This window comes from Orcinus orca, chromosome 2 (assembly GCF_937001465.1).
Source record: "Orcinus orca chromosome 2, mOrcOrc1.1, whole genome shotgun sequence".
NCBI lineage: Eukaryota > Metazoa > Chordata > Mammalia > Artiodactyla > Delphinidae > Orcinus > Orcinus orca.
The window spans coordinates 193099905-193228166 of NC_064560.1; the positions used below are offsets into that span (position 1 = coordinate 193099905).

At 48.2% G+C, this 128262-nt stretch overlaps 1 protein-coding gene and 1 long non-coding RNA gene across 9 annotated transcripts; one reads left to right on the forward strand and one right to left on the reverse strand.

The window, feature by feature from the left end:
- Nucleotides 1–16748: 16748 nt before the first annotated feature.
- Nucleotides 16749–86068, reverse strand: LOC117199611 (uncharacterized). 2 transcript variants are annotated; one of them, XR_007475297.1, is made up of 4 exons: nucleotides 85945–86068; nucleotides 74806–74946; nucleotides 73895–73920; nucleotides 16749–24514 (listed from the first exon to the last, which is right to left on the reverse strand). It is a non-coding gene; the product is annotated as an uncharacterized LOC117199611 (long non-coding RNA). The 2 variants fall into 2 exon arrangements; XR_007475296.1 differs by having other exon boundaries at nucleotides 74786–74946.
- On the forward strand, nucleotides 85809–119105 carry BDKRB2 (bradykinin receptor B2). 7 transcript variants are annotated; one of them, XM_049705413.1, is made up of 5 exons: nucleotides 85809–86289; nucleotides 94966–94989; nucleotides 95070–95237; nucleotides 98088–98156; nucleotides 115763–119105. In XM_049705413.1, exon 5 carries the CDS (start codon nucleotides 115770–115772, stop codon nucleotides 116850–116852), a length of 1083 nt encoding a protein of 360 aa, XP_049561370.1. In that variant the 5' UTR covers nucleotides 85809–86289; nucleotides 94966–94989; nucleotides 95070–95237; nucleotides 98088–98156; nucleotides 115763–115769; the 3' UTR covers nucleotides 116853–119105. The 7 variants fall into 7 exon arrangements, 6 of the variants coding, with proteins under 6 accessions (XP_049561370.1, XP_033275577.1, XP_049561371.1 ...); XR_007475289.1 differs by lacking the exons at nucleotides 85809–86289; nucleotides 115763–119105 and adding exons at nucleotides 103279–108261; nucleotides 109568–110840 and having other exon boundaries at nucleotides 94489–94989; XM_033419668.2 differs by lacking the exon at nucleotides 85809–86289 and having other exon boundaries at nucleotides 94489–94989.
- The last annotated feature ends 9157 nt before the right edge of the window (nucleotides 119106–128262 follow it).

Here is a 128262-nt window from a genome sequence, read left to right on the forward strand (position 1 = left end):
GCACTTAATGAGGCCGTGATGCATGGAGGATGCATGGAGGAATAGCATCAAAAACAGAAATGTTGTAGCACTGAGCAAGAAGCTCTGACCTTGAAAACCCTGGAACATGAACAAATAAAAATGCACAGGTTGCTGACCCATTTAAGTCCCCTAAATATGAACCTTCGAGTTGCGAACTTTCAAAGATGTGAACGTGCATCTGGTTCCAGCAAGGAACCAGAACCTGTGTCATCAATGTCAGGCGTGAGTGAAATTGCAGCTGGCCCTCTGTCTCCTTTCACTGATGATCCTTTAGCTCTACCATCTTCCACCTCCTCTCCCTCCTCCAGTCAGTAACTCTTCTTGCCTGTTCACTCGATGCCAGCCCGTGTGCCAGCTGTTGTACTGTACTACTGTAAGATTAAAAATGTTTTCTTTAATTTTTGTGTTTGTTTTTTATGTATTATTTGTGTGAAAAGTATTATAAACCTATTACAGTACCGTACTATATAGTCATCTGTGTTAGTTGGGTACCTAGGCTAACCATGTTGGACTTACGAACAAACTGGTACAAATGCACTCCCAGAATGGAACTTGTTTGTATGTAGGCGACTTACTGTAATTGGCTGAAAGACAAAGCAGCTCACCTCAGCCTCCTTATTCTTGTGGTCAAGGAGACTTCCCAGCCTGACACCCATGCAGAGGAGGTCTCAAGCTGTCTTCTAGTAACCTTGGCCACATTGTCATATCATTATAATATCATCAGCATTGAGGTTTTGACACCCCCCACCATGGGTTTCACTTAGGGGCTCACAGGAAAGATTCAAAATGCTGCCCGCCCCCGTTGCACACTCCTCACTAGCAAGGATGGCCACGCTCTTCTTCTCCAAGTGTGTAACTCTTTCTTCTTCTCTCAGTAAACTGCTTCTCTGTGCACTCTCCCACATGTACTGTGCTTCTAATAAATGCTGTGCCTGCTTTATAATCTCTGTCTCTTTGTGGAATTCTTTCTTCAAAGAAGTCAAAGACCAAGGTCCTCTCGCTGCAGAAATCAGGTTCACTTATGCCTCTGTACTCAGTGGCTGGGTAGACCGAAGGCTGGCTCATCTAGAATGGCCTCCACCTGAGTGGCTTATTTCTACTCCATATATCTCTCATCCTCCAGTAGGATATCTTCTATTTTCTCAAGTGGCAGCTGAGCTGACTTCCATGAAGGAGCAGAAGTGTACAAGCCTTCGCGAACCTAGACTTGGAACTGGCACCCACCATTCTCTTGGCCAAAGCAAATTAAAAGGCCCAACCGGAGTCAGAGGGATGGGAAATAGATACCACTTCTTGATCCGAGGACATGCCAAGCATACTGCAAGGGGTGAGATTTGGGGAGACGAGGATTGTGATCACTTGTTAATCTACCACAGTTATTATCTCCTTTTTATATAACGAAATCAAGTTTCAGAACAGTTAAGTAACTTTTCTGTAGTCGCATAGCCAGGAAATGACAGAGCTGCCAGGCTCCAGTTCCAAACTTTTCCACAAGATGTGGGTCGTCATTTTAAGGAACTTAACAGTATTTCATGCTGTCGAAACCATTATTCCCTCCTTCTGTAATGTTATGGAATCAACAACTGGAAGAGAAAAGAGCAGGAAGTTTACGTGCAGTAAATATTTCTGAAATGATTTCAAATGTGACATATTATTTCCTGAGACCTAAACAGAAAAGAATTTCACTTCCTTTGGCAACATCGGGAGCTAAGAATTTTCCCCAAAAATATTCCACTTAGCCCCACATTTCCTCATCCTTTAGAAAAAGAGGAACATAAAAACCCAAGCAGTCTATTCACCAAGAGCTGTTTGGGATACAGGAGCACGTGTCCACGGGCGCGGCTACAATGTTTGTGAGTGGCCACAGCGTCTGGAGAGAAGGAGGGGGAAAGAAGCCTTCTCTCTGTAATTATGCTACCCATTCCTGAGTAGCAATCTAAAGATTCAGTCAAGAGAACACATGGAAAATCTCCCCGTGTTTAGGAACCTTATCAGATGGATCGTTGCCAAAACAAGACAATTTGGGATTGAGCTCAACAAATAGACATTTGGAGTTGAATGCCAGCAGGGGAGCCCACTGTTTCTGAGATCCCAACAATGGGACAGGGAAAGGCAGAGCAATTAGAGACTGAATTATTGAATTCAACTGAATTCCACCTAATGCCCTGTAGCCACCCAGGCCAGTGCAGGAAGTGGGCGGGACCGGAAGTCTGGAAAGGTACAACATATATATGGACAAAGGGAGGAAGCGTCTGTGGAGAAGTGGAAATCGTTAGAGCCAGGAGCTTTTGTCTATAAAGTTGTTTACGTGTGAGAATTAGAGTTATTTACTGTTGCACCCCCAAATCTGAATGAGCCAGTCCTTCTTAACCAAAATCAGTGGAATGGCATAGTGATCCCCAAACTTGCCCGATCATGGGACTTGCCTGAGAGTTTGTGCAGGATGCACGGTCGGTCCTGGGCCGCTGCCTGGAGCTTCTGATTCTGTAGTAGGTCAGGGTGGGTCCAAGAGTCTGTGTTCTTACAAAGAGCTCCAGATGATTTTGATGTTCAGGCAAGTGAGGACTAAACTAGGGTGCGCTGTGCAGTTTCCCAACCCTTCTCGAGAGGGGAGCATTTTTCCTGGCAGAAAGCGATATGCTCAGGGGCTCTGGGCCCCTGGCTTGGGTAATTAGGATCTTAGCACTTCTCTAAGAGGTGGGATTAGCCAAATCTGAAGTTACCATAGGGCACAGTCTCTGTCCTCTAGGACTGGAGCAGGACGCTAGAGGACCCCTGCTCCAGCCAAAGTCTGCCCTTTGGTTGCTGCACTGTCACAGTCTGAAGGCTTCCAGGGGAGGAGCTGGGGCAGCAGGATAAGGCAGGAGGCCTTGGGACATATAGGGTCTTTGTTAATTGTCACCTTATGAGGAAGAAGTTCTGCATTCAACACAGCTGTACCGGGGCATCTGGCTGGATAACAGCACTACCTGACATGCATTCACTTGGGAGTTTTTGAGGCTATGGAAAGAGTTTGGCATTTGGATTCCCATGTAGGCACCAACATGTACTAACTACGAGACGCTGGCCTCAGCTTTCTCATCTGCTAAGGGAGGATGATGATGGGTCGCCCTCATCAGGTTGTCTTGAGTATCAAACACACAGTGGAGGCCCTGCCTGGCACTTTTGTCAGGTCTAAACCTTTGGACAGGTGCTGGTTTCTCTCTCCCAGTCATGAAATTTCAGAATGTCTCAGGTGCCTCTGTTTAAATGTTGTTTGGCATTTTGAAATATTCTGAGAGCACACACATCCACAGTCCCGTACCTGCAATGCCCAAGTCCCAAAGCCCTGAATTCCAAAAGACGTCCCATATTTTGTGGGACAATCTGACCTGCTTGAGCTCCTTTCCCAAATCCTGACATGAGTCTCTTCATGGTTTATTTATCATCATCATATGGCTGGCTCCAGAAATACAATCGTTTCATTTTAGGGGGTTTCTCAAGCTCCCCTAAAGGTGTTACACAATGTATGTTTTACATACAGTGTTTTCTTTCGAAAAATCTGGAAAGTCCTGAGTTCTGGAATCATCTGATCCCTGGGTAAGCTGTACTGATTTACAACACTTATGACACCAAATGTGTGGGTTTTCTTCCCCACACCAACCAATTCTCCACCTCTCTAGATACCAACTGGGTGTCCTACGATTCAGTTCCATTCTGACACCAGTGACTCAGAATCAGCCTCAGACCCACAGTTTAAGAGCACGGTCCCACAGGACTGCCCCCACTTCAGATACCAGTCACAAGTTACCTACACTTCTGTCCATCTTGGCTACAAAATCGAGGGGTTCCAATAACTTCCCCTCCCTTTGAGGTTTGACAGTTTGTTAAAACAGCTCACAAAACTTCAGAAAATACTTTACTTACTATTACTTGTTTATTATAAACGATATTATAAAGGGTACAAATGAACACCCACATGAAGATGTACGTAGGGCAAGGTCTAAAAGGACCCTGGGCACAGGAGTTTCTGTCCCCATGGAGTTTGGGGTACACCACCCTCCCAGCATGTAGATGAGCTCCCCAACTCAGAAGTTCCCCTCCTCAATCCATCATTTAAAGGTTTTATGGGGATTCCATTTTGTTGGCGTGATTGATGAAATCATTGGCCATGGGTGACTGAATTCAGTTCCCAGCCACTGTCCTACCAGGAGGTCCAAGGGTGAGGCTGAAAGGTCCAACCCTCTAATCACATGGTTATTTCCTCTGGCAACCAGCCCCATGCTGCAGCTACAAAGTGTCCACCAAGGGTCACCTCCTTAGCATAAAGTCTGGTAAGGTTATGGATAACAAAAGACACTCCTATCACTCAGGAAATTACAAAGGTTTTAGAAGCTTAGTGTCAGGAACCAGAGTTAAAGACCAACTGTCTGTTTCCTATTCTGTCACACAGAAGTTTCAGAGAAGGAACTGTTGAGTCTGTCCTCTCCCAACTAAAAGTCCTAAAGGTCACAGAATTGTTAGCCTTAAAGAAGGTGTCTGAGATCACTTGCACTCCTGTCAGAAATCTCTTCTACTACATTCCCTATAGATATCTTCTAATTTCTGCTTGGAATCTTCCAGAACCAGAGACCTCACTATTTAAGTCCTGGAAACTCATTCCAGTGTGAATCACTTCTTCTCTTCAAAGGACTTCTGGAATCTCCACCAAATCTGTCTCCTTTGTCCCCGCTCAATGGTCCTTATTCTGTCATCTGGAGCCCAAAGAATCCAGCAACCTCTCTTCAGTCACGGCCAACTCTCAGGACTGGCTACATAATTTATAGTATCTAGTGCAAAATGAAAATGTGAGAACTTATTCCAACCCCCATCCCCCCCCCCAAAAAAAAACAGCAGAAAAGTGCCTTTGTAACATACTGAAACACAAAGCTTTTCCTTTCACAGTCTCGGTTTGTTATGGTGGTTTTTACTTGCTGTTTAATGTTTTTCTAAGTAAAGAAAAATTAAAATGTTAAATTATTGACATGAGTTTTGTTCAGTGTGTTTTTGTGAGAGGAGGTGAGCTCAAGTCTTTCTACTCTGCCATCTTGTCTCCTCCACCTACACTGTGCATTTCCAGTCTTAAATGCAAATATAAGAACATTGAACTCATATGTGGAATCACTGAAAAGCCACAATTCATATTTTATAGCTTGTAGGTACATATGTACTTCTCTCTTTACCAGAACAGGTGAAACACTACACAAAATTAACTCAACTGTTTTCACTTCATTTCTTTTTTTTTTCCCTCTGGTGATTCCCTTTATTTATTTATTTTATTAATAGATTAATTATTTAGAACAGCTTTTAGGTTTACAAAATATTGAGCAGAAAGTACAGAGAGTTCCCATAAAACTCCTCTCCCTTCCCCAGTTTTTCCTATCATTAACATCTTACATTATGTGGTATATCTGTTACTGAGTCCAAGCTCGTACTGCTTGCCAGTTAATAGGCAACAGTCCAATAAATCGAGAGACGAGTTGTTGGGCAAGGAATAGTGAATTTATTCAGAAAGGCAGCAGACCAAAAAGAAGGTGGACTCGTGTCCCAGAGAACCGTCTTGCCTGAGTTAGAATTCAGGCTTCTTTTATACTAAAAGGGGAGGGAGTAAAGTCAAACACTTCCTGGTTCTGGTCAGCCTCTGGAAGGGATGTGTTAATTTCTTCCTTCCTGCAGTCATTCACAGGTGGGCCTGGTTGGGATGTTTCCCATGAGCTAAACAAAGGTATTTTTTTTAACATATTTATTGGAGTATAATTGCTTTACAGTGGTGTGTTAAACAAAGGTATTTTAGCTTTACTCATTACCTGGGAGATAGGGTGCTCAGAGAGGGCCATTATGTATAACTTAAGTTTATAGGCAAAATCCCTTTAGTGATTAACTTGTAATATAGTACAAAGGTTCTTCCCTATCTCATATCTGTTAGAACTGATTAGCTAATATTGATACATTGCTATTAACTAAAGTTCATAGTTTACATTAGGGATCGATTCACTTTATTTCTCGATATGCACACATTCTACCTACACTCTTGACTTTGAGCTCACTGATGGGTAAGGAAGGACTGAAAGGAAAAGGAACTATGAGGTCCCCTATCTTTCCCTTTTCTTCTGTCATTGTTTTCACCTTAACTGACTGTCTAATACAGGGGAATAACATGAATACGAAAGGATACAATAGGGTTCCCTGGGTCCTCTTTCTTAAAACACCATCACCCTACATTCTGCTTCTGAAGCAAGTTCTGATTAGAAAGGAACGTGTGACCTCTTGGGGGTGTCAGAGCACCCTCTTGTCCAGTTGTAGCTGTAACACACTCACCTTGTACTCACTTTGAGTCTCTCTGAACTCGTGCTTATCATGGTTCACGAGTGTAAGAACACTATGTGTGAATGGGGTGCAAGGAACAGGGAGCTGGTACCTGACAACTGGGTTTGCCTCTTGGTGGGTGTTGAGCCAAAAGACACAATCAAGACCAAGCATGGGAGGAAGAAGGATTTATTACTTGCTGCAAGTAAAGAGAACACTGGGGATCTTTCCCAAAGCAGTGGCCCCTGAGCAACAAAACTGGGGAAGTTTTGGTTTTGTTTTTATAAATTTATTTATTCATTTATTTAGTTTTGGCTGCGTTGGGTCTTCATGGCCGCATGCAGGCTTTTTCTAGTTGTAACGAGCGGGGGCTACTCTTTGTCGTGGTGCGCGGGCTCTAGGGGCGCACCTTTCAGTAGTTGTGGCATGCGGGCTCAGTAGTTGTGGCTCGCGGGCTCTAGAGTGCAGGCTCAGTAGTTGTGGTGCACGGGCTTAGTTACTCCGCGGCATGTGGGATCTTCCTGGACCAGGGCTCGAACCCGTGTCCCCCGCATTGGCAGGTGGATTCTTAACCACTGCGCCACCAGGGAAGTCCGGGGAAGTTTTAAGCTCAGGGAACACGCATGTTCAGGAAGGGGCTTGGGTGGTCGACAGAATCCAAGCTGTAGTTGATTGAAGTGAGGTTCAGAAAAGGTCAACCTTATCCTCCTTTACGTTCCATTTGATCTGGTGGTTGAGGTTTCAGGCTAATCTTTACCATTGAAACAGAATGCGGAGTCTTTACAACTGATATAGTATCTTTCTATAGTTACACCTCTTGCCTGATAACAGTTGTTTCTTTCTGCATTCTTTTGTTCCCTTAAGATCATTAATTACTGAGACCTGTTCAAGGGTAAGCACTGTGGCCAGGCTCAGATCACGAAATGGCTTAGGTGAAAAATGGCTTCTCTTCTGTCAGGAAAGCCATGCCTGGTTCTCTTTCTCCGGGGACCCCCTATCCTATCTGACTACAGACACACTTACTGTGTGTTTCTCCTTTACTCACGCGCTCCAGGGTCCTATCAGACTTCACTTACAGAGCACAAGTTCAAAGATAAAACTATGAAGAAGTTCAAGACAGCCACCACAAAGCATTAAACCAGCGTGAGGTCATTTCTAGTGCAGGGCCCTATGGGACTGCACAGGTCACCCCCCCGCAATGAGGCTGTCAATTATATCCTGATTTTTTTTTTTTGATTTTTTTTTTTTAATGGAGTACTGACACACGCTGCAACATGGATGAACCTTGAAAACATTATGCTAGGTAAAGTCAAACACAAAAGGTCAAATATTATAGAATTCCATTTACAGAAAATAGCCGGAAAATTTACATAGACACAGAACGCATACTAAAGGTTGCCAAGGGCTCGGGGGAGAGAGGAATGCGGAAGAGCTCCTCAATGGGTACAGGATTTTCTTCTGAGGTGGTGAAAATGTTTTGGAGCTGGGTGGGGATAATGGTTGCACAACAGGGTGACGGTACTAAATGCCACCATATTGTACACTTTCAAATGGGTGATTTTATATGACTGTGAATTTCACTTTAATTTCAAAAAAGAAGAAGAAATATTGCAGGATCTCTTCATGACAGAACAAAACCTCTGCAACTAATTCAAGCCACTCTGTTGGAACTAGTCATGGCCCTCCGGGACCCTCCTCTCCCCTCCCCCAAATCTGATTCACGGACTCCCGAGTCCACAGCACCTCCCTTAATGACCAGCTCCAGAGGTCTAATTGTCCCTCTGCCTTCCCTTTCCCCAATTCCATCCCGGGATGTCATCCTCCTTCCTGGAAGACGCCCTTCCCTCAGTGAGTAAAACACCTATTTTGGGAACGAGCCCGGAGCGCAGGAAAACCACCACCAAATAGGGAGACATTCTCCCACGGAGGCATTCAATTCGCCAGAGGTGGAAGTTGGAACCGCTGCCCTGGAGCCCCAGCTTTGAGGAAACGACACGTCAAAGGTTGGCAGGGCTGCTGTCCAGGTTTCCTGGGGCCTGCGGAGGGCCTCAGAAGTCCGTGTCCCTGTCTTTGTCTCCCAGAAAAGACCTGGAGGAGCGGAATTAATCACACTCTGGCTCGGTTTCTAAAGGAGGAAACTCTTCAACAAACTGATTCTCAACCAGTTTTCCTGGAGAACTGTGGGTGGAGAAAAGGTTAATTTCAACCCCTCCTTAGAATGCAAATGGTAGGCTGGATGGCGGGGAACGACGGGTGGAGGGACTGGGAATTTATGGGGGGAGGGGCTGAGCCGGAATTGAACAGCTAACTCATTGGGTGACCTTGAGCAAAACCCTTCACGTCAAATTTAATTGGAGGGCTTTGCCTTAAACAGAGAAAATGAAGGAAATTAGTAGGTCCCAGAGCAGATGAGTGTGCAGTCAATAGATGCAGTCATGCATCAGTGCTGATGCTGAAACTGATGTGGTCCTTGGGAAGGGTAACATGCTGTGACCTGGGTGTCCCCAGGTAGTATCCACTGAAAGGCGTCAGGGGTCAATGTAGTTGCAAAATATAACACCAATGAGCAATTAAAGTTGATTTCAAGACGAGGTAGTGAAAAGAACGCTGGAATCCAGTAGATCTGGGTTTGAATTACTGGTTTGATCACTTACCACTTATGTGGCCTTACTTTCTTTTTTTTTTAATTTCTAATTTTTAAAATATTTTTTAAATTTTTATTTTATATTGGAGTATAGTTGATTTACAGTGCTGTGTTAGTTTCAGGTGTACAGCAAAGTGATTCAGTTATACATATACATGTATCTATTCTTTGTCAAATTCTTTTACCATTTAGGTTATTACAGAATATTGAGCAGAGTTCCCTGTGCTATACAGTAGGTCCTTGTTGGTTGGCCTTACTTTCTCCATCTATAAAATAGGATATATGTATCACACGTGTATCACATATATATCACATATATATGTATCACACACACACAATACTTACAAGAGTTGTTGTAGGGCTTCCCTGGTGCCGCAGTGGTTGAGAGTCCGCCTGCCGATACAGGGGACACAGGTTCGTGCCCCGGTCTGGGAAGATCCCACATGCCGCTGAGTGGCTGGGCCTGTGAGCCATGGCCGCTGAGCCTGCACGTCTGGAGCCTGTGCTCCGCAACGGGAGAGGCCACAACAGTGCGAGGCCCGCGTACCGCAAAAAAAAAAGAGTTGTTGTAGGGATAAGAAATCATGACTGTAACATGCCTAGAACACAGTAGGTTGTCAATAAATAGTGGCTGTTATTTCTCTGGCTCAGCCCTCCACCCACTGTCAAGGTGAGTTTTTCCTAGAGGCCAATCATGTGTCAGACATCTGGAGGGGGCACCCCTCTCTGAACCTCCAGTATGTCAGAGTGTAGGATGGACAAAATTAAGGCACCTCCTCTGGCACTCCCTTCTCCATATATCAGGAGCCAGAAAATATATCATTAATTCTTTCCCAAGACTGTATACAAAGGAAACGACTGGGGGGAAATGGAAAGATCATGTATATCAGTGTTTCTCATAATGTTATTTATACTACACAACAAAAATGTTTACTATAAGACCCAGGAAACATGACTCGTTGTTACCATGGAATACTAACATTTTAAATGACCAATGTGGTATCTATGTAGAAAGATGAAAATGTGTAAATGAAACCATGTCAACTTTTAAGAAATTGGCCACAAATTGCATACAGACCAGGATAATAAATAAGATAGTAATTATTCAGCTTAGAGCCAGCATGGAAGGGACTGGAGAAATGCAAACAGTTGACATGATGGGGGAATGGCCTTATGGGTGCAATGTTTTTTGATGCTGTAAGCCTAGTTAATAACAAATATTCTTTTTACTTCTCTTTTTAAATGATACAGTTGAACTGACGATTTCTAAGACTTCTCTCTCTAGCATCTATGGTTGTATATCTATATTTCAACTTATGTTTTCCCCATCCATAAAATTACATAGACGTTTCCTAGTGAGAAATCTTTAGACTTATCTGTGTTAGTTATCTATTGCTAGATAACAAATTACCCCCAAGTTTAACAGCTTAAAATAACAAATATTTATTGTCTCACATAGTTTCTGAGAGTCAGAAGCTACAGGAGGCTTAGCTGGGTGGTTCTGACTCAAGGTCTCTCATGAGGCTGCAATCAGGTCATTAGCCGGGGCCTCAGTCATCGGAAGCCTCGACTGGGCTGGAGAAGCCATTTCCAAGCTCCCGTGTTGTTGGAGAAATGCATCAGCACCCCACTACATGGGCCTCGACACAGGGCTGCTCACAGCATGGCAGCTGGCTGCCCTCGAGGTGAAAGACTCGAGAGAGAGAGAGAGAGAGAGAGAGAGAGCCCCAGGCCAAGACCACGGGCTTCTGCAACCTAATCCCGGAGGCGACCTACCATCACTTCTGCCACTTTACAACCTAATCCCGGAGGTGACCTACCATCACTTCTGCCACTTTACAACCTAATCCCGGAGGTGACCTACCATCACTTCTGCCACTTTACAACCTAATCCCGGAGGTGACCTACCATCACTTCTGCCACTTTACAACCTAATCCCGGAGGTGACCTACCATCACTTCTGCCACTTTACAACCTAATCCCGGAGGTGACCTACCATCACTTCTGCCACTTTACAACCTAATCCCGGAGGTGACCTACCATCACTTCTGCCACTTTACAACCTAATCCCGGGGGTGACCTACCATCACTTCTGCCACTTTACAACCTAATCCCGGGGGTGACCTACCATCACTTCTGCCACTTTACAACCTAATCCCGGGGGTGACCTACCATCACTTCTGCCACTTTACAACCTAATCCCGGGGGTGACCTACCATCACTTCTGCCACTTTACAACCTAATCCCGGAGGTGACCTACCATCACTTCTGCCACTTTACAACCTAATCCCGGAGGTGACCTACCATCACTTCTGCCACTTTACAACCTAATCCCGGAGGTGACCTACCATCACTTCTGCCACTTTACAACCTAATCCCGGAGGTGACCTACCATCACTTCTGCCACTTTACAACCTAATCCCGGAAGTGACCTACCATCACTTCTGCCACTTTACAACCTAATCCCGGAGGTGACCTACCATCACTTCTGCCACTTTACAACCTAATCCCGGAGGTGACCTACCATCACTTCTGCCACTTTACAACCTAATCCCGGAAGTGACCTACCATCACTTCTGTCACTTGCTATTGGTCACACAGGATAACTGACTCAGTGTGGGAGAGAACCACACAAAGGTATGAACCCCAGTGGGGGGGCTCACTGAGGGCCATGTTGAGGGCTGGGTCTCACATCATACAACAAAGTCATGCTCTGTCTTGCACACTCTGGCAGTCTGTCTACACCTCCTGTGCACTGCTGGCCTATCGGACATCACATTACCAGCACACTGGACCTAGCAGGTACCCAAGAAATTCTTACCAACTAAGTGAATAAATGCTTTTCTGCATTCATTAAAGGCAAGCAAGAATTATAGAGAGTGTGTACAAAGTACCTGGCTCACCAGATGTGTTACCAAACTCAGGTTCAGCTGCTCACTGCTGAAGAGCCCATAATTCAAGAGGCAGGTGGCAGTAGAAAGGAAAGGTGCTTTAATCTGGAAAGTTGGCAATCTGGGGAGAAGGTGGACTCGTGTCCAGAGACCAAATCTGAAGATTCTCTTCAGCCATGACAGTTTTTTTTTTTTTTTTTTGCAGTACGCAGGCCTCTCACTATTGTGGCCTCTCCCGTTGTGGAGCACAGGCTCGGGACGCACAGGTTCAGCGGCCATGGCTCACGGGCCCAGCCGCTCCGCGTCATGTGGGATCTTCCCAGACGGGGGCACGAGCCCGTGTCCCCTGCATTGGCAGGCGGACTCTCAACCACTGCGCCACCAGGGAAGCCCCAGCCATGACAGTTTTTAAAGGTGAAAAAGGGGGAAGAATCTCAGTGAATCATCAAGGAAGGAGGTTAGGTTTTATATCTTTCTCCATTGTGTGCAGACTGGCTGACTCTTTCTTCAGATGTTATCTTGCCTGTGTGATCTGCCTTCAGGATTGCTAAGGGGGCTCTTGGAGATAGAAACCTAGTCATTTTTTTTAACTGCTTCATTCTTCATTCTTACTTCTTTTTATGTAGGAAAAGAATCAACAGGTTAAACAAGGCATGGTGTGCATTCAGGAGAGCATAAGTCAGGAGTTAGGGTAAATTGCCTAGTGATCTCATTCCTATAATTAGGTTCTTTCAAGGTTAGAGGGGAATAGAAAGGGGCAAACAGGAAAGGGGCAAAAGAGCTGCTTTCAGATGCACCCCCTGAAGAGACAGATACCACTGCCATCTCCTCTTCATACAAATGAAATTGAAGCTCAAAGTACCTAAGGATACAAGCTGATAGGTAGCAGAGCTTGGGTCCAAACCCGGGCAGACCTGTCTGACTCATAAGCCCATACTCTTCCCACGATTTGATACTGCATTTACAAACAACAGTTATCTCTCTTTCAGGCCAGGGTTACAATTCGTTTTTAGTTGGCTCAGGGGTCTCCCTCTTTCCTACATGCCTTCCCACTACCCTTACCTGTTGCCAGTGATGTGCTGATAAATGCTTAACAGCCATCTCTGTGGGAAAAAAAAGAGGTCCTGCTTTGTAGCAATTGCTGATTGCCATGGTGTAAATATTCCCACCATGGCCACTTTCAAGCCGCCCACCTGACATTATCAAACGCAGAGTTGGGAAGAGAGGCATAACCAGTGTTGTGAGCCTGGGCAAGCCATCTCCAGCACACTGCTCCCCCTCTCCAAGTATATGAAGCTTCCAGAAAGAACATAGAATGGTCCCCAGCCCCATTTTGGACCTGTTAAATGTTTCCGCCTTTCTAGTTTTTCCTACTGTGCCTCTCCCTATGTGAGCCGCCTGGTCTACAGATGTGCACAAGGCTTTTGGAGCCGTTGAAACTCAACTCGAGGACCGTCTGTTTTTTTCCTTGAGGAAAAACCCTGAATCTTTTTGCATCTTGAGTTTTCATTTTTTTCCTGGCACTTTTTTTCCCCCCTCTAGATTTCACAAAAAGAATTTCTCTCAAGAAATTCTCAAAAGGATACGGAGGCTATTGATTTCAAAATAAAGCCTCATGGAAGCACTTTGACATTCGAATTTAGGAAACCATGCACTGTCTGGTGTTCTCAACGTCTGAAATCTCTGTTGGAAGGAAGTCCTCTATGGAACCTTGCAATAAGTCAGCTTCCTGAAAGATACTTCCCTTGCAACTGAACTTTTTCTGCTCCTTCCAGACAGCGCAGTCCACTCAGGCTCCCTACTGCCTTAAAGAGGACCGCCATTGTTCTCCTTCTCTGAGTTTTTGTGTAAAACTCTCAGAGATGGGAAGTGAGTACCAACAGAGTAAGCATCCCAGGGCACCCAGAAGCAGTGTTTTGGAAACTGAACAAATGTAGCCCAAAGCATCATAGTCTAGACTTTGACAGACTTGGGGGAACTGGCCAGGCCAACAGGGAGGAGACTGGACAGTCCAGCAGAGAAAGGCAGATGTCTGGGAATGGGTGGAACAGACAGAAGGCCCAGGAGGAAAAGCTAGGGTGGGCGGCCCATGTCCTTAACCAGAGCCCAGTTGGCCTCCTTGTTGTTTTAAAATGTACCCAGGATTTTGTTTTAATCAGGTGTGGTAAGACAACAGCCTTGAAAGAAGAGTTTATTACTTACAAGAGGAAGGGGCATGTCCTGCCATGTAGGGTCACGGGGGGAAGCCCCAGGGGCAGTCAGGAGGCAGAAGGAGTGAGGGGAAAGCACTGGAAGCCACCTTGATGCCCATCAATAGGGATTTATTACATAAATTGTGGACCATGCAAACAATGGAACGTTATGCAGCATGAATAGATGAGGGAATGTGATCAAACGAAATGATATTTATACTTTGTTATTGAGTGCAAAGAGCAGGTGACAGGATCTAAAATTTCATACAATCCCATTTAAAATTTTTTAATTATTTAATAACATTCTGTAGGGATCAGAGTTTTGTAATTATTCTTGATATGAATTTCATTGTCAAAGTAATCTTGCTGGTTAGAGCATCTCATCATCATGATTAAGGCATTAGACCTTTTCTACTTCTTAAACCCTAACCAGTCCTGAGACCACACGCTGAATGTTCTTCTTTCTCAGCTACTACTGGATCCTTCTCGGGTCTTCTGTAACCAGGACAATGGTCTAAAAGTAAACCTGGAAAGTGAGGGCTGGGAAGGGAAATTCTGTGGGTTGTCAACTTGTTTCCACTTAATCACTGGTCAAAAATGAACACACACACACACACACACACACACACACACACACACACACACACACCTCGATCCCTGGCTGGAAAGGGAGATTTCTACCACACATGCCATCAGGGGCTCTGGTTGCCCCTGGTCCCTAGGGCTGATGGGCCCCCCTAGTGGGAGCAGTGGCTACGGGCGGGCTAGGGAGCCCTCACTGCTCAGGAGCTCAGTCCTCCCTGCCAGGCCAGGCAGCCACCTGTGATGTTGGAGGCGAGGGGATTCTGGATTGGGGTGGACCTCATAGAGGGGGTCCTCACCTCCTCCTAGGTAATTTGATGCACCTAAAGGCTCAGCCCCTAGGAATTGGACTCAAGGGGGCTCTGGAGCCAGCGAGTCAACCTCAGGGGCCACTGCGTCACTGGTCTGGTCTGAGGAATAGAGTTTGCAGGACTGTAGGTGGACTAATCCCACAGCTAGAATCAGAGGAGCTCAGAGAAGGGCAAGTTCACACAGCCTGGGGCCTGGCAGGCTGGGGGGATGGTAGGGTGGAGGGGGAGGGACATGAGTTTGGCATTAAAAATTCACCTGTTTTCAGCCAAAAGTAAATAAAGGACCCCAAGACCTTAAAAGTTTAGTTTTCACATCCCCCTCACACTATCCATCCTTTACTTCTCACCATCTGGGACAGCTTGGTCAAGCACCATTGCCTCTGCAAGCCTCCATTTCTTCAACTGTAGAATGGGGATGATAATGTCTATTTCCAAGATTATCAAGAGAATTAAACAAGATCCAAAGAAATTATATATATAAATGATCTATATATATAACCAGTCCTGAGCACTAAGTGTAACCGTCAAGAAGTTTAAAACATGATTCTCATGTAGAATGAAAAAATATATAGAATGAACATGTGAAATGTTCAACTCATTAATGAGGTAACCACTAAAGTAATAGAACAGATTCAAGGAGCATTTGAGGGACTGGCTAATTTAAATATATATAAATATATATAAATATATATATATATATATATATAATATATATTTAAGTTAGAATAAGAATAAAATTGCTGGATTAAATACAAAACTGATCCATGTCAATAAAGGCATAATCTTTGGAGTTATCTTTTCTACTGAACCAAAAAATTGGCATTTCTGCCAGACAGAAATCTACAAACCTGTGTGTAACTTCACAAACGGTACACGCGCTAGTCAAGTCGAAGACAGGTATGCTCTTCTTGGGCGAGCCTATTAATCGAGGCCCCAGGAGGATGTTGAAAAGACCTGCCGAACCCCACAACTTACCTTACTTTCAAGTTTGGGGTAATTTTTCTGAAGAGTGCAGAGCAAGTTCCTACAACTGTGGAGTCTCTTCCCCCACTGACCCTGGATCCTCACTGCTCCTGGGCTCTGTCCAGGGGAGAACCGCTTCCCTAAGCTGTTTCATGCCTGATGCTTCCAAAGCATTAGTTATTCTTTGCCTCATTTCATCCCACGACAACTCTGGGAAGCTGGTGTTGCAAATTCCATTTTCAAATTGGAAAACTGAGGCGCAGGGACCTGATGGCTCCGGCTCCTGCTAGAAGCAGAGTTTTCTTGCCTTCCATGGAAAATGGTCCAGGAAGCCATGGTCACCGGGGCAGAGCTGTAGCTCTAATGTCCTCCCAGAAGATGCTGCAACGTCAGCCAACCCATCCCCTCCCCAGCTGCAGGTACCACTGGATCCTTGGCACCACAGGGCGCAGCTGTGGCTGGGTTTGGGGAGCTCCAGGGGGCCTCCCCCAGTTTCTTTAGGAGAGTCTAGAGCAATGGTCTTCAAACAGGGCCACACATGCTCCTCGCGGCACAGGAAGACTCACCAAAAGGATATTGAGACGCGCGTCATTTATGGGAATGAACCTCCAGCTCCTCCATTTCCAGCTGACTCTTACTTAAAGCCCATCTGCCCCAGAGCCCAGCCTGCAGTCCAAGAGGCAGGCAGCTTTCTCCTCTCTCCTCCAGCCTTCTCCCACCTCACCGAGGGCAGGCAGACCTCTCACCCCTTTTCTGTGGTGAATTCCTTGTGTCAATGAAAAATTGTCGCCTGCCGTATCCATGAACAAAGATGTCGCCATCAAGCCATCTCTTTACAGCCACCCCCCACGGCGAGCCCTGAGGAAACTCAGGATGGAAACAGGATGCCCACCACCTAGCAGTCAGCCACTGCAGCCACTCTCCAACGGTGCACCCTGACTAGAGACTTGGGATGAGAAAGCACAGGATGCTGGCCCCAGAGAGCTGGGGTACATTTCAAGGGAATGCTTTCAATGAGCCCAGACCCTTGCAACTTCCCATACAAAGAAAAGCGCTAAATTGCTTAACTTGAGATATCTGGTTTTCTTTAATTAACAGTAATCGTTTGATGTTCTGACTGCCTGGTCTTTGCAGCAAAAACTCCTACCTATCCTGGCTCCCCGCTGACCTCTTCAGAGCAGTCCCTCAGAGCTATCTGAGAGGCTGTGTCCCGGGCTCATGTCCTCAATTTTGTCTGCCAAGTGAAGCATAATGCTCAACTTTTAGGTTGTGCTTTTTTTTTTTCAGTCAACACTTGGGGTGTAAAAGACCTCAGAATGCGAAACAAAGGGACAGTTAGAAATACCCACGTCTAAATACCCTTTGTGTTAGTCAGAGGGTTTCCATTCTTCCAACTAAATTGAAGATGGACCTAACTGTTCTGATAGAGTATTAAAAGTCATTTTTGATGAGAGATAATTATGGGAATTTTGGCACACAACTTGGAAAACAATCTGTTAAAAACCAAAAATTCAACCAAGTAAATTGGCTCTATTTGGCTTTATTCAGTGATTCACAGATCAGGGAACATCCTACCTAGCAACCGGAGAGGTGTTTCAGGAGCTGTACAGAATGGAGGGTTTGCATAGAAGATGAACGGGGCAAAGAAGTTATTAACAAAAGAAAAGATTGTCTCAGACCTGGTCACTTTCTTTTGGGGGAAGGGTGAGGGTCTACCATGCAGATTACCTCTTCTTCCGTTGGGAGATAGAGAGGGCTCCTGTGACAGATAACTTCATCAGAGCTGACCAGAAAATTCTGGACTGGCCAATTAAGACTACCTTCTAGGAGAAGGTTGAAACTGCAATTAGGTCAGGTATTAAATTCGGGTTTGGTATTGAAACTGAGCAGACACTATGGGGCTCCTGGGCACAAAAGCCTTTCTGTGTCCCCCCATCTCTTGACCTTCCCTGAGTTCCAAAGGGCAGGTTCATACAGTTGCTAGTCAGGGAAGGGAGGTTATGCAGAGACAATGCAGGAGCAGTCAGGAAACAATAATGCAGCCTTGGGGCAGGCCCTGGTCCTGCCTCAGGGGATACATATAACAGTATCTTTGAGCTCATCTACAGAACTAAAACCCCCAGCAAATGGAAGATTTTAACCACTTGATAAAGCATTCTTCATTTCTGGAGAACCAGAGAAGCTCATCAGGAGACCATGTTAGCCCAGATTAAAGGAGTGCAGGCCCTGCACACACCCCGGTCCTTAACAGCAACTCCACCCTTGAACCATTGCTATAAAACTCCTCACCAAATCCCCCTGGGTTGGGACACACCGTTTTGAGGGATATGAGCCCACCGTGTCTCCCTTTGCCTGCAAAGCAATAAGGCTATTCTTTTCTACTTCACCCACAACTTTGTCTCCAAGATTTGCTTTGGCACTGGTGCATAGGGGTTGAGTTTTCAGCATCAGTATCATGGGCTTTAGAACAAGTGGCCATTTGGGGCCTGTGGCTTTTCTCTTTAACAAATCGAAGAATTGGGTAAAGTCTGAAGCAAACCCTCTCCTATTCCCACCTACTTGTTTATGTGAGAAAGCCTTCTCAGAACTTACATCTATAAAAGTGGAAAATAGAAATAGAACTGATGCTGGCCCCTGCTGCATTCTTGTAATAATAAACACTCGTGAGCATGAACTAACAGAGAGAAAAATCTCTATACATCTCTATACATGGAGATGCATTTCCAAGAACATTTTACTTTTTTGTTTAATAACTAAGTAATTTGCCAAAATGTTCTGTTCCTGAATCAATTGTGAACTGGTGATAATCATAATGGTAACTCAGAAGGCTTTTTCTAGCACTTGATGCCCATGCTCAGAGAGAATTACGTCACCTGCACCCTTATCAACAGAGACAGGAAATTTGGAGCTGAGAAGCCGGTATAAACAAACCTTGTTACCTCTTTCATTGACTCCCCCAAGACTAAACTCTGTTTAGATTCATCACTAATTAAGCAGCGGAAGCCTGAGATTCTTTGTCTTGTCAATTCCTCACACATTTATTGTTTCTTTGTCTAAAAAAGTATAAAAGCTTTGGCCACTTCTTAGGTACCATTTCTGTGAGACCTCCATGTGCACAAATTAAAATTTATTTCGTTTTCTCCTGTTAATCTGACTGTGGTCAGTTTTATTATTAGTCCAGCCACAAGAACTCAAGGGAGGTAATGGGGAAAATTTCCCCTTCCCAACAACCAGCAAAAAAGTTTGAAGACATCTGCCCTGGGTAGTGGTTCTCAACCATGGCTAGATATCAAAATCACTTGGGAAGCTTAGGAAAAATCCCTCTGCCTGGGCTTCCACCCAGTGGTACATGATGACTAGCTTTTACTGGCCTATGACAGCTGGTTATTAAATTTTCACAAGTGTTGCAGGATATAATCAAACATTAAGCTATATAAGCTTATAATTAAGTAAATTACATTTTTTAATGGTAGAAAATACTCAAAAGCCATGATTTCCTAATTACTTTACTACATTTTACTATTACCTATGTTTCTGAGGCCCTTCGGTCTCTTTTATCATTGCCATGGAAATTCTATACAATGAGGCATTGCTGCACACCTCCTTCCAGCTCTGCACGTCGTGATGTCACATCAGTGGTTCGCAATTGGCCACGGGAGAATCTACACCATAGGAATCAGCAAGTACTACAAATCAGTGCTTGATTTGTTTTTACACTGAACTCCTACACTCAAGAAATTGATGGAGAAAATGTAAATAGTGCAGATTAAACTACAAAAAGTACCATTTTTTGTAGCTGTCATATTATGAATCATACCCAAAAAAGGGGAGAAAATATTCTTCCAGTATTCAAAAACCATCATCCAATCCAGCAGAAGTTGCTCGTGTCACACTTTTTGGTTGGTTCACTTTCTTCGTACTTATTATTTTTTTAATTTAATTTATTTATTTATTTAATTTTGGCTGTGTTGGGTCTTCGTCTCTGTGCGAGGGCTTTCTCTAGTTGCGGCGAGCGGGAGCCACTCTTCATCGCGGTGCGCGGGCCTCTCACTATCGCGGCCTCTCCTGTTGTGGAGCACAGCCTCCAGACGTGCAGGCTCAGTAGTTGTGGCTCACGGGCCTAGTTGCTCCACGGCATGTGGGATCTTCCCAGACCAGGGCTCGAACCCATGTCCCCTGCATTGGCAGGCGGACTCTCAACCACTGCGCCACCAGGGAAGCCCCTCATCTTACTTATTAATGTTATTGAACGAATTGGGTGTTGCTGCTCACCACCTACAAAATCAGTACTCACAAATGTTGGTAGCAAAGGAAAGGTGCCTTTAATCAGAATGCTGGCAATCTGGGGAGATGATGGATCAACCACCTGTGAAGAATCTGCTCGGCCATGCAAGTTTTTAAGGGGAAAAAGAGAAGCAATCTCAGTTAATCATTGAGATGAGGGGTCAGAGTTGTCGCCAGCCCCCGCTGCGTGCAGGCGTACGTGCGGGCTTGTTGACTTGTGATCTTTCTTTAGATGCTGTCTTGTTCACACAGTCTGTTCGTGAGATTACTGAAGGGGAAGCTAGGAAAGATATCTGGTCCTCAGTTAATTACTTATTCTTCATTTCTACTTCTTTGATCTATGGAAAGAACTGAAAAGTTAGGCAAAGTATTGTGTGGCTAAAAGAATGGAAAGGTGTGCTTGGGCTGGAGATGAGTAGAGCATGGGGGTGCCTGGTTTAAGGTTAAGACAGAAGGGTGCCTCCTGCAGAGAGCTCTTTCCTGCCAGAAGCTGCTCTTACATGAACATAAATGAAAATATAAACCAATGTTCATGGGAAAACTCTATTCCTTTGTCATTCGCAAACCAGAGGTTGACTCTGGTTTGGCAAGATCTTTCTGTAAGAATCAACTGTTAGTATGGAATTTACAAGAAGGAGTGTTGCATGTTTTAAATTATTTGTAAGTTGTGTCCTAAACACCTTTTTACCGGTAAAATTTATAATAAGCATACTTTATGTATAAACATGCATACTTTTTTGAGAGATGATGGTTCAATATTTATCAGCACACCACCACTCAAGCCCCATTCCTCGTTATTATTGCTCAGCCTGGGCATTGGCTTTTTCAAAAATCTACCAGCTGAGACTAGAATGCAGAAGGGTTGATACCCATTCTCCTAGCAGAAGGTGGAAAGGAGAGGAGACTGCTGGCACCTGGCCCAAGGTAAGCCTCCCACCTCTGAGAGGTGGAGCTCAGGGCCCGAGCACTTTGGAGTGAGAGAGGTTAGCAGGCTTTAGGGACAGTCCCCACCCATTAGAGAAGTCTGGCCTGTGGCCTGTGCCACGTCCATTATTCTGTGACTAGAATTCTTCCTCTAGCACAGTTTATCATAAGATCTTTCCCCCAGAATGGGAGCTTCTTAAGGACCAGGACTGTGTCTTATTTATCCCTAGAAGGCCTGGCATGTGTTTGGTGCCTGCTGGATATTTGACAAATGAATTAATAAATTATCTTAAGATATAATTATTCCAAGCATCCAACAATAATATTTTAGGGAAATAAACTATGGGACAATCATTCAATGAAATACTCTGCAACCATTAAAAAGGATGGTGGAGGAAACTCTTTGATGACATAAGAAAATACTCATAATAGCTTGTAAGTGCAAGGAAAACACTACGAAATAACATACAAATTACAAGCAATTTTGTTTAAAAAAAAAAACCATACAAAATATATTTCATAGCTTGACAGGGCGTCTACCAACTCCTGGCCTGTGTCCGATTCATTCTGGGGAAACAAGTATTTCATGACTCTGTTTGGATTTCTACTGAAGACTCATTCTCCAAGGGAAGAACTTGTTTAGTTCGTGATTATTTTTAGAGCCATGATGCAGACAAAACGGGGGCATATTACGCAGGGATTTGGAGCAATGTTTTGCTACTGTGGTGTAACAGAGTTCTCCCCAAAGATTAACCCACACCCTGCAGTACATTTAGGTAGGACATCTTGCCAGTTTAGACATGACATCGACACGGTGGATCAGAACAAAAAGAACTATGATTCTATTACAGAATGAATTAAGACTCATTTGTGATTAATCTTTAAATATTTTAATCTATGGATTTTTAAAATTTAATTCTTAAGATATTCATAACATTGACCACTCATGGCTAGAAGGTTGAGAGGCACAGTGATCATTTCCCACAGGCTAGGGAGATTGAAGGGAGAGGTAAAACACACCTTGAAAAAATCACGAAACGAAGTGAAATTCCTCCTGGATAAATGCGGAACCACTGGTTGGGTTTGAAAAGGGAGGATAGCTACTTAATATGCTTAGCAACCCTTTGGAACTCAAATAGACTTTACCAAATATATCATACACCATTGTTTAAGGCCTGCAGCTGTCCTGGACATGGCAGAACAAACACTTCTGTGTGCCAAGAATGGGAAAACACATGCCAGCCCGTTCCCCCTGGACCAATACATTAACGGGTGGTGTGTGAGATTGGCCTTGGACCATCCCTCGGTCCCTTCCCTGCCCATCACCTAGTGTGTGGAGGAGGGAAGTGTTTAACAAGCAGGGCAGTGCCAGCTTCCAAAACAGGGTTAACGACTCCCAGGTGACCCCACCCTGCATCCTGTAGCTACAACCACAGGAACTCAACAAGGGCAAAATGCCAACAAGAATTCCAAAATACAAGTCAGAAGTACGTCTGACCTCACGTTTCCCCTGGCACGCTGCAGCTCAGGCAAAAACATTCAACAAATCTGCAAAAATGTTTCTCTGATAGAATCATTACCCTTCTGGCTGAGTCCAGAAATTGTGGGTCCTTTCCAAATATTGAGCTAGAAATGTGTTTTCATGTTTCAGTTTTAGGGTCTGCTTCATCTCATTTTGCATTTTAAAAAGACATTTGCTGAGTGCTTACTAGGGTCTAGGGGTACAATAGATGTTTGAGATACAGAAAACAAAACAACATTTCCTTCTTCTAGGAGGTTATAGTTCAGTAGAGGAGACAGGTGAAAAGAACCTGTAATTCAAGACAGAATCAACCAGGTAATCAAGATCATCGTCACCCTATCATCAACATACCTCACATAAGCTGAGTGCCTGTTACATGTTAGTGCTGCGGTACTTTACAGGTATAACCTCATTTAATCCTACAACAACTTATGAGGAAGTTCCAATTATTCACTTTACAGATGAGAAAAACAGAGGCTTAGAAATGTTAGGTAATTGGGCCAGCGTCTTAAAGCGAACATGTGGCAGACCCAGGACAAAAACTTGAGTCTGTATCCAAGCCTCTGTTTACTTCCATTACTTTACACTAAAATAGGATATGAGCAAACTCTCCTGGGGCAGGGGAAGCAACTCTGAGAAGAAAATCAAGGAAGGCTTTATGGAGGAGGAGGCATTGAAGCAGGGCTTTGACTGATGAGCTCAATTCCAAAAGGTGAGGAAGAAGGGACAGGGCATCCTCCACTGAAGGAGCTGCCGGAACAAGTGCCCAAGGGCTGGAGTCTGGAGGCCCTACAGGAGAAACTCCAAAGTTTGGCAATGCCAGAAGAAATCAACTCTACTTAACTGTGGACGGCCACTTTACTGGTCTTCAAAGAGGTCTCTCCTGTATCCACTCACCTGTTCTGCAACTTGTATCACTTGTATAAAGAAAATCTCAAATTCCTCTTCAGAAACTGGAGAGTAGCCCATGTTCTATGGGATATCATGGTGTTACATTGCTTCCTTTTCACTGCCTATTTCAGCTTGGCAAATAACCAGAAACCAAAGGTTGACACACACCACGAGCATGTTTTTACCTGTTGAAAACTACCAGTTGCTAAGTGATGCTCTTAAGCTGCTGTTATAGTGAGGTGCTTTCAAAGGGCCAACACAACTGAAGCTCTTGGGATGGCTGAGGTGTGGCTTGTCACGCTCCAGGGCAGCCTGAGAGAGTAAGTTCTGCTCTCTGACACTTGCCATGCTCCTCCGCATGTTCATTCATGCACAAGACCCTTCATGAACACCCTGATCACGCTGCAAGGTGAAAGGTGAGGCTGGAGAAGCAAGCAGGGATGGAGCCTGGAGGGCCTGGAAAGCCATGCTATTGGGTTTGGCCTAGCTGCACACTCTGGGCACCCTTTGCCAGTTTTTGAATAGAAGGGTATTGTGATTTAAAGCATGTTTTGGGAAGGGAACTCTGGCTGTAATCTAAAAAAGGCGAAAAATCTGTTACCAAACTTAGGTCTTTTGCTCGCCACTCGAAAATCAATACTCGAGAGGCAGGTTTTGGTAGAAAAGAAAACACTGCTTTTAATCAGAAAGCCGGGAGAAGGTGTACTCCGTTTCCCTGAAAACCGACTCCCGAGATTCTGTTCGGCCATGAAAGTTTTAAAAGGAAAGGGGGAAGTAATTTCATTGAGATGGAGATGAGACTCATAGCCATCCCCCCACTGTGTGCAGACTCGTCGACTTCTTTGGATGCTATCTTGTTTACACAGTTAGTTCACACAGTTTGTTCATGAGATTACTGAAGAGGAAGCTAGGGAAGAGATCTGGTCATCTGTTAATTACTCGCTCTTCATTTCTACTTCTTTGATCTATGGAAAAAACCAACAGGTTAGGCAAGGTACTGTGTGATCAAAAGATTTGAAAAGGGGCTTCCCAGGTGGCGCAGTGGTTGAGAATCCGCCTGCCGATGCAGGCGACACTGGTTCGTGCCCCGGTCCGGGAAGATCCCACATGCCGCGGAGCAGCTGGGCCCGTGAGCCATGGCCGCTGAGCCTGCACGTCCGGAGCCTGTGCTCTGCAAGGGGAGAGGCCACAATAGTGAGAGGCCCGCATACCGCAAAAAAAAAAAAAAAAAAGATTTGAAAGGTGTAAACAACAAGGTCCTACTGTATAGCACAGGGAACTATATTCAGTATCCTGTGATAAACCATAACGGAAAAGAATATGAAAAAGAATGTATGTATGTGTATAACTGAGTCACTTTGCCGTATAGCAATAATTAACACGATATTGTAATTCAACTATACTTCAATAAAAAATAAACTTAAAAAAAGAAGAAAAGAAAAAAATAGATTTGAAAGGTGTGTTAGGGCCCAAGATGAGTAGAGCATAGAGGCACGTGGTTTAAAAGTTAGTTACAGCGTAGCTTTACTTAAATTGTCAAGAAAAGGGGTTTCCTGCAAAGAGCTGCTTACAATATCCTTCCCTCAACAGCTGATAAACAAAACGAAAAGACAACCCTCAGAATGGGAGAAAATATTTGCAAATGAAGCAACTGACAAAGGATTAATCTCCAAAATATACAAGCAGCACATGCTGCTCAATATCACAAAAACAAACACCCAATCCAGAAATGGACAGAAGACCTAAACAGACATTTCTCCAAAGAAGACTTACAGATGGGCAACAAATACATGAAAAGATGCTCAACATCACTAGTCATTAGAGAAATGCAAATCAAAACCACAGTGAGGTATCGCCTCACACCCGCCAGAATGGCCATCATCAAAAAATCTACAAACAAATGCTGGAGAGGGTGTGGAGAAAAGGGAACCCTCCTGCACTGTTGGTGGGAATGTAAATTGATACAGCCACTATGGAGAACAGTAAGGAGGCTCCTTAAAAAATTACAAATAGAACTACCCTACGACCCAGCAATCCCACTACTGGGCATATACCCTGAGAAAACCATAATTCAAAAAGATACGTGTACCACAATGTTCACTGCATCACTATTTACAATAGCCAGGACATGGAAGCAACCTACATGTCAATCGACAGATGAATGGATAAAGAAGATGTGGCACATATATACAATGGAATATTACTCAGCCATAAAAAGAAACGAAATTGAGTTATTTGTAGTGAGGTGGATGGACCTAGAATCTGTCATACAGAGTGAAGTAAGTCAGAAAGAGAAAAACAAATACCGTATGCTAACACATATATATGGAATCTAAAAAACAAAAACAAACAAACAACAACAACAACAAAATGGTCATGAAGAACCTAGGGGCAAGACAGGAATAAAGACACAGACCTACTAGAGAATGGACTTGAGGATATGCGGGTGGGGAAAGGTAAGCTGGGACAAAGTGAGAGAGTGGCATGGACATATATACACTACCAAACGTAAAATAGATAGCTAGTGGGAAGCAGTGGTATAGCACAGGGAGATCAGCTCAGTGGTTTGTGACCACCTAGAGGGGTGGGATAAGGAGGGTGGGAGGGAGGGAGACGCAAGAGGGAAGAGATATGGGAACATATGTGTATGTTTAACTGATTCACTTTGTTATAAAGTGGAAACTAACACACCACTGTAAAGCAATTATACTCCAATAAAGATGTTAAAAAATAAAGATAAATAAACTATTAATATCAAGGATGAAAGAAGGGTTATTCTGCAGAAATAATCAGCCAGCATAACCCTATAGCCACAACTTGACAAAGACATTACATAAAAAAGAAATTACAGATTAAATACACCTCATGAATATAAACATGAAAAATCTTAACAAAATACTATCATACAAAATCCAGTACTAAATAAAAGGAATAATGCATCCTGACTAAATGGGTTTCATTGCAGGAATGCAAACTTGGCTGATGCTTTGAGAATCAAACAATGTAAGTTGTCATATTAAGACAAAGAGGGAAAGGGCTTCCCTGGTGGCACAGTGGTCGAGAGTCCGCCTGACGATGCAGGGGACACGGGTTCGTGCCCCGGTCCGGGAAGATCCCACATGCCGCAGATCGGCTGGGCCCGTGAGCCATGGCCGCTGAGCCTGCGCGTCCCGAGCCTGTGCTCCACAACGGGAGAGGCCACAACGGTGAGAGACCCGCGTACCGCAAAAAAAAAAAAAAAAAGACAAAGAGGGAAAACACGTGATAATTTTTATAGATACAAAAAATTACATTTGCGAAAATTCAACACTCATTTATAATAAAAGTCTTGGAAAAACAGAAATTGAAGGAAAGGGCATTTATGGAAAAGCTACAGCTAGAATTATACTTAATGATGAAGTATGTAATGCTTTTCCCTTAATACCAGGAACAAGGCAAGGATACATGCTCTCATCACTTCTATTCAATATTGTACTAGGTTTTAGCCAGGAAATAGACAACAAAAATCAAAGCCATAAAGGTAGGAAATGAAGGCATAAAACTCTTGCAGGTGACATAATTGTTTACATATAAAATGCTTTAAAAGCTACAAAATAACTATTAAATTAATAAGTGAATTTTGCAAGGTCATAAAATACTAGGTTAATATATAAAAATCAATCATATTTATATGTTAGCAGCAAACAATTTGAAATTTAAATTTTAAATAGCAATGGCATTTACAATATCAAAAACTGTTAAATACCTGGGAATAAATGTGAAAAATATATGCAGGACCTATATACTGATAACTGGAAAACAATGTTGAGAGAAATAAAAGATATAAATAAACAGAGAGCTATACTATGTTCATGGATTCAAGACTGAATGTTTTATAGATGTCAATTCCCTTTTAATTGATGTATGGATTTAATGCAATCCCAATCAAATTAACTACTAGCAGTCTTTTTTTTTTTAATTCCAGAAATTGACAGTATACTTCTGAAATTTGGATGGAAAGATAAGAACCTAGAATATACAAAGCAATTCTAAAAAGAAACAAAAAGGTTGAAGGACTTAACACTTTCTAACTTCAGACCTTGAGACTAACCATAAAGTTACATTTATCAAGACAATATGGTACTGACATAAAGATCAACAAATAGATCAGTGGAACAGAATATAGAGCCCAGAAAAAAATTCTCACTTAGGTAGGTTATTTGATTTTTTATAAGGTGCCAAAGCAAACCAATGGGGAAAGAAAAGCCTTTTCAGTAAATTGTAGAACATATAATGACATGGGGTAAACATGAACCGAGATCATTAAGCAAAATTAATTTAGGATGAATCGTATGCCTAAACATAAAGGCTGAAATAAAAATTCTAAAAACAAATATAGGAAAATATCTTCATGGTTTGCGGAAGGGAAAAGTTTCCTACATGGGACAGAGAAAGCAATAAGCACTAAAAATTTTTTGAAAAGTTAGACTTGACCAAAATCAAAGCCATCTGCTGGTCAAAAGGTATTATATTTTAGAAAATGAATAAGTAAGCCAAAGACTGGGAGAAAATACCTATGAAACGTATATCTGAAGAACAGCTCGTATCCAGGACATATTTTTTAACTCCTGCACCTCAATTACGAAAAGACAAACAACACAATAAAAATTGAGCAAAAGGTTTAAAGAGACATTTCACAAAACAAGATATACAAACAGCAATAAGCACATGACAAAGTCTTCAACGTTATTAGTCCCGAGGAAAATGAGATGAAAACCACAGTGAGACACCACTTCATACCACCTGAGAAGCTAAAAGCTTAAAAATCTAATAATGGCCAATGTTGGTGAGCAGATAGAACACCTGAAACTCTCATCTTCTTATAGAGCTTACACTTATACTTTATACACTCATACGGTATAAACTACCACTGTATACACTCATACAGTTTCTTATAAAGTTCAACTTCTATGGAATGACCAAGAATTCTGACCCTAGATATTTACCCAAGGAAAAGAATGAAAGCATATGCCCACAAAAACTCCTATACAAGAATATTTACAGTAGGTTTATTTAAAATATCCCCACATTGGAAACAAATCAAATGTCTCTCAACAGGTGAGTGGATAAATAGTTTAATATTCTAACAAGGGAATGCAGCACAGCAATAGAAAATGACACCAATACAGACAACAATGTGTGCAATTCTCATAGACGTTATACTGAACAAAAGAAGCCACGCACAAAAGACCACATGGGATTCCTTTTATAAGAAGTTGTGAACAGGCCAAACAATTGTGTTCTGTGGTGATATAAATCCAAACAGTGGTCGCCTTTGGGAAGCAGAGATTGACTAGCAGGGGCCATGAGGGAATTTTCTGTGGAAATGGACATATGTATTTTCTTGATTGGGAGTTGGTTCCATGGGCATTAACATTTGTCAAAACCCATCACACTGGACATTTAAGATCTGCACACTTCACTGTCTAAGTTTTATCTAAATTCAAAAAGAACTGCATACATAGTGTGCCTAAACAATATAAAAATAAAACAATAAATTTGAATATAGAATATAAGAACTGAATGGTAAAAATAGGGGGAGAAAAGAAGTATGAAAAAAAGAGCTTCTGGAAGAGGGTGTGGAGAAAAGGGAACCCTCCTACGATATTGGTGGGAATATAAATTGGCGCAGCTACTGTGGAGAACATTACAGAGGTTTCTTAAAAAACTAAAAATAGAGTTACCATATGATCCAGCAATTCCATTCCTGGGCATATAGCCAGAAAAGATGAAAACTCTAGTTCAAAAAGATACATGCACCCCAATGTTCATAGCAGCACTATTTACAAGCCAAGATATGAAAGCAACCTAAATGTCCATCAGCAGACGAATGGATAAAGAAGATGTGGTATATATATACAATGGAATATTACTCAGCCATAAAAAGAATGAAATAATACCATTTGCATAGATGGACCTAGAGATTATCATGATAAGTAAGTCAGACAGAGAAAGATAAATATCGTAGGATATCACTGTCAGGTGGAAACTAATAAAAATGATACAAACGAACTTATTTACAAAATAAAAACAGACTCACAGACATAGAAAATTTATGTTTGCCAAAGGGGAAAGGGGAGAGGAGGAGGGATAAATTAGGAGTTTGGGATTAATAGATATACACTATATATATATATATAATAGATAAACAACAACAAGGACCTACTGTATAGTACAGGAAACCATATTCAATATCTTGTAGTAACTATAATGGAAAAGAATCTGAAAAAGAATATATATATATATGTATAACAGAATCACTTTACTGTATACTTGACTCTAACACACATTGTAAAAAAAAAAAAAAAAAAAAAAGACAGAGCTTCTTCCAGCAGTGGGCCCAGGCCAGAGGGCATGGCTTGGGGAATAGAAGGAGAAGTCTGCTCACCCCTTTGACTAGACCCCCTTGGGCAGGGCGCCATCTGTACCACTCTATAAAGCAGCCCCATAAGTAGAAGGATACGGATGCAATATTAGCATATTAAGCTCCCAGTTCCCAGCTGGCTAGAGTTGTGTAGGGATGTGGAGACCCAGACTTTTTATGACTGTGCCACAAACTCCTACTGTGACCCTATTGTCTCTAAATAAGAGCCCTTGTGCGTGTGGGAGGGGTGTGGCTGGGGGAAGGCTGGCGTGAGATTCTGGGTCATTGACTCATGTCTTTGGGGGGAATGCGGTATTGACGCCCAAGAATCGTCCCTTTTGACCAGCATCCCAAGTGACCATAATGCAAGTTCTACAAGAATTTGACTTGCAGACCCCCCAGTTACCACTTTCCCCCGCTTCCAGTATTCTGTGATTTCACCCTCTGTTAAGCTTAAATGAGTATCTTTGCAAGGGGCCCACAGGCAGATGAGAATGCAGCCCTGGCTGTGGGCCTAATGTGCATTTGGAGAGATCCCCCTAGACTAATCTCCCATCCAGAGTAATGGTAGCAGAGGCGCGATTACATTAACATCGGGAAGGCAGCTGCAAAACTTATCACTTTAGGGGCTTGGGCTTCCTGGATTGTAGCTGCCACTGGCCCAGGATGTGGTGTCAGATTAGCTGAGAGCTGTGTGACAGGTTCATTAGCTGGAAAACCTCCCCAGCCCCCAAAATCAATTGCACGAGGCATGGAACCTGGAAACAAGAGAAGCCGCGCTCCCGCAGCCCCTTACAACTGGTTCCCCGAGGAGAACCTGACTGGCAATTACAGGTTGTATTTGCATGTAGGTTGTATTTCATACAGTACAGGTTGTATTTCTGCAGTGAGGAAATCAGGAGCTTGATGGGAAAAATAACCTCTACCCCTGTTTACTGAAACGTCTCTGTTCCACAAACCACTGCGGTGCTGTCCCACTCATCCAATCTCCTGGGGTGGTATGGAGGCTAGAAAAAATAATTAGACTTTTGAAATCTGGAGCTGTTATGAAATCACTGAAGTCCCAAACCGAAGAGTGAAATGAAGGGTAGTGTTGAGAAAGGAGCAGCCTGTCTCCTCTCCAGCAGGAGGGATATAGGCGACAGGGGCGACGCTGATTGCCTGGTCTGGGGCCAGCCGGCTTCTGCTGGGGTTTGATATGGGACCTCACTCAAGAAGGGCTGAGTCGGAGCCCTTGCAGATATAAAGCACAGCGAAGAATGAGGATGAGCTGAGTCAGGAGGGCTCAAGGAGGGGCTTGTGGTGGGCCTGAGGGGGACGCCCCAGATCCATCCACAGCTGTGATGAATCTAGCCCAAAAGTCCACAGCACTGCTCCCCTCAGCCCCTACCCCCGTGCCTATTATCCGTCCAGGGGCGGCCATGTGTCCTAAGTTGCCCTGATCAGACTGAAGGGAAAGATTCAGAAGGTTGGTTAAAAGGTCTCCCTGTCTGAAAGGAAAGCAGGTCCTAAGACTCGGACCTTCCCAACCCTATAAGACTACCAGCAAGAGAGAAATGACAGCTGGTTCAGGACTCCTGCCAGCCTCTAGAGAAATCCTGGAATATGCAGCTCTGACACATTAATACCCTGCACAGATCGAGACACTCGTGGTCTCCCAGATTCTCATCAAGCCATTGGACTTCTCTTCCATAAACGTGTTCTCACCACAGCCATGAAGTGACGGAGCCGCGTGTAAATAGGGGTTTCAATCGAAGATATGCACAGGGTATTAAACGTGTACCAAGGGAAGAGTTAACTTGAATACAAGGTCAAAATCAGCAACAAGTTCTACCTGCTTTCCTTTCTTACCAAAGTTTGACCGCCAGGGCACCGAGCGTTGTCACTTGCCTTGAGTTGGAAAGCGGTTTGCATTCACAACTGTAAATTTATTCATTCTTTTAATTTATGTAAGGTTTTTGGACGCAATTCTCAATTCTTTAAGAGATGACAACAGATTTTGGTTTTCTACTGTTGTGTGAGAACATCAGGCCCCAGCAATGTGTCATTGTGAGGAAATAAAAGTGCTGCAGTAAACTGAAAAGAAAAAAAAAAAAAGCGTTTCCCTGTCTTCTCCTGGTGGGTGTAAGGAAGCACATTGCCCTGTTGTCAGTGGCCACCGTATTGCAATCAGGCCACGGACCAGCTTCAGGGTGACTGAGTAAAGAGACTGGAGAGAATCTGGGTCCCTGACGAGAGCATCAAACATTGATAGAACTTTGCCTGAAGCCCACTCTGCCTGGACGTGAGACATACATTTCCTCATCGTTTAAGCCTCTTTGCCTCAGATATCTTTTATTTGCTGTCCAGAGCCTCCTGACTGGTACAGCATCCCATAGAAGGGGTTGGACACAGAAACTGACCAGGAGCTTAGCAGAGAATTGTAATTGGTGAAGCAGGCCCAGGTATAGGAGCCTATCATTCTTGTCTCAAACTTCCGTGACATGTCTTCGTTCATGGCATTTTTTTCTACAAAGATATACTTGATTTGCATATTAAGTATTAGGAATATTCTTTAATTCCACCAAGAAAAAGTTTCTCTCCTGTGTTTTATGAAACCCCAAACCCTCTCAGTCTATCCTTTATTTCCCACTTTAAAAAAAGAAAAATTTGTTGAAATGTAGTTGATTTACAATGTTGTGTTAGTTTCAGATGTACAGCAAAGAGATTCAGTCATACATATATATATATATATATATGTTCTTTTTTTACATTGTCTTCCATTATAGGTTATTACAAGATATTAAATAGGAGTTTGGGATTAAAATATACACACTACTATATATAAAATAGATAACCGACAAGGACCTACTTTTTAGCATAGGGAACTATAGTCAATATTTCCCATTTTTGAAAGAAGTACATAGAGAGGTGAGAAATATCTCACTCTTCTTGTTAAGAAAAAAAAATCAGCGTAAGTGCAGCGGTAAATGACTACTGTCATATGGCCTCCATGTGAAGGATACAGTGGAGAGCAGTGGAGGCTGGGATTAAAGAGAGCATCCTACCCCACCTAAAGGGCTTCAGCAGAGGGTGACATGCAGGAATGCGAGCCCAGGATCACCTAATCTTCTGACTCTTCAAAAGAAGCTGTAAACATTATTTACAATGGCCAAGACATGGAAGTGTCCATCAACAGATGAATGGATAAAGAAGCCGTGGTGTGTATCTATATACAACGGAATACTACTCAGCCTTAAAATAGAACGAAATTTTGCCATTTGCAGCAACATAGATGGACTTGGAGAGCCTTATGCGGAGGGAAGTAAGTCAGATAAAGATAAATACTATCTGATATTGCTTATATGTAGAATCTACAAAATACAACAAACTAGTGAATATAATAAAAAAGAAGCAGATTCACAGATATAGAGAACAAACTAGTGGTTACCAGTGGAGAAGGGGAGGGGGCAACATAGGAGTGGGAGGGAGGTGGGAGGTACAAACTACTCGGTATAAGATAGACTCAAGGATGTATTGTACACCATGGGGAATATAGCCAATACTTTGTAATAACTGTAAAAGGAAAGTAACCTTTAAAACTTGTATAAAAATTTTTTAAAAGAAGCTGAAAATAGAATTTGTATGTGAAGTCTCCATTGAAAAAAAAAGAAAGAAAAAAAGCAGACCAGCACTGTATGGGCCAAACAGAATACATCTGTGGCTGTTTATGCCTGGCCAAGGCTCAGCCTGGCAGATCCCAAGCATGAGATGAGTGGGCCCTGCATCTCCAAGTAAACCACCAGCTATGTACAAAGTTGTGTCATCACAGTATTATTTATGACACTGAAAATGTGGAAACAAGCTAATTTCTAATAACAAGGATCAGCTAAATAAACTATGGCAAATCTACCTGATGGAAGATTATGCAACTGTTTAAAAAAGACACTTATAAGAAGTAACTTGAGAGAAGCACTTATGATATAATGTTAAGTGGGGGAAAACAGGGTCCACACACTTGTATATATAACATGATTACAACTCTGGCAAAGAATACAGAACAGAACAGTGAATTAGAAATTAATTCTAAAAGCAAGTGAACCAAATGCTGTCAGGCATTGTTTCTGGGTGGAGAGAGTATTACCCGCTCTTCTTCTCCTTAGACCTGGCCTACACTTGTGTCTGCCCGCCGGAGTCCTTCTCTCTCTCTTCCCAAGGCATCTCCACCTGGACCTGGTCCACACTCAGCCCCACTCAACTTCCCTCCCACAGGCCTCCCCACGTCTCTCCGGTTCCTCTGCAGAGCATCTAGAATCCACCAGTTCACTCACCTCCCTGCCACCCACCCTGGTTTAAGTCGGCAGGCCTAAAGCAATATCTTCATACTTGGTCTCTCAGATTCCGTTCTTGTCCCCTAAAATCCATCTTCCACAGAGCAGTCACACTGACCCCTTTAGAGGTTCTAGTAGATCAGGTCGCCCCCCGTTTAAACCTGCTCCCCCAGTCCCCTAGTGATTTCTCAGTGGTGCCGGTACAGGTTCAGTGGCTAGGTGATATCAGGGCCTTTGTTTCTGTGAGGGTCTTGGTCTTTTCCTCATGGTCACAAAAAAGCTGCCTCGTCCAGGCAGGAAAGACTTGGGATCTGTTCTTTCCATCTTCCAGTAATCTCGGTGCCCTGAGTCATGCCCCAGGGGCACCTCTGCGATTCACACAAGCCCAGTGGGTGGCAGGGCCACTGTCACTGGATCATCCAGCTCCCTGATGACGTTGAGCTCCTACTAGGTGCCAGCCACTTTGCCAAGCACTTGACATTAGCAAGATTCTAGAGATGGCCCCAGATTCCCGTCCCCTGCTTATTCAATCAACACTAACCCAGGTACTTCTGTGAAGGGACTTTGCAGAGGTTATCTGGTGGGGACCTGACCCAATTGGGTGAGCTTTAAAAGCAGAGAGTTTTCTCCAGTTGGAGGCAAAAGAAGAAGTCAGAGATGTTAGAAGCCCAAGAAGGACTCTATGCGCCTTTGCTCTTTAGCGATGAAGGGGGTACTTGCTGAGGGATGTGGTGGCCTCTAGAAGCCAAGAATGGCCCCTGACCATAGCCAACAAGGACGTGGGGACCTTGGTCCTGCGGCTGCAGGGAACTGGCTTCAGCCAACAACAAGAATGAGTTTGGGGGCAGATCCTTCCCTGGAGCCTCCAGATAAGAACCTGGCCTGGCTGATACCTTGATTCTGGCCTTATGAGGACAGAAGCAGAGAGCCCAGTGGGCCTGCCTGGACTTCTGACTGTCAGAACCGTGAGATAACAAGCAAGTTTTGTTTTAAGCCACTTTTGGGGTAATTTCTTATGCGGCAATAAGAAAACTAATGCACTCGTTTAATCATTAGTTCTTAATCCACCAGCCCTGCTGGGTGGACGTTCTCATCTTCTGTTTACAGGTGAGGCTCCAGGATGTTTTTAACATGCAAAGGTCACCCAGAGGCCCCAGGACTGCAGGCTGAGGCTCTAACACCCAGTCTCACCAGCTGCATCTTTGAAGCATTTGTCGTGGGCTGGCCCGGGGCTGGACGCTGGGGACACAGAGGTGACCCAGCGAAGCCTTTGCCCCTGAGGAGCCTGTGGGTTTGTGGAGATTTCCTAGTGAGATGGGAATAAGGAAGGAATTAGCTGAAGAGGCTCCTCGAACTCAGTCACAGCCCTCACAGCGCAGCCTGAGCCAACATCCTTGGTTTCAGAGCTGAAAGGGGAGTTGGCAGGAAAGCCAGGTTGCTGCCCACCTCTCCTGACCCCTGCTGTTCCCTTTCTCCATTCAGACGGCAATCATGGGCCCTTTGGTCCCTTCGGAAACACGGAAGGAAGGAGGACCAACCGCCACGTTGCTGATTCCTGCTCTTCCAATCACCACCCCACCCTTGGGGAAAAGCAGAAGGGACAGTGCATCCTCAAAGCCGGAGGGACAGCGAGAAGGGAGGGCGGAGGTGACAGCCAGCCACCTGCTTCCCTTTCTCTCTCTATCAGCCCCTCTTCTCTGCTCATGGCCACACCCAGAGGCCAGGACAACTGGGGGGCAGGCAGGGGTTCATACCATGAGTGACAAGGGTTAGGGACAAATTGATTTCTTTCTCTGCCCCTGTGAGAACCCAAGGGCAGACTCCCAGGGTGACAGAAGTCTTGAGAGCTTCCAAGCTCCTTTCCGGACCCAGTTGTGAGCAACTGCCTGTCATAAGGATGCTGGAAGGAGATGAAAGCTCAAACCCCGGGCTTCTCCAGAAATGGCCTCTGACCATACATTTTTTTCCACACCACCTCTTGCCACAATATTATGCTCAAAACCCCTGACCACAGCGGCAGCACAGACAGATCTCTTCGCACCCTGGATGCCTGTCGGGGGGCAGGGCAAGGAAAATCAGAAAGCACGAACTTGGAACAAATGCTCTCGTGGTCCATGATGGGAAGTGGAAGGCTGGCCAGTCACTTCTTTCCCAGGTCGGCACAGAGCGAGGACAGGTGCTGGCACGGCCCTGCACCCAGGAAAGGGGGGGGGACACACCAGTTCTTCACAGCCTGAGGGGCAGAACAAAGACCCAGGGGAGACTGGTTGGAGTTTGCTAGGAACACAGGGATCCCCAGCGTGAGGACTATTTGCAAACGTCTTGCTACTAACGGGGAAAGACCCTGCTCTGTGAGAGGCGCTCTTGTCCTGCTGAGTACGGGTGGGTTTGGATGGGTAACCGTAGGCTGCTGAGAGCTGGGTTGCTCTGGGGACAATGAAAACATGGGATTCGGGGACCGGCAGGGAGGTGGGTAAGCAGAAGGAGTGGATGCGCCGAGCTGTGGCAGGCTGGGGCTTGGGGCGGTGCAGTGGGGAGGGCGCCAAGGTGAGGATGGTGGAAGGGCTCCCAGGTGGTCTGTCTGCGATGCACTCCCTGCGCCTTCTCCCAGACCTTCAGAGCATCTTCACTGCATGCTCACTCATGCTCGCTTCTTGTTGGCTCTATATCATTTGTTTAGTTTGCAGAATCAAAGAGCTGGGGTCCCAGTCAGGTTCCATGCACACAGGTGGGATGTGGGGCAGGGAGATGAGCCATGAACTGAATTCCGTGGAATCGGGGGCTTGGGGCCAGAGGTGTCCATGGGAACTTAAATCCCCAAGAAATATTGGGAAAAGTTGGATTTCCCCAGGGTGAGAATTGGGGGCTCCGGTGGACCTGGTGTAGATGGTATGAATCAGAGAAATCTCTTGACCTGAGGTCTTTCAACAATTCATTCCCACGTGCCTTCCCGCCCCCCCACCATACCACACCCCCACACCCCCACAGTGCCTGATGAGTGTCCCCTCCGTGTGCCCACTCAACCCTTATACCTACTCCAGCCCATTGTGGCACCCGTCACACTCTATTGTCATCACCTGTTTACTTCCTTCCACCCTCTCTGGACTCTAGAGACTGAGTTCACGTGTCTCAGATCCCCCAGAACTTAGCTCAAAGCTCAGTCAAGGCCGGTGCTGGATGGAGAGAACAGGATGGACCTTTCTGGAATCTGACATTGCACCAGGCTCTGAGAGTGCAAGTCAAATAAGACCTGCCACCTGTCCCCAGAGTTCTCAGTCTTAATGAAGCGGGCGTCCTGGGGGCAGTGAGGTCCCCATCTCGGGAGGTATCGAGACACAGCTGAACACCAGCTTGGCAGAGAACTGGGCAGGCACTCGAGCTCCGATGGGCAGTGGCCTCGATGCCGTCAATGCCCCTTCTGGCCGTTGAATCTTCTGAATCCCTGAGGTCAGGGTCCGGCAAGATATTGGCTCCCAGGTGTTTGCTGCCCACATTCTTCCAGTTTCCAGTGAGCCGTCTGTGTGTGGAGGGGGTGAAGGAGAGCTGAGTCACCATTTGGAGTGCCTGAATAAAAGTCCCCTCCCTTCTTAACAACCATTATAAACACATTACGGGTCAGCTGTGTTTGTTTGCTCCTTGGAGTTTTCATGGCTGCACGAAATTTAGTAACAAGAATGAGCCCACAAACATCAGACCACCCCGTATTTAGTCATCTCTGTGTCTGGTGTGTACGTCACCCACAATGTACTCATGCTGGATGAGAAGAGGAGTGCAGTCAGGAGCCCCCACCCGGCTGGCTCACCCCTCCGGAGCCCTTGCTGGCCTCACCACCGGTTCGGGGGCGTCCTCATCCCTTGGGAAGCTGAGGGGCCTTTGGGCTGGGACACAAAGGAGGCCACAGTTCTCAGTGACCTTCTTGTACTAACTTCTCTACTTTGAATCCCCAGCAAGGCTGGCTTCCTCTTTCCTGACACTCCAAAAGCAACTCCATAAGTTACTGGGAACCCAAAGCAGGTATCAGATGCTTTACATGATGAATCTGTTGTTTCTGGTCTTCTTGATAAATTAGACTTTAAAATCCCATTTCACAGATGGGTAACTCGAGGCTGAGCAGGCTAAAGGATTTCCCACTTGGCCTCCGGCCAGTCTGACTCTGGATGGCAGGCTCTTTTCTTGCCACGCTGATCCTTCCAAACCTGTTCTCAATCTCAGCTAATGGCATCAATCTCCACCTGTTCTTCAAATTTCCAAAGTCATTTCTAACATTGCCTTCATCCCCACTGTATCTCCTGAGATTGGCTTGAGCTGTATGTGTCATAATTCAAACGACAGTGGCTTAACTAAGAAGGTGTCTGTTTGTATAGTGTAACATGACATCTCGGGGCAGGCAGTCTGGGGCTGGGGCACCTGCTTAAGGAAGTCATCTGGAACCCAGATCCCTTGTAGCCTTCTGCTCCACCATCCTTACCTGGAAGCTTTCATCCTCATGGTCACAAAAATGCTACTCTACCTCCAAGCATTGCAGCTACATTCCAGGCAGGACATGTCAAGGCAAAGATGATGCAGGGCAAAGGCTCATGTCAACTGAGTTTGTTCCTTTTTATGTGGGAAACAATAGCTTTGTCTGATAGACTTCTGTTTATGTCGCTTTGGCACAACTGGGTTACACAATTAGTTGCCTTGCACCTCCCACTGCCAGACACCTGGGAAGGCGAGCAATCACAAGGCACATTGCTGCCCTGAACAAAACTGAGCTTCTGTTGGCAAGAAAGAAGAGAATGGACATTGGATAAGCCATCAATTCCCTACTACACAGCTCCCACATTTAACCAGCCCCTCCATCGCATCTGGCCTAACTTCTCAGTTTCATCAAACCCACCTCCCTCCCTCTTGCCAAGATTTCTACCCAGTTCAGACCCACAGTAACCTCCTCTAACTGTGCTCTCTGCCAGCCTCACCTCCTCTCCTGTCCCCACTGCGCGCTGCCACCCAGCAATCTTTCTAAAGCACAGAACACATTGCCTCCCTGCCCTCAAACCTCTAATTCCTCCCCATTGCTTAGAAAAGGAAGTCTGGATTCCTCAAGCTGACACGAAGGGCCCTTTACAATCCAGCCCCATCCCATTTCTTCCCTTAGCTCCTAAATTCCCGATGGTCCAGCCACTCGCTTTCCTACTCCCCACACCGAAGATCTACTCCCACATCATGCTTATGCCATGCCCCCATCCTGGATGACTTTCTTCCTGCATGTTAGACCTCTTAGAAATGCTCCTTTTTTTTTTAAAAGTTCATTTTATTGAAGTATGGCTGATTTACAATATTGTGTTAATTTCTGCTGTACAGCAAGGTGATTCAGTTATACACATGTATACATTCTTTTTCATATTTTTTCCATTATGGCTTATCACAGGATATTGAACATAGTTCCCTGTGTTATACACTAGGACCTTGTTGTTTATCCATTCTGTATATAATGGTTTGCATCTCCCAATCCATCCCTCTTCCATTCCCCCTCCCCCTTGGTGACCACAAGTCTGTTCTCTATGTCTGTGAGTCTATTTCTGTTTCCTAGAAAGAGTTCATTTGTGTCATATTTTCCATTCCATGTGTAAGCAATATCATATGGTATTTGTCTTTCTCTCTTTGACTTACTTCATTTAGTATGATCATCTCTAGGTCCATCCATGTTGCTGCGAATGGCGTTATGGAAATGCTCCTTCAACTCTCACCACCTTTCCTGTGATCACTTGCTGATCACCCCAGTTGGAAGCAACCTCTCCATCCTCAATGTTCCTCTCAGATAACATTTCATAGTTGGCTTGGCGTCCATCTGGGTGTTGCAGAGTCTCTTGGGTGGCTTGTGGCTGCCCAGCACCCATCTCTCTACTTCCAGTAATAACCTCTTGGGGATCCATTCTTCCCCATCCTGTTTCACAGGGTCCTGGCATTCTGGTGATATCCTATGGGCCTTGGTTAAGCATCTCCTGAAGCTAGACATACTCCTGGATTCTTCAGCTATGTCAGACTCTGAAATTCCTTCTCACTTGAGTCTGTTTCTGTTGGGTTTTCTATTACCTATGCTCGAAAGAGACTTTCCAGAAAGTGTGTGTCTCTCCCTGGCTGGTTGGAATCCTTTGACAGGGAAGGTCTATAGTTTGTCCCACTTTGTTCCCCGGGCCTGGCACAGAGCTCCATCGCTGCAGGGAGGGGAAGGGAGGGAATTAAGATGCTGCTGACATATGGGCGGCCCACGCTGCTTTATCCTGGAGCCTCAGGTCACTGCCTGCTTCACGTCACCTCAGTTCTGCTGAACTGCACTAGCCACACGTGTCCTTAGCTTCTCCCTGACGCTTGGAATCTCCTTAGTAAGGGACACTCAATAACGTGTGAAATGAAGTCTCCTGCCAGCATCTCTGGTTCTGAGCCCTGCTCTATTCAGGCTAGCAGTGCCTGGCAGGTACATAGCAGACATTTAATAAATGTTAGCTGTTTTATTGGGAAAGCTGGCACGAAAAGCACCTGCCCCATCAGTGCCCGGAAGGTATCTGCTATGTTAGCTCCACTACGGTGTCAGCAGGGAATATTGGCCAACTTTACCTTTGATTACGGCGGGCAATCCGCATAGATCTGGTGAGCCTCCAACCCAAGCCACACCATCTCTGCCCTGCATCGTTGCAAAACACTCATAACTGTTCTTGGTCATTCACCCTTGCCCCCTCATCTATGATTAACACTGCAGCCAGAGTCATCTGTTGAGAGGTTAAGTTAGATCTGTCTCTCCTCAGCTCAGAACGCTCCAGGGGTCCCCTCCCATCCCACCTAGAATAAAAGACAAAGCGAGTAGCTTCCCTGGCCTCACTGCCCTCCAAGACCCTCCATCTCCTCGCCCTTGGCTGTCCCGGCTCACTTTGATGTGCTCAGTCCCTCCCTGTGTGCTCTGGGCATCCTAGGCCCTGCCCATGCTGAGGCCTCACACTGCCCTTCCTTCTGCGAAGCTGCTCCCCCAGGGACCTGGACGTCTTGTTCCCTCCCGTCCTTCGGGGACCTCCTCAAATGTCACCTCATCTAAAGCGGCACTTGCCCCATCCCACCAGGACTCCGCATCGCCCCGTCATATGTCCCGCCCTCGATGCTGACACCTGGCAGGATGCCCGGTCATCTGCTCACTGACTCAGTGCCCAGTTCACAATGGAAAGGTGGCCCTATCCCCAGAGCAAGCACTTTCTTCAGAGCTGGAACTCCACACCGACAGCCATACATGGGATTTCCAGGGATGCAGGACGCAGAGGATGTGGCTTTTGTCCTCCAGAAAAGGGTCAGAGGACCCCTCACCAAAGGTCCATTTGGTGAAAGCTTTCTGTAGCCTCTTCCCACTTCACCTCTGAGAAGCCAGGACAGAGGGAAGCAACAACGTGTATTGAGCACCTATTACGTGTCAAGTCAAATGCTATGATTTAACCAGAAGGTTAACTTTTATTTTATTTTAAAATATCAAAAAGTCTCAGCTGCCTGAGCTGACCACTGTGCATCAATATTTGAAATATCAAACCATCCATCCACTTTGATAGGATGCCCAGCTCTATGGGTGTCTTAAGCCCAAGCTTCATCTGTCCTTTGGCCAATCCTAGAGTGACTGAGCCCATCCTACAGATGATAAAACTGAGGCTCAAAGAAGTTCAAAATCTTGCTCGGTGATTCAGCTAAGGTCCAATCTCCATCCAACCCCAGATGAAGTGTCTCCCGTGCCTTCCTACATGCCTGTCCCCATCTCACTTCTGCCCCTGCCCCTCAGAAAGCCCTATCCAGGGCAGAGGGCCTAGCCCGGGGAGCCTGAGATCCAACCCCAGGTACAGATGGGCCACGACTGTGAGGCAGGTCTGCTGGGTTCCTGCCCAGGTCTTCAACCAACCAGCCCCATTTTGCTCCCTGCTGAGCTGCAGACACACTATAGGTGGAGGTCCATAAGGTCCAAAAGTGTTCAGTTCATTGAACCCAGTGGCTGTATCTGATGGACAGCCACGGACTAGCTGGCCAGTGCCTCCCAGGTGCTAATGTCCCTCTTCTGAAACGTCGTTGGGTGGGGTCCTGAGTGTGCAGCTGAGTGGGTGTTTTTAGTCTCGGATGGGTACAGGAGCCTGGGTTTTACAGGGTGCGTTTCCTCCTGCTCTGCGTGGCCCCGTCCTCTTCTGTGGCCCTGAAGGAAATCACCTTGGCAGAGCTGAGAGACCTCTGGCAACCACCCCCTGCCCCATGCCATGCTTTGTCAGCCTCTGTGTCCCCGTCCTTCGGTGTCCTGGGCCAGCCCCACCACAAGCAAGGTGTGGCCTGCCCCAGCATGCCTGCCCACCCCCGCAGGCACACCTGTGGCACGCCTGCCACCAACCCTTGAACGTGGCTTATTCCTTTCGTCCCACAGGGCTGGTCATTGCTCTGGGCACCTGCAGGTCTGAATCTTGAGCAGCTAGGATGAGCAGACATCTTCCTACACAGAAGACCACAGGCCATGGGTGATTCAAGTGGAAGCCAGCCCTCAAGGAGCTCACGTTCTTGCAGGGCCACGTGGTAACATGTAAGTGGACACGTAAGTGAGATGATGTCAGGAACTGAGGAAGCCTGTGAAGGAGATAAGCCTGTGATGGAGGCTGGTGGAGGGGTGCCAGGGCGGCCCCCCGAAGAGGCGACCTTTGAGTTCTGAGCAATGAGAAGGCAACACCAAGATCTCAGGCAAAATATGGAAGCAGCCTAAGTGTCCATCAGCAGATGATCAATGACGAAGATGTGGTACATATATATTGATACAATGGAATATCACTCAACCAAAAAAAAAGAACGAAATGTTGCCACTTGCAGCAACATGGATGGACTTGGAGGGCATTATGCTAAGTGACATAAGTCAGACAGAGAAAGACAAACACTGTGTGATGTCACTTATATGTGGCATCTAAAAAATACAACAAACTACATAACAAAAGAGGAAGCAAACTCACAGATACAGAGAACAAACTAGTGGCTACCAGTGCGGGAGGAGGGCATTATAAGGGCAGGGAAGCGGGAGGCACAAACTATTGGGTGTAAGACAGGCTTAGGATGTATTGTACAACATGGAGAATACAGCCAATATTTTGTAATAACTGTAAGTAGAAAGTAATCTTTTAAAATTGTATAAAAGTTTTTTTAAAAAATCTTTTGAGAAAGATCTCAGGCAAAACATTCGAAACTGAAGGATGAGTGAAATGATCCTGAGAGGCCTGGAGAGCATCACAGGATGAGGGGCAGAAAGCAGGTCTGCGCGGCTGGTGGCTGGAGCTTAGAGGGATGGGGTGAAGAAGGCAGAGGCGTGAGACCAGCGCGAGCAGGGGTGCCGCCCCCATAAAGAACCTGGCCTCCATCTGAAGGGGACGGGAGGCCACCGCAGGGGCATTAGACTGGGCATGACGCGATCTGACGGCAGCAACCCTCAATGGCAATATCTGGCCTTAATGAGATCACTCAGCTCCTGGGAAGAGTGAAGGAGGGAGGCCATCAGGAGCTCTCTGGGGGCCACGTGAGAGCTGGCGGTGACCTGGGCTCAGCTGGAGGAATGAGGGGCTGAGGCGGGGGTGGAGCTCCCAGGAAAAACTAACTGGCAGTTTGGAAGAAGGGTCTGAGGAAAAGAGGGGAATCAAGGGCAACCTCTGGGTTTCTGACGTAGCCACAACGCAACCAGTGATGCAATTTCCTGTCTTGGGGAAGATTCAAGAAGAGGCAGACTGCGAAGTAGGGGTGAGAGCCAACTGTTCAATCTCGTCCTGTTAGGCTAGAGGGGTCTGTTACTCATGTGGGTGGAGAGGGTCCATTGGCATGGAGAGAGGAAGAGTCTGGAGACATCTGGGATGGAGACGGGGACTTTGGAGTCAGCATACGATGACTGGAGGAGCCATGGGCTGCGTGCACTCGGCTGTGGAGTATGGGCAGAGAGCGGAGGAAGGCTGAGGGCTGGCCCTGGGGCACTCTGGCACCGGGGGGGGGGGTGGGGCAGTGGTTGGTAAGGAGGAAGATGCAGCAGAAAGGTATCAGCCTGCAAGGTGGGAGCCTAGGGAGGGGAGAGTCTCAGGAGGACGAGGTGGCCAGTTACATCAAATGACAGCAGGAGGTTGAGGGAGAGGAGGACAGAGGACTGAGCTTTGGCACGATGGAAGGCGTTGGTTACCTAGAGCCATCTCATGGGGATTCGTGAGCACGAGAGCCGGCTTAGAAAGGCTGGAGGAGAAGATGAGAAAGTGGAGATGACAACTCAAGACCACACTTCATGGAAGCAACCTAAGTGTCCATCGACAGATGAATGGATGAAGGAGATGTGGTATCTATAGACAATGGAATACTACTCTACCCAACCATAAAAAAGAATGAAAAATGCCATTTGCAGCAACGTTGGTGGACCTAGAGATTATCATACTAAATGAAGTCAGACAAAGACAAATGCCATATGATATCACTTATATGTGGAATCTAAACAATGATACAAATGAACTTATTTACAAGACGGAAACAGACTCACAGACTTAAAAAACAAACTTATGGTTACCAAAGGGGAAAGGTGGGGAGGGATAAATTAGAAGTTTGGGATTCACATATAAACACTACTATATATAAAATAGATAATCAACAAGGAACTACTGTATAGCACAGGGAACTCTACTCAATATTCTGTAATAACGTAAATGGGAAAAGAATTTGACAAAGAATAGATACATTTATATGTATAGCTGAATCACTTTGCTGTACAACAGAAAATAACACAACATGGTAAATCAACTATACTCCAACATAAAATAAAAATTAAGAAAAAAAAATGACACAAAGGCACTTATCTACGAAACAGAAACAGACTAACAGACATAAATAACAGACTTGTGGTTGCCAAGGGGGTGTGGGAGGGATGGAGTGGGAGTTTGGGATTAGCAGATGCAAACTATTATATATAGAATGGATAAACAACAGGGTCCTACTGTATAGCACAGGGAACTAGATTCAATATCCTGTGATAAACCATAATGGAAAAGAGTATATATATGTGCATATATATGTATAACTGAATAGCTTTGCTGTACAGCAAAAATTAACACAACACTGTAAATGAACTATACTTCAATAAAATAAAGTTTTAAAAATAGACAAACCTTTGTGGTGCTGGGAAGGAAGCAGAAGAATGGGGTGGTGTGTGGAGGCGCAGGTGCCGTCAGAGGCGTTTCAAAGGCTGCCCTTTAGGACATATTTGGGCTGCCCATCAGAAAGGGTGTCATTGGTGATGGGGAAAAGAGAAAGGTTAATTACAGAAGGGAAGACCTTGAGAGGGTGAGAGGGAAAGAAATACTGAGCCTAGTGATGGAAACAGACATATCTTCCATTATGGAGCATGTGGAGAGCGGTGCTGAGAGGCTGTGACTTGGTGATGGGATGTCTCCATCTAAATAGATTGACTGTCTCTATAACATAGGAGACAAGGTCATCAGCCAAGAGGAAGGGAAGAAAGCAAGGTGGAAGATGTAGAGAGGGAAGAAGTGGTAAACTAGGAAAACAGAGGTGGAATCTCTAGGAAAGTAGAGGTGGATTTACTGAATGTGTTCATTGCCTCTAGAGATCTGTGCTTTTAAATCTGACATATAAACATCCAGCTCCATTGCCTCATTTTTCCTGGCTATAATCAACTTATAGGTGCAGGCGGAGGCTTGAGCAGAGAGTTGGAAAAGAGAAGTTTTGGAAGGAAGTGAATTGGAAGAATAGGAGTTGGTGGTCAGAAAGTGGGAAGCTTCAAATCAAGATTGAGACCTAGAGGGACTTCCCTGGTGGCGCAGTGGTTAATAGTCTGCCTGCCAATGCAGGAGACACAGGTTCGATCCCTGGTTCAGGAAGATCCCACATGCCTCAGAGCAACTAAGCCCGTGCGCCGCAACTACTGAGCCTGTGCTCTAGAGCCCACGTGCCACAACTACTGAAGCCCATGTGCCTAGAGCCTGTGCTCCGCAACAAGAGAAGCCACCGCAATGAGAAGTACATGCGCCGCAAAGGAGAGTAGCCCCCCACTCGCCGCAACAAGAGGAAGCCCACGCACAACAACGAAGACCCAATGCAGCCAAAAATAAATAAATAAATAAATTTAAAAAAAAAAGATTGTGACGTAGAAAAACTTATGGTTACCAGAGGGGAAAGCGGGGTGTGGGGAGGGATAAATTGGGAGATTGGGGTTGACATATACACACTACTATATATAAAGTAGATAACTAGGGCTTCCCTGGTGGCTCAGTGGTTGAGAGTCCGCCTGCCGTTGCAGGGGACACGGGTTCGTGCCCCGGTCCGGGAAGATCCCACATGCCGCGGAGTGGCTGGGCCCGTGAGCCATGGCTGCTGAGCCTGCGCGTCCGGAGCCTGTGCTCCGCAACGGGAGAGGCCACGGCAGTGAGGGGCCCGCGTACGGCAAATAATAATTTAAAAAAAGGAGATAACTAATAAGGACCTACTGTACAGCACAGGGAACTCTTCTGAATACTCTGTAATGGGAAATATAATACTCTACATGGGAAAAGAATCTAAAAAAGAGTGGATACATGTATATGTATAACTGATTCACTTTGCTATATAACAGAAAATAACACAACATTGTAAATCAACTATACTCCAAAAAAATTTTTAAAAATGATTGCCAATGGATGGCTGAGCTGGGTGGCCGAAGAGATCACTGGCTGTCCTTTTTTAAAAAATTTATTTATTTATTTATTTATTTAGGGCTGTGCTGGGTCTTCATTTCTGTGTGAGGGCTTTCTCTAGTTGTGGCAGGTGGGGGCCACTCTTCATCGCAGTGCGCGGGCCTCTCACTGTCGCGGCCTCTCTTGTTGCGGAGCACAGGCTCCAGATGCGCAGGCTCAGTAGTTGTGGCTCACGGGCTTAGTTGCTCCACGGCATGTGGGATCCTCCAAGACCAGGGCTCGAACCCGTGTCCCCTGCATTAGCAGGCAGATTCTCAACCACTGCGCCACCAGGGAAGCCCTGGCTGTCCTTTGAGATCAGGCGGTTGTTTGGGGTTGGATGATGCTGTGACTGCTACTCAGGTTCCAGGAGGCCATGCTCCCGGCTCTCTGCAGATCTCAGCCAACAGCAGACGAGGCGGCAGGCACAGAGGGGGCTCCCTGGAGATGCAATGAGCTCTGTGGTACTGTTAATACTCCAGAGCTCCCCGTGGGATTAGGCAAAAAGCTGGTCTCCAGCAGAGTCTACTTTATTGCTTAGCTTTTCCACCTGCCCTAACCTCACTCCCCTTTTCTTGGTCAGACTCCTCAAAAAATCATTTGAACAAGAATCCATCTTCCAGGACAGAAGGATGTGCACATGCCAAGAACGGTGAAGGGCATGGTGATGGAGGAAGAGTAGTGAGTCAGTACTAACATTACTGGTGACTAAAGGGGGTGATGGGAAAGTCAACAAAAGAGAGACAGGAGAAGGGGCAAGGGTCATGAAGATGGACAACACACTTCAAAGGAGCTGGGGGCTTTGAAGAGGGAGGAGACAGCTTGGCAGTGGAGTGAAGAGCAGCGGCGTTGACTACTATTCCCAGATCCTGAGATTGTGGAAAAAATATCAGCCTCTGGAGAAGACAGCAAGGGAAGCAGAGTCCCGGATAGCCTGGGTTTGCATTAGTACAAGGTGAAATTAGCAGAACTCAGGATTGACTCTGACCTCTGGAGGGCTCAGAGGGAGGGGTGGATGGGAGGGGCGGGTGGGAGACGGGGTCAGATTAGGAATGTTCAAAGCATCTGTCGGAAGTGGGTGGTCCTGGGTGGTCCAGGAGGCTCAGGTTCTGCCAGAGGCCAAGAGGATGGGGTGTTTAAAGCTTGGGAGGATTGGTCCTGGGACTCAGAGCTCGAACTGATAGGACCCCAGGATGCCGGACACAGCCAAGGGAGCTGCACGAATCCGAATGGAAAGAGCAAACTTCTCAGGCTTTCTCCAGGTTCATGGAAAACTAATTAAACGGACATACACACAGAACCTAAGGGTCATCTGGGCCTCCTTGCCTCTCAGGGATTTGGAGGCATTTCATCCAAACTCCTAATTTAGGGCCTCTCAGTCTCCGGAGGGTCCTTCCCCTCCACACCCCAACCTGCCACCCACAAAGTGATTTTCGAGACTTCTCCAAGACCTGCTTCCTCGAGCTTTTGTCTCCAGCTCTGCACTTCTGCATCCTGGATGCTGGCTTGATACTGAGCTCAGGGTCCTGCTCGTGAAGCCCAAGGATGCCTCTGGGGCCACATTTTGTGAGTTTAGCGATTGAAGGCATGCGTGGCCAAGGGGTTCATCTCCCTCTGCCCGGGTTCGGGCTCTTCCCTTCCTCTCTCAATCTCACCTCCTTCTTCTCAACACCTACGCACATCAGACTCACCAGCATCCTCTGCCCGGTCGCAAGCAGGATGTTTCTGCCCTCACACAGGCCCCTGAAGGCTCTGCTTCTATCCCAAACAGGCTTAGCCCTGGAGTTTCTTTCTAAGACATAAAATGCTCTCATTGAAAGGAACTTGAGGTGCACGGTGTTTCTCCCTCTGCCCGAGCCGCGTGGTGTGTTGGTTATAGGGACACATTGAGAGGAATTTGGGGTGCACGGTTTTTCTCCCTCTGCCCGAGCCGCGTGGTGTGCTGGTTATAGGGACACATTGAGAGGAATTTGGGGTGCACGGTTTTTCTCCCTCTGCCCGAGCCGCGTGGTGTGGTGGTTATAGGGACACATTGAAAGGAATTTGGGGTGCACGGTGTTTCTCCCTCTGCCCGAGCCGCGTGGTGTGGTGGTTATAGGGACACATTGAGAGGAATTTGGGGTGCACGGTGTTTCTCCCTCTGCCCGAGCCGCGTGGTGTGGTGGTTATAGGGACACATTGAAAGGAATTTGGGGTGCACAGTGTTTCTCCCTCTGCCCGAGCCGCGTGGTGTGCTGGTTAGGGGCACAGGCTCTGGAGTCACGCACAGCCAGAGGTTGAAGCTCTCTGAGCTTCAGTTTCCTTCCCCAGGAAATGAGGGCAATCATAGCGGAGTAACATTTTTCCAGCACTTTCCTTGTTCCTGGCACTAGGCTAAGCATTTGACATCCATCTTATTTAATCCCAACATCATCCTTGTGAACTAGGAACTACCCCATTTTCCGAAGGAGAAAACTAAGTTTCGGTGATTTTAAGTAACTTGCCCACCATCGAAGGACTTTTAGTTGTCTGAGCTGGGATTCCGGGCAGGGTCTTTTATACTTTGAAGACCGTGCTCTTAAGCCACCTGCAGTGATGCAAAGTCAGGAATACTGGGTCCCCCCACTGGCTTGTCCTCTAACCTGATCCTCCTACCTGTGGGGTTTCAGTTTTCCCACCTGTAAAGTGGAAGGTCCCTTCGGCTATATTGCCACCGAATCTTTGAAAATGACAACCGTGGATTTGAAAGAGCACAGTTGCCTGCAAATTCAAAATTCCCTCTTGCCAGGATCTGTCCCAAGTTTCCAAAATGGCTTTGAGGCTAAAAAGTACATAATGCCTTAAATCTGCCTTGAAGGAAGGATTACAAGGCAATGAGTAAGGAAAGCATCAACAGTTCTTCTGGGAGGTCCCTCAATTTTCCCAAATATGGTTTACTTTTTCCAAGTTCTGTATTTTATCCACAAAGGGCTTCCCCCATGGAATCACGGTGCTAGAAATCAACTCAGATACCCCTGACCTTCACAATGGGGAGGCGGGGAGCAGGGATCCCTTGGTCCCAGGTGGCTTCACATACGTGAGCATCCTGTTTTTACAGATGGGAAGCTGGGGCCCTGAGAGGGTCAGGGCAGAGTCTTCAGGTCCAGAGCACCCCTTCTGTGGTCTCCCCGAGAGTCTCAGGGAGCCGCCATGCAGGGCACTGGAGGCTGGCACTCCTGACCCTGGTCAGCGTGTGGCCATTCTCGCCTCTGCTTTCCCAGGATTTCTCAGACAACACCGGGGGCGGAGGAGGCTACTGCCCAGTGACCAGGGCCTGGGCCCCACCTGGCTTTAACCTGAGCAACTTTGTCCATGTAAGATTTTGTTCAAAAAAATTCTCCACTGCTTACAGAAAAAAAAAAGTTTGGAAATACAGCTATCTTTTCCACGTTCTTTTTTTTTTTCTTTCTCGCATCTAAATTGGTTTCAGCGAAAACGTAAGGCTCTCTGCCATCAAGAATGCAGAGAAGTGGGTAATAAAGGCAGTTCTGCATTGGGGCAGGGATCTGGTCAGACAGAGAAGAAGTGAGTGAGTGAGTGAGCGTGTGTATGTATGTGTTTGGGGTGTGTGTGTGCGTGTACCATGGCCAATCACAGACAGTCCAGGCGGACAGGGCTGGTACAGGACATCCTGACCCACTCCTAAGAGTGGGTGGCAGACATGGCCTTGTTTATGCTCCCCAGATTCTAGATACACAAACAATAAATCCCAACAATATGTTTGCCTGCAGACTTTGTGGCCAGCTTCAAAGTCGCACATAAGGACTCACAGGGCTCTGGGCTCAGCTGCGCAGGCAGAGTCCTTCTAAGTGTCCGAGGAAAGCACAGAGGGAACGTTCTGCCACCAAGCCATCTGATGGCTAAGAAATGCTCTAGGAAGAGCCCTGGCTTGGGCATGGGTCTGGTCTCAGATCAGACTTTTATCCCTGGACTCCTGGGATGCCCTGGGCTTCAGCTCCATGTTCACCCAGCCGCAACCCGTATTCACAGCAGTGAGCTCTGCAATCTAGGTTGATGGCCCAAGATCCCTGCTTCTGGGCCCCCCAGTGCCAACAGGAAACTGACCAAACCCCAAGGTGCAGCATGCAGGCTTCCGTATGACCTGGGGCCCACCTGTCAGGCAATCACTAAAGCCACCCGTGACTTTATTCCTGAATTTATCAATTGCTTGAATGCCAGCTCAACTGATGACTCCTGGGTCTATGTCCCTTCTGTGCCATCCAGAGCCTCACCAGGACCTGGTGGAAAGCGGGTGGGAGCTCACTGAGCGAATAAACGAAACGACAAATGAAATATGCAAGAGGACTTTGAAAGCTATAAGGAGGTGGAATCACAGATGTAAGAAATTACTACCGCTAGTGAGAATACTATTGTCACATGCAACTGTTTTGTTCTTATGATATGCATTATGGAAATAGAACATTTAAGAAAAATTAATCAACTACTTTTAAAAAGTAATCGCAATTATTTTCTTATGGTAAAAAATATAAAGAAAAGTTTATAGTCCAAGCAATTAAATATAACCCAGATATAACCCAATGATATTTTGGTGTATCTTTTTCCAGTCTGTTTTCTGTATGTGGACTTGTGTGTGTGTGTGTGTGTGTGTGTGTGTAAATATGTAATATAAGTGGGATCAAATTGCATACTTTTTATTTCCTGCCATTTTCAGTTAACATGTTACGATGAACACTTTGCTGTGTTTTGACATCTAAGTTCAGGTTCCCCGGCACCCCACTTCCTAGCCCAGTGACTGTGGGTGATTCGTTTCACCTCACTTGAGTCCTTGTTTGCTCATGTCTAAAATAATCTTACTGGGGCAGATACTGCTAGTGTTCACTGATATCAATTTTCACCTCTTTGCAGACATATTGCTAAACTCTGTTTCCCAGCCTCCTTTGCAGCTGGATGAGACCACGTGACCATATTCTGGCCAGCGGGATGTGGGAGGAAGTGATGTATGCCACTTGCATGCCTAGCTCATAGGGTCTCCCACAAATAAGCCTTTTCTCTTTCTTCTTACTCTCCAGGCCCCAGGCCCCCATACTGACTGGATGAACCAGGGAGATCATGAAACAACTAGACGGTGGACCCACAAGGCGAAACAGGTCTGGGTCCCCAAGTCAGAGCTTGCAAAAGGACCCAACTGGCCTGTGATGTGAACATGAAATAAACTTCCTTTGCTTAAGCCACTGAGGCATCAGGATTGACTTGTTTCTGCAGCCTAGACTAATGTGATAGCTACCTACCTCATAAGGCAGGCTATGCTTCTAAATAAAATATTGAGGGCTTCCCTGGTGGCGCACTGGTTAAGAATCCACCTGCCAATGCAGGGGACATGTGTGGGAGCCCTGGTCTGGGAAGATCCCACATGTTGCAGAGCAACTAAGTCCGTGCGCCACAACTACTGAGCCTGCGCACCACAACTACTGAGCCCTCATGCCACAATTACTGAGCCCGTGTGCCTAGAGCTCGTGCTCCACAACAAGAGAAGTCATGACAATGAGCAGCCCGCGCACCACAACGAAGAGTAGCCTCCACTCACCGCAACCAGAGAAAGCCCGTGCGCAGCAACGAAGACCCAACTCAGCCAAAAGAAAAACCAAATGAATGAATTTAGAAAAAAAAATTCTAAAAAAAAATTGAAATCAACAGCTCATAAAAAGCACTCCACAGACATGAACCTTTAAAAATGAAAGAATAATAAATAAATGAACAGGCCACCGATTAAATAATATCCAGTGATTGGATAATATACACCCTAAGTGTGTTGGATTTCAGAGAAGTGAGAAATGACGGTGGACAGGAGTAAGCAGTAGAAGGAGGCGTTGAGTGGAATCTGGTAGGATGTGTAGGAATTGGGTCCAGGAGAGGAATTGGAAGGGGCTTCTGGGAAGAAGACAATTCATTCAACTTGTGTGTGTATGTCAATAACCCAGGAGGTGGGAAACGCAATGAGGGACATTCTGTATCAGTATAGTACTTGGAAGATGGGAAGGACTGGGAATTGGGCCATGCTCAGCTACCAGGGCTGGCCACCAGAGGACTGGAAAGGTTTTCTGTGGCCTTTCCATCCTGTTCACTTTCTATTCCGGACCCCAGGACTGTCCTGGAAGGAGCTCCACCCCTCAGTATTGGTAGACATGGTCTTAGTTTCCTGAAGTCCCCCAAAATCCATAGAGTAGGTACGTGGGAGGACTGATGTATGCCACAAGAGATGTGGAGGAGAAGGGTATTAAAAATAATCTGAATTCCAATTCCCCCATGTTATAGACGATAAAACTGAAGGTCCAGGAGGATCCATAGCTCAGGTTTGCGCACATGACACAGTAGCTTAGTGTCCGAGGCAAAACACAAATGTAAACCAGGTGATGCATTTTCCTTTATAAGCTTCCACCAGCCTCCCAGCCCACATGGAATAAAACCAACTCCTGACTGTGATCTACAAAGCCCTATAAGATCCAGTCCCTCCCACCACACCCTTTCTGGTATTGTGGAAAAACCTGGCTGGTTTTCATCAATACATCTGGTGCACGGCTGGACATTTCCCAGCCCCACTTCCTTGCGTCTGGGAGAGATCAGGGATCTGAGTTCTGACCAATGAAATGCGAGCAGGAGGCCACGATGCCCCTTCCGAGCCTCTTCCTGAAAACCACCACACAGTTCGCCATCACCTCTCTCTTCCCTTGGGTACTGGCTGGATGCATGCATGTATCCCATGGAAGGCTCCCATGCACTAGGCACTGGGGGAAGACAGAGTCACGTGACATCAGGAGCTTGGGTTCCTCAAAGACTGAAGGAGGGAGAATCCCCTACACCCACATAGAGCTAAGAAGTGAGCTAGAATCAGCCCTTCATTGCATCGTGAAGCCTCTGAGCTCTGGGAGTCAGTTGTTATTGCAGCTAGTGTTAACCTACCCTGGCTAATGCAAGCCTCCTCTTCCTTCACATTCTGCTGGCTATGCATCACCTCCTGTGGCACCCACCCTCGTACACTGTACTCTCACTGTGCTGACCTTCTGTATGGTTTTCGTTGTGAGCCAGGTTTTCTCCTGTCTCTGGTCTGTTCACTTGCTCTCCCCCTTGTTTGCAAAGCTCCCCTCCCTGACCTCATCTTTGCTCCCTTCTCACCATCCAATGCTCACCTTCAATGTCATCTTCTTGGAGAGATTTTTCCTGATCACTACTAGTTCCCTGTAGTCACACCCTATTTCTCACTCATTACACTCTTATGATCAGTTACTATCTAGAATTATCTTGTCTATCCATCTGTTTGCTTATTTCGTTTTAATCTCCTCCCTCTAGAATATAAATTTCATGAGGTCAGGGACTTGGCCTGTTTGTTTCACTGCAATATCCCCAGCACTTAGAGCATACTAAGTGCTTAAAAAATATTTGTAAATGAATGAGTAGTGAATGGACGTGTGCACAAACATTAGTCCCCTGACATCCAGGATAAACCCATTCGGTCACACCCCATGATAAACTCCGTTGCCAAACGTTTCAGAGCAGAGGGCTTTTCCCATCAATTGACCCGAGAACGGTGGGCCTGGTCTGAGGTTCAAGGTCGGTTTGTCTATTTAGCCAGTTAAAGAAGGGCCCAGATATCTCGGTAGCCTCCCCTGAGCAGAGAGGTTTACAGCCCTTGGCTCTGAAGGCCCCACAGCTGCTGGCACCTGCTGGGTTTGGCACATGGGTCTGTAAGAAGTCGGAAGTATTTTTCCATTTTGCTGGAAAGAGCCTCTTGGCAATCTGTGGGAGGTTGGAGATTGCAGCAGAAAAGCCCAGAATGGCCCCTTGAGATTATTTACAGCCAAAACTTCCTCAGCTCTGCCAGGACCCAGGGAGACCGTCCTCCCAGCATTTTCTCCAGGGAGAGCCAGCTGTCTCTGCCTTCACTCAGGAAAACAAACAGTGCAGGGCGAGCTGGCCTGGTCCTACCCACCTGGCAGATGAGCAAACCGAGGCCCTGGGGGTTAGGAAGCCTTCACTAACGTGCAGAGAAACCATGCAATGTCCTCACTCGTCTGACTTCCAGATTTCCCTCAGTAAAACAGAGCAGACCCATTCCACCCTCCACCCCACCCATGAGACAGATACTAACAGAATCAGCCCTTCCCTACAGAAGAGGAAACTGAGGCACCAGCAGTTTAGCAATGTGCCCCCAGGAGGTCCAGAACTCGGGTTCAGACCCGACAGTTGGTGCTCGTGATCACTTTGCTGCCCACAGTTTGATCCTGGTCTCCCTGGAGCCTACCTCCCAGGACCTTAGGGATAAAATGGTGTGAGGGGTACGGTGGGGGGGCCGGGAGCTGTAGGCATCTCTGCCAACACGAGTGACCTTAGAAGAGGAGGAGACAGTCCCGAGGGGAAGAGGAGAAATCTGGATTAGTCAGGGTTCTCCAGAGAAGCAAAACCAATAGAATATATATAGAGAGAGAGATCTATTTTAAGGAATTGGCTTACCCAATTATGGAGGCTGGCGATCCAACACCTACAGCCCTGTCCTGGGTCTCCAACCTGCTGGCCTACCCTGTTGATTTTGGACTTGCCGGCCTCTGTAATCACATGAATCAATTCCTTAAAATACATCTTTTTCTCTGTGTATATGCAGCCCATTGTTTCCATTTCTCTGGAGAACCTGAAACCGAGCAGGACCCTCTGGGGCTCCTGGGTAAAGAAGCCTTCCTGTCCCCCATTTCTTGTTTGTAGGGAACAGACTCCAGCTTCCATGGCCTCTCCTGAGTTCCGAAGGGCAAATTCAAACAGCTGCTACTGGGGGAATGGAGGGGATGCAGAGACCAGGGAGGAGCAGCCAGGAAGCCACCTGAGGCCAGATTAAAGGGACCAAAGACGCTCATCAAGATTAGGAGACAACCTGAGATGAGATTAAAGGAGCGCAGGCCCTGCACACACCCTAATCTGCTCAGCGACCCCACCCTTGAACTGTTGCTATAAAACTCACCAATTCCTCCCGGGTTGGGACACATAGTTTTTGAGGGACACGAGCCTGCTGTGCCCACCTTTGCCTGGCAAAGCAAGAAAGCTATTCTTTTCTACTTCACCCAAAACTCTGTCTCCAAGATTCCATTCGGCACCGGGGCCCAGAGGCTGGCTGAGCTTTCGGCATCAAACACACCGTAACACACACACACACACACACACACACTCATACACGCTGAACCCCCGAGTGGCTTCCCTTGACCCCAGGACAAAGTCCAAACTCCTTTCCATGGCTTTCGAGGTCTTTCTCCCCCTCTCCATTTTTCTACCCCCAGACTCAGCTCTCTCACGGCCCCTGCCACACTCACCAAGCTCTGGCCAAGCTCGTCTTCTCTCAATTCCTCACAAAATGCCTTCTTCAGCTCTACCAACAAGCCATACTCTCCAAGCCCCAGGGCCTTTGCACATGTTGCTCCCACCACCTGGGAAACCTATCCCGCCCGGCTTCCCAGCTAACCTTCCTTCTTCTGGCAGGAGCTTAAGTGCCGCTTCCACGGGAGCAATTCCCTGTCTAGTAGCACCAAAATGGCTAATCAATCATTTGTGAAATCACATATTTAATATCTGTCTTCCCCGAAAGTCTAGGTCCACCAGCAAGGAAACGTCAGAGCCTGCTTTGCTCTCACAGCGTCCCCAGTGCCAGTGACTGGGCACATCAGAGGTTGACGTACAATTTAAAAGGCTGAATAGGGACTTCCCTGGTGGCACAGTGGTTAAGAATCCATGCTCTCAATGCAGGGGGCCTGGGTTCGATCCCTGGTCAGGAAACTAGATTCCCACATGCATGCCGCAACTAAAAGTTCACATGCCATAACTAAAGAGCCCGCCTGCCGCAACTAAGACCCGGTGCAAACAAACAAATAAATAAATATTTAAAAATAAATAAATAAGAAATCAAAGGCTGAATATATGAATATCTATTATAATCCAGATTGTATTTCCGGTTGGCTACAACAATAATCATGCTTTCTCATCCCTGGTCACATATTGTTTGCCTGGGTGACAAAAGCACACTCTCCATTATTGCCCCATCTGTGACCATACACTGATTAATTAAAGCATGCGGCAACAAGTGAGGATACCTTTCACTCGTACAGCTGATCCTCTCTGCCCCAGCCTCTCCCTGCTTTCCCTTCCCACCCATGTCATCCAGCTGAGCATTCCTATCTCAGCTTCCATCTTTTCTTTCTAGTGGGACAGCCTCATGGCAAATTCAGATTCAAGATCCTCTGTGTAAGCCAGGGCAAGTTACGGAAGCTCTCTGGCCAGGTCCCTCCTCTGCAAAATGAGAAGCTGAATCAGAGGACCGTGGAGGCCCCTCAGCCCTGACTCTGTGTACCCCACGGTCGTCGATTTTCTTTTGCATCTCAGCCCGACTGCTGTTTCTTGCTGCCAAGACTTCCTGTGCCTGGGAGCAAAATCTGCCCCTCACTTTCCACGCCAATCACCCTTAGGCCACAGGTAGTGCTACACCAACCATTCCAGCCACAAGGTAAAATCGGGACCACAAACAGAAAACAGCACTTCCTTCTTCTGTCCAATACCTGTCATTGCAGAAGCTGAGTCAGCTCTCCTCAGTGGGTCTTACACACTCACACACACATACTCACACACACTCACACATACTCGTACACAGTCGTATCATGTTTCCTTTATTTCAGGAAGGGTTTTCAGTTATTAGCAGCAGAAACCAGTTCTGGTACATGTAGGGAGGAGACAGGGAGGATGACGAGGGGGAGGCAGAGAAATTGGAAAAAGCTCCCAGCATCACAGAAGTTGGACAGCCAGGTCTTGAGAAGGACACGGAGAAACATCCAGGACCAGGAACTGGCACGCGGTTTCTTCCGAGTTCTGCAAGCAGGACAGATCAAGCCACCACCACTTCCTTCTTTTTGTTACTGAATTATAGCCTACATATAAAAGATTATGTTCATTCACAATACATGAAAATCAAACCAGCAGGTGCTATGCCTTAAAATTATACGGTAAGGTAAGTCAATTATTTCTCAATAAAACTGGGGAAAAATTACGTTCATAATATATCAGTATGGAGTCAAGAATATAGTAATGGGTGGGAGGGATAAATTAGGAATTTGGGATTAACAGATACCCATTACTATATATAGATAAACAACAAGAACCTACTGTATACCACAGGGACCTATACTCAATATCTTGTACTACAAAACTACAGTAATCAAGACAGTATGATACTGGCACAAAAACAGAAATATAGGTCAATGGTACAGGATAGAAAGCCCAGAGATAAACCCTATGGTCACCTAATCTATGACAAAGGAGGCAAGAATGTACAATGGAGACAAGATGGTCTTTTCAATAAATGGTGCTGGGAAAACTGGACAACCACATGTAAAAGAATGAAATTAGAATGCTACCTAACACCACACACAAAAATAAACTCAAAATGGATTAAAGACCTAAATGTAAGACCAGACACTATAAAACTCTTAGAGGAAAAACACCCTTTAACATAAATCACAGCAAGATCTTTTTTGATCCACCTCCTAGAGTAATGGAAATAAAAACAAAAATAAGCGAATGGGACCCAATTAAACTTAAAAGCTTTTGCACAGTAAAGGAAACCATTAACAAGATGAAAAGAAAACCCACAGAATGGGAGAAAATATTTGCAAATGAAGCAACACACAAAGGATTAATCTCCAAAATATACAAACAACTCATGAAGCTCAGTATCAAAAAAACAAACAACCCAATCAAAAAATGGACGGAAGACCCAAATAGACATTTCAGCAAAGAAGACATACAGGTGGCCAAGAGGCACAGGAAAGATACTCAACACCACTAATCATTAGAGAAATGCAAATCAAGATGACAGTGAGGTTTCACCTCACACCAGTCAGAAGGGGCATCATCAGAAAATCTAGAAACAATAAATGCTGGAGAGGGTGTGGAGAAAAGGGAACCCTCCTGTACTGCTGGTGGGAAAGTAAATTGATACAGCCACTGTGGAGAACAGTAAGGAGGCTCCTTAAAAAACTAAAAATAGAATTACCATATGACCCAGCAATCCCACTACTGGGCATATACCCTGAGAAAACCATAATTCAAAAAGACGCATGCACCCCAACGTTCATTGCAGCACTATTTACAATAGCCAGGACATGGAAGCAACCTAAATGTTCATCGAAAGATGAATGGATAATGAAGATGTGGTACATATATACAATGGAATATTACTCAGCCATAAAAAGGAATGAAACTGGGTCCTTTGTAGAGATGTGGATGGACCTAGTGTCTGTCATACAGATTGAAGTAAGTCAGAAAGAAAAAAACAAATATCGTATATTAACGCATATATGTGGAATCTAGAAAAATGGTACAGGTGAACCTAGCTGCAGGGCAGGAATAGAAAGGCAGACGTAGAGAACGGACATGTGGGCACAGAGTGGGGAAGGGGAGGGTGGGACGAACTGGGAGATTAAGTTTGACATAAATACACTACCATGTGTAAAATAGATAGCTAGTGGGAACCTGCTGTATAGCACAGGCAACTCAGCTCGGTGCTCTGGGATGGCCCACTTGGGTGGGATACGGTGGGGAGGGAGGTCCAAGAGAGAGGGGATGTGTGTATACATGTGGTTGATTCACTTGGCCATGTGGCAGAAACTAACACAACATGGTAAAGCAATTATACTCCAATAAAAAAAAAATCTTGTAATAGCCTATAACGGCAAAAAATCTGAAAAAGAATATATATATATGAATCACTTTGCAGTACACCTGAAACTAATACAACATCGTAAATCAACTATACTTAAATTAAAAAAAAAAAAGAACAAGGACATAGTAATAAACTGGCCTCCCATGTACCCACCACCAGGTTAAGGAACAGAACGTCACCAACAGGCTAGAAGTCCTCATGTGCCCTTTTGGGCCACAGAGCCCTGACCCTGGTCCAGCCTCACATCCATCCTCTCAGAGGTCAAGTTACTGGACAAGAGCCTCTGATCGGCCCAACACAAACCCACCACTTGATTTAAAGTCTCCATGAAACTGATGCAGTGGGGACCAAGGGGACCTACGAGTGAAGGTGCTGTTTTCAGAAGACGTGGGCCTGAGTGGTGGGCAGGCAAAGCCAGGCTGTCCCTGGGAGGGTTTGCCCCACAGGTTGCCTCCTTCTCCTGTGTTTGAGGAGGTTTCTTTTGGCTTTGACTCACCTTCCTTGCACCTCCTCTCTGATTTAGGCATGTGTCCACAGGGTTGATCCAGAAAGGTATCTGAGTGACAGCAGGCTGTGCTCAGAAGCGCTTCTCTCCCTATCTTGGTCGTTTCTGCCTTGAACCCAGCAAGAACAGATTTTTCCCTTGGAATGAGTATTTTCCCAAGAATCTCCTGAGTCCTTCATACAAAGAGGCCACTTATGGGACTAGCCTACAGCTGGAATCCTGAGCTCGCCATCTCAATAAAGAGGGCAGAGATGGGGACAGAATCAGAGCAATAGCTTCTTCTGTTATCCCATGTGACGGAGATGGCTAGCTGTCCACCCGGACCTATTCCCCTTATTTCTTAGTAATGAACGTGTATAGCTGGACACAAGCTGCCTGGTTAGGCTGTATTCCCCAGGCTGTCATGGGCGTGATATATGCTATTTGGAGGTCTAGAATTTAAGCCACAGGGAGTGCTTCTACCACATTCTATTTCCTTTCCTGTAAGAGGGAACCCAGACCTGGCAGTGACCCAGCTCCAACCATGCAATTGACTTATGAGCTAGGGAATAATGGAGTAAGAAATGGTAGGAACCTGGGTCCCTGAATGACCCCATGGAGTACAGCCTCCCCGGATAGCTCACTTCAGAACTGTTATGTGAGCACAAGACATAGATGTCTATGCCTGTAGCCACTCTTGGGAGATGAGGGGCTCTTTGCTGCGACAGCTCTGTACTCATTCCACTAATACGCCCACCAATCCAAAAGGACATTTATCCCAGGATCCAGAAGAGAAAATCCCTGGTGAGTGTGGTGTGGAACCAGGAAAAGCTTCTTCATCAACAGGTCTCAGCCCAAGTCACTTGCCATGTGCTACAGAAGCTCGGGCTTTAGGTAAAAACAACGTCACCCCAGGAGACACTCCTATAAAGTGCGCATGAATCGTAAATGGACTAACACATTTGTCTATTACTTCCCAGCCAGGATTAGGGGATCTGAGGGAGTGATACACAGGACTGACGAGATCTGGGGGGCAGGAGGGTAAGGGCAGATCCCCAAGACTGCATTACAGCATGATGAAGGTTGAGAAGTGTGAGCCTTAGGAATGGATAAAGAAGATGTGGTACATATATACAATGGAATATTACTCAGCCATAAAAAAGAGCAAAATAATGTCGTTTGCAGCAACATGGATGGACCTAGAGATTGTCATACTGAGTGAAGTAAGTCAGACAGAGAAGGACAAATATCATATGATATCACTTATATGTGGAATCTTAAAAAAGGGTACAAATGAACTTATTTACAAAAGAGAAATAGACTCACAGATGTAGAAAACAAACTTATGGTTACCAGGGGGTAAGCGGGGGGAAGGATAAATTGGGAGATTGGGATTGACTTATACACACTACCATATATAAAATAGATAACTAATAAGAACCTACTGTATAGCACAGGGAACTCTACTCAATACTCTGTAATGACCTCTATGGGAAAAGAATCTTAAAAAGAGTGGGTATATGTATATGTATAACTGATTCACTTTGCTGTACACCTGAAACTAACACAACATTGTAAATCAACTATACTCCAATAAAAATTAAAAAAAAAAAAAAAAAGAAGGGTGAGCCTTGATGCTGCTGCAGGGGATACAAAAAGGTAACCTGTAAGAACAGTGAGGGGAAAATGAGAAGCAAAAGAAAAGGACACAGAAGGAGAGAGTGACAAGCACAGACAGAAAACAAATGTGAAATCAACTTGAAAGGAACATCTCAGATTCAAAGACAGAGAAAGAGAGAGCACAGGAGGATAAGCATGGAGAAGCTGGTGGGAGGGATCACGTTTCACCACATCAGAGCCTCGGGTCCCCATCTGCATCCTGGTATCTCAAGTTTCATCATCACTAAGATGAAAACCATCTGGCCGTCCGCACGCTACCCTCCAACTCAGTGTTTTTCCAGCTGCCCTGCCACGTGGGGGGTTTCATGCATGCGTGAGTCAGAGGCGAGACGTCAGCGGGGCCTCAATCATCTCTCCTGCAGGTCTCTCCTTCAGATGGGAAGCTGGGCTCGGAGACTGTGGCCCGGTGGGGAGCCCTTGCCACCTGCGGGGCATTCAAACTCAACAAAATGCTTCCACAGCACAGTGTATTCAATCTTCACAGCCCGCTGATACAGCCTGGGTGAGATGGGAAAATGGCTCAGAGCAGGGATGGCATGTGCCTAAGCTCCTCCAGCCCTGCCCAGGGCCCGGCCACCAGCAAGATGCCAGCCCCACCGTGCCATCCCTCTCACCCAGCTGTGGAGATGGTGGAGGCCTCAGACCTCGTCACCAACAGCCAGCCCCTCTTCCTGCTGCCAACCTGTGGGCCGAGGGATCTGTGTTTGTCCAGCTTAATGGGCAGGGTAGGAGGAGCCAGGTGGGCAAGCTGCTCTGGTGGCTTCAACGCCTGACCTACTGGGACCACCCAGCAGCCAGCCTTGCTGGAGAAGCTTGGCTCACTTTAGCCCCATGAAAGAAGAAGGCAGAAGTGTGCCCCATTACCCTCCATCTCCCTGGATCACCATATTAACTCCCTTGAATTTTCCTGCATCCCTTGGCTGGTGGCCCCTTCTGTCTTCAAAACCAGCAATGGTGGTAGAGTTTTTCTCACTTTACATCCTTCTCACATGGACTCTTCTGCCCCCTCCTTCCACATCTAAGGACCCATAGGATTACACTGGGGCCGGGTAATCCAGGAAAATCTCTTTATTTTAAGGTCAGTTGATCGGCAACCTTAATTCCATCTACAAGTTAATTCCCCCTTGCCACATGACATAACATAGGACGTGGACATCTTTGAGGGAGCCATTATTCTGTCTACCACATCACCCTTTGGGGATATGGGCCCAGTTGTCGGAGCACCCATAGGTTTGGCACGCCTCAAGTTCCACAACAGTCAAGCGAGGGCCTTCTCTCTTTCTCTCCTAGGATCAGGAAAGGGGAGGTGAGAGGGCTGAACGGATGGCTTCCTAACATCAGATCCGTTGGGAGGCAAAATGGGTTTCGTGAGCCTGAGGAGGGCATCTGACCCATAGGTTCATGGACAGATTGGCCCCAGGCTTGTAGGGCACCTGCGAAGGGCTGGGACCACTTGTACCCATTGCATGCAGGCTTGAGAATTTGGACTTGAGTTTCAGAAAAAACAGCTATTGGCTATTGGCAGACCTACAGAGAGAAGGGACACACAGATGCCGCAAGGCACCAAGAGCCGTGAGACAGAGGCGCTGGGAGCTGGAGGCTCTGCTTCTCTCGCACAGAGAGTGGCGGAGCCCCGGTGATGGCACGGTGATGGGGAGGGTGGGGCTTGTGTCCTGGGCGCCCTCACAGCCTCAGCCCTGCACCAGCTGTGGCTCCGCTAACCGGCCCTTCTAGGCTGACCACCTCCAGCCTCTGGATCCACCCTTGACCCTCTCTTCCTGCCCTGGGGCTTCTCAGATCTATAGGACGGGCTGCCTGGGCGACCCCACTCCACACTCCCAGAAGCACCATGCAAGAGCGTGGGGGGATAGACTTCCGGGAAGATGGCGAAAGAGTAAGCCGCGGAGATCACCTTCCTCCCCACAGATACACCAGAAATACATCTACGCGTGGAACAACTCCTACAGAACACCTACTGAAAGCTGGCAGAAGACCTCAGACCTCCCAAAAGGCAAGAAACCCCCCACGTACCTGGGTAGGGCAAAAGAAAAAAATAAACAGAGACAAAAGGATAGGGACGGGTCCTGCACCAGCGGGAGGGAGCTGTGAAGGAGGAAAGGTTTCCACACACTAGGAAGCCCCTTCGCGGGCGGAGACTGCGGGTGGCGGAAGGGAGAGCTTCGAAGCCGCGGAGGAGAGCACAGCCACAGGGGTGCGGAGGGCAAAGCGGAGAGATTCCAGCGCAGAGGATCGGGGCCGACTGGCACTCACCAGCCCGAGAGGCTTGTCTGCTCACCCGCCGGGGCGGGCAGGGCTGCGAGCTGAGGCTCGGGCTTTGGTCGGAGCACCGGGGGAGGACTTGGGTTGGCGGCGTGAACACAGCCTGCAGAGCGTTAGTGCACCGCGGCTAGCCGGGAGGGAGTCCGGGGAAAAGTCTGGACCTGCCAAAGAGGCAAGAGACTTTTTCTTCCCTCTTTATTTCCTGGTGCGTGAGGAGAGGGGATTAAGAACGCTGCTTAAGGGAGCTCCAGAGACGGGCGCGAGACGCGGCTAAAAGTGCGGACCCCAGAGACAGACATGAGACGCTAAGGCCGCTGCTGCCGCCACCAAGAAGCCTGTGTGCGAACACAGGTCACTATCCACACCCCCTTCTGGGGACCCTGTGCAGCCCGCCACTGCCAGGGTCCCGGGATCCAGGGACAACTCCCCCGGGAGAACGCACGGCGCGCCTCAGGCTGGCAACGTCACGCTGGCCTCTGGTGCCGCAGGCCCGCCCCGCACTCCGTGACCCTCCCTACCCCCGGCCTGAGTGAGCCAGAGCCTCCGAATCAGCGGCTCCTTTAACCCCGTCCTGTCTGAGCAAAGAACAGACGCCCTCCGGCGACCTACACGCACAGGCGAGGCCAAATCCAAAGCTGAGCCCCTGGGAGCTGTGAGAACAAAGAAGAGAAAGGGAAATCTCTCCCAGCAACCTCAGAAGCAGTGGATTAAAGCTCCACAATCAATTTGATGTACCCTGCATCTGTGGAATACAAGAATAGACAACGAATCATCCCAAATTAAGGAGCTGTGTGGATGAAAGGCTCTTGGTGCTGCAGCCAGGAGTTAGTGCTGTGCCTCTGAGGTGGGAGAGCCAACTTCAGGACACTGGTCCACAAGATGCCTCCCAGCTGCACATAATATCAAACGGCGAAAATCTCCCAGATAGCTCCATCTCAACACCAGCACCCAGCTACACTCAACGACCAGCAAGCTACAGTGCTGGACACCCTATGCCAAACAACTAGCAAGACAGGAACACAACCCCACCCATTAGCAGGGAGGCTGCCCAAAATCATAATAAGTCTACAGACACCCCAAAACACACCACCAGACGTGGACCTGCCCACCAGAAAGACAAGATCCAGCCTCATCCACCAGAACACAGGCACTAGTACCCACCACCAGGAAGCCTACACAACCCACTGAACCAACCTTAGCCACTGGGGACAGACACAAAAAACAACAGGAACTATGAACCTTCAGCCTGCAAAAAGGAGACCCCAAACACAGTTAGATAAGCAAAATGAAAAGACAGAAAAACACACAGCAGATGAAGGAGCAAGATAAAAACCCACCAGACCTAACAAATGAAGAGGAAATAGGCAGTCTACCTGAAAAAGAATTCAGAATAATGATAGTAAAGATGATCCAAAATCTTGGAAATAGAATAGACAAAATGCAAGAAACAGTTAACAAGGACCTAGAAGAACTAAAGATGAAACAAACAATGATGAACAACACAATAAATGAAATGAAAAATACTCTAGATGGGATCAATAGCAGAATAACTGAGGCAGAAGAATGGATAAGTGACCTGGAAGATAAAATAGTGGAAATAACTAATGCAGAGCAAAATAAAGAAAAAAGAATGAAAAGAACTGAGGACAGTCTCAGAGACCTCTGGGACAACATTAAATGCACCAACATTCGAATTATAGGGGTTCCAGAAGAAGAAGAGAAAAAGAAAGGGACTGAGAAAATATTGGAAGAGATTATAGTTGAAAACTTCCCTAATATGGGAAAGGAAATAGTTAATCAAGTCCAGGAAGCACAGAGAGTCCCATACAGGATAAATCCAAGGAGAAATACGCCAAGACACATATTAATCAAACTGTCAAAAATTAAATACAAAGAAAGCATATTAAAAGCAGCAAAGGAAAAACAACAAATAACACACAAGGGAATCCCCATAAGGTTAACAGCTGATCTTTCAGCAGAAACTCTGCAAGCCAGAAGGGAGTGGCAGGACATATTTAAAGTGTTGAAGGAGAAAAACCTGCAACCAAGATTACTCTACCCAGCAAGGATCTCATTCAGATTTGATGGAGAAATTAAAACCTTTACAGACAAGCAAAAACTGAGAGAGTTCAGCACCACCAAACCAGCTCTACAACAACTGCTAAAGGAACTTCTCTAGGAAAGAAACACAAAAGAAGGAAAAGACCTACAATAACGAACCCAAAACAATTAAGAAAATGGGAATGGGAACACACATATCGATAATTACCTTAAATGTTAATGGACTAAATGCTCCCACCAAAAGACACAGATTGGCTGAATGGATACAAAAACAAAACGCATATATTTGCTGTCTACAAGAGACCCACTTTAGACCTAGAGACACATACAGACTGAAAATAAGGGGATGGAAAAAGATATTCCATGCAAATGGAAACCAAAAGAAAGCTGGAGTAGCAATTCTCATATCAGACAAAATAGACTTTAAAATAAAGACTATTAGAAGAGACAAAGAAGGACACTACGTAATGATCAAGGGATCGATCCAAGAAGAAGATATAACAATTGTAAATATTTATGCACCCAACATAGGAGCACCCCAATACATAAGGCAAATACTAACAGCCATAAAAGGGGAAATCGACAGTAACACATTCATAGTAGGGGACTTTAACACCCCACTTTCACCAATGGACAGATCATCCAAAATGAAAATAAATAAGGAAACACAAGATTAAATGATACATTAAACAAGATGGACTTAATTGATATTTATAGGAGATTCCATCCAAAAACAACAGAATACACATTTTTCTCAAGTGCTCATGGAACATTCTCCAGGATAGATCATAGCTTGGGTCACAAATCAAGCCTTGGTAAATTTAAGAAAATTGAAATTGTATCAAGTATCTTTTCTGACCACAACGCTATGAGACTAGATATCAATTACAGGAAAAGATCTGTAAAAAATACAAACACATGGAGGCTAAACAATACACTACTTAATAACGAAGTGATCACTGAAGAAATCAAAGAGGAAATCAAAAAATACCTAGAAACAAATGACAATGGAGACATGACGACTCAAAACCTATGGGATGCAGCAAAAGCAGTTCTAAGAGGGAAGTTTATAGCAATACAATCCTACCTTAAGAAACAGGAAACATCTCGAATAAACAACCTAACCTTGCACCTAAAGCAATTAGAGAAAGAAGAACAAAAAAACCCCAAAGTTAGCAGAAGGAAAGAAATCATAAAAATCAGATCAGAAATAAATGGAAAAGAAATGAAGGAAACGATAGCAAAGATCAATAAAACTAAAAGCTGGTTCTTTGAAAGGATAAATAAAATTGATAAACCATTAGCCAGACTCATCAAGAAAAAAAGGGAGAAGACTCAATTCAATAAAATTAGAAATGAAAAAGGAGAAGTAAGAACTGACACTGCAGAAATACAAAAGATCATGCAAGATTACTACAAGCAACTCTATGCCAATAAAATGGACAACCTGGAAGAAATGGAGAAATTCTTAGAAATGCACAACCTGCCAAGACTGAATCAGGAAGAAATAGAAAATATGAACAGACCAATCACAAGCACTGAAATTGAAACTGTGATTAAAAATCTTCCAACAAGCAAAAGCCCAGGACCAGATGGCTTCACAGGCGAATTCTATCAAACATTTAGAGAAGAGCTATCACCTATCCTTCTCAAACTCCTCCAAAATATAGCAGAGGGAGGAACACTCCCCAACTCATTCTACGAGGCCACCATCACCCTGATACCAAAACCAGACAAGGCTGTCACAAAGAAAGAAACCTACAGGCCAATATCACTGATGAACATAGATGCAAAAATCCTCAACAAAATACTAGCAAACAGAATCCAACAGCACATTAAACGGATCATGCACCATGATCAAGTGGGGTTTATTCCAGGAATGCAAGGATTCTTCAATATACACAAATCAATCAACGTGATACACCATATTAACAAATTGAAGGAGAAAAACCATATGATCATCTCAATAGATGCAGAGAAAGGTTTTGACAAAATTCAACACCCATTTATGATAAAAACCCTGCAGAAAGTAGGCATAGAGGGAACTTTCCTCAACATAATAAAGGCCATATATGACAAACCCACAGCCAACATCATCCTCAATGGTGAAAAACTGAAAGCTTTTCCACTAAGATCAGGAAGAAGACAAGGTTGCCCACTCTCACCACTCTTATTCAACATAGTTTTGGAATTTTTAGCCACAGCAATCAGAGAAGAAAAGGATATAAAAGGAAACCAAATCGGAAAAGAAGAAGTAAAGCTGTCACTCTTTGCAGCTGACATGATACTATATATACATAGAGAATCCTAAAGCTGCTACCAGAAAACTACTAGAGCTAATCAATGAATTTGGTAAAGTAGCAGGATACAAAATTAATGCACAGAAATCTCTGGCATTCCTATACACTAATGATGAAAAATCTGAAAGTGAAATCAAGAAAACACTCCCATTTACCATTGCAACAAAAAGAATGAAATATCTAGGAATAAACCTACCTAAGGAGACAAAAGACCTGTATGCAGAAAATTATAAGACACTGATGAAAGTAATTAAAGATGATACAAATAGATGGAGAGATACACCATGTTCTTGGATTAGAAGATTCAACATTGTAAAAATGACTCTACTACCCAAAGCAATCTACAGATTCAATGCAATCCCTATCAAACTACCACTGGCATTTTTCACAGAACTGGAACAAAAAATTTCACAATTTGTATGGAAACACAAAAGACCCCGAATAGCCAAAGCAATCTTGAGAACAAAAAACGGAGCTGGAGAAATCAGGCTTCCTGACTTCAGACTATACTACAAAGCTACAGTAATCAAGACAATATGGTACTGGCACAGAAACAGAAATATAGATCAATGGAACAGGATAGAAAGCCCAGAGATAAACCCATGCACATATGGTCACCTTATCTTTGATAAAGGAGGCAGGAATATACAGTGGAGAAAGGACAGCCTCTTCAATAAGTGGTGCTGGGAGAACTAGACAGCTACATGTAAAAGTATGAGATTAGATCACTCCCTAACACCATACACAAAAATAAGCTCAAAATGGATTAAAGACCTAAATGTAAGGCCAGAAACTATCAAACTCTTAGAGGAAAACATAGGCAGGACACTCTATGATATAAATCACAGCAAGGTCCTTTTTGACCCACCTCCTAAAGAAATGGAAATAAAAACAAAAATAAACAAATGGGACCTAATGAAACTTAAAAGCTTTTGCGCAGCAAAGGAAACCATAAAGAAGACCAAAAGAGAGCCCTTGGAATGGGAGAAAATATTTGCAAATGAAGCAACTGACAAAGGATTAATCTCCAAAATTTATAAGCAGCTCATGCAGCTTAATAACAAAAAAACAAACAACCCAATCCAAAAATGGGCAGAAGACCTAAATAGACATTTCTCCAAAGAAGATATACAGATTGCCAACAAACACATGAAAGAATGCTCAAAATCATTAATCATTACAGAAATGCAAATCAAAACTACAATGAGATATCACCTCACACCAGTCAGAATGGCCATCATCAAAAAATCTAGCAACAATAAATGCTGGAGAGGGTGTGGAGAAAAGGGAACCCTCTTACACTGTTGGTGGGAATGTAAATTGATACAGCCACTGTGGAGAACAGTATGGAGGTTCCTTAAAAAACTACAAATAGAACTACCATATGACCCAGCAATCCCACTACTAGGCATATACCCTGAGGAAACCATAATTCAAAAAGAGTCATGTACCAAAATATTCATTGCAGCTCTATTTACAATAGCCCAGAGATGGAAACAACCTAAGTGCCCATCATCGGATGAATAGATAAAGAAGATGTGGCACATATATACAATGGAATATTCCTCAGCCATAAAAAGAAACGAAATTGAGCTATTTGTAATGAGGTGGATAGACCTAGAGTCTGTCATACAGAGTGAAGTAAGTCAGAAAGAGAGAGACAAATACCGTATGCTAACACATATATATGGAATTTAAGAAAAATAAATGTCATGAAAAACCTAGGGGTAAGACAGGAATAAAGACACAGACCTACTAGAGAATGGACTTGAGGCTATGGGGAGGGGGAAGGGTGAGCTGTGACAAAGCGAGAGAGAGGCATGGACATATATACACTACCAAACGTAAGGTGGATAGCTAGTGGGAAGCAGCCGCATAGCACAGGGAGATCAGCTCGGTGCTGTGTGACCGCCTGGAGGGGTGGGATAGGGAGGGTGGGAGGGAGAGAGACGCAAGCGGGAAGAGATATGGGAACATATGTATATATATAACTGATTCATTTTGTTGTGAAGCTGAAACTAACATACCATTGTAAAGCAATTATACTCCAATAAAGATGTTAAAATGGAAAAAAAAAAAAAAAAAAGAGCGTGGGGGAACCAGTGCTTCACTGGGAAACCCTCCCCGAGTTGGGGAAATGCCTCTCTCTCTTGTCCCAGGGCAGGCATTTCTGAGACACAGTGCAACCCACCTTAGAAGGTCCTCGAGGTGACAGGGCCCAGCACCCGCAGCAGTGGCCAATTCAGGAAAGCATCCTTGCATCGCCTGCCCGCCTTCCTAGCATCCCATCCACCAGCTCCTCCTCTGGTCCACGTGGTCACCTCCCAGACAGCGTCCTGCCCAGAAGCCTGTGTCTCAGTCTCCATGGATGCGTAGCCCACTAAGTCCTTACACAAGCCTGTCAGCTCGGTGCTGTCTTCCTTCTGCATCTGACAGATGAGGAAGCCCAGCCAGGGCAAGATGAGGGCCTCAGCTGAGATTCACAGCAGATCCAGAGTGTGGAGCAGGCAGCCCCTCTCCCAGGCTGCACGCCCACCACTCGGGGTCCACAACCAGCCTTCGCGGCGCTGCAGGGGACCGGGTGCCAGCATGCGGAGCTCAGAAGGGTTTGCTGAGACAGACCCCGGGCCAGAGAGCTGGGGGTCAGGTGAACCGCACCCTGGGTTCACACCCTCTGGGCTGATGGGGTGGATGCCCAGTGTCTCTGAAGCTCTGCAGCACAGACATCTGATCCCCGCACCTCTGTGCCTGAGGGTGGAGTCGAGAAATCCACACATACCTGAGGGGCTGTTGTTTAACCACGCGGAGTCTCCACCTGCAATTTAAGATTTTAATTTCTGAGCCGAGAATGGACCACCTTGTGTGGGCTGTGTGTGTGTGTGTGTGTGTGGTGTCAGTGTATGTGTGTTGGTGGGATGTGTGTGCAGTGTGTACTTGGGTTTGTGTGGCTTGGGTGTTCACGCACGCGTGCGTGTTAGAGACTACTCTTTTTGAGATACAGTTGATTTACAATATTATGTAAGTTTCAGGGGTACAACATAGATTCACAATCTTTAAAGGTTATACTCCATTTCGAGTTATTATAACATGTTGGCTATATTCCCTGTGCGGTACAATATATCCTTATAGCTTGTCTATTTTATACATAGCGGTTTATACCTCTTAATCCCCTACACCATCTTGCCCCTCCCCCTGGAGGCTACTTTAGATCGTGCAGTCCGGCGAGCCTCTTGGAGAGTTGACCCTTGAGCCTGAATGAGCAGAAGACCTGACCACGGAACCGGGGACAATTTGAACGGGCCACCCCCAAGGCCACAGCTCTGGCACGTGGTGACAGCGTCAACCCCACCTGTTACTTGGGGTCACTCCTGGTGAAAACACATGAGGGGTGTAGACAGAGGTGGGCAGAGGACAAACAGGAATGAACCGCCAAGTCCTCTGACCCCACGGAATGAAAAGTCCTGGCCGAGCTTCCAAAGGAGCCGAGAGGAACCCTGTGCTCCACATGGAGCCTTTCTGCCAAGCTCGTCATTGTTCCGGACCCCCTCGTATGGAGGCTCTGCCAGGGCATCATGGCTCCCAGCCTTCCTCTCTTTTCTTTCTTTTTTTTAAAAATAAATTTATTTATTTATTTTTCATTTTAGGCTGTGTTGGGTCTTCGTTGCTGCACACGGGCTTTCTCTAGTTGTGGTGAGCGGGGGCTAGTCTTTGTTGTGGTGCGCAGGCTTCTCATTGCGGTGGCTTCTCTTGTGGAGCACGGGCTCTAGGCGTGCGGGCTTCAATAGTTGTGGCTCGTGGGCTCTAGAGCGCAGGCTCAGTAGTTGCGGTGCACGGGCTTAGATGCTCTGCGACATGTGGGATCTTCCCGGACCAGGGCTCAAAACCATGTCCCCTGCATTGGCAGGCGGATTCTTACCCACTGTGCCACCAGGGAAATCCCTTTCTTTTTTTTTTTTTAATTGTCTCCCAGTACTTACTTTAATTCCTTACTCTCAATGATCATGGTAGGTTTTTTGTTAGTTCCCCAATCAGTTATCTACCAGGGGGCTACTACAGAGAAAAGTGATCTTATAATAGCAGACCTTAGTCCTGAGAACCCTCTATTATTAGGAAGAGAAGATTAGTAAGTTTTAGAATTGCCTTTTGAAAATGATACTGTGATTGCAATGTTGCTTTTAAAAACAGATCAGATCTCCACACACAAAATAGAATGCTTGGTGATGCAAGATTGGTGCAGATGTCAAGAACATGACTGATTCTGGAATCAGACATTAAAATACAATATAAACATAGAGCCAGGTGAAACACCACCAAGGTATTAATTCTTTCCTTCCGTGGTTGTTCTTCGAATCACTGCGAGGTCAGGCAGGCATCCTCTCCTGAGGGAGTGCCCCAAAGGCAGCCTGCTGTAGGGGTTATACTGACTTGAAGGTGACAACTTGGTTTTACGTCCATCCTGGGCATTAGCCAATTTTGCTGGGCAAGACACATTTCTGGGCTTTAGCCTTCCCATTTTTACCTTGAAGTTGTTGACTCTATCAGTGATTCTCAAGTTGAAGCCAAGCAGCATTAGCATTACCTGACAATTTGTTAGAAGCCCCGCTTCCCAGGCCCCAGCTCGCACCTACTAAATTAGAAATTCTGGGGCTGGGCTTCAGGAATATGTGGGGTTTTTTCCTCCAGTTTTATTGAGATGTAAGTGGCAAACAGCCCTGTATAAGTTTAAGGTGTACAGTGTAGTCATTTTTTGAATTTTTTAAAAACTTCTTATTTTATATTGGAGTATAGCTGATTAACAATGCTGTGATCGTTTCAGGAGCACAGCAAAGCGACTCAGCCCTACACATACATGTATCCCTTCTCCCCCAGACTCCCCTCCCATCCAGGCTGCCACATAACACTGAGCAGAGTTCCCTGCGCTATACAGTAGGTCCTTGTTGGTTATCCATCTTAAATATAGCCGTGTGTACATGTCGATCCCAAACTCCCTGACTATCCCTTCTCCTCACCCTTCCCCTTTAACTGTAAGTTCATTCTCTAAATCTGTGAGTCTGTTTCTGTTTTGTAAATAAGTTCATTTGTATCATTTCTTTTTAGATTCCGCATATAAGCGACATCATACCGTATTTCTCTTTCTCTGTCTGACTTACTTCACTCTACAGCATAGTGATTTGACTTACCTCCACCATGAAATGACGACCCCGATAGATTTAGCGTTCCTCCCCTTTCTCAGAGAGCCCTGATTGCCTAGGGACCTTCCTTTGTGATCTGCCCTTCCCCACCTGCAGCTCATATTTCCTTCTCACGATGGAGCACGGGAGGTCAGATTTTATCTTACACAGCAAACCTCCCCTCCCCAAATGTTCGTTTAAGTCTCTTACCTGCTGGCCTGTGAGTTCCATGTCACCTATCAGAGTGTAAAACAAAGCAAGGTTGTTGATACAGCCCGATATTGGTGGACGGGTTAAAAATCCATTCATGAAAGCATTTGTTTATTCATCCACCATTTCTCCAGTGTCCACCACACTGGTGAGGCTGATGTGTAAGAGAGGAGGCCACTGCCCCCAGGACTCCATGGGAAAAAAGACACGTATGCAAATAACCCTGGAGCACCTGCTGGGTTCCAGGTGCCCAGGGAAGGGAAATAATCGCTCTCAACCGACAGGTCAAGGCAGGGAGGCCTGGGTGCTGTGGTGCTCGTGGCACGGCTACAAGCCCCTGCAGCCGGAGCTTCCAGGGCAGGGACTCAGGGGCATGTATGGTTAAGCTGAGGACGCTGCAAGATGAAGGGAATGGGAAGTGATGGGGAGAGTTCCAGGGCTGGCTGAGTACATATTCAGCCAGGATGTCCTGGTTATTAAAATAGTGACCTTCTTCCATATGCATTAATAAATAGATATTTTCCCACATGCCCACCGCCAGCACTCTGGTCAACCCATAAGGATTGAATTGTGTCCCCTAGAAAAATCTTTGAAGCCCTAACCCCAGTCCCTACGAATGTGACTTTATTTGGAAATAGGTTCTTTACAGATGATCAAGTTAAGAGGAGGTCATTAGGGTGGGTCCCTAAGCCAATATGACCGTGTCCTTATACAAAGGAGAAATTTGGACACAGACATGCACGTCAGGAGAGCGCCATGTGAAGAGTGGAGTTAAGCTGTCACAGCCAAGAAGCTGGGAGTGAGGCCTGCCGACACCCTTAGAGGGAGCACAGTCCTGCCGACACCTTGACCTCAGACTTCCAGCCCCCAAAAATGCAAGACAATAAATACCTGCTGTTTAAGTCACTCACTTTGCTGCACTTTGGTACAGCGGCCCCAGGAACTAATGTCTTCTCGCGATCCAGACGTTAAAGGGTAACTCCTCGTAGAGCAGGAGGCCTCTGGGACCCTGTTATTGCATATTGCCATCGTTCAATATTTTTAGTATCACCCTTGGAGAAAAGCAAATGTAAAAATATTGAGTGCATGCTCTTTCTGGGACTGAAAGGAAGCTTGAGTGGAGAGTAGAGGGGCATAGGGGGAGGTTGACAAGTCTAGGAACAGTGAGAAACGGTGAGGGTTTTAAGTGACAGATGCTGATGTATGTTCTTGGAGGGGCCCTTGGGCTACTGGGTGGAGACTGGGTGGGGGAGGGGCAAATGTGTCCCTGAAGATGGTACCCAGGCTGGAGAGGATGGTGGTAACGAGAACAGGAGGAACCCTCATCCAGTGATTCTGGTTTTCCCTGTGAAGTAGCAGGAGGGTCATTTGCTTGGAGGAAGAGGAAATTTTGGAATTTGAAGGAAAAGAGAAGGACCAGTAGATGAGAAACGATGGGCGATTCTAGGCGCTGTTCGGGGTCCGGCTGGGGTTGGCAATTCTCAGTCGACAGTGGCATCAGGGCTGTGTGAGCTTAGTAGAGAGGGGATGGGGGGCAGTGAGGGACAGGGGTACAGGGAGGGACAACGGGCAATGTCACAGTGTGGGGAAAGTCATGCACGTCCTGTGGGAAGAAGGGAGGTCATAGAAAGTAAAATGCCAATTTTGGTTAAAAGTGGCACATTCACCATTAATGGATCTCCTGCGTCTCCCCAAAACCCCTTTAAAATATTAAGAGAGATATCACCAAAAAATGGTAATACTCTATAAGAACATAAACGCAGGAGAAGCTGCACTCGCAGCTGAGAGAGTCACGACATTGTTCGTGGACTGAAAGCAGAAGAGGAATCTGGCAGAAAGGAGATGGTTTCCATCTAAGGGCACGAAGAAGGAGAGTCCATATAAACACACCACTTGACCACAGAACCCACAGGGGATCGGCGTCTGAGGCACCAGGTACCACGAAAGGAGGATGTTGGATTCTGGACTAAAAGGGGAGTGGAGATTGGATGAAAGTTTCTCTACAAAATGTTTGGGTTCCCGGTCCCCTGTCTGACACCTGCATCAGCTTCTTCCTTCCCATGCCACCTCCAGCCCCAGGACATGAGGTTTATCCTCTGGAAAAATCAGATGGAAAGGCGTAAAGGTGAGGCGTGAAGCTGAACAGCCTAGGGAGCTGTAACCATCAGCACATTGAGCTCTGGCACCCACAGACCTGTCCCTGGGAAGCCAGGGGATCGGTAGGCTCTTCTCTGGGAAGCTGAGTGGCTGCAGAGGAAACACTGCAGCACTGACATTTGGAGGTTCCCCGACAGCATTCCCTGCTTGCATGGTTGTTCCTCCATGAGGTGCGCTTGGCACTGAGGCCAGCCCAGGTATGCAGAACCTTGGACAGCTCACTCTTCAAAAGAAACAGACAGCTAAGGGAACTGGCCCTTTGAGGAAACCCTCTAAGCTAAACGCAAAGAAGAAAAGAGACCAAGGATAAGCAGTGCAGAAACTAGAAGAAATTTTTTAAAGTATAATTTATATGTTCATAAGGATGAAATAGTGCATCCATTAAACAAGAACAAGATGCTATAAAAAAAAAGAGGAACAAGAATAAGAAGAGAGGGGCTTCCCTGGTGGCGCAGCGGTTGAGAGTCTGCCTGCCGATGCAGGGGACACGGGTTCGTGCCCCGGTCCGGGAAGAGCCCACATGCCGCGGAGCGGCTGGGCCCGTGAGCCATGGCCGCTGAGCCTGCGCGTCCAGAGCCTGTGCTCCGCAGCGGGAGAGGCCACAACAGTGAGAGGCCCGCATACCACAAAAAAAAAAAAAAAAGAAGAAGAAGAAGCAGCAGCAGAGATCTTATACATCTACCCAGAAACAACATTTCATATCAGAGACAAAGTAACATGAAAACTGATGCTCGATGTAACCAAATATTTTATATTACCATATTGGGAGTGATGGGGGGGAGCAGAGCAAGAGGAATATATATAGTCATGCACACAGATGGGGGGATGTGCAGTAGAATGTCAGGCTGAGTGCACAGAGCAGCACAAGCAAAGGCCCAGAGGCATGGCGATATGAGACACGGGTTGGCCTAAGCATGGAAGGTCCATAGGGCACTGCTGTGAGCATGTTTATTCCCGTTGGTCTCCCTCCGTCTCGGAATACCTTTGCTGAGTTTGGGGGATCCCCCACCCAATGAGTTTTGGAGGATAGCAAATGCTTTCCCAGCCTCTCTTGCAACTGGGGTGCAGTCATGTGGCCACGAGTCCCAATCAGACATTCCCAAATGGCCTTTGAATCAGAAGCTAGTGAGGACCTGGAAACCCATCCCAGGAGGGTGGCGGCAGCTGCCCCACAGCTCCCTGATGCACCAGTGTCCAGTGCCAGGGCCTGGGCGCATCAGCAGTGGCAGCAACAGTGTCTACACAGGCGAAGCTGCTCCAAGGTGGCTTTGGGACACCATTCCTGGCTGGACAGCCTCCAAGCCCAGCCTCTAGTGTCCCCACTCCCACGCCCACCGCCAGGCTTGGGCCACCTGCTCATGGCCTTGGGTGCACAGACCTGCGCCAAAGACCAGCCTTCTATTGTAGGTCTTCAAGTGCTCTTGCGCACAGGGGAGGGGGGAGAAGGCATCTGCTTAATCAATCAGCAACTGTTTATCACACATTTCCCTTGGGCCAGGCGCTGTGTCCATCTCAATAATTTGACATAATTCACTTCGGCTTCCATTAGGTTGCTAAAACAAACAAACAAACAACTCAAATAAACCCTGAAATTAAAAACGTAGCCCTCAGGAAAGGAAAAGGTCACCTCCTCACTCTGAATCACTCAGGTCTGGGAAGAGAACAGAGCTCGGTTCCCAGAAGGGCAGTCGGTCACCGCCCACACCATCTCTGCAGCTTGGGGGGCCCTGGCCTATTTCTGGCATCACCTCCACGCCCTCAGTGTTTGAAGCAGAGAGGTGTTTGGAAGGTGGTGCCTATTTATGGGGCAGAAACAACAGGACGGACTTGCTCATGTTCCCCTGACATCGTCAGGGCTGGTTCCTCCCCGGGCCCCAGGCCACCCCTCCCCTACGTCTCCTACGCATCTGCTTTTGTGACCCACCCTAGAAACACAGGGACCCTCAAGGATGGGCTGGCTGACTAAAACATCCTCTCTGGACCTGTTTCCCCGCGGGGCACTGAGGGACCCCCCAGCTCTGAGGTGTCCATTCCGCCCTTCCTTCTCCTGTGGACCCTCTGGGATCCAGACTCCCTCTCTGCCCACCTGAGGACACATCCTCTTGCCCATCTCCTGCCTTTCTCTGAGGGCGCTGTGGTGTCCTGCGGTATCTTCAGGTCATGCTCTCCTTGGGCAGGTCACTTCCCCTTCTGTTGATTATTCTAGTGTCACTCACCCCACAGGGCTGGGAGGAAGAGGCAACATGAGGACATGGGTGGGGGAGTCCTCTCCCACTCTTAAGTGCACGGTGGGGATGGGTAGCTGTTAATCTTGACCGTGGGAAAGCAGGGGCCAGCCTTACCAGCTCTGGGAGCCCTGGGCTGGCACAAGGGACAGAGCTGGCCTCAGTGAGTGTTTGATGGACAGACGGATGGATAGATGGACAGATGAGTGAGAATTCTGGGGACGCACAAGGCACAGTGGAAAAGGTACAGATTGAGAGTCAGACACAGACTGGGTTCACTGCCATCAGCAGCCGCCCTTCATCTGTTCAATGAGTGTTTTCTGAACACCTAGGACCTGCCTGCCTGTGGATTGGCGGGTAGCGTAGACACGGCTCTGCCCTTATGGAGCTATGAGTTCACGGCAGACAAAGGAGACACACGAGCACACACATACAACTTTGCACCTTGTGGGTGTTCCGTAGAAGGGCCCCAGGTGGGAAGGAGGGCACCTTCTTAGCCAGGCTGGCAGAGAAGACCCGCCCCCCCCAAGAAGGAACCACTAAGGCTGTGACTTGGGGAGGAGAGCAGTTGGCCCTGGGAGAAGAGGGAGGAACATTCCTGGGGGAGGAGTGGGCGATGCTAATGTCCTGTGGCAGGGTATGCACTGAGTGAGCAAGAGGCCTGGACCTGCATTTTACTTTAGATGCACCGGAGACTGATTTTACCTTCTTTAAAATCCCTCTGGATAGAAAACAGATCAGCACTTGCCAGAGAGCTGGGCACTGGAGAGGGTTGACGGCAAAGGAGCCTGCAGGCAATGTGCAGGGTGATTGAATTGTTCTGCGGGGCACGAGGGTGTGGATACACGATTCTGCCTTTGTCAAATCTCACAGAACCAACTGGACACCACAAAGAGGGAATTTGACTCTGTGCAATTTTTTTAAAGTTTTCTATTAAAAAAAAAAAGATCCCTCTGGCAACTGTGAAAGGGAAGGGTGGGAGGGGCAGGAGAGGAAGTGGGAAACTGGCCAGGGCTAACGGCAGTGGCCTGAGTGAGAGTGGCTGGGTCTGGGCTAGTGGTGGCTCAGGTTGTTGACCTCTGGGAGCCTGTCTCCTCACTGGGGACATGGTTCCCACCTAGAAGCTGACTGTGTGGGTTGGAGATGTCACCTGTAACCTGCCTGGAGGGGCCTGTCTAGAGCAAGGTGCTGGGCATGTGGGAGCCTGGCTGATTGTGTTTTCCAGAGGGTGGATGGGACTCACCAGCTGGGGCAGGGGGTGGAGGCTGGGAGCTGCCTGGGGCTGCGTTAGGAAAACAAACTTGAAGGTGAGCCAAAGGGAAATTACTCAAGAGTGAAGGGCACCGGGTTGGAGGCCCCCAGGCAGAGGAATGTGGCCCAGAATGCTGTGTACTAAGTTTCTCTCTCCCAGGGAGAGTTGGGGCGAATTCAGAATCTGAATGCAGTGCCAGCCTGGGCAGAGAGGGAAGGGGAGCAGAGAGCTCCAGGGAACGGCTGGCTCTCGGGGGCCACGTCCACTGGGAAACAGAGGCTCCCGTCTGCAGGCTACAGTGCAGAGGAGGCCTGGATTCCTGCTCCAGCTCAGCCACCCTCTAGCTGGGGGACCTTGGGCAGGTTACTCAACATTTCTTCTTAGTTGTGAGACTCTGATGCGTAGCACGTGGGAATGCACCTCTCTGAACTGAAAATACAGGAAACAAATGGATGAAGTGAAATGGAGGCTGATGTTGATGGTGATCAACGGTTAGTCCACTGAGTCAGTAGAAACTCGAATTGTTACTGAACGCAAGTTCATGTGCCCGACGTACAGGGAGGCCAAACAAACCGAAATGTCAGAGTCTGGAGCAGAGGAAGGTTTATCGCAGGGTCAAACAAGGAGAACGGGTGGCGCGTGCCCCCCAAAACCCCAAACTCCCTGAAAAGTTTCAGCAAAGCTTTTTTTTTTTTTTTGAGAGCAGCAATTTACAGCTCTTTATTTTTTTATTTTTTTGCGGTACGCGGGCCTCTCACTGCTGTGGCCTCTCCCTTTGCAGAGCACAGGCTCTGGACGCGCAGGCCCAGCGGCCATGGCTCACGGGCCCAGCCGCTCCGCGTCATGTAAGATCCTCCCGGACTGGGGCACGAACCCGTGTCCCCTGCATCGTCAGGCGGACTCTCAACCACTGCGCCACCAGGGAAGCCCTATTTTTTATTTAATTAAAAAAAATTTTATTTTATATTGGAGTACAATTGATTAACAATGTTGTGTTTCAGGTATACAGCAAAGTGATTCAGTTATACATATCTATTCTTCTTTCAAATTCTTTTCCCTTTTAGGTTATTTCATAATGAGCAGAGTTCCCTGTGCTATACAGTACCATAGGGGCAGAGCGTTTTTAAAGGCCAGGCGAGGGCGGGGCACCCCAGGGTCTGTGATCAGCTTGTGCACAGTTCTCTGATTGGTTGATGGTGAGATAACAGAGCAGTATCACAGGGAATTAACCTTATCAATCCTTAGGCGCCAGAAGGTCTGGGGGCTGCATGCTTGTGATTATCCAAGTTAATTTCTTCCCTTTGGTGGTGGTGTTAGCATCTGAAAAACTCAGGAAATGTGCATCAGATGCTATTAACCAGGTACTTCAGAGAGGAGCTACAGCAGAGGATATCAGGGAGGGGTCTGTCTGGGAAAGGCCCCGTAGGGTTCTGCTCGCTCCAGAATGCCCCCCAGGGCAGTGTCCTTCTCCGCAACCCTCCAGCAGCATCAGTGCTCTAGGTGTTTGAACCTATGAGGAACAGCAAGGGGGAACAGCAAGGGGTTCCCCTACCTATGGGGAACAGCAAGGGGTAGGGGCGCTTCCTGATGCGGCTGCTGTGAAGACAGTCTGGCTCTTCCTCCAAAAGTGAAGCAGAGTTACCACGTGGCCCAGCTGGGTACATCCCCAAAAGACTGAAAACAGGAACCCAGACAAACACTTCTACCTGAGTGCTCCTGGCAACGTTATTCACAGTGGTTGAAAGGGAGAAACAGCCCCGAAGTCCATCCATGGGGGAAGGGACAAGCAGATGTGGTCCAGCCATAGGACGGAGCATTGCTGAGCCACAAACAGGAATGAAGGACCGCTATGTGCCGCCATGTGGCTGAGTCTCAAAAACATGACACTGCGTGTAAGAAGCCAGGCCCCAAAGGCCACATGTCATAGGATTCCGTTTCTATGAAATACCCAGAGTAGGGAGATCCGAGGGCGCCACTCACTAGGGTAAATCCCCTCTCGGAGCTTCAGTCTCCTGATGAGGGGGTGGGAAGGGGAAAGGAGGGGCCTCAGCACCGAGCCTAGTGGGCACCGGACCTGGGGTCCCAGATTCCATGGGAGGCACGAGGACCCTGCAGGTAGAGCCGGCTCCCTGGGGACCCTGGCTCAGCGGTCAGTCCCTGGAGAAGAGGGGCAAGGGATGCCAGGAATCAGCCTGGGCTCCTTACCCTTAGGATTTCCCAAACTCGGCAGCCCCCCAGCCTGCTGCCCGGGCAGGAAGTGAGGAATCACCTCTGGGCGTAAGAGCAGCGGCAGCCCCAGGGCTGAGGACAGAGGTAGGAAGCAGTGTGGCCAGGCCGACCGGCAACCGAGGCCTCCTTCCCACCAACCTGCCGGCCCAGCAGGACGAGGCCCCCATCCACCTCCCAGGGCAGCAGGGAGACAGACAGACAGACGGAGGAAAGATTAGCCTCCCTGTGCCCTTCGCCCCCACCTCCTTCCTCAAGTTCCTCTCTGATCGCAGCTCTGAAGGTCTTTGCACCAGAAATAGCAAGGATTTCACTCATGCCCTAAATCTGGGGACAGGGTGTGGGAAAGTCTAGTCGGACAGAAATTGTGAGGAAAACAACCCATATCAAGGAGTTAAATCAAAGCAGAAGAGTTTGCTCTCTCCATGTTTCCACTGTTCTGGAAAGAACAAAAGGCATATGCACGTATAAACTGCAGAATAGAAATGGAACTATCTCAGTGATTTCACACGTGAGTTAAACGCACAGATATTTGCACTTCAAGCTGAGTGATATAAAGGTGAATGGTAAAATACATGTTAATAAATGAAAATTTTAATTCTCCTTTACTCAGAAGGACTGTAATCGGCTAGTAACTTATCACTGGGGAATGGACAGCCCGGGGGTCGGAGCTGGGGACTGAGAGCCAGCTGTGCCCAGGACGAAGCTTCCTGCAGGGCTATGGGGGCCTCTGGGGGTCGGGGCGAGAACAGAGGCAGAACGGAGGGGGCTGCACGTTGGCTGGGACTTGCTCTGCAGGGTCCGTGGACGTGGGCATCAGTGTCAACCAGTCCACACTATAGGCTTTGTGCGTGTTTCGCTCTGAATCAAAATCCGTGCTCACCCAGTTTTTCAGGATTGGTCTGCCTGTGGTATGCCGGGCGGCTGCCGAGTGACAGAACGGGGGTTGCTTTCTGGTCAAGACCACAGAGCTCTGGACAAAAGCACAGCCCACTTCTGGAGGTGGATGGAGAAGGGCCTTCCTGGGGAGGGGACTGAGGACCTCAGCCTCACACACAGACATTTGGAGAGGAAGTTCTGGAACACTGGGATGGAGGGACAGACATACATAAACAAACACGTGTGCATACACGTGCACACGTCGCTTGCTTTCCTGCTGTTCTGTTTTATGGGCTCTTTTCTCCACCCCAGCGAGGTTGCATCTGGGGGCTTTTGCCCGTGGACTGACCTGTGTCTTCATTCCACCGGCAGGAGTTCACAGGGGCCCTGCTATGTGCTGGATGATAACAGACAGGGTAATAAATAAGACAGGAGTCCCTGCCTCATGGGATTCATGTCCAGGGGGCATGGAGGAAAACTCAGCACTGTGAAGGGAAGCGGCCAGGGTGCTGAGTGCAGGCGAGGTGCAGCCTCCACCAGGCACATCAGGAAAAGGCCTGTGAGCGGCCCCTAAAAGAAGGGCGGGAGTTTCCAAAGGAAGGGCGCTCCAAACAGAGATCACTGCACGTGCAGAGGTGTGGAGTCAGCTGCCATCTGCCACATTTGGGAGACTTAGATGACTGCGCGTTGCTAAGGCTTAGGTTCGGACTTGAGCTGGAGAGGCCAGGGGTCGGTTCTCACCAAGCCACAGAGGGGCCCTGGCTTCGTGTGGAGGCCATCAGGGTTACATGCAGGAGGAACCTGGTGCCTCCTCTAGTTGTCCCTGAAGACCCCCGGGCTGGCTGGAGCCGGAGTCCTGGCAGGGCTGAGCCCCCTTGTGACCCCAGCCAAGTGGATAAGTGGAAAGGGGTAGGATAAGTCAGGGGTGTCAGATTTCGCAGGAAGGGTTTAGCTAAATTTTCTCACAGCAAAAATGAAATACAGATATGTGCCGATCCAGATATAAATGAGTGGGTTGTTACTGAGTTTGTGAGAAATTCCTTTCGAAATGGTTCCCTGGCCTCAGTGGTGGGCTCCTTCCAGACATGGGTGCATTATTCGTTCACTTCTGCCTCACAGTGCACAGACTACCTATGCGGATGTCTGATAAATCGGTGGATGGATGGATGGATGGACAGATGGGTGGGTGGCAGAGCGGGTGGGTGGATGGGTGAATGGGTAGATACAAGTGTAGGTGAATGGAAGAGTGGGGGATTATTTTACAAGATTTAAAGATTCTTTTGTTGGAGAGACATGACACACGGCACTCAGATAGATGAAAGGCACAACTTTTTGTTAATTACTTCCCCAAAGGAGAGAAGTCTTCCAGGCAGGGCCGCACAGGGGCTGCACCTGGGGACAGAGTAACAGCAAGCAGGTGCTACGGGGAGAGCTTATGTACAGCAAGCAAGATGGGTCAGGCAGCTTTCTCAGGCTCCCTGTGGATTGGCTACTTTGAATCATTTTGTAAGTTCCAGGGTATAGGGGCTGTCCATATTTGTTTGGTACCTGGCCCCCGTGTGATTAGGGCAGGTGCATAGTGGCCCAGAGTGTGAAAGCCCGAGAAGGGAAGTGATGGGAGTGTGAACTCAGCTGTTTAAGAAGAATTGACCAACCGCCAGCCAGGATTTCAAAACTGGGTCAAGATAGCATCCCCCCCACCCCCACCCCCGCAAAAAAAACTATATTACAGTGGTGGATGGGGAAGTGTGTAGACGGACGATGCCTTTTGGAGCTCTCTCTGTCAATAGTATTTACAGAAGCATCAGCACTGGATTCAGATCTCTGAAGATTTTTCATCTCGTAGAAGTAGAACCCTAGAATATGGGAGCTGGAAGGGACCTCACAAGGTCTCTCTCTCTCTCTGATGTCTGAGGGACTCAAGATGCTTTGGATCATAGAAGATCCTTTCAGTAATTTGACGAAGACTATAGATCCTCTATCCTGGAAAAAGCATAGAGCGCAGTCCATGTTATAGGGCTGGTGGACACCAGGCAGCCTGTCCACAGAGCACTGCTCCCATCTAGGAAGTCAGAAACCTCAGATCAAGGAGTCCCAGCACCGTAGAACCAGCCACTGTGCAGAGGGGTCACTGAGACACCAGGTCAGGGAAAGGACCACATTCAAGTTTATGCAACCAGTTCACAGGCAAGTCAGGCCTAGATCCCAGGCCTCCCCGTTAACCCTTCTGGGACTCAGTTTCCCCGTATCTCTGATAATGGAGTTGGACTCAGTCGCTGGTTTGAAGACTTGGTTCAGAGAAGTTACAGGGGAAGGGGAGATGGCAGGTGGAGTCGTGACCCTCCCGTTTATTCCCCCAGTCCCACCGGACCCACGTCATCAGCTCTCTTTTGAAGGAAAGGCTTTAAGACTTTTTCCAAAAATGTTCGAAGGCCCCCATACTTCGCAGCTTCTAAGCTTCTGGGAGTGTTAAGTGCTGTGGATTGTCAGTTAGTCTCCAGAGCGAAGCTAAGAAAGCCAACCAGTGTTGAAGTGTGAGGAAACCACAGGCAAACACCCCCAAAGAAATGGTGGAGTCTCAGAGGCACAGATCCGGAAGTGTCACCAGAAAACACGACAGGGAAAGGTGTTCTGTCTCTGAAGACATTTCCGAGTTTCTGCTGCCATCATCCCTTTGGAAGTATACATGGCATAAAAAAAAATCAGAACTCCCCTGCCTCCCTGGCCACCCTTGTTTCTACCTTCTGTGTAAATGCCCACTGCTTTACACCTGAACTCGGACACAAAACAACCACACAGGGAAAAGAAATAATGATAAGCAATAAATGTGCTGTTAGACAAATGGATTCACTTGTGGAGTGTGTCAGCTACCTACCTCAATACCAGAAAGAAGAAAACTAGTATTTTAAGGGTCACCTGCTATGCATCCAATATTCACACCAAATTTTCATTTAGTTGAGAAAAGGGATGGGAAAGTGGTTAAGAACAGAGTTTGGAGCCAGACTGCCTGGGTTCCTGGGAGGATTAGCTGAGTTAATGCATTTACGGGCTTTAAAAAAGCGCCTGCCACAGTAGAAGTTATATACACGTCAGGACTGTTACTAATCCTCACCACTCCCCTCTCTGAGATTTTTCACCGTCAGCTACATTTCAGAGTTCAGAGATGTTAAGTCACCTGCCCGAGGTTTTTTGCCAGGAAAGCGGCAGCACGGAGACTGAAATCCAGGCTGACTTGGAGCCCAGAACGCGTTTGCCAATCCGAGCCTCTAAAGGGCAGCCTGTCTACACAAGAGAACATTCCATGGACTAACCTGGAAATCATCCATGCGGCTGGCCCAGCCCCCCAGGCACGGAGGGCAGCAGGAGCCCTGGGCAGATGCAGCTACCCACTTGGCCTCTGTAGGTCTGGGATCTGGAAGCTGCAGCCAGCCTGGCTGGGGCCGGCGCTGGGCAGGAGCCGGAGCTCTGGTCTAGGCTGGAGGTGGAGGGAGGAAGTGCCCAGCATGGTGATGACATCACAGCCCAGCCCTTGAAAGATGATCTGTTCCCGCTGCCACTCCAGCTCAGCTCCGGAGGCTCCTCGGAGGACTGGGGCCCTTGGGCAGCCCCGCTGGACCAGGGAGCTACGAAGTGCCCGCGTTTGTGCTCCGAACAAGGTGGGTGCCGGGCAGGGGCTGGTCCAGCCGCCTCACCTTCTCGGGGAAGGACAGGCAGACCGAACACAGAGGGAGGGCGGGCAGATGGGTGACATGCGGGCTGATTCCCAGACTGGGTGAGAAGTTTTCCTCAGGTCCTAGGGAGTTTGGGATAGTTCCCTTCCTTCCCTACAGGTAACAAGAAGGACTCCCAGCAAGAGAAATGTTCTTGTTTGTTCTAGGTTTGTCTTCTCCCTGAATGGAGGAGACAGACAGGCAGGTGTGTATTTATGTCATTTAGTGACCTGACTTTTGGGTGGATTCCTGCACTAAAGCGGAGAGGGTGGTAAAGCAGGGAAGGTGTGGGGTTTAGACTCAAGAATCTGGCTTTTCACTCATAGCCCTACCGCTCATTGGCCCTATGTGACCCTGGACAAGTTACTTAACCTCTCTGAGCCTCAGTTTCTCGTCTGCAAAGTACCCTGCTCGCCTGCTCCCCGGGGCGGCTGGAGTTAATCAGACCACAGACGGAAGGGGGTTTGTAAAGGACGGCTGATGATGTGCGTTGGGGCGGTGGTGGTGATAACTCAGACAAGCTTCGCATCCCTCTTGTCTGGTCCTGGCTGTCCAGGACGGAGGGATAAAACAGTTTGTTTGTTCAGAGCGTGGGCTTTGCATCCAGCCCTGGGTTGGCACCAAGCTCTGCTCTCATCCCCTGGGTAATGTTTTTGAGTCTGTTTTTTTCCCCAGTTTCCTGAGCCAGAAAGCTGACCTGGCAGGATGGGGGGCAAAGACAGAAATGGGCTGATGAAGTGAAGTGTCGCATGTGCAGTAGGTGCTCAATAAATCGTAGCGGTTATCAGAGCTGCCGAGGGCAGGTAGTTTCCCCAGGCTGCGCCGGGGTGGGAGGTGGGAGTTGCTCTCCCAGGCAGGTGAGAATGTGCCTCCTTGAGTCAGGTTGCCTGGGGCTCCCACCAGTCCACAGGAAGTGGGAGCTCTGGCCCAGGAGTGGGCCATGGGGGCCCCAGGGCCAAGCCGCCTCTTATTCCTTCTCTCAGTGGGTGGCTGGGGGCAGGGTGAGTGACCCCACAGGACACTGTCCATCCTCCTTATCTGGAGGAAAACTGTTCTGTGTACTTCTGGGCCCTGGCAGCAGTCGGGGTGAAGGGGACATTCCACAATAGGAGCCCCACAAACTTGAAGGAAGAGTTCACTGTTTTTCTCCCGTTCGGGACAGGAGTCAAGCGGGGGGTGGGGACGAGCCAGGAGAAGGGGATTTGGAGAACACTGCAGATGCAGGCTCCCACACTGGCCCCGTAGCCAGGACCCCAGGGTCTCATCCCAGCTCTGCCGGGAACTCACAGAACCCCTGCAGTCATGCGCTCCGAGGCCATCACAGAACACATGAGGAAACTGAGTCTCCGAGCCAGGACGTAACTGAGCAAAGCCCTCTGCTCAGGGTCCGGGAAAGGTCTTGACCTCTTTGGGACTCAGGTCTGTCACTTATAGGAAGGTTCCGATGATTGACGAATGGTGAGACTAAGGACATGGGATTAGACCGAACTGGAGACATGCTGGCCAACGGCACCAAGCAGGGGAAAGAGCCGTGCCACGTGGTCTCTGCTAACACAGTGACCGTGCCTGGATAAAAAGTTCAGAGGGGATCCGAGGGTAACATTAATGGCTGCCTTTCTGACCTGTGCAGCGTTGGGGTCAGAGAGGGCACTGGAGATTGCCCTGCAGACCCTCCAGGGGATTCTGGTTTTCAAAATCAAAGTAGGGATCATGTCTGTCCATTCACAGCTGGCTCGCCTGCACTGAGAACCGTGCCTACCATAAAGTGGGCACAGGTCAGTATTTGCTGAATGACTGAATGGTAGATGGGTGGGTGGATGGCTGGATGGGTAGATGGCTGGATGGATAGCTGGATGGATGGAAGGATGGGTGGATGGATGGGTAGATGGATGGGTGGATGGATGAATAAATGAATACTGGTCACTTGGCAGGCACTAAAAGCACACAGAGCATGTTACTAAGTGAAAGAAGCCAACCTGAAAAGGCTACGTACTGTAGGATTCCTATTATATGACATTCTGGGAAAGGCAGAACTATGGAGACAGTGAAAAACATCAGTGGTTGCCAAAGTTGGGGGGAGGGAGGAATGAATGCACAGAGCACAGAAGATTTTTAGGGCAGTGAAACTACTCTGCATGAAGCTGTAATGGCGGATACATGTCATTACACATTTGTCCAAACCCATGGAATGTACAACATCAAGAGTGAACCCTAACGTAAACCATGGACTTTGGCGATATGATATGTCAGTGTAGGTTCATTGATTGTAAGAACACAGCACTCTGATGCAGGATGTTGATAAGTGGGGAAGATTGTGCACATGTGGGGTAGGAGGCATATGGGAACTCTCTGTACTTTCTGCACAATTTTTCTGTGAACCTGAAACTGCTTTAAAAATACAGTCTAATTTTTTTTAAAAGCACACAGTGCAGGACTGTGTGTTGAGGATTCAGAAGGCACTTAGGGAATCCCAGAGCCATGAATCAGATGATCAGAACTTCCTAAGACTCGATACTAAGACTGAGTACGTCACTTCCAACACCCACCCGGCCCAGGAATCCCCTGACTTCTTTGTGCACATGCTTCCAGGAACGGGGAGGTCACTATTGTACAAGGCAGCCTGCTCCATCTCGAGAGGGTTGTACTGTTAAAAAGTCCTTCCTGGGCTTCCCTGGAGGCTCAGTGGTTGAGAGTCCGCCTGCCGATGCAGGGGACACGGGTTCGTGCCCCGGTCCGGGAAGATCCCACATGCCGCGGAGCGGCTGGGCCCGTGAGCCATGGCCGCTGAGCCTGCGCGTCCGGAGCCTGTGCTCCGCAACGGGAGAGGTCACAGCAGTGAGAGGCCCGTGTACCGCAAAAAAAAAAAAAAAAAAGTCCTTCCTTAGACTGAAGCTAAATCCCTCTCCCACTGAGCATTGGGCCACTTTCTATCTCTTGGAGTGGGACTGTATAATTCTCATCCCATGGGTCCTGCCTGAGCAAAACTTCCACAGCTCTTCAATCAAAATATACTTTCCAGAACAAACCCAAGAAGTAAAGTATTCCTTTGACTCTGGAATCTGCAGGGTTCTACAGGTTAGAAAAATGTGAACCCCCTCCAAAAAAAAATCATCGCAGCACAGAGCAGGGTGGAACAATTTGAAGGCTCTGCGTTCAAATTCCGACTGTCTACTGCTGGAGAGGCTCCTGAGCCTCAGTTTTCTCATCTGTACGATGGGGGTAGTCATTCCTATTCCTGAGGCGCATGGAGAGGTTTATCTCGGATGGTGCTAGGGCAGTGCAAACAGGGCCAGGCTTACTGCAGGTGCCCACTTAGCAGGCGGACGGCAGCAGGGACCTGGGACTACCTGAGGTGTTGTCTGCCCTGCAGTGGGGTCACTACAGCTTGGGGGTTCCCAGGGAACAGGATGCCCCCGCATGCCCGCACTCATATTCCTAGGCAGCACATCTGTGGGTGGCAACAGCTTCAGGTTTCCACTTCAGGTTTCCAGCCCACACCCCCCAGCGCCTCTAGGCCCCTCTGATTTCTCTGGCCAGTGGAGCTCTGGGAAGGCGGGCGCAGAGAACTGGCTTCCAGACCCCGATCCAAACTCGCTAGCTGGCTGAGCCTGCTCAGCGAGGTCGCTTTGCTTCTCTGAGCCTCACGAAGTCAGCAGCGCCTGTGCCGGACACCTCGTGGGGTGTCGGTAAACTGTAGCGTGCCAGGCACTTGGGCAAGCCCAGCGCTTCTGTGGCTGTCACTGTGCTGATGTGTACCTGTGACATTGTGTTCCCTCTTCTTTCTTTTGGGTCCCCAAGTGACCATATTCCAAGGGGGTGTGGCCTGACCGGGAAGACCAGCCATGGACACACACTGCCTTTGCAAATGGCTTTCTCGGGGGAGCAAATTTGAAAGGAACTCAGGCCCTGTCCCTGCCCTAGACCCCAAAGCCACCATCCCCAGATGCCTCCTCTTAATCTCCATGGCCGACATTCAGGGCCCCCAAACCCTGGTACCCAGGGCTGTATCACCGCCCCCTCCCACGTCATTTCAGGAACCGACAGACACACTCTCCCTGAGAGCTCGGGGCCTCAGACAGCTCCCAGCCTAGCTCCCCTGCAGGTGGATTTGGGCCTCAGGAAGCATCCAGCTGTGTCCTGCCTCTCCCACCCAAACGAAAGCCCCTCCAGGGAAAAGACTGAACCCAACCCAGCGTGCGGCACCTACTGTGAATACCTACACAGCAGGGGTGACACCCCGACGGCAGTACGGAGGCTCTCTGGTCCTTCCAGAGCCTCTGAGATTGCACCTTCCAGCCAAATGGGAAAGTAATCCCATCAAATAATGCAAGAAAAGGAAAGACAAGTTATAGGGAAAATTAGCTGATCAGTTACACCAGTTCAATTCTAAACTATGGCTGACAGATTGGTTGTATTGTGATTGTGAAGCTTCGTAACTGCTTAGGCAGGATACCTAAAATAGACATAAAAATGAGGAAATAATCTGGAACAAAAAGTTCTTATTATTTCAGCTAAATCTGAAAAGTGAGAAGAGAAAAAGAAGGGAGGAGGAAAAGTGTGCTAAAGATTTTTTTTAATTGAAGTATAGTTGATGTACACTAAAGATTTTATCTTAGCTGGAAGAACAGTTATTTTTCTATTCTTGATGCTAATAATGGATACAAGTTTTAATGTTTGTTAAAATTTTAAACATAACCACTAGAAGAATTGAAGAGTATATATATATAATTATAGTATGTTATATTTGTAACATAATTATTATAAATTATGATAACTTACATTGTATTCAACAAAGGAAATACATTCTAAGGAATATTTATAGGAATTGATTATGTTCTAGGCCCTAAAGAAAACCTTAATATAGTCCCAGATATAAAACTCTTACTGGCTGCATTACTTGACCATACTGTAGAAATTAATATGAAATATAGAAACTAAACATCACAAATCACTTGTAAATTTTGGGAAATGCTCTTCCTCAGAACTCTCTCATCAGAGATCATCAAAACTGAAATTACAGATATCTGAGACAAGATCAGTTACAAGAACACTGTAAATCAAATTTATGGGATACAGACAAAGCCATACTCATAGTTGAACTCGTGTTAATAATAATAATTATGATGATGATGATTGTATTATTGTTTATAGAGATTGCAAGTAAATGAATAAAATGTTCAGTTCAAGAAGCTGGATGGACAAAAAAAGTAGAAGAAAGAACAAAAGAAAGAAAGAAAAAGAAGTAGAAGAAAGAATAATGATGACAAAACAAAATGATTAATTAGAAAGGAAACAAACGTTAATATCAGTATTCCATCTAAGGAAAAACCAAAGGCTGGCTCTTTGAAAATAGGGAAGGGGGAGGAAATATTAGGAAGCGATCTGTGCCATGTGGAGAATTAGGATAAGTTGCTGAGACAGGAAGTGATAAGCAGACACTTTGCAGTCAAGAGTGGCCTGCAGCACAATTGGGGCCCAGCATCCCAGCCTTTCCAGGCTGTGGGAAGGACGATCTGCCTGGTTGGGGATTTCTGTTGGCCCCGTGAAGGCCTTCTTTCCATACTGGCCTCCTGTTCCCTGGGAGGGTCCCATGTCCCTGAAGGTAGGAGAGCAGAGCTCAAAGCCCTGCCTCCCGCTGGGCCTGGGATCCCATCATCTCTGCTTCAACCTTTTATACCTAAGTCTCAGTCAGAGCCCACGAACCAACAGGCTCACAGATGTGCTAAGTATTTAGGCACCAGCATTTCTTAAAAGAGTCAATAGTTTTAAAATGGGATATTTCACATGAAAATTCAGCTTCCCAGCTTCTCTAGGAATGCAGACGGCTCTGGCAAGGCTGAAAATTAATGCCCCACCTGGCCACACACAGCTCTTTAGGTCAGACCTTGGCTGTCCGAGTGCCCACCCCTCCCCCAGCGCCAGCATCTGCTCTCACCTCCAGCACCCCACTTTAATGGGCCCCTGTGGGCATTCGAATTTGAGGCCCTGCTTGACACGTTGAGAGGTGCAGACTGGTGAAGGCCACTGAGGCAGAGCTGAGCTGGTTACGACTGGGAGAAAGAACTTTCCAAGCAGATTTACAAGGGTAGCCTCTCCCCCAAACAGACCCACGTAAGGGAGGGCAAAGACAGCCTCTCCCCATGCCAGCCTCTGAGGGCTGAGCTCTAAAATGGGCCTGCGATGGTGCCGCAGAGTGCCTTAGACACGGAGCATTTCCCAGGCCTAAAGCAGGAACACCCAGCCGTGGAGTTGAGACCTTATTGGAGGGCTTGACTCTTCCAAACAGAGAGGGGAAAAAGCTGGTGTGAAACTGAGGAAAATCTGAACTACCCAGGATCCTAAGCACACGATGCTCTCCAATGCCTCTGAGCCTTCGTTCATGCTGTTCCCATGCCTCTGATGCTTTTCCACACCTTCCTCAAGCTTCTTCTCCTACTCAGCCTTTGAGATGAAGGGGTCCCTCCTTCCAGGAAGCCTTCTACACCCCTTCCCAGAAGCTAGGTCCCTCCTTGGTACCCCGCAACTGCCTTTGGCCCCTCAGGGACAGCACTAGCCATGCTGTGTTGGCATCATCTGTGTGTTTGCCTCTCCTGCAGCCTGTGAGCCCCCTCAAAGGCCAGGGCCTCATCTTACCCCTCTGTCCATCCCCAGCCTGGCCCCAGGGGACCTGCAGCACCCTCCTGGCCATTAGGGCCTGTACCCTGGTAGGCTCAGCAGGCCTCCTGGGAGGTCGGACTCTGCAGTGACAATCAGACACCAGGGCCGGTGAGCAATGGCATTCCCTGAGTGTGGCCTCTGGCCTCCTGGAGGGAGCAGGGATTCCAAGGAGGTCTCTGTGTCACTGCAGACTAACAGTCGGGTGGCAGGTTTCCAGGCTTCCTTTCCATGGGTCTTGCCACGCCCCCATGTCCTAAAGGCTCTGGGGCACAGGTGAGGCTTCTGAGCCCACCAGCTCTGAGCCCGGGTGCCTTCCCCAAGGGAATGGGCTCCGACCCCAGGGGGTCCCATGGCAGCCACTGGTGGGCCTGCACCACTCTGCAAAGTCCCTTCTTCCGGACCCTGAGTGCCAGCTTCTCTGAAGGTGGCCTCCAGCCAGTTCCAGTCCCTGGGCAGAGGCCGTGGTGGAGGACACCAGCCTCGTTGTCCAACAGCCCAGCATTCTGATCGAGGCTTGGCCAACGGCTTGCTGAGTAACACAGGGCAGGTCACCGACTGGCCTGAGCCCCTCCCTTCCCACCTGCATCAGGGAATCAAGACCACCGCGCACAGCCTTTGCGCAGCCGACACGGCAGGACTGTGTGTGAAAGTGGCCACGCCGTGCAGGGCCCACTCATTCCCTCCTCTCTGAACCACTCGGGAGAGACTCTCTGGGCTCCCAGCTCGGAGGCTTCTGCCCACGAGGAGTGCGGAGCCTGTGGGAGAGACAGGCGAGGGCCTGGGAGACTCGGACTCAGCACCCTGCTCCTGTGACCCCAGGGCCCAGCCCAGAGGACCCGGGACAGTCACGTCCTCTGCTTGTCCTGGGCCTCCTGAATCCAGAGCCAGATGGCAGGATCTCCACCTTCCCCTTCCTGGGCCTCTGCGTGCCAGCCTGCCACACACACTCACACGTCACACACACACACTCACACACACACCCACACACCCCGCACGCTCACACACACTCACATAAACACACACACAACACAGACACACATGTACACACACGTGCACACAAATACGCCACATCACACACAGAGCTCACACACACATCACATACACCACACGCTCACACACACTCACACACACATATAAACACACACACAACACAGACACACATGTACACACACGTGCACACAAATACGCCACATCACACACACAGAGCTCACACACACACTCACACATCACATACACTGCACACCACACGCTCACACGCACTCACATACACACGTATAAACACACACACAACACAGACACATACACCCATGTACACACACGTGCACACAAATATGCCACATCACACACACAGAGCTCACACACACACTCACACATCACACACACACACACACACCCCGCACGCTCACACACACTCACATAAACACACACACAACACAGACACATACACACATGTACACACACGTGCACACAAATACGCCACATCACTCACACACACATACACCGCACACCACACGCTCACACACACTCACATACACATACACACATGTACACACATGTACACACAAATACGCCACACCACTCACACACAGAGCTCACACACTCACACGTACACACACAAATATACACAAATAAATACACCACACACACACTACACTGCACACACACACACACACATGTACACACACAGACACACACCACTACCTCTCTGCTGCCTGCATGTCCCCGTAACCATCTTGTGACACCTATGCTCTCTGAATTGTCATTGTGGGCAGGGTTCAAGTTCTCTCCCAGGAGGGTCCTAGACCTTTAAAGCGGAGGGCGGGTGTAAATGGGGGAGGACATGCGGTGGGACGGACCAGGCAGGAGCCCACCCAGGACCCCAAGAGTGTATATCTCGGCCCTACCCCGGGCACCCCCGCCCTCAGAACTCTGCTAAAGCTGCTGAGCGGGGATGCTTCCCCCCAGGCGCGGACGCAACGCTCTCTAGAGGTGACAGAACTGGTCGGAGGCGGCGCTAGGATCGGGGCCTGGTCTGGTTCCCCCAGGCGCGGACGCAACCCTCTCTAGAGGTGACGGAGCTGGTCGGAGGCGGCGCTAGGATCGGGGCCTGCTCTGGTTCCCCCACGAGGACGCCGTGGCTCCCTGGATGGGAAAAGATGTCAAGATGGGCATCAGGAGGTGCGCTCAGGCAGGCGGCGGCGAGGAGACCAGCCCTGCTACTGCGGGGGAGAGAGCAGGTGGGGAAGCGAAAGAGGGGCCAGGGCTGGAGATGCCGGGGGGACCCCGGGCCTTCCCACTCTGGGGCAACATCCCGGAGCCCCAGCTGGGCACTGACTTCCCCGACTGGGCCGCCTTGCCTGTCCCCAGCGGTGTACACGTGTGCTTACTGCAAAAATAAATCACAGCCACGGGGACTTTCAAGTGGCCTGGGGAATTTCTTCCAAGAGCGTGTGTGGACCGTGGTGGCTGTGGCTGAGGGGGTGGAGGTGGGCTCCCCGGGGCGGTCACCGCACAGAATACGCCTGGATCTGGGGTGCCGTGGAGGCGACGGTTACTCTGAGGCAGAAAAGGGAGCCGAGGGCTAATGAGATCCTGACGGCCAGGGCTGATCCCGCTGGGTCCTCACCACAACCCACAGGCAGGAGATAGTCTCTAGTCCTGCAAGTGGGGAGACCCAGGCCCAGAGAGGCGGCCACTGGCTCAGTCACACTGGTGGTAAATGTCAGAGCTGGCATCTAGATGCCTGTAGAGTGATACTACCTGCCAGCCTTTTTCTTTTTGCTGCAGGTTTGCCTCAAGGGCCAGCACTGGCCTGACTGAGGATGACCTGAGAGGGTGGTGAGGGCGGGAAGCCACAGAACCCAGAGGCGGGGCAACGGGGGGAATGCGGCGGGCAACACACAAAGGAAGGAAAGTCAGGCTTTCCCACAGCAGCAAATACACCAGATCCAACAGAGGAGTGTCTCCAGACTCAGGAGAGAAGCAGGCTGTGACAGTGCATGGTCTTCCGTGAGTGAAGGCGGCGGAAACGTGCTGAATGTGAAAGGGCTCAGAGAACATGCCATCCTTGCAACCAGCGTGAAAAAAATCCCTCAAAGACGAAACCCGGGTGACAGAGACATGAGTCAAAATGAAGAACAGAGGCTGGGGAAGGCTTTTTGGTTCGTGGGGACCCCAAATGTTAAGCATCAGGCTGAATCCTGTGACAAGAAATGGCTTTTGAGTCCAGCAGGAAATCCCACCTTCCCAGAGTCTCCCTCAGCAGCTCCCCACCTGGCTGCTCTTTCCTGGGTCCTTAGAAGCCCGCTGACTCCACCTGCTTGATACCGACCAGGGTTCTTGGCCTTCCCCAAGCGATAGAAATTGACTAGAGGCCAGACAAGAAATTCAGGCAGGACTTATTGGGGCCCCTGCTGCAGCGGGTGGGAGGGGGTGGGTGAAAACAAGTAACAGTTTCCCTCGCTTGCCCCTCCCCCGCCCCGAGGAGGGGCGAGCTTGTTCCTTATATGGGGTGAGGGTAGGGGTGTCCAGGGATCCAGCCAGAGGGATGACTTAGGTGTTTTGCCCACCCCTCTGGTGGTGTTGAGTGCGGGGGGGCATGTGTAGTACACCGCTTTTGCTCTCGACACCCTGTTTTTCCTCCCAGCTCTTCAGAAGTGGCAGTTGGGGTTTTTTTGGTCTTTTTGTCTGTAATTTGCCCCAGCTGCACATGCGCACAGTTTTATTTTTAGTCCCTTATAATTTCTTTGTAATTTGTAGCTGGAGGAGACGTTTGTCCAGGTGCAAGCACTGCAGCACTGCAGCAAAGGGTCCCAGATCCCAGCCTGTCTCATGCTCAGGACCGGTGGTTGGGTAAGACAGGAAATCACTGAAGAAACAACTCATAAATTCACTCAACATTTCATTTTATATGAAAACATGATTACGCATCGATTTACCAGTTTTCAAGTAAGCAAGGCCTTTTCATTGAACATGGGCTGGCTGATTGCCTTTCTTGCACAAGCTAGCCCATCATTCATTCTCTATTTTGAAAAAAATAGGAGCGAGCACTTGGCTTATTTAAATAGTTTCGTTCCAAAAGCAGTCAAGGTTCTTCGCAGAAAATGTGAAGGCTACTACAAAGAATAAAGAAAACACAAAAGCAGCACAGGATCCCACTTGTCAAAGGCAACCACCACTAGTAATCATTTGGTATTTTGCCTTCCAGATTTTTTCCGCTGTGTTATACATATGATTTAGTGCCCAGCTTTTTTTCCCCACCTGGCCTGATATCAGAAGTGTTCTCTCTCTTTTGGTGAACTCTCTGGAGCGTCATTTTTCCCGTATAATATTTAATCAGTCCCCTGGTCCGCAAAGTTTTGGTTGTTTCTTATTTCCCTAATCGGAGGACAGGAGGCTTTCCCTGTCCTTTTGATTGTTTTCAGAAATACCAAGCAAAAAGTAAAGGGTATTTTTTTAGGTTCTTGATTTGCTTCATTGAATTATTCCAAAATCGAATGTTCTGGAGACAGGTTTGAGAGCCAGTCAGCCTTCTGTGCCTGACCCTATTTGGAGAAGAACATCGAGGCTGTCGTCTGCCTGCCTTGCCCCTCAGTGTGTGACTGGCCCATTAAACTTTTGCAAACCAGATTGTTTTAATGTGGTCTGGGCTCCAAGGGTTCCTGAGGAAGCAGGTCCAGGCAGCCAGGGGCTGGAGACAGTGGACCTGGCATCTCACCAGATGCAAACTCCTACCAAGAGTGATGCCTCACTGAGTGCCTACGAGTGACCAGTCCCATTTCACCGATAAGGAAACTGAGGCCCCGAGAGGTTCAGGGACTTGGCAGTGAGCAGAGGCACAGAACTGTTGCCCCTGTGTCCCCTGGGCAGGCTTCCAGCTGGGTGTGTGGGAAGGTGAGCTACTTGGGTGTGGCCTCCGTCTGGCACAGTCTCCCCGTAGGCCGGGGACGTCATCTTCCAGGCTACAGTGGGGAGACCCACCCCAGCAGCAGAATGAACAGATTTAGAAAGCTGCTGGTCACAGACTGTCACAGTGGGAAAGACCTTACAAAATAATCTGTGTAATCACCCCCCTGCTTGCCCTACAGATGAGGAAACTGAGGCCCAGAGAGGGAAAGCCACCTGCTCAAAGGCACATGCTGAGTCAGCGGTCCAGGGTAGGTCTAATAATAGTAATACTAACGATAGCAAAAGCAACTCTGATGGCAGCTACCGTGGGGGAACCCCAGCTCCGTGCCAGCCCCGGGGCTCAGCCCCTGACGACAACACGGAGGGGGACACGCTACTACCATCCCCGCCTAGCAGATGAGGACATCAAGGTGCAGAGGGAAGTGGGGAGCTGGGGGTCAAGCCAGGTCTAACTGTCACCGCCCAGCCTTCCCACTGCCTGGCCCCAGGCCGACATTTGGGAGCCCTGAGGAGACAGCCCCATAGTTGGGGGACGGGGGTCAGGAGGGGCTCATGAGCGCGGTCTGCCTGATGCACTCGACCACAATCAACTTGGCTATTCTTTGGTTCTTGTCGTCTCTCTGGTGGCTCTGGGAGTTGTCACCTGCATCCCCACCTAGGAGTCTGTGACCTTGGATACATCACTTTGCTGAGCCTCTGTTGCCTTGCCTATAAAATAGGCGTCACATCCCCTGGCAGGACAATTATGTGAGGATCAGGGAAAGAACCGCTGATCAGGGTGCAAACCTCCGTCATAAACTGTAAAGTGCAGTGCACACTGCCACTGAGTAACCGGCATCGTGGGGTTGTGTGCAGACGGGTAGGGTCGGGACACTCATGCACGACTAGGGAGAGGCCACCTGCCTCTTAGAGCTTTAGTTTCCTCACGGTTAATATAGGGTTGGACTAAAAAGAATCTCTAAATGGCGAGATTCCTCCAGCTCGAAAATTCCACGGCCCGAACACATCTGGGGTACTTGGCAGTTTACAAAGCACTTTTGTATCTGCAGCCCCTGAGTTCGAATCCTACCCCATTCCCACCCACTTAATAGCCAATGACCTTGGCCAAGGCCCTTTCCCTAAACTTGGACAAGGCCCTTGCTGGAGTCAGAGCCTGTTTTGTTGTTTATTTAGATGCGGGCAAGGCTGCGAGCCCCGCCTTTCTTACAGGACTGAGGGAGGCGCTTCTGTTTCCGCATCTGTAAAATGGGGCTAGCAATGCCTGTCTAGAGTTGTTGTAAGGATTGAGTGAGTTGATGTTTGTTACGTGCTCTGAACAGAACTGGCATGTGGAAGATGCTATATGCGTTGCTGTCAACATCATCATCATCATTATTCATCCTTTCCAGAATACTTCCTGAGGCACCTGCCCTCGGCCAGGCCCAGCGCTAGGAGATGGGGATACAGTGGAGGGAAGACTGAGACATTTATTGCAGTCAGAGCACTCCCAGCCTGGTGGGGAGAGAACCAATTAAACAAGCTATTTACATAAATGTACTGAGAGCCATGAGAGCACAGAAGCTAAGGGCCTCTGTGCAGAGACACTCAGAGTCCAGGAAGGCCTCCCGGAGGAGGTGATGTTAAGCTAGATCTGAAGGATGACCAGGAGCTGGACGGGCTCCTGCCCTGTGCAGCGGGGGTGGGTGGGCAGGGAGGCAAGGCCCTGAGACATGGTTGCTGGGGCTCTGGGCAGGGCAAGGCGGGAATCAACTGTCACATTGTCAGGAATTTCATGAGCTCAGCTGGGCTTGAAATCAGCCACGGTGGGAATATTTACAACACGGAAATTTGCAGATGCTACCAGTTAGTGCTTTTCCCCCCAACGAGGTCCAGTTGGTAACATGTGCCGGCACACCACTGCCTCTTCCTCCACTCGGTCGGCCTGAAGAAGCCCACCCTTGCCCAGAGGTCCCCAAGGGCGCACGCAGGGCAGCAGGAGCTCCTTCCTGTGAGCGCTGGTCCTGGGCTAGTCCGAGGGAACACCAGAGTGTTTATGGAAAAAACGTTTACCAGGAGTCCACCCGTGCCAGGGGCTCAACGGTGGTGAAGGAGTCATGAATGCGGCTCTCGGGGACGAGCTTTCCACGCCAGGACAGATAGTCCCAGGGTGCTGTACATCAACTACAAAAGGCAGAAACGAAGGAAAAAGGAAGCTGACAGACCTTTGCTTCTCAAGAGAAGCAGAGGCTTGGGGATGAGAGAAACCGTTAAGGTCTTTCTGTCTGCCTTCTGAGGAGTTGGGGATCACCTGAGACCCTGCAGTTGGAGGTACCAACCCCAGACCCAGAGGGCTTCCCTCCACTCTTCTGCCCTCCCTCTCTCCACCCTTTTCAAGGCTACTGATGCTTCACCTTCTCTGGAATCCATCCCCCTTCTATTTCCTCCTCCTATACCTCCCCCTCCCTCTCTCTCACCCTCCCCCCATCCTCCCTCCCTCCATCTCCTCCTACCTGCATCTCCCCCTCCCTCCATTCCCCCTCCCACATCCCCTCTCCCTGGATCTCCCCTTCCCTCCCTCTCCCCCTCCCTCTCTCTCACACTCTCTCCATCCCCCACTCCCTCCAGCCCCCTCTCCCTCCATCCTCCCTCCCTCCATCTCCTCCTACCTGCATCTCCCCCGCCCTCCATCCCCCCTCCATCTCAGGCACCGTCTCCTCTCCCACCTGGCTGCCACAGCCTCTAAATCCCTGCCTCCAGATTTAGCCGGACCCCTCATCGCAGCCAAAGCGATGGTGCCAGTCACCCATCAACAACGTCATGCTTTGGCTGTGTCAGGCGTCCTAGCAGAGAAGCCAAGGAAACAGAGCTGTATATGAGCGCTGCACAGTTGAGATCACCTGGTGCTCTTGGGCAAGGTCCAAATCTTCCCCAGGAATCCTCCCGTGCTCCCACCCTTGGGCATACTCCCGGTCACCTGGGAGACACCTGAGGGCAGGTGCCAGCTCTCGTTTACCACTGTCCTCACACCACAGAGACAGTGTCGTGAGGTTCCAGTGTCAAATCCCAGCTCCACCAGTTACTAGCTGTGTGACTCTAGACAAGTCACTTCACCTGTCTATGCCTCTGTTTTCTCATCTGTAAAATGGGGATAATGATAGTACCTCCATTTAAGATAGGTGTGGATCACCTAAATTAATTCACGGGAAGCACTTAGACTACTGCTTGGCAATCAGAGTGAGACAACTGGAAACTGGAATAGTTGCCTGGATAGTTGATGCTGCTAAGGATTTATTGTTGATTTCTTTTAGATGGAATAAGGGGTATGCGATTATGCTTTTTGAAAAAAAGAGTCCTTATCTTTTAGAGATGCACCCTGAAAGATGTACAGGCTAATGACAGGCATGTGAGATTTGCTTCAAATCATACAGAAGAGCTGGGGTGGGGTTTGGTATGGAAGAAACAAGATTGACCGTGACTTGACAATTATTGAAGCTGGGTGGTAGGTACGTGGAGTTTCATGATGCTAGTCTATCTACTTGTGTGCATATTCAAAACTTCCATAATACTAAGCTAAAAAACAAAATCAAAAATCAAATCTGGGGGTCTGGCCTAGACCACCTGGGCTTAAAATCCCAGCTCCACCATGCAGGCTGTGCCTCGGTTTGCCCATCTGTAAAATAGGGATGATAATAATAATAGTTCCTACATGCAGAGGTCACTCTATAATGTACTTAGAAACATGCAAACAAAGTGGCAGGCACTTTACACATTGCTGCCAGTCTTCACAACACCCTTTTCAGGGGAAGCTATGCCCATTTTACCAAGAGGCTACGTCGGCTGCCCCAGGTCGTCCAGCCAGACAAAAACAAAGACACATCCCAGGCTTGTGTAGCTCTTGCGTCCAGGCAGGATGTGAGTGGCGGAGCTGGGGACATGGGCCCAACGTTTCCCTTCCTCTCTACTTCTCTGTTCTTGGGGAATTCCAAGCTCTGCAGATCAACTCTAAGAAATATGTACCTCTCCCACTCTTTTCTAAAAAACGTATCACACTGACAGAGCCCAGAGCTCTGGAATTCTGAAGGTTGACTCCCTGGATTCCAAGGAGATCAGCCTCCCTCAGTGGAATTGGGCAGAGGGTAGCAGTCATGTGGCTAGGGCAAGGCTGGTTTTTTTTTTGAAGTATAGTTGATTTACAATGCTGTGTTAATTTCTGCTGTACAGCAAAGTGATGCAGTTATACATATATTTCCATTCTTTTTCACATTCTTTTCTATTTATCACAGGATATGGAATATAGTTCCCTGACTATTCAGTACGACCTTGTTGTTTATCCATTCTATATATACTAGCTTGCATCGGCTAATCCCAAACTTCCACTCCATCTCCCACCCCCCTCCCCCTTGGCAACCATAAGTCTGTTCTCTATGTCTGTGAGTCTGTTTCTGTTTCATAGATAAGTTCATTTGTATCATATTTTACATTCCATATATAAGCAATATCATATGGTATTTGTTTTTCTTTTTCTGACTTACTTAACTTACTGTGATAATCTCTAGGTCCATCCACGTTGCTGCAAATGGCAACATTGCCTCTGCTTGCATGCTTCTTAGAATGGGGAGCTCACTGCTTCCCCACAGCAGCTCATTTTCCCTCTAGGGACATGGTTCTACAAAGGTCTCCAGAACCACCTAGTACAATCTCTCATTCTCTCAATGAGGAAATGAAGTCCCAGCGTTGTCAAAGCATTTGTCCAAGATCACATGTGGCACTCAGTGATGGAGGCATGACTAGAACCCAGGGCTCTGATGCCCAGAGGCTTGCACCTTCCATTTCTTTGCTATAGAGTCTCGGACAAGGGAGAGATCTCTGCTGGCTGAGAGGTCAAGGAAGGCTTCTCAAAGGAGGTGACATTTGAGATGGTCCTTGAAGGATGGCACTAGGTTGTGTCTTGATGTCCAAATTCTTTTTGTCCTGCCCACCATGCCTGTACCCTTCCCATGATATCTTACACTGAGCATGGCAAACACATGGGGAATAGAAGTTTGTTGACTGAATGAATGAATGAATGAATGGGCAGGAAGGCCACTCCCGGGAATTGAACAGGTACCAGTCCCTTAGGAGCCAAGTGCATCTTGTGGGGACCCTGTGCAGGAAGGGATAAAACTCCACCTGCCTCAAATATGGTGTTCACCACTCCTTTTGCACGCATCTTAGGCAGGACCCAAATCCCTTCATGCCACGAAGGAGTCTTTTCTCTGTGGTTGGCTCAGAGGTTCCATGGTGTTTTCCTCCCCCATGTTTTATAAACTGGGCTGGATGGGAAGACAGGTCATGGCACACACTTGCATGTGGCCAAAGCCCCAGGTCAGCCACCCTCTCCTCCCGCCCCAGCAGGGCCAGGGCCACCCCCGGGGCCACCAGGACATTCAAGGAGCTGGAGTGTCTACGGGGAAATGAGCATCTTCAGCTCACCAAGTCCGAGCCGTTCCTGAGCAAAGGCTTTTCTGGAAAACACACTCCCGCTGGACCCTGAATGGTTTCTGCTTTACCCTTTTGCAAAGATTTCTATTTCTTCCCGTTATAAATTATTTACATGCTTGTAACAGAAACCCCAGAACATACAGGAAAGTGGGAAGAGAACATCATTCTTTCAAAACATTTTTAATTGGAGTATAGCTGATTTACAATATTGTGCTAGTTTCTGGTGTACAACAAAGTGATTCAGTTATATATATATATACGTATTTCCTTTTTCAGATTATTTTCTGTTATAGTTTATTATAAGATATTGAATATCTGTGCTATACAACAGGACCTTGTTTATCTATTTTATATATGGTAGTGTGTATCTGTTAATCCCCAACTCCTAATTTATCCCTCTCCCACTTCCCCTTTGGTAACTATGAGTTTGTTTTCTATGTCTGTGAATCTGTTTCTGTTTTGTAAATAAGTTCATTTGTATAATTTTTTAGATTCCACATAAAGGTGATATCATATGATATTTGTCTTTCTCTGACTTAATATGATAATCTCTAGGTCCGTCCATTTTGCTGCAAATGGCATTAGTTCATTCTTTTTGATGGCTAACATTCCATTGTATATATACACCACATCTTTATCCATTCATCTGTCAATGAACATTTAGGCTGCTTCCATGTCTTGGCTATTGTAAATAGTGCTGCTATGAACATTGGGGCACATGTATCTTTTTGGATTAGAATTTTCTCCAGATATATGCCCAGAAGTGGGATTGCTGGTTCATATGGTAACTCTATTTTTAGTTTTTTAAGGAACCTCCACACCGTCGTCCATAGTGGCTGCACCAACTTACATTCCCACCAACGGTGTAGGAGGGTTCCCTTTTCTCTACATCTTCTCCAGCGTGTATTATGTGTAGTCTTTTTGATGACGGTCATTCCGACTGTGTGAGGTGATACCTCATTGTAGTTTTGATTTGCATTTCTCTAATGATTAGTGATGTCGAGCATCTTTTCATGTGCCTATTGGCCGTCTGTAGGTCTTCTTTAGAGAAATGTCTATTTAGGTCTTCTGCCCATTTTTGGATTGAGTTGTTTGGTTTTTGTTATTGAGTTGTATGAGCTCTTTGTACACTTTGGAGATTAAGCCCTGTCGGTCACATCGTTTTGCACATATTTTCTCCCAGAAAGACATCTTTCTAATCACATAAAGGCAGCAGCTCGTAATGTTTTGGTGTGTGCCCTCACCATTCCTTTGCATGGGCTGTGGGTATGAGTTTGGGGTTTTGAACATGTTCACAATCAGACATTAGCACACAGCCCTGTCTCTACATGGGATGGGAGCAGCTGTAGGATGATAAAAACAAAAACAAAAACAAAAAAAACACAAAACAAACAAACAAAAAAACACAGGGGGCTTAGATACCGTAATTCCAGGACCTGGGTTCAAGGTCGAGCTCTGCCACTAACTGGTTGTGTGTTCTGGGATAATGTCCACCATCTCTGGGCCTCCGTGCCCACTTATATAACAGGGGCCTGATGAAGCAGTGTCCAAGAGCCCTTCCCACCCTAATATTCCAGGATACTGTCATGTTAACCCAGGAGGGGTTTCCGGAGCAGGAGAAGGAAGGAGGAATATGCTGGGTATAGGAACCCATGCTTCCATTAAGACGGCCACTTGGGCTGGGTCCCCAGTGGCCCCAGACCTGTGAGTGTGTCCCAACCCCTGGTCACCTCTGGCCTGGAAGAGACCCCTAAAAGGCCACTCCAGGAGGAGACAGGCCAGGCCGTGGCTCTTTCTGCAGGCTGGCATTTACTCGCTGTGTGGCTTTAGGCGTCTCCTCACCTCTCTGAGCCTCAGTTTCCCCCTTTGTCATGAGGGGTTGGAGGTAGACTGAACATTTTCTTTTTAAGTAGAACTTTTTTCCCAATAAAATTGTTTGCATAAACCTAATACAGAGCAGAGAGGAAGGAAACCCTGACATGTATAGAGCATTTAAAGTGTGTCAGGCATTGTTCTAAGCACTTAATATTCATTAACCTTCCTATCCTCACAGCAACCCCACAAAGTGGGTGCTCTTAGCTTCCCATTTGACAGATGAAGAAGCTGAGACCCTGAGGGGTTGGGCTGCTCGTCCAAGGTTATACACAGCTAGTAAGTGTTGGGATTGGGATTCTGAGCTGGTTGTATCTCAGTCATGAAACCCCAGGTCCCTTGTCTTTCCAACCCCTTAGGGACATCTCGGGGCACCCAACCCATGCTCTTACACACACACACACACACACACACACACACACACACACTGTGTCTTGCCCTCTGCAGTTCCAATCAAGGTCCAAACCACAAGTGACTGGCGAGGTTGAGACACTGAGGTTTCCTGCCTCCAAAACCCGCATTACCAAAATGTCCCAGGGACCAAGTCCCACGAACTGCCCATTTCTAGCCCTGTGCGAATCCCCCTGCCACCTCCACATGGCCAGCTGAGCCCTCGTCTGAGCTGCCCGCCTGCAGCTGCCTGCACAACACTTCTTCCCTTGAGGAATGAAGTCACAGTGCCCCCTCCAGGCCAGGGACAGCCAAGCCTGCATGCCCACTTAATCCCTCAACTATTCCGAGGGTGGGGGGCCTCGCACCTGGAACTTCGACGACGGGGAGGGGCTTTCTGAGGTCTCGGGGTTTGGAGTCAGGCAGACCTGGGTTTGAATCCTGGCCCTGCCTCTGGCTAGCTTTGTGAACTTGAACTATCTCAGGTTACCTAGCTAAACCTCTGCCTTCGTGTCTGGTATATGGGAATGATGATGTATCAACCACACAGTACAGTCTTGAGGATGTAGCAGGAAGGGCACACAGTACGTTCTTCCATTTCCCTTCGCCTCTACCCTGCAGACGTGTCTGCTGGGGAGAAAAAGAAAAGTAGGGATTGCCCTGCCCTCTATCAAGTCAGTCAATGATCATTTATTGAGCACCTAATAGGCATCGGGCACGGAACAGAGAAAAGAAGAAGCAACATAAGCATCTCTGATAGACCTGCCCTAAAGGAATGTCACAGAGAAGGAGAGGGGAAGAGAAGGAAGAGAACTCTACTGCTCAAGGGCGTTCAGCAGAGAAGAAGAGCCAGTGGGAGAAATGTATTTACAGCTTTATTGCAAGGAGCTGGATTACTTAATTGCAGGGCTGGCTAGGCAGGTCCAGAATCCATAGGTAAGGTGGTGAGGAGAGGCAGCCAGTACTCTTGGATATGCACTAAAGCTGCTGTCCCCAAGTGGAATTTCTTCTTCTGGGAAACCTCAGTTCCGCTCTTAAGGCCTTTCAACTGATTAAGCCAGGCCCACCCAGATACTGGAGGATAATCTCCCTTAATTAAAGTCTGATGAGGGACTTCAATAACATCCACAAAGCCTTTACAGCGACACCTAGACCAGTATTAGATTGAATAACTGGGGGCTGTAGCCTAGACATGTTGACACATAAAACCGGCCATCGTAGGGCACTTAAGGAGGAGGTTCCGTGGAAGGGTTGGGGACTCAGCTGGTGTAACCTTCAGGCAGAGGGCCGAGAAGGGCACTCAGGCAGGAGGGGCAGCCCCAGCAGAGGCAGGGGTGGTGGGAACCTAGGAAATATCCTTGGGATAATCCCGATGGAGCCCCATGGAAATACCTTACGTACGAAGGGATCGGAATCGAGGAACGGGTTCATAAACCACAATATACCAATACAATGCGTTCTTTTAAAGGCATCCTTATGACAACAATGGGACAACATGGAAAAATCCCCTTGGTGCGATATTCTACGCAAAACCACAGGAGATGAAAAGCCGGTTGAGTGTGGATATAAAAAGAGCTGTTTGGGGATAGAACTCTGAGAGATTCTAACATTTTTAAAAAATATTTATTTATTTATTTAGCTGCATGGGGTCCTAGTTGCAGCAGGCAGGCTCCTTCGTGGTGGTATGCAAACTCTTAGTTGCAGCGTATGGGACCTAGTTCCCTGACCAGGGATCGAACCCAGTACCCCTGCGTTGGGAGCGTGGAGTCTTATCCACTGTGCCACCAGGGAAGTCCCAAGGTTGTAGTATTTTTAAATGCTCTTTACTGTGGTCATATTATCTTTTAAGACAAAAAGGGAGATTTTTTTTTTTAAGGGGAAGGATTGGTATTAGGATATCAGATAAAGTTGCTCATTCGTTAAAACTACAGAACCTAAGGTGAGGGAAACAGGATGTGCTGAACAGAATAAGCGAACAGTAAGAAACAAGAAACAGGTGAAGCCCAGCAGGAGTCCGGGGTGTGTGAGGGGGAACAGTCAGGGAGGCACACCCCGTCCTCGGCTGCAGAAAGCAGGTGGGGAGAGGGGCTCCGCTTCTCAAGGCTCCCCCCCGCTTCCCGCCACCCCACCTCCGCTCCCGTAAGTGTTTCCAAAACATTCCAGGCCCACAAAGTGTCCAAACGCAAGAAAGGCCCACATGGATGTCTAAGGTTGAATGGATCTTCTGATTCAGCTCTTTAGGTGTTCCTGGAACCTAGGTTGAATTCCCAGAACCCCATCCTTCCCCGAGAGACATCTTGGACCTTTTCTCAGGGAAAAGGAGAAAAAGCCCCTTGGAAACTGTACTCAGGCCACACTTCTCCCTACAGACAGCATCCGTACTCAGTGATCACATAAAGGCAGATTTTAGAGGAAAACATTTATTCCGGGGAGAAGTCCAGGGAAGGGCTCTGAGCTGAGATTCGGGAGACCTTGGTTCTTTGTAGCTCTGGCCTTGACTCCAATTTGCTGGGTGGTCTGAGAGATTTTACTTATTTATGGAGTAAATGTTTTCCAAGAGACTGGGATGTGCAAAGCACAGCAGCAGGCACGGCGGAGGGTGGAAAGACGAGCAAGGCAGGTGTATTTAATGTAACGGGACAGGAGCATGCGTGCATCCACACACAGACACACACAAGGCTATCACTGTGAGAGGGGATGCAAAAGGCGGAAGGGGACCGCCCTCCCGACAGGATAGAACTGTGCGGTCTCAAGGGTTCCCCTGGAGCAGCAGGCTGGTGATGTCCCAGCGACACATTCATCTCTCCATCCAGCTGTGGAACTGTGTCTGCAAACCTCAGCTGGGCTGTGGGTGGGAGAGTAGGCAACGTGGGGGGCTCCTGCAGCAGACGGGCCCCCCTGGGGAGCGGGGGTGAAGCAGCACCCATCCTGGACACGTTCACCGCATGCTTCGTGCATTGGACATGGATTCACTCATCTATTCCTCACAGCCGCCCTACGTGGTGAGGGCTCTTTTTATACTAACCCCCATTTTACAGTTGAGAAAAACGAGGCACCACGAGGTTACATAATGACCCGGTAGAGGGGGACCCAATTCCAGGTCTGGCTCCAGAGCCGGTAAGCCTGACCGCGGGGCTGGGTTTCCCGTTTATGACGTGAGTCTCCAGCTAGACTCCCCGGGCTGTGTTTCCCTCGTTCGGTCATTCCACGCACAGGCTCTGACGTCTATGTCACCTGTACAGCTAATTCTTTAATAGCAACTCACTTCTGAACTGGTAACTCCATATCACCAACTTAAATGGAAAATGAGTATCATTTGTCACCCAAAAAAAGCCTGTAAAAATAAATACAGTGGGCCATAAACACTCCGGTTAAAGTCTGGTTAGATTTGGGGCCCAGCCCAGGGGCTGGGCCTGCTGTCTTTGTTGAAAGGTGGGTTATAAACACCAGAGAGGTGCTGAAGACACTTTCTCCAGGGCTAACCCAGAGGAGTGGCTCGACGATTCGAGGTTATTTACCATCCAGTCCACACCCCTCGCTTTGGGAAATACCTCCTATCTCCAGCACACCGCCACAAAACACGGAGCACGAGTTGGCTACAGGATCAGGGGCTCCGTGCAAGGCGAATCCTGGTCCCTGAGAAAGTGACTCTGTGTGTCCTGGGGTGGCCACAGCCGCAGAGCCCTCAGACGTGGATTCTTGGGGAACCAAAACAGACTCCCGCTGAGACTAAAATGGAAATGCTCTCTGCAGCGCCAAGAGCCAGTGTTTATGTGATTCAACCAAAGGAAATACTTTTGAAGTAAGTCTTCTTGGACCAATTTTGAGGGAGAATGTTAGATGTTTCTTCTAAAGCATCAGTTTGCAAAACAAGGGGAAAGCCCAGCTGCGGAGTCATCAGCCCAGCGCCCGGACCCAGACACGAGGATCAGAGTAGAGGCGGGAGGCGGCATGGGTCCATCCCCCCCGCCCCACCCCCGCTTCCACCCCCAGCTGTGTCGATGAGGACTCCGAGGCGCAGGGAGCTAAAGGGACTCCCTCAAATAACACCCAGAACTGCACACCTGATCGCCACCACCCTCAGCGCCGTTGTGCCCGCCACACCACGCCCGCGCCCTCCCCCCAACGGTCCCTTAAACAGTTCTCTGACATCTGAGATTATAATCCCAAGATATATTAGTCAGCGTCCAGTAGGAAAGAGAGGGCACATTCAAACCAGCTAATACTGGTTAGTGGAAGGGAATTTTAACAGAGGGTCTATTTTCTGCCTGTAGACAGCGCGTGGGAACACCGCCAGGGCCTCAGAGCTAGAGCAGCAGAGGTCTCGGCAGACGAGCCACTCGTCCCTCCCTCCCTCCGTCCGGGCCTGAGGCCTGAGTGGCAAGAGGAGGTGGCATCTATCAGCATCACTGGACAGCGAGTTGGAAAGGGCCCCGATAGGAGCTGTGAATCGGGCCAGGCCCAGCCAGCCCCTGGAGGCCCCCAAAGGAGGGAGCTGGGAGCCGGCACCCCATCCTCATTCTCCTCCCTCCCTCGGCCTCCTGCTGGTGCCCCCATGGGCCAAAACCCATGGGAAGCCAGATGGCAGCCATCTCATCCCCAGGGAGTGGTCCCCGCACTCCCGGGACAGGGCTGGGGAGAAGCAGGGGGTGATGGGTGCTCCCACACGTGGAGCAGATGCAGAGAATCTAGAGTCGCCTCAGACTCCTACCTTCTCCCTGGTCCTCAAACTGCCTGCTCTCTGCACATCTGAAAGAGAAAAGCCCTCAGCTTTGTTTTGAACGGGAGAGCAATGCTGACAGTCATTAGCAAACAATTAGGGTCCAGTTGGGCTGATCCTGTCAGATCTGGGGACACCTGGCCGTGCAGACCCATAACAGAGGGCAGTGAGGGAGGGCTGCCACCCCCCCAGGGTGACCGAGTTGGGAGACCCTGGGTTAGCTATGCGGCTGTCACTGTCTTGGTGGAAATGGTGACCTCAGCAGGCAGGCTGAGGTCCCTCGGCTGGACAGAGAACCCCATGGGGGCAGGGGAAGCTCGGCTTCACTCTTCCCCACCTAATCTCCAGCACCAGAAAAACACTGAATAATTGTTCTTGGGGAATGAATGAGCTGAATACATGACCTCTGACCCCTAGTTGAAGTTTCTTTCCACGGGCCCAGCTGGGCCCCTCAGAAAAGCATTCTACTAGGCCTTTCTTCCCTTCCCCAAGCCCCGCCTCGAAAAGTCAAAACGACTTGCAAGTTCTAAATCCTGACCTCAGCTCAGCTTGGGCTTTGGGGAAACCTTTTCTGGGCGTTAACTGAAGATCTTTGGCTTTATTTCCTGCTTACCAACCCAGTCTTTTATTTTATTTTTCCTAATGTGTTCAAATTTCCAGAATTGTCTGCTAACTGATCTCCACCTCCCACAACTGCATTGGGAGAGCTGGGCTTCTGGAAGCCGGGTGTGCAGGGTCTGCACAGACTCCTCTAGCTGAGAAGCTGCTGAAACCTAGGGCAGGGCAGATCCGTGGCTAAACACACGCACACACGCACACACACACGCATGCATGCACCCAGCTTTTCACACCCTTCCCAGACAGCCAGAAGTCACGTGGGTTACTGGTCCGAGCTCCAGGTCTGGCACCAGAAGGGTTGAAGTCCCACCTCCACCTCTTACCAGCAACGGCACTTGGATAAGTCACCCCACCTCTCTGCACCTCGTTTTTTCCTCTGCAAGGCAAGCTTACAGCCAATGCCTACCTCCCTGGATGAGAGTGCAGTTGAACTTGAAGGGGGAGAGGGAGGTTGCATCAGTGCAAGCCCCACGGGGCAGAAAGGCCGTCACTTTTCCCCGGGGCTCAGGTGAGGACCCGGCTCAGAACTTGAGAGCACGTTGCAGCACTGACCAGAGCTGTGGATTGGAAACACTCCTCTGTATTTGTCTATTAGGCTCGAAGGCCCTGGAGATCCTGTGTCTAATTCATCTCCATTGCATCAGGGTGAGCCTGTCCTCCAGCCCAGCCCCCTCCCCTGAGCTCCAGACCCACGTGCAAGTCTCTAAGCACTTCAAACCTTACAGGTTCAAGTCTAAACACATGATCCTGTCTCTCCAAGTTAGCCCTTCCCATTCATCCCCTTCATAGGAGACAGCAGCACCGGGACGGGGGTGGCAGCATCCTTGATCCCTTCCTTACCCTCATTTCCAACCTCTCCATGTCCAATTTTGCTCCAGACATGTCAGTGTTCTGCCCTAAACACCTCTGGAATCGATCCTCTACAGTCTCCATCATCCTGTGCCTAGAAAAACAGGCAGCAACTGCCCCTGGCTCCCCCACAATCCAGCCACCAGGGCCTAACACACATCCGCACCCAGCGTCTTCCTGCCCCAGGGCCTTTGCACGTGCTGCTCCTTCTGTCCAGACATCCTCCACCACCATCCTTTCACCCAGCTTACTCCTGCTCCCCCTCGGGTCTCATAATAAACATCCACTCAGCCCCTGCCCGTAGCTGGATTAGAACCCCACCTTCCATGCTGTCACGGGACCTTGCATTTTATTTCATAGGATTTATGTCAGTTTTCGGTAACTTAGTGACTGGGTCATGTCTGGCTTCTCCATGAGACCATAAGCCCCCGGAGGACAGACGCTGTGCCTGTTCTCACATTACGTCCTGGCACCCAGTGTGTGATGGACGCTTAATAAATATTTGTTAAGCGAAGGCCTCCATTTCTCTCCCCTAGTGGAGAATGCGTGTGTTTTATGGTCCCCGGTCCCACCACCTAACTGTCTTTTCTCCTCCAGTCAGCCTGGGCAGGCCGTTACTCACGTCCCCCTCTGAGTCCAAGTGTTCTCTGCCTGGAAGAGATCCATGATCCAATCTGTTCATGAGGACGCCGTGCCCACCACTGCGTCTTTCAGCTGAGTCAAAGGGATTCCTCGATTTACTATTTATGGGGCAGAGGGGAGGGGACAAGCCGGAGAACACCTGGGAGAGCACGCCCTTCCTCTCCGGGACAACACGTGAAGCACCAGGCAATGTGAAACCCAAAGACAAAAGTTCTCAAGGGCTGGGGAGGCTGGTGTTCCAATCCCCAAAGGCCTGTCGGGGGCGGAGGGCGTGGATTGCTCTGTTTGAGGGAGGGGTGTGCAGGAGGAGAAGCACACATTACACAGGTGGTCACGTGTGAATGGCCCCAGGTGAACGTGAAAAGAAAGATTGAAATTCTGAAGTCAACACAAGAAATCAGACAGAGATGTGGCATGTCTCCAATGGAGACGGGACGTCTCAACACGAGGCTGACCTCTGGGGAAGGTCTGAACACTCTAAAGAGAGAATGTGGGGGGAATTGATCCCGAGTGGAAGCAGAGGAAAGGGAGAGTCAGTCCTGAGGGGGGCAGTGTTAGGAAGACAAAGGGGGAGCTGGGCCCAGCTGGGCCTCTAGGTCCTGTGTCAGGTGTGACCTGCTATGGACATGACCAGATGGCCATCTCAGCTGGGGCCATAGAACACGAGCCCTATAGCTCCCAGTCAAGCACTCCCCAGGCCACCTTCTAACGATCCTGTGGCTTCTCAGAGCAGGTATGGGCCAGGTGCCATCCTGTTGGCTAGGGGCTACCTTGTGGGGGAAATTAACAAGCAGCATGTGGTGTGACACTTGAGTGTCTAGAGAGCTGGACCATGAGAGACAGCAGCGCCCCAGGTGTGGGGCACTAAGTAAACAAGTTTTTTGTGCCTGCAGAAATCGGGCCAAAGCCTGGACCAAGGGGACCACGTAGGGGAGGTCTTACTTTCAGAGGCTCTGCAGAGAAGCCTGCCAGTTTCCATGGGTCAGAAATTTAGGGTCCAGTGGGGATGGCTTGTCTCTGTTCTGTGATGTCTGGGGCCTCAGCTGGAAGACTCACAGGCCGAGGGAACAGAATCTAACCGAAGGCTTCACTGGGGCCGGAGGCTCCATGACCAAGGTGGCAAGTCGGTTCCTCTCCATGGAGCCTGTCCATGTGGCCGCTTGAGTGTCCTCACAACATGGCGGCTAGCCTCCCCCTGAGTAAGCAACCCAAGAGGCCAAGGAGGGAGCTGCGAAGCCTCTTATGCCTTAGTCTTGGATGTCACACACTGTCACTGCCACCACGGGTGGGAAGCAAGTCACTAAGTCTGGCCACATTCACTGGAAGAGGAATTAGACTCCACCCTTTGAAAGGAGGAGTATCGAAGAATTTGTGGACATATTAAAACCGCCCTCCACTAGGAGGGCCTTTCTAGAGCGTATTTCCAATAGGGACAAAGCCTCACTTTCTCAGCACCCATTGAAGACTGTCCTTATCCCCTTATTCAACCCCATCACTTGCCACTTCCCACCTCCCCATCCAACATCTAGTCCACCTGCCAGAACACCAGCGGCTTCCCCACTTCTGTGCCTCTGCTCAAGCTGCTGCTTCTGCCTGATCTGCCCTCCTTCCTTCTTGGCCCCTGCTGACGTGCTCTTCATCCTCTGAGACCCAGCTCCAGAGTTACCTCCAACCTCCTCCCCCCACATCTGTGTCCCTTGCCCCTCCTCCCACCCCTCGGCGCTCATCGCTCATCGCGCACACTGGGTGGCAGGTGTTGGGAGCTCGGGCAGGGCAGGAGATGTGTGGTGTTCCCCTCTGGGTCCCTAGAGCCAAGGTGGAGCTCAGCACAGAGGAGATGCCCAAGAAGCATTTAAAGATAAATTGCATCAATGAATGAGTTCATCACACGCCTCCAGTCTGGCCCCTCCAAGCCAGCCAGCTGCTCCAGGACGTTTTCTGGGAAATCCCAGAGACGATCAGCAGATTCTTTCCCATGATCTATCGCTCAGCTCCTCCCCCACGAGCCTACCCAACAATCAATTGCCCAGGAAGAGCCCCTCCACCTCCACCTTCCTTCATCCACCTCACGGAGCACTAGGAAAGTGCCCAATTAGTCCTGCCCTTTGCATTGTGCTTTTAGTTTTTCAATGTGTCTTCATACCTACTCTTTGATTTAAACCTTGCAAGAGCCATGCAAGGCAAGCCAGGGAGAGAGCAAGACTCTACGACAATAAGGTGGAAGCTCAGAAAGGTCAAGCAATTTACCCAAGACAGCACAGCTAGGGTTGGAGCCAACGTCTATCGAAACCCCATGCTTCTTTGCTGAAGTCGGAGAGGAACTCCCAGAAAGTGAACTGCCCCCTGGGCTGAGTCTCACTGCTGGTCTGAGTCTCAGAGTGAAAGAGGAGCCAGTGGGTTAATGATGGAATCACCAACGTAAGAGCAAGAATCTGCCAACAGTGGTGCTGGAGTTTGACATTGGTTATTTTAATAAGTTCACAAAAAACAGGTAATTATTCATGTTTATTGAATCAAGTACAGTGCTTGGGGCTTTCTGCACCTTGTCTCAGGTCCCCACCACAACCCTGAGAAGATTTTGTTATTCCCATTTTACAAGGTAGAACATTAAGGTTCAGAGAGGTTAATTAACTTACGCAAGGTCACACAGCTAATGAATGAGCCAGGACTGAACCCAGAGGACTGTCTGGCTCCAAAGCCCCTTCCCCTCCCTTTTCATCAAGCAACCTCCGCTCATCATCAATGCTACGCTGATGGAAGGTATGGAAGCATGATGCTGCCCTCTGCCAGAAGGAGACAGGGAGTGGGCAGATGGACTGTGGTCTCCGAGCCAGGTTGGAATCTCCCTGTCTGACATGATATCACTTTTCTCTTCTAATAAATTCCTCACCCATGGCCAGGCCACAAGAGGCTGAAAGAGACCAGCGCCCTTATGGATGTGGGGGCCTGTGATAAGGAAGGAATATGCTGTGTATCCTCCCATCATGGAAGTTTCGAGGAGGTCCAGGGTCTAACACTCACACTTGTTAGTCTGGGTGACGGATGCTGGTCAAGTACACATCCCAGTGGAGCCTGGAGGCGAAGAACAAGAGCTCTCAGTTTAAGTCCAAGGAGCAGAGGCGCCTTTCTAAGCCCCTGGGGACACAGGTGTGCCTGAACCGCCTCTGAACACCGCACAGAAAGGGTCTGGGTTTCACCCCTGACTTTGCCTTCTGGAAGCATCCCCCTCTCCTTCTGCAGCAGTTGTTTCTCCTTCCTCTTGTGACCGTGAGGTGTAACTGCCTCTTTTCCACTTTCTTGCAGCGCCAAAATGTTCAACGTCACCTTGCAAGCCCTTGAACCTGCTCTCAACGGGACCCCTCCCCAGAGCAGCAGCTGCGTCCACTCCGACTGGTGGAGCTCGCTGAACACCATCCAGCCCCCCTTCCTCTGGGTCCTCTTCATACTGGCAGCTCTCGAGAACGCCTTCGTCCTCAGCGTCTTCTGCCTGCACAGGAGCAGCTGCACGGTGGCGGAGGTCTACCTGGGCAATCTGGCCGCGGCCGACCTGCTCTTGGCCTGCGGGCTGCCCTTCTGGGCCATCACCATCGCCAACAACTTCGACTGGCTCTTTGGGGAAGTCCTCTGCCGCGTGGTGAACACCGTGCTCTACATGAATCTCTACAGCAGCATCTGCTTCCTCATGCTGGTGAGCATTGACCGCTACCTGGCCCTGGTGAAGACCATGTCCATGGGCCGGATGCGCGGGGTGCGCTGGGCCAGACTCTACAGCCTGGTGATCTGGGGCTGCTCACTCTTCCTGAGCTTGCCCATGCTGGTCTTCCGGACCATGCGGGAGTACGGGGCCGAGGGCCACAACGTCACCGCCTGCATCATCATCTACCCGTCCCGCAGCTGGGAGGTCTTCACCAACAGCCTCCTGAACTCCGTGGGCTTCCTGCTGCCCCTGAGCGTCATCACCTTCTGCACCGTGCACATCATACGCGTGCTGCGCAACAACGAGATGCAGAAGTTCAAGGAGATCCAGACGGAGAGGAAAGCCACTGTGCTGGTCCTGGCCGTGCTGCTACTGTTCGTCGTCTGCTGGCTGCCCTTCCAGCTCAGCACCTTCCTGGACACGCTGCAGCGCCTCGACATCCTCTCCAGCTGCTGGGACGAGCACGTGGTCGACGTCTTCACGCAGATCGCGTCCTACGTGGCCTATAGCAACAGCTGCCTCAACCCGCTGGTGTACGTGATCGTGGGCAAGAGCTTCCGCAAGAAGTCGCGGGAGGTGTACGGGCGGCTGTGCCGGCAAGGGTGCTGCGGGGCAGAGCCCAGCCAGACGGAGACCTCCATGGGCACACTGCGGACCTCCATCTCAGTGGAACGCCAGATTCACAAACTGTCGTAGTGGGTGGGAAGCAGCCAGTGAGCAGATGTCACCAGGGCTACTAACGCGGGTGACGATTATTGGACAGTGATTCTCAGGATGTGACCCAGGAGGAATGGAAGGAATCCCAAGTGTGACCTTGGACAGTGAGCCGGTGTCTCCAGTAAATTCCTTCCCGGCTCCAGTTGCAGATAGCAAGGCTGTGAGGTTGGAGTGATCTGGTACACAGCCAGGGGCTCCAGAAACACAAGAGTATTATTGTTCTTATTTGCTGCCACCCCTAGACCAGTCTGCTGCTTCCCAGGAGTGGAGGGAGCCTGGGGGTAGGGACAGGAGTGACCGAGCTTCCCTCCCATGTGGTGTCCCACCTTGCCCCAGCACGACAGCTCAGATCTCCAGAAATGCCACCCAGCTTTGGTGCAGCTGCTGAGTGCCCACGCAGGGCTCAGCTGAAGTTCTGCCTTGGGTTTCTTTAATCCACTCAGCTAGGACTTTGGAGGATGATTTCTCAGGTTAATGAAGGTTAAACTCTGAGAGCTCCATGGTGTGAATCCGGAGACCAGGATTCTTTCATTCCCCTCATGGAAAGACAATTGGTCTGTGCCAAAGAAGAACCCAATAAGCACTTATCCAGCACTTGCTGTATACGCAGCCTTGAGCACTGTGGGTAAGAGAAGAAAAAGAAAGTACAGTCTCGGCCTTGAAGGAACTCGCAGACTCATGTGGGGATAAGTCAGCACCTGCAGCCGCGGTCAAGCAAGGCACTGTGGGCGGGGCAGGGCAGAGGGGTGAGGAGAGCCCGCCCCAGCTCAGCCTATAACTGGCTGCACGTGGCTGTGTCCCTGTCTCGGTTTCCTCCTCTGTAACACGAGGCTGTTGGGGGATTAAAGGAGCTAACAGGCATAAAAGTACTTTGACAAATGAAAGGTGCTATATAAATGTGAGGCATTATTACGCCCACAGAACAGGAATAAATTTATTATAAGGAGAAAGACACAGGTTCAGCAAAAGGTCCGTAGAGGAGAATCGGTAGCTAATGGTGGGGTGTAAAGCACCCATCAGTGTCTGACACATCCTAAGTGCTCAATATGTTAGCTCTCTTCCACCACCTGTCCTTCCCATCAACGTGCACACACACACACACACACGCGCGCGCGCGCACGCACGCGCGCGCGCGCGCACAAACACAAGCATCTTCAGTGGAGGTGGCAGAACGCCCTCCCCAACCCGTAGATCAAAAGCAACTGCAGAGGGGTCCGCGGCTCTGCCTCCTGTGGGCGGGGCAGGGGCGGGTCGTTGTGCCGAAGGGCGGGGTGGGCAGTGATGGACGGGGCGGAAAGCCGGTACCAGGTGTCAGGCAGGATGAAGCTGGACCAGCATCCTTGGCCAGAGACTTAAGACACAGCCTTAGCCCCAAGCCCGAGGTTCTCCAGGCGGAATTCGTTTCTTCTTTTTCTACATGTTTTATAATCTGCCTTCTGTGGCCGGCCCACGTGGAGATAACGGAGAACGCACCACCCAGGCGCCAACATCAAGCCCTCAGAGCCAAGGCAGCGAGGCACGCTCAGTAGCAATGGAGTTCGGGACGCGTAGTGCAGGCAGCGCCCTGGAAGCACTCACTCGATCAGTAAATGGGTGATTTGTTAGCGGGCCGTCTCTGGAGAGCATAGAACCTGTGGGGCCAGGAGGATTTAGATGGCAAAGAGCCCATAAATACTGCCCAATCCAGCTCTGGATTTTAAAAGAAAAAGAGTCACAGAAGATTTCTTCCCCATCTCAGCCTTTGTTTTCTGCTACGCATACCCCTCTGCCCGAATAAACATACACACTTCAAGCTGGAGAAAGAAAACAGAAGAAATAAGAAATAGGAACCATTTCGCATTAGAACGAAGTAGGAACCATTCAGTATTAGAATGAAGTTAAACCATGTGCATATTGTGAGTGGGGTAACACACAAGGAGGCTGGGCTTTGGAATGTGTACCACTCATTCATCAGTGGGTGTGTATGGTCTGAAGGTCTCCTATGAGCAGAGCCGCATCACAGCCCTGGGCCCCTAATGGTCATTTAGGGTCGACCCGTGGGCTAAGGAGCAATCGGTCTGTGGGAAGGGAGCTGCCCCGTGGGCTGTGTTGGTACCATGATACAGAACATCTGTCCTGTGAAAGGTCCAAAGAGCTACTACATTGTAAAGAGGGAGCATTTCACAAACAAGGAGAAATGAATGAACGGCGTAAACATGTGTTTTTTCCAGCGTAATAAAGGGATGAGGCATTTTTGCGTAGTTCTTTCATTTGTTACAACTCCCGAAAACCTGTGTCTTGTCACAGACACTGCAGTGGCGGTTAGAAGTCTTTGGCCTGGGGGTTCCATTTATTTCCACTCAACCTAATTTAGGGCTTCTGTCCTATAAATCAGTGGTGTCCAAGCTATAGTAATTGCATATCCATATAAGTAAAAAAATTTTGATTATACGTACCCAATACGTACACTTATTTACATGTATTAAAAGGTACACTCTAAAATATACTCAAGTACAATCTAAGAAATTTCAACAGCGTTTGAATATTTTCTCCCATCCCATATTCCTACATTGGTGACTCATTACCAAGTACCCATAAGGTGTGCATGAGGCCCCATGAGGCCTTAGAATCATAAGGATGACTGTAATTCAATCATCCGTGCATGTGATATATATCTATTAGGTGCCTTCCATTTGACAAGGTCTAGATCAAACAGTTGTCTAACTACTGCTTGCATACTACCAGTGATGGGGAACTCATTATCCACTCCATTTTGAGGTTCCTTCATTATTCATGCATTCATTCACTCATTCATTTTAAAAAAACTTGCTTTCTGTGTCTACAGAAATGACACTGCTCTGTCTCCGCACCCATCAATCCATGCTAGAAACCTGGGGCTCATGGTAAAGAGAAATAACCCTCTCTGTTATTCCTTACACCTAGTGAATCAGCACCTCTTTTACATTCCACCTAAGTGTTTCCTGGATCTATCTGCTTCTTTCTATGTCTAACCATCATCTCTTATTGGTCTCCCCATCTCTGATATTAACTACCACCATCTCCCAATTCATATTCTCCACTATGCAGCCAATGACGTCTTTTAAGAAGGCAAAGACAATGATAGGGAAGCTATACATGTAAAGAACATGTAAAGAACAGTGTTTAAGAGCAAAGGCTTTGGGATCAGGCAGACCTGGATTCCAGTTCTGCTTCTGGCTCAGACTCATTTGCTGTGTGGTCTTGGGCATCTCAGTTATCCTTTCTGAGTCTACATTTCCTCATCTGTAAAATGATGATAGTAATGGCATCCACATCATAGAACTGTTAGCAGAATTAGTGTATGAAAGTGTTTAGCTTGGTACAGAGTTGGCAGTCAACATGCATGAGCTGCCATGATGGTGATGATGTTGGTGATGGTGATGATGATGGTGATGATGATGGTGATGATGATGGTGATGATGTTGGTGATGATGATGGTGTTGATGATGGTGATGATGATGGTGATGATGTTGGTGATGGTGATGATGATGGTGATGATGACGGCTGTGATGGTTATGATGGTGGTGGTGAAGGTGATGGCTGTAATGAAGATGATGGTGAGGGTGATGATGGCCCTCTCTAACAGGAAGCCTTTCAGTAGTGTCCCACCACTCTTGGGATAAAGCTCCACTTCCATAAGGTGGCTCGCAAGACCCTTCACGAGCTGGCCCCTGCCTTGTCTCTTTCCCTCTCTCCAGTTCCTGGCTCATTCTCTACCCTCCAGCCGCATTGGACCCAGGTGCCTGGTAGATATTCAGTTCTCTGTCCAGTGCCCACACTTCCCATCCAGCCTGCACCCCACCAAGGCCTTGAGCTTGAAGAAAGTTGCCCACAAATGCGCAAGGGAGCTAACTCATCCGAGGGACTTCGCTCACGGATGGGGCATGACTCAGGGAAGTCTGCAATCTGGGGGAGTCTGAGCGGGGCTCTCAGCAGATGTAAACAGGCTGGAAGGCCTCCCTCTCAGCTCCCTCCCACCCCAGCCAGGCAGCACGAGCGGGCCTCAACTCCTGACCCTCCTTGGCCCCAGCGAGCTGGTGAGATGGGGAGAAGCCCAGAGGGGCCTATGGTGGCCTCAGAACCAAGCGCTGGGCCCAGCTCCTGAGTCTGTCCTGGCCAGAGCGGGTGAGGGCCCAGTGCAGGAGTGCCAACTGCCCACCAGGTGCCCCAACGGGAGCTAGTGCTGGTGATGCAGGCTCCCGCCGATGAGGCAGCCGCTGATGAGTCAAAGGTGCAGTCTGCACCTGTGACCCGCACAGCACACTCCATACCTCCTCGTTACTCAACCCCCGGGCCCGCTGCAGAGCCCCACACAGCCCTGACCTCTGAGCAAAGCCCCTGAGAATGTTGGCGTCAGGGTTGAGCAAGGAGGACACAATTTGGCAATAGCCGTGGCTGAAAGTTTAATGGTTTGTTCGTGGGGTTTTTTTGGCTGAGGTCAAAGGGGCTCCATGAAAATATCTCTCACTCTGCTGAGCTCTACTTTATTTATTTTCTTTTCCTTTATGGTTAATTATAGGATATTGACTATAGTTCCCTGTGCTATACAATAGCACCTTGTTGTTTACCCATTGCTGAGCTCTTTTTGGAATTGACCCTCATGACCACTCATGTAGGGAGGTGCCTGTATCATTGCCAGTTCGGGATGTGGGAACTTAGGCCCAGAGAGGGAAATAACCTGCTAAGGCCATGCGGTTCTGCAGAAGTGTGGTCAGAAGCCCACCTGCTTTCTGTGTGTTTGTGCCTTAACAGGGGGATGCAGATTGCCACAGAAGCAGCTCCCAAGGTGCCTTCTTGCAGGAAGAGCGTCCGGCCTCGGCTTGGGCTGTTTCTGCCCCGATAGGCAGACTTTGCACCTTCTGGGGCTTGTGAGTTCTTGCTTCCTGAAGAACCGTCTCCAGGGGCGGGGGGCTGACACCTTCCAGTGAGATCTTTACTAGAGCGGCTTTATTGAGATAGGAGTTCTGTGCCTTGCCCCTTCCAGTGGCTTTTAGTGTATTCACAGGGTTGTGCAACATCACTGCCCCCTAATTCCAGAACACCTTCATCCTTCCACACCCCTTAGCAGTCGTTTCCTCCTTAAAGCCTCTGGTAGCCACTCATTTTCTCTCTGTCTCTAGGTCTGCCTATTCTGACCATTTCATAGAGATGGGATCACACAATATGTGTCTTTTGGGTCTGGCGTCTTTCACCTGACCCACATGGAGATATAATATTGAATTGGAGGGGAAGAACCATGGAGTCCAGGCCTTGAGTCCCTGCCATGCCACCTACTCACCGTCTGGTCTTTACAAACCACTTGACTCATTTCCCCCACACCGGCCTTTGGCCTCAGTTTCCTCATCTGTGAAATGGGCAGATAATACAATAAGTATACCTGAGTCACACAGAGCTAATGACTCTGGAAAGGGGGCTTTGCAAACTGTAAAGGGTGGCACCAGCGTGGCAGGGACTGCCCTGGACTTCGAGCCAGGTCCCTGGTTCACAGCCCTACCGCTTCCTGGCTGTGGGAATTTGGACGAGATCAGTTAACATCTCTGAGTTTCTGGGTGGCAGGGGTGTTGCCTATAAAATGAGGATCCAGGCGTTGTGAAGATTAAGTGAGATAAAGGTGTTCTCATGGGTTGAATAGTGTCCCCTCCCTCCCCAAATTCACATCCACTTGGAACTTCAGAATATGACCTCATTTGGGAATAGGATCTTTGCAGAAGTAATTAAGATGAGGTCATACTGGATAAAGACGGGCCCTAAATCCAGCGACTGGGATCCTGATAAGAAGAGAAGAGGATGCACACAGACACAGAGACAAGGCCATGAGGAGATGGAGGCAGAGATTGCAGTGACGCTTCTACAAGCTGAAGGATGCCCAGGATTGCCGCCCAAAGCCAGGCAGAGATCAGACTCCCCCTCAGAGCCTCCAGGAGGAACCAGCCCCGCAGACACCTTGCTTTTGAACTTCTGGCCTCCTGCACCGTGAGAGAATAAATTTCTGTTCCTTTAAGCCACCCTGTCTGTGGTACTTTGATCCGGCCGCTCTAGGAGACAAATACAGACGTTTTAACAATTCTGAGGTGCCCGTCACAGTCCCAACACACACTCCTTCCCCCAGCAATGGAGGAGGGAACCAGACACTTTCTTCAGGTCTCCTGGGGTTTAGAGATGCTAGCTGGTGATAGAAGGTGTCCTAAGAAAGAATGGGATACACCATCTTACAGACTTTTAGAGATTTCTTCACAGGGAAGATACTGAGGCCTCTCTCAAGGTAACATAGCGTGTTGGGGGCTGCCCAGGCCCCCAGAGTGTGTGCACCACAGGCCTCGACACACCGTCTCTACCGACCCAGGGCCGGGGCTGCCCTGTTTCTCTCCTTCCCCCTAAGGCAGGCCAATTCCAGGAGTCTCAGACCAGGTTAAGAAGAGGCCACAGGGCCCAGCTCCCAGCTTCCTGACAGCTTCACCGCCAAGCCCACCTTGGTGGGACATTGTTTATAAACAATCCTGAAAAATGGCCCAAGATGGAGCTCTGAGGCTCCTCTGGACGCCCCCCTCCACGCTGAGTCACCGCACGGCCCACTCAGGGCAGTCAAGTACGCCTGCCTCTTCCCCTCCCCAGTCCTGGCCAAGGCGGAGGACAGCTTACGTAACCCTGCTGTGCTCACACCACCGCCGCCTTGTGCATCGACCACGTGATGAAACCTCCTGCTGGCTGCTGACCAAGGGCCCGCTCCACCGCCATCTCACCTGATCCCCAAACTCGGAGAAGACGCCCGCTTCACAGACTAAGAGACTGGGTCTCCTTGGGGGGCTGGGGGAGAGATAAATTAGGAGTTTGGGATGACATATACACACTACTGTATATAAAATAGATAAAAAACAAGGACCTACTGTATAGCACAAGGGACTATATTCAGTATTTTGTAATAAGGGAACAGAATCTGAAAAAGAATAGACATATTTATGTGTATAACTGAATCACTTTGCCGTCCACCTGAAACTAACACAACATTGTAATTTAACTATACTTCAATTTTTAAAAGTGGTTTTAAAAATCCAGAAAAAAAATAATGAAGAGACCGAGGCCCCAGGAGATGGTATAAAAAATGGCCCAAGGTCACCCAGCTCAACCGTGATGGAGCTGGGATTAAACCCCGGTGACGTGGTTCCTCGGCCAGACCTGCCCACCCTGACTTCCGCATCAGACCTCAAGGACCAGGGTCTTGCTTTGGAATCAGATTCTTTCACAAAGCACCAGTCCCCTTGGGGAAGACGAAGCAGTGAGACCGCTGACAGCTGGACAGCTGAATGGCCTTCTGGGCTACTCGACCCCTCCCCCTCGGTCTCCAGCGGGAAGAAGAGAACCTCTCATTTGGCAACCCCTCCCCACTCCATTAGTTGCCCAAATTCTTTCTCTTCCACTCAGTCCTGACCTCGTTTTCTTCTAGAGCTGCAGGGCTCCCTTTCCAATGTTTAAGCTCTTTTGATGCCATTATTTCCTTCTGCAGAGTTTCCGAAAGTTTCTCAAAAAACAAAAACAAAAACAACAGAAGAGTCTGGCTCCTGATTGTTCAAAAGAGTCTGAGAGGGCGTCCCTGGTGGCGCAGTGGTTGAGAGTCCGCCTGCCGATGCAGGGGACACGGGTTCGTGCCCCGGTCCGGGAAGATCCCACATGCCGCGGAGCGGCTGGGCCCGTGAGCCATGGCCGCTGAGCCTGCGCGTCCGGAGCCTGTGCTCCGCAACGGGAGAGGCCACAATAGTGAGAGGCCCATGTAACCCGCCCCCCCGAAAAAAAATAGAGTAGCTTCTTTCCTGTCTAGCAGCCTCTCTCCTTAATTCTGAGTATGGAGAAGTGGATTAACAATTTGGTAAGATCAAATGCAGAATATATAAAATACCCTGGGCTTCCCTGGTGGCGCAGTGGTTGAGAGTCCGCCTGCCGATGCAGGGGACACAGGTTCGTGCCCCCGTCTGGGAAGATCCCACATGCCGCAGAGCGGCTGGGCCTGTGAGCCATGGCCGCTGAGCCTGCGCGTCCGGAGCCTGTGCTCCCCAACGAGAGAGGCCACAACAGTGAGAAGCCCGCGTACCGCAAAAAAAAAAAAAAGTCTGAGCAATGCAACTACTACATCTTTCTTGTGGGGCTGCATAGATGCCTATTAAAGGCCCTGGGAAGACCTGCAGACAAGAGGCCAGTCCACTCTGCTTTGTCTAATGCAGGGCTTTGTCTAACCCATGGGCTCCCGGACTTGATGGGCACAGAACCTGGTCTTCACTGCCTACTCCTTCCTACTCTGCTTGCCCAGTGTCTCCTTCTCCACGTGAAGTTGAAAGGTTGGAATTCCTCGGGCTTCAATCCTAAGCCCTCTTCTCATCTCTCTACACGGCCCACCTAACTAATCCCAGCCAGGATCATGACTAAATATCATCTGTGATGCTTAGTCTTATGTGTCAACGCGCCTGGGCTCCAGCACCCAGTTATTTAATCAAACACAAATCTAGGTGCTGCTGTGAAGGAATTCTGTGGATGTGGTAAACATCTCCAATCGATGGACTTTAAGTAAAAGAGATCAGCCTCGATCATGTGGGTGGGCCTCCTCTAAGAAGTGGGAAGGCCTTAGGACCCCAAACTGGGGTTTCTTGAAAAAGAATAAATTCTGCCCCAAGACTGGAGCTTCAGCTCCTGCTTGAGTTTCCAGCCTGCTGACCTGACCTACAGATTTTGGACTTGTCAACCCCTACAATGATGTGAGCCAATTCCTTGAAATAAATCCATAGATAGATAGATAGATAGATGATAGAGAGAGAGAGAGATATGATAGGTAGATGATAGATATGATAGATGATAGATAGGTAGATGACAGATAGATAGATGATAGATAGATGATGGATAGATGATAGATAGATAGATAGATAGATGATAGGTGATAGATAGACAGATGGGTGATAGATGATAGATAGATAGATTGATAGACAGATAGATGATAGATAGCTAGCTAGATGATAGATGATAGATACATAGAAAAATAGATAGATGATAGATAGATGATAGATAGATAGATAAATGATAGATAGATGATAGATAGATAGATGATAGATAGATGATAGATACGTAGACAGATGGATGATAGATAGATAGATGATATATAGATGATAGATGATAGATAGATGATATATATATAGATAGATGATATATAGATAGATAGATAGATAGATGATAGATAGATAGATGATAGCTAGCTAGCTAGATAGATGATAGATACATAGACAGATGGATGATAGATAGATGATAGATAGATAGATGATAGATAGATGATATATAGATAGATATAGATAGATAGATAGATAGATGATAGATAGATAGACAGATGGATGATAGATGATAGATGATAGATAGATAGATGATATATAGATAGATATAGATAGATAGATAGATGATAGATAGATAGATGATAGATAGATACATAGACAGATGGATGATAGACAGATGATAGATAGATAGATAGACAGATGGATGATAGATAGATTCTATTGGTTCTGCTTCTCTGGAGAGCCCTGACTGATACACATCTATGCCAACAACTCTCTTCTGAAAAATCTTCTCTGATCCAAATGCCTACTGGAAAGCCATTTAGGTATTTCACATGCATCTCCAACTGAAGTCCCAAACCAGCCTTTTTGATTCTCTTTTTAAGAAACATATTCCTCCCTTCATCTCCCCCATCTCGGTTAATGGTACCACCCAGTTACTCCTAGAAAAACCTTTGACGCTTCCCTCTGCCCCATGCACCACGAGGCACTCCTGGTCCTACCTCCAAACAGCATCTCAGACCCATCCCCATCTCTGGCTCCTCTTCCAGCCTTGAACCCTTCCAGCCCATCCGCCACACAAGAGCTAGGCTGACCGTTCTAGATGGTTAGAACCCTTTGGTGGCTTCCTGTTTCTGGTTGATGTGCCATCCGGACGCTCCTTAGGGAATGAGGGACCTGCTACCCCAGCTGCCAGGGAAGCTGCCGGCAGGTAGTGCTTACCTTAAGCGCTGCTTCTTCCAGGGCATCCTGCATCCAGTGGCTGAGAGAAGGTAGGAAGCCCAGCCATCTTGCCCCAACTCAGACAGCTTTGAAGGGTCATCCCATCCAGGAATTTTCACAGGTCTTCAGAGGCTTCTCTTAAGACTACGCTGCAGCTCTGTTCTCCCTTTGCCCCAGATCCTTCCTTCCTTTTACTCTCACAGGTCCTGATCCCTTGGACCTCCTGCACCCTGCAATGCCACTGGACCTGGGAAGCTCCAAACTCCATCAGCCGCTGTCCCAGGCTCCGTCTGGTCTGGCCCTGCCCAGCGTCCACCTCCGCTCCAGCCCTTCCACCTTCTGTGTTCGCTTCTTCAGTTCCTCAGGCAGAGGGAGCTGTCACAGCCTCAGGGCCCTTGTTTATGCTGTTCCCTCTGCCTCACTAAGCTCCTCTGGCTCTGCAATTGGTTTCTCCTGTTGCTCCCAGTTTTCCCTCTGCCTCCCTGACCTCCCTCGGTACAAGTCCTCACACCCTCTCCATTTTGTGGAACACTGCATCCTGAGCTGTTTCTTCATAGAACGCACCACAATTACAATCACAGGTGGTTTTCTCTGTTTGCTTGTCTGTCAAGGGTGACCCTGAGTCTTACAGGAAAGGTAAAAGTTATCTTCCGCATTCAGTTCCCCTGTACCCAGAGTTTGCAGCTCAAAGAAGCACCCCCCATCATGGGGGCCAACATGATCTATGTTAAAGACAAACGCTCACAGCATCAATTCCATCTCCATTAAATACACCCTATGAGAACTACTGGTTTCAAAGGAAGAGGAATTTTACTTCATGGTCCCATTTTTTGTGGTACATGTGGGCCAGTTAGGCATCTAGGCTGACTAGAAAATGGGTACTTTCTCCTAGATTACACAGAGAAAAGTCATAAAAGTGGAAAAACTACATCAATATATAAACATTCATCTTACCCTGTGAACATCTGTATAAAGTGATGTTGACAGTTTCCATGCATGTGTATGATCTTCAGAACTGCTCTCAAAGTAGGGCATGATCTCAGATAAAGAAACCGAGGGTCAGAGCATTCCCAGGGTTGTGTGCGTTACCCAGCTCCCTTCCAGGAGCATTGCAGGTGGACGGCCTCCCCCTCTGTACCCACTCTCTAAGATCTGAAACTGTTTAATTCCTTTCCTGCACCAAACCAAGAGCCTTTGGGGGCACACCTGCACAGGGCCTGCCCCAGGGTAGGAGCTATGTGATCTCACATAAAGAAAGACTAAATGGGGCGGGGTAGGGGAATGGCTAGAACCTGGGCTTTCTGACTGCAAGTTCCAAGTGAGTGTTCCACAAACACATCTGTGCA

Bases quoted from the DNA above. Each gene is read 5' to 3' on its own strand.
- BDKRB2 (XM_049705413.1), top strand. From the start codon at position 115,770: ATGTTCAACGTCACCTTGCAAGCCCTTGAACCTGCTCTCAACGGGACC.